General features: G+C 38.0%; 3 protein-coding genes and 1 long non-coding RNA gene across 4 annotated transcripts; 2 read left to right on the forward strand and 2 right to left on the reverse strand.

Moving 5' to 3' along the window:
- The first annotated feature begins 24,592 nt into the window (after positions 1–24,592).
- On the forward strand, positions 24,593–25,225 carry LOC113290806. The gene has a single exon (XM_026540396.1). The coding sequence runs from the start codon at positions 24,593–24,595 to the stop codon at positions 25,223–25,225; it is 633 nt and encodes a 210-aa protein (XP_026396181.1).
- A 24,353-nt stretch (positions 25,226–49,578) lies between these two features.
- Positions 49,579–50,607, reverse strand: LOC113290807. Its single transcript, XM_026540397.1, has one exon. It carries the CDS (start codon positions 50,605–50,607, stop codon positions 49,579–49,581), a length of 1,029 nt encoding a protein of 342 aa, XP_026396182.1.
- A 5,080-nt stretch (positions 50,608–55,687) lies between these two features.
- LOC113285667 (osteocalcin 2-like) lies at positions 55,688–56,692 on the reverse strand. Its single transcript, XM_026534466.1, has one exon. It carries the CDS (start codon positions 56,676–56,678, stop codon positions 55,839–55,841), a length of 840 nt encoding a protein of 279 aa, XP_026390251.1. The 5' UTR covers positions 56,679–56,692; the 3' UTR covers positions 55,688–55,838.
- A 20,337-nt stretch (positions 56,693–77,029) lies between these two features.
- On the forward strand, positions 77,030–79,269 carry LOC113285668. Its single transcript, XR_003328850.1, has 4 exons — positions 77,030–77,161; positions 77,578–77,840; positions 78,283–78,505; positions 78,738–79,269. It is a non-coding gene; the product is annotated as an uncharacterized LOC113285668 (long non-coding RNA).
- Positions 79,270–114,341: the final 35,072 nt, after the last annotated feature.

A 114,341-nucleotide genomic window follows, 5' to 3' on the forward strand; every position in this document is an offset into this window, starting at 1 on the left:
TTTGTTCTGCCAAGATCTTCAGATGGTGGGGTCGACGCATAAAATTGAGACCTTTATCCCCGCCTCTTTCATGCTTGTGTGGTCTGGGTAACACATTCTTCTATATGCCCCTGATCCCCACGTCGTGGAGGTTCACCGCGAAGAGGATGTTAATCAGGACGATGGTTCGGTGAAGAAGGTTCCCGTCGAGTATAGTTATCCTCGCATGGTCCTCTGGTGCAATAAAGGGAAGATACCGAAGGGTGATATAGCAAAGTTCTTAGATGTAGCTAAGGATTTCGAGCCATGCCCCTATCACGATGGCCGATCTGGTCCGTCCCATTATGATTTTACAGCGCCTTTCGACGCGGATTTAGACTCGATGCAATTTCTGTCAGAATCAGATTTTGACGCGGTGATGGCGGCATTACCTGGATATATTCCTGTCTTTCATGCCGGTAAATTTATAGCCATGTCTTACAACCCTGATCGTGCGGCTCGTCAAATCGGGTTTGACCAAGGAGTCCCCCTTAGATTCCCTCCCCCGGAGAGTACAGATACTTCAGACATTATTTCTAGTTTTAATCGTTTCATTTTTAAAGGTCCGGTGCGCTTGGCTGATCAAGGGGTTAAATTTTCGTTTAAGCATCCTCTTGTGGGTCGGACCTCGGAGGATACCAAGGGTGCCCATGGATATCAACTTCTGACATGATGTCGCGCCTTGAATTTCTTCCTACGGGACCCGACCCCTGCTCGAGATTTATCACATGCGGATCTTAAGGCACTTCATGCCTCGGGGAGGATCAAACTTGACGATTCCATAGCCATGGAACATCATCTCTCCTCAGGTACTAAAGGCCGTCCTTTAGGGCATATCGTGACTTCCTGGGATCCTCACGAGGGCTGTGATCCTATCCGTCCGAAAAGGGAGACGAAATTTTCCAATCGCAAGCCCCTCATTTGAACGTACCCCGATCATCTTCAAGCCCTTTGGCGATTCAGGTATTAATTCTAGTTATTTACATTACATAGATATTGTTTATTATATATATATATATATATATATATATATTTTGAACCAACCCGTTCGCTAATGGGCCATTGGCTCGCCTATCCCAGGGTGCTCCGCCTTCCACTTTTGTTGGGTATAAAGCCCCTTATTATGTAATGGAAGAGTATTTAAACATGCTTGAACGCGACTGGATCGAGAATAGTCTTGCTAAAAAGGATAAATTCGAAGCGACCAAGTTCTCGGATCCTCTTATGCGCCCTTGTTCCTCTACTAACGTTTCCCCTTTACAATTTGGGCAGTCTCATCAAATAGGCGCGTCGCAGTCTCTTCATGGTGTTGTCAAAAATTCGTCTCCCTCCTTTGCCGATCAATTACACAATCTCAGAATAAGCTTGTACGAAGGTGGCGACAGATGGGTTTCTCCGCGCCTGAAGGTGTTGTCAGTCAATCCTCCTCGGGCACAGACTGTTCGTATTCGAGGTGAAGTGCCTATATCTCCTAATGTTGTCTTGGAGTCAATGAGCCCATCTGGGTCTAACCGATCATTGTTTGGTGGGTCCTTAACCCACGTGGCGTTTCCTACTGGGGGATTTCAAGGTAACCAATTACTCTGTCTTGCGTTTACGAATGTTTATCCCTCTCTCCTCCCCTTATTTTTGTTATAAATTATCGGGATTTGTTTATCATGTTACTCACTTTTAGATTCTCAGGCGCATCTAGCGGTCCAAACTCGTCATCTGGTTCTTCGGTGTCCCGTGAAATAGATATCAATACATTACAACATCAAGTCGCGTCTAAGGTTAGAAAACAGGGGTAATATTTTTTCTTTATTTTTTTCTATGAACCCACATCTATATTAATAATTGGTTTCATTATTAGACTATGGGTAGTAATCGCAAGGGAGGGAGCAAACCCGAAATCCCTGGAATTGATGCCAGTCGGCGCGTAATCGCCAGCAGTGATAGCGGCTCCAAGCGCCCTAGTAAAGATGGCGATGGATCTCAAGGGGACGTGAAACTTCCCAATGTCCAATTAGCAGTCCCTCACGCCATTACGGGTGCGCATCTTCAATTCCCCATGGTGGTGGAGGCCGCTGCGGCTGGGGTCGACCCTTCCACTCATACTCTGGTTTATGGGTTGTTTGTTCCATCCATTTTCGCTACCGCGTACAAAGATATTATTGAGAGCACTGGTGGCCATATGGTTAGTGTCGGCCTATTGGATATTAGGACGCTATGCTACATGACCAAGAATATGTTGGAGGTTCCCGACGAGCTTACTAAGGTGGGAAGTGGACCCATCTATGCTTAGCGGCTGGGAAGCGTCTGTGCAAACGACCATCAACTTGAAGTGCCCGATATGTTGAATGGAGGCATTGTTAGTACATGTGAAGAATCGTAAAGACCCCCATGTTCAACTTACCTCTCGGGTTACCAAGCTCAGGGAAGAATTGAAGAAGTGTTCTGGGTGACCAAGCAGAGGAAAGAGGTTCTGGACCAGCTTCTTACCCAGGTGGGAGTGGCGAGCGATGAGCTACTTCGTGCATAAACTGCAGAGAAGGGTACCCGAGATGATCTTGAGCAGGCGCAACAGGAGGTATCGTCCCTTCAATCAATCTGATGCACTTTCTTTACCTTCTATCTCATGAACAATTTCATCTCTCTTTTGCCGCTAATCTATTCTTAAGAAGGGTTGTTGTTGTGTTTTTTTTTATAATTTTAATGTTGTTTAAGTTAATGGTATTTGAATCTTTTAATTGTGCGTGCTTCCTTTCCTGCTTTGTTGTTTATTATTTTGAAAACTTCGTGCTTGCGCGTCAGCACTGAGGATTGCGTATGGTATGAGGTGGACGTTCCCACTCCCTCCCTTTATTTATATTAGGAGGTGAGGGTGGGGTGGGGGGTGGGGTGGGGTGGGGGAGGTCAGAAGAACGCGCCAACTTCCTTCGTTTTTTAATTAGGAGATAGGATGAGAGAGGATGGGGCATATGAGGAACGCGCCTGCTTGGACGGGGCATAATGTGGACTCGCCTACTCCTCCCTTGAATTAATTAAAAGTCTCGAGGCATAGGTGCGCGGGTCATAAGGTAAACACACCTACTCCGCCCTTGTATTTGTTTAACACCTTGGGGCTCGGGTGGGCTGGGCATAATATGAACACGCCTGCTCCCTCCTTGAATTTATTTAACACCTTGAGGTTCGGGTGGGCGGGGCATAATATGAACGCGCCTTCTCCCTTCTTGAATTTATTTAATACCTTGAGGTTCGAGTGGGCGGGGCATAATGTGGATGCGCCTACTTCCACCCTTTATTTTTTCTCAACAGGGATTGGGAGTGCGGGGTGTATATGTTAAACACGCCTATTCCCGCATTTATTTTCCTTAATGGGGATTAGGAAGGCGGGGTATATATGTTAAACGCGCCTACTCCCATCCTTTATTTTTCTCAATGGGGATTGGGAGGGCGGGGTGTATATGTTAAACGCGCCTACTTTCCCCTTTATGTTTCTTAATGGGGATTGGGAGGGCGGGATATATATGTTAAACGCGCCTACTCCGTCCCTTTATTTTTCTCAATGGGGATTGGGAGGGAGGGGTATATATGTTGAACGCGCCTACTCCCCCTCTTGTATTTATTTGACACCCTGGGGTGCGGGTGGGCGGGGCATAATGTGGACGCGCCTATTCTCCTTTTTCCTATCTTTTATCTATTGGTCGAGCTTGACCTTTCCGTTATTAATTAGTTGAGCATGCATGATTGGCGTTCCTACTACCTTTCATCAGTCAATCGGACGCCATCGGCATCCCTGTAATTTAGTAATTTTTTCAGCCGATCGGGTGCCTTTGGCATTCCACAACTTTTAGTAAATCGATTGGACGTCATTGACATTCCGCAATATTTTGTCAGTCGATCGGGAGCCATTGGATTTCCCGCAACCTTTTGTCAGTCGATCGGACGTCATTAACGTTCCGTAACCTTTTGTCAGTCGATCGGACACCATTGGCTTTCCCACAACTTTTTGTCAGTCGATTGGACGTCATTAAAGTTCCACAACCTTTTGTCAGTCGATCGGACGTCATTAACGTTCCACAACCTTTTGTCAGTCGATAGGGAGCCATTGGCTTTCCCGCAAACTTTTGTCAGTCGATCGGACGTCATTAACGTTCCGCAACCTTTTGTCAGTCGATAGGGCGTCGTTGGATTTCCCGCAACCTTTTGTTAGTCGATCGGACGTCATTAACGTTCCATACAGATGCCGACTCAGCAGCAGCAATTTCAGCATCCCATCCAGAAGCCGCCTCAGCAGCAGCGACCTCAGCATCCTATCCAAAAGCCGCTTCGGCAGCAGCAGCTTCCACATCCTGATCGGCGTTTATTTCAAGAGCAGTCCCAGTGTATATTTCCATGACTTCTCTAATGGCTCCAACATATATTTCCTCCGCCTCCTCGTCCGCCTCAACGACATCCTCAGCAGTCGCTTCAACGTCCCTGACAGCAGTTTTGGCGTCCACTAGAGAAGCTGCTCCAGTTTCGCAAAACGTGCCGACATCTTCCTCAAGAGCTTTTCCAGCATCTTCTTGAGGATGTACCGGTTCATCCGCATCAAAGTCAAGTATTATGATTCCATCATGGACAGGGTAATTAAACTGGCTCTCACCTAAATTTTCATGGAATCAGTCTTCCTCCGTTTCAACCGAGAGGCGAATCGTCCATCCCTAACATTGGGTTGTAGAGAAACTTCATTATTCTGAGATCCCCCGACACGCTGAAATGCTTCATCATGTCTCCATTTTTCCTCCATATCCATCGAAGCCATGAGAGTCTGAGCACACGTCCACACACTACATAGATGGGCGAGAGACCTGCCTTGTATAATCTCGTCAGCCTCAGGGAACATAGAATCAATTCTGTCTAATGCCTCCTCATGAGAGGAAAACTGGGTTTTGTCGACTTCAAAATTTCTCTCCGAAGGGTCAGAGGTACGATCGTCACTGGAAGATCCCATTATATGCTACAAAAAAATAAATGGTTTTACCATGTCTGCACCGGAAACCTACATGATGAAGAAGACAAAATGGGAACAAGGAAAAAATACACAAGATATTACCTGCGAAGAGGGTGGACGCGATTTTTTGATGATCTGTATGGACGAAGGGTTCAAGATCACCTCTTATATTCAGCGGATTGATGAAGCCTGAGAAGGAAAACCCTTTTACCAGCCGTGAATTAAGGCTTCAAACGCGTGATACCAGCTGGATTAGATATTTGCTTATATGGGATAATTAGGGTTTGGCATCCAAGTCAGCAGCCGTCTCTACCGTTCTATGACTTAGCCCGCGCCATCCTTCCATCCCAAGCGCGTGTCCTGAGCGATTCCAACGGCTCCACGTCCTAGCTAGCGCCATCTTCTCCGCGTCCCAGCCAATGCCAAACCAGCGTCATCTTCTCCGCTCCACAACCAGCGCCATCAGTCTGCGTCCCAACCAACGCTAAACCAACGCCATCGTCTCCGCTCCTAGTCAGCCAAAGAAGCGCCATTCACCTTTCCATGGCCAGCAACGCCATTGACCTAGTCATCCAAAGCAGTGCTATCCACCTTTCTGTAACCGACCAGCGCCCGTCCCGCGGACCAAGTCGCAGTGCCACATCTGCCAATCAGTAACCAAATTTACAACGCTGACTCCAACACCCTATGGCCAAGCCGAATTTATGCAAAGACGCCTATGCAAGGAGCACAGATTCCTCATGTCTTCCGTCAAAGGTTAGTTGAATTTCCGTGGCAATTTCTTCACGTCTTGCTCTTTCGATTTTACTCTCGTCTGTCACCATCTGATGTAGTTTTTAAGTGGTAGTAAAGTTCGTTCAACTCGGATTGTGTAAAGGTTTGATTTAAGAACTAAGAATAAAAATACTAAAAATATATTCACAAGGTTGTCACGAATATCGAGAGGTACTGAGACTTAGGATTTCACCACTAATCACATTCAATTGGTTCATATGATGACTCATAACAATTCTAGCTCTTTTGTTGACTCTTTTCTTTGCCAAAAGTAGATTTTATAAAGCATTAGATGTAAATCACAAGCATGACGCATCAAAAGTTCCTAAAACCCAGCATGCGACATCAAAAAAAATCACAACTAATCAAGAAAAATCATAAATCGATTAAAACAAGTGCAAAAGTCATAAAGAATCAATTATAGTTACCAAGTGATTGTGAAATAGGGCTTCCTCCATCATCCCAGTGTTGGAGTTTAGCTCCTCATGTCAAAAACACGCTCAAAATATTTAATCATGGCTCAAATAGGTGTTTTAATTGAAGAAGTGAATCTGTAACAGATATAGTTGTTACAGAATCCACTGTTACGGAAGCTTCCCTTAGAAATAAATTCTAACAGGAATAGTTGTTGCAAAGATGTTACAAAGGTATTGTATTTGAAAGATTAGGTAACGGTTTCTTGCTAAGTTGCGAAGTGTTCTACGACGTTGTTCTTCAGCAGCAGAAACGTCTTCTCTGCAACTCTTGATTTTCACCTCTGCAGCTTCACCAAGCCCTCAACTCGGTCCCCCAAAGTCTCGCCTCCCTTCTATGAACTCCCAGCAACTTATATATAACCAACAGAGCGATTTAATCTCCCAAAAACTTCTCGAAATCTCTTCTTTTCTTTTCTTGGCAGTTACGGCAATAATCTCTTCCCAAATTTGTTTCACGCGTTTCTGAGCTTTCCCACTTATCTCAAACTCTTCCTTAGATAGATATTTATCTTTGGGAAGAGTTTCTTGCCTTTAGTCTTCCTAGAATTGCAAAAATAAGTCATACAGAGACCCGTGCAAAACCTGACTTCTATTTCTTTTTCCGGCTATTCTAGCCAATTTGAGTTCAAACAAAAGACTTCACCAGGCCTGTTTAGGCCTAGGGAGTAAACCCAATCAATTTCAGCCATTGAATCACTCTGGAAATCGATCGAATTCAATCCCCAACTCTGCCAGTTGCATGCATATTTTTCCCGCCAAAAACTATAAAACTTGATTCATCTCCTGCGGATTGTCTAGCCAATTCTGGGCAAAAATAAGACCATTACCAACCTTGTTTATCCAAGAGGAACAAACCCATTTGATTTCAGCCATTGAATCTCCCTAGAACACCTTCAATTCTTCAACCCTAATTTTGTTCTTATTTTCCCTCCAAAATTCAAATTTCAAATGAAGAAGATGACCTCCCCTTATCCAGCAGTGGTTTCCCTTTAGCAGCTGCCTGAAAATGGATTCCCCTTAGTAATTAGGCTACCCCTTAGTAATTGGTCACCTCTTAGTAATTAGGCTACCCCTTTTCCAAAGTGAGAGTCCGTATAGTAATTTTCTCCCACGAGCGCAAAAACCACTTTTTTAGCCAATTTCGCCGCAAAAGCTTATTTCTCCAAAAATACTTACAGGGACATAAAAATCCATAATAAATATAAAATCGAGCACTAATAATATATAAAATTGAGATTATATAAGACAAAAATGTGCCTATCAAATACCCCCAAACTTATTATTTTCTAGTCCTCGAGTAAATTAAATAACATAAAATCCTAACTCACTGACGCATGCATCGTCGATTGCATTTAGCGTATGCAATAAGCCTTTAAACCCCTAGGTGGCCCTAGTGGCGGAGTGTTGTCTCCGGAGGGCTTACAAGAGATATATCTTTACACTCCAGACCCTAGCTATCTAGGCAAAACCTTGGAAGGCACTAAAGAATCTCCTTGGTTGGCATACTTATTGATTACATGAGGAAGTACCCTGATGCGAAATTCCAATTGCTGTACATGAGTTTGCAATCAAGCATACTAAAATTCATATAAAGTGACAGAGTTCTACTCAGATAGTCGCACTATGGACATCAATATCCGGAGTCAAAACTAATCACATGGATAGATCAAGAAGATGGATATAGAGAAAAACATAGATGGTTTTGATGTTTACTAAGTGAACGACGTTTCCCATATCTGTCTGAAGGCCTCCGCCAAAATGAACCTATCCTAATGGATTGAGATACTGGTCTGACTGATATCAACACAACTGGCATATACAAGGGAACCAGTGATCGATAATCCTAATTCTAGTTCAACACAACTGGCATATACAAGGGAACCAGTGGTCGACTTTATTCACTGATTTTTTTTTGATCTGTTTGTTCTAATTGGTCTGGTCTTTTTTTTTTTGTTTTTCTTTGTAACTCAATCACTCTAATTCACCCTAGCATTGGTAACAACTTGAATCGTGGGCCCCACCTATCACTTAGAGAAACATGGTTTAAAAACAAAATAAAATAAAAATAGAAGTGAAAAGGACTCAACGAGATATGGTGAAACTATCATGTTTTTTCTAACACCTGAGCTCTGTGCTTTTATAAATAGACTCTTCTAGATGTTTCCATCTAATCAGATTGGTTCCTCAACTCCTACGATCAAAATGCTTCCATACACTTAGATTAGTTAGTGCAATCCTCAATAGGCATAAATTTCTAAGCTCTGGAGTTTATTTATTCATACTGCAACTAAAAAGTTTCTCCCATACCCCCAAACTTAAATCTAACATTGTCCTCAATGTTCTAAAGATGAAATTAAAAGCATGAACAAGGAGAAACTGTTACCATTTGAAGCAAAAGAGATAAGGAAAGATATTACCGTGTCGCATGAATTTTGGGTTACCTCCCAAGAAGTGCTAAGTTTAAAGTCTTCATCCAGACTAAGAAAGGATTAGTCACCTCATAGAATCATAAAGTAATAGCCAAAATTTCTGTGGGTCATCAAAACCAAATAGAGCTATCACAAATAAAAGGAATCTGCAACCTGTCAAGAAAATAAACAAATAAAGCACACCCTTGTCTAGTTTCCTGTTTAAGACAACTACATCTAGCTGTGGTTCAGGTTCAGGTTCTATAACTGGGTCCAAACAAAATATTTTCATGGGTTGGAATTCCTCAAAGCTAAGATCCGGTTCAGGTATTAGAGTCTGAAGAAACTCAAGTAAAAATTTAAAAGCACATAATAATAACCTGAATAATTGAGGATCCTTAAAGTCAATCAGTTTTGACTCACACAATCGACCACGATGAAACTGGTGGTCAATCTTAAGCAAATGTATCGACCCTAATCTCTTAAAGTAATTAGGTTTAGTCTCAAAACTAAATAATTGAACATCTGAAATTTATACGTTCCCACAATTGGTTGAAAAATATTTGGTGGGAAACAAAGTCGATCTTGGTATCATAGCCTGGTCTAACCTCATCAACCAGAGGATGGGTTTCTAACAACTGAACTTCCTTATGGACATCACTAGGTTCAGGAAAACGTGTATGAATATCTTGCAAAATGGTTGAGGAATATGTCAAGTCCGAAGTGAGGGACCTTTCTAAGAGTTAAGGCACATGGAGAATGATAATCACCCCCAAACTTAGAGTTTTGGGTATCTCTAGATGACAGCTACAATTTCCTTAATTTCTAGATCGTTGGAATCCTGAAAATAGTCAATTGCTTCTTCTAGGTTATACTCAAGTGACGCATCCTCACTCATATTTAATAGTGTACGAGTTCATTTTCTTCGTCTAAGACCATTGTTTCTAAATCGCTAGACTCTAAAACGGTATTCTCAGAATAAAATCGTTCCTCTAAACCATTATCGACTTCGTAATCAAAAGGAAATACTACATCATCTAAAAAGTGGTATCTCTAATCAAATCCTCGTCCTTTTGAATAGGTGAATAATCATTAATTATCGGGATCTGAACCAGAAATAACACTATCATCATAAAGTTCATTTGGAGTAACAAATTCCTGATCACTATGCCTACATATTTCAAATTCTTCATCAACACTATCTACATCATAATCATCATAATAACATGAAAATGGTTGAACCTCATCTAAACAAGTAGTGTTACCAATTTTATCCTCGTCATCTTGATTATGCAAATAACTATCCTCATTTTCAAGGGTACTATTGGAATCACTGTATTGGAAATTAAGATTATTTCGAGCAATTCTTTCGTTCGTCTCAGCTATCAACTTGAAGGATTCCTCTATAGAAAGTTCTCTTTCGTCATAAACTAAGTTATTCATCTCAGCTAACTTACGTGTCGACTCCTCTAATTTCCTGAGGGATCTTCTAAAGGAGAAATATAAGAATTTTGCTCGTATGACCGGTGCGTGTGTGGATAGTAATTGGGCTCATCAAGGTATGAGCCATAACCTTGAAAAGGCTGATGTTCCCAACCACTATTCACATTATGGTCAAAGTAGTAACGTCCATTTTGAAACTCAGTCGGATATTCGTTGTATTGGCTCTTGTAATACCAGTTCGACATTCTATTGCAGGGGTGTGAGTTGTCACACAAAATAAAACCCACTGACAGGGGATTCGTGGGTGGATAGAGTCTTACCTCCCGTACCAGACGGGCGATGAACCGTTGAAGTCGACTCAGGCCACCGACTCCGATGTCAGTGTACGAACCCGAGAGGCCGGGACAGTATTGTAACTGTCGTCCTTCCCTGCAAACAGTTTATATTTAATCTTAACCCTTCCGTAGGGTTTTAAAAAATAATGTCCAGTCCAAAAATAAAGTCCAAAAAGTGTCCAAAAATAAAAAGAAAAATTATAAAAACTAAAACCCTATTTACAGTTTCTAAAAATAAAACAAAATAACTATATACAAAATATTCTTCTTCACTCCTTTCGGATTCCTCTCTTCTTTCCTTCTTTGGCGATGCTTTCCTTTTATGGTACTTTTTTCTTTCCTTGTAGCTTCGCTCCAATCTGAAAAGAATCGAAAAATACCAAAGGCGTAAAAGAGAACAAAAATTCTAAAAGAAATAAAATAAATCTAAAACCTAATACAAATCCGCGTCGGCGACGCCAAAAATTGATGTAGTTTTTAAGTGGTAGTAAAGTTCGTTCAACTCGGATTGTGTAAAGGTTTGATTTAAGAACTAAGAATAAAAATGCTAAAAATATATTCACAAGGTTGTCACGAATATCGAGAGGTACTGAGACTTAAGATTTCACCACTAATAACATTCAATTGGTTCATATGATGACTCATAACAATTCTAGCTCTTTTGTTGACTCTTTTCTTTTCCAAAAGTAGATTTTATAAAGCATTAGATGTAAATCACAAGCATGACGCATCAAAAGTTCCTAAAACCCAGCATGCGACATCAAACAAAATCACAACTAATCAAGAAAAATCATAAATCGATTAAAACAAGTGCAAAAGTCATAAAGAATCAATTATAGTTACCAAGTGATTGTGAAATAGGGCTTCCTCCATCATCCCAGTGTTGGGGTTTAGCTCCTCATGTAAAAAACACGCTCAAAATATTTAATCATGGCTCAAATAGGTGTTTTTATTGAAGAAGTGAATCTGTAACAGATATAGTTGTTACAGAATCCACTGTTACGGAAGCTTCCCTTACAAATAAATTCTAACAGGAATAGTTGTTGCAAAGCTGTTACAAAGGTATTGGATTTGAAAGATTAGGTAACGGTTTCTTGCTAAGTTGCGAAGTGTTCTACGACGTTGTTCTTCAGCAGCAGAAACGTCTTCTCTGCAACTCTTGATTTTCACCTCTGCAGCTTCACCAAGCCCTCAGCTCGGTCCCCCAAAGTCTCGCCTCCCTTCTATGAACTCCCAGCAACTTATATATAGCCAACAGAGCGATTTAATCTCCCCAAAACTTCTCGAAATCTCTTCTTTTATTTTCTTGGCAGTTACGGCAATAATCTCTTCCCAAAATTGTTTCACGCGTTTCTGAGCTTTCCCACTTATCTTAAACTCTTCCTTAGATAGATATGTATCTTTGGGAAGGGTTTCTTTCCTTTAGTCTTCCTAGAATTGCAAAAATAAGTCATACAGAGACCCGTGCAAAACCTGACTTCTATTTCTTTTTTCGGCTATTCTAGCCAATTTGGGTTCAAACAAAAGACTTCACCAGGCCTGTTTAGGCCTAGGGAGTAAACCCAATCAATTTCAGCCATTGAATCACTCTGGAAATCGATCGAATTCAATCCCCAACTCTGCCAGTTGCATGCATATTTTTTCCGCCAAAAACTATAAAACTTGATTCATCTCCTGCGGATTGTCTAGCAAATTCTGGGAAAAAATAAGACCATTATTAGCCCTGTTTAGCCAAGAGGAACAAACCCATTTGATTTCAGCCATTGAATCTCCCTAGAACACCTTCAATTCTTCAACCCTAATTTTGTTCTTATTTTCCCTCCAAAATTCAAATTTCAAATGAAGAAGATGACCTCCCCTTATCCAGCAGTGGTTTCCCTTTAGCAGCTGCCTGAAAATGGATGCCCCTTAGTAATTAGGCTACCCCTTAGTAATTTGGCTACCCTTATCCAAAGTGAGAGTCCATATAGTAATTTTCTCCCACGAGCGCAAAAACCACTTTTTTAACCAATTTCGCCGCAAAAGCTTATTTCTCCAAAAATACCTACAGGGACATAAAAAACCATAATAAATATAAAATCGAGCACTAATAATATATACAATTGAGATTATATAAGACAAAAATGTGCCTATCACCATCTCATGCTTACCCCGCAACAATGCCAATGTTACGTGCTAAGCATGGGACTTAATGTTGATGATGGATTTTAGCTTAGGGTTAAAATCGTAAAACCTTGCACTTGACGTCACTCTGCAAGGAAACGGTGCCGTGAGTGCTAACCTCTCCACCAGCGTATTTATTAAGCCATTCGATATATTTACATGAAATTTATCCAGACTAGCGAATGTAGCAACCATCCCAAACACTCTGTAAATTTTGGCACCTCGCCAATACAAGACTCACCGAGTACTTTCCTGTGCTATGTTCCCCGGCAGAACCCTTAATATCGGTATGTCATGACGGATTTGTGTTCACTCACAACGGAGTAGCATGAACCTCCAAGTACCAAAGTTAAGGCCATTGAACGAAATGCTCAGACGGAAAGCACACTACATTCTGTAGATAAGGATTTTTATGGCAACATACAAAATCCATCCAATTATTGTGATAACTCACAAAAAACTCATAAACCCGACTAATTTGCAAAAATTAGGGTTTCGCTCCCCGCGCAGTACACTAGACCCCGTTGGTCGAAAAACTATGCTTAGCCAAACTAGGCGATTAAATCCGCCACAACACACTGGAAGTGTGGCCACGCCCTAGCTTGCCGTCCCCACTTCCCATCGACCAATCAGGTCACTTTAAATCCGCCACACTCACAGAGAAGTGTAGCCACGCCCATGCTTGGACAACCCTCTTACATTAACCAATCAGGTTGCTTCAAATTCTCCACAGCATTGAAAAGGAGGAAACCACGCCAGATGGTCGCAAAGCCAATTGGCTTCCCAAAACCCGCGCCAAACACGCATGCCAGACGCACATGCCAATCGGCATGCCAAACATGCCAAGCAGCATGCCAAACCCGCCAAACGCGCGTGCCAGGCGCATATGCTAATCGGCATGCCAAACCCGCCAAACGCGCATGCCAGACGCACGTGCCAATCAGCATGCCAAACATGCCAAGCAGCATGCCAAACACTCCAGACGCGCGTGCCAGACGCACATGCCAATCGACATGCCAAACATGCCAAGCAGCATGCCAAACCCGCCAAATGCGCATGCTAGACGCGCATGCCAATCTACATGCCAAACATGCCAATCGGCATGCCTAAATTTCCAAACGCGCATGCCAGGCTCGCATGCCAAACGGCATGCCATATACACTAATTAGGGTTTCGGCATGCTAAACCCTAATTTAGACAAAGTTGCCAGACATCGACAGAAGGTAGCCATAATAAACGGCTATCCTTCCTCATGAGATGCAATCTCAGCCATCCAAGTTCGCCAGACATAATTGTGGTAACTTTCAGGCGACCAACCGCTTAAAATTAATGGCCACGGCTACACCAAGCGCCACTTGCACCACCGTGCCACTGGCATGCACGAGCCATGCCAGCCATGCTGCATTGCTACCGGCGTGCACCAAAAACGCCACTGCGCCATCTTCAGGCGCCAACACAAGATAGCCACAATCCACGGCTACCCTTATTTCATAAGATGCGATCTCAGACATCGAAGTTCGCCACCAAGTCGGCGAGCTTGTGGCAAGTTTTAGGCGACCAGCCAAGACGAGCCTAATAGCATCACATACTATTTACCGGCGACAAGCCTCTCAATTCCAACTTGCCACACGTAGAAAAGTGCTACATGTTTTCCACGAAAACACTCGAGGCATCAAAACATATAACAAACTGGAGGATACTCATTAGGGTATTGGTCTGGCAGTTTACATCGTGCGGCGTGCAATACGCCCGTTACAAGAAAGTGTCATAAAGCGGGGCGATTAGTAATGGCAAGAAGTAATGGTGAAACGTATCCTTCATTATGGAAACATAAATTCCAGGCATTATCCTTTACTCCCTTCTTCCACTACTCAATCGTTTCCACTTCCTACGAGACCAGGGTACGTTTTGTTGCGACTTGTATAAATAGGTCTCACCTATTTCCACAAAACGACAATTTTTGGTCAGGAGAACAATACAACATTCAGAAATCACCTGATAGCTTTTTCATTCATCTAGGCAGTCAATTTTCTGATACAAGTCACAAAACACCCACACTTCCAGAATGACGATTCTGGTCTCAACATTTTATTCGCTTCCCTCCCTAAGACCAACCCTTTTCCTTCACTTTGTGACCGAAGCAAGTCTGGAACGACCATTTCTTGGTTTATGCAAGATTTGTACAGATTGATGTCTCGAATCAAAAGTACTCCCGTGCAGTACATTGTTTGGGGTTTAGACTCGTTTCTCATCAACACGCACAAATTTACCAAAATAAGCAGAAACCGTTTTCACCCGCAAACACAAAGACACTAGAAATTTTGTTAATGAGGAAACCACAAATGCAGAAAAACCACGGGACCTAGTCCAGATTTGAACACCACACTCTATTAAGCCGCTACAGACACTAGGGTACTCCAGGTTAACTTCAGACAGGAATGTAGCTTATCCCTAACCAATATCACACTGATCAAGGTACAGTTGCGCTCCTTACATCTCTGAATCCCAACAGGACTCTACGCACTTAGCTGATCCCTAACCAATCTCACACTGATCAAGGTAAAGTTATCCATATGGACACTTTCATATCAACCATATTCATCTTAACCATAACTAGTTTAAATGACTCAAATCAAACTAGTTCTAGAGTTGTTAAATTATTTATATTCTCATAGAAGTATATAAGACACAATTGAAGCAAAATCGATTTTGATTTACTCGAATCAAGTCATTAATATTATATCCACGGTTTGCAAAAGATTGCATTCCTTAATATATAAATGTATTAGTTCATGAACAAACCGATTTTAGAACATTATCCACTTAGGTATGAATACGAGTACGCGTACCCAAGTAGCCGAACCAAGTTTGGGTTTCGCCAGTACGCGAACTGGTACGCATACCTTCCAAACTCAGCAGAAATTCCCGTATCTGAACCTTACGCCAGTACGCATACCAGGTTCCGGAATTCGAAAAACCAACAAGTACGCATACATGTATGCATACCATGGTTCCCGGACATGGGTTACATATATGCAAGTACACATACTATGCTTAAATCTAATTGTTCTAAACTCTCGTTTCAACCATTGAAACATTCTCGGAAGACGAGAATAGGTGTCTCACGCAAACTATTAGCTTCAAAGCAATTTCCAAGTGATCGAATGATCAATATGAAACATTCCGAGCCTACATCAAATGATTGTCTCATACAAATCATGTAAGATGTTACCAGGCGATTTTCACATGATCATCTTTTGACTTTCGTCAAGAATATAAGATGAACTTGGTTAAAGCGAAAGGTTACCAACACATATTTCGAGAAATATGTAAGCGAGTTAAACTCAGCTCGAAATATCAAATGTAGATAATCGAAGTCTATATAGCATACGAATTTTGTCTCAAATAGGAGATAGAATAGATAGAATTTTGAGTGATAGATGAGTTCAAGTCTCCACATACCTTTTGTTGATGAAGTTCCACAAGCTCCCCTTAGTAGTTATTTTTCGTGAAGTCTAATGCTCAACTAAACTTTCTATCCTAATCCGAGACTTAGATATAATTAAACTAGAAATCAATACTTATAATTTTGGTAACTAAACTTGACAAACAAGCTTGAGATAGCAACGCTTGCGAGTTCGACCGAGCAGTGCTCTAAAAATCTCCCTCTTTGTCAATTTTAGTGACAAAACTATCAATACATATAGAATAAAAAATAAATAACCTTTGTAGCTCTCAATACAAATGATTGATTTCCTTGGTTCTTCAACATTACTCGAAATCTTCGTCACTTCCAAGTACTCCAATGATTATGAACGTATTCAACTCAGCATCATAGTTGTTGAAGATCTGTAGCTATAACAATGAGAAAACAGTTGCTCTCAATCATTGTTATACAGTTTTATAGTATTATTACACATCATCAAAGTCCAATTGTATCACAACTTTGACAACAATACTATGGTGATATGTATCACTCCCTCTTAGTCAATACTTCATCTCACATGAAAACCACTCCCCCTTACATAATGATCCGTAAACCATATGTATTTGTAGTGTGAACTACACATTAATTCTCCCCTTTTTGTCAATAAAATTGGCAAAGGTACGAAAACTAGTGGGATCCTAATGAAGTTTCCATAGAGATACTTCATGACCAAAAGAGAACAACATATCAACTTTGTTTAGATGCAATCATATAGTCGAAACTAAATGCATTCATCAAGGAGTTTATAAAGATACAATAAAACTCCTACAAAATTCCACAACCGCACTCCCCCACAAAGATTTGGCAATTAAGCACAAGTGCAATTAAGAACTCTCCCCCATAAAATTTCATCCCCGAAAGAACAACAAGAGCAACCTTACTTTCACATGAAAAGAAGGATTTCTTAGGACATTAACAAATTACATGAAACATGAATTTGTATCCAAAATACTCAATTAAATTAACCATATGAGAACCCATGATTAATTTAATAGGTAATGCTCACATAAAATGACTTACGGAGACTCACAATATTTACACAAAGATGTGGATCAGAGAAGAACCAATATTGCGGAATATTCAAAGATTCATTCTATTCCTCATCAATATTTGCATAGAGACATGTAATAGACTTAATCTTTGTAAAAAAAAGTTTATCCTATCTTCCATCAATATTTGCATAATGACATAATATGATTAACTTTTGTTTGTCAAAAGTTCATTCAATCTTTTATCTATATTTGCATAATGACATATGAAAGACTTAACTTTTGACATGTATGGGACTATCATTGTTCACAGGTGCAAAAACACATATCCCATAACAAGTTGCAATATATGAAACCATAAAGATTAATACTGCAAAATCATCTTCCCAATAAACTTTAGAATTTAAATAAATAAATTTAAAGACATTGCAAGATGAAAATCGTTGGAAATATCTATGTGTACTCACAATAATGGATATTCCAAACCCTAGTTATCCTTTTTAAAACAAGAATAAATTCTCATAAAAAGTTTCCTAGAAAAAAAGAAAAATAACAAGAAAAAATCAAAAGACTCCTAAACCAACAAAACCGACCGTTAACTGAAATCAAAGACCACTTCCGGAATCTCCACGAGTCTTGAGTCCTTTGAGCTTGTGATCGACAACATCCACTACTTATTCAGAGAAGATATCCTTATTGAGAAGATCTTTAACATGTGTCTTCATGAGAACAAGGTCTGAATTAACCTTTTTCAACTCAGTTCTTAACACATCAAGACTCTTCATAGTATCAACGAGTTGTAGTTTTGCTTCCTCAAAGTATTTAAGAAAATCATGAACCACTTCAGCAGAAACCATATCCTCATTCTCAATATCCTGATGAGTATATGCATACTAGCATGATGAATTATGATTTTGATCATCATCTTCTACTAGGGTTCCTTTCTTCCTTCCTCTTGCAAAACCAGTGCGAGAAGGTGAATACATTCTTGACAAAACGACAAAAACCTAGAGTATGCGTACGTGACTCAATAGGTTTGGTACTTAAATGGTTTCTTAGGGAAGGTAAATTTTAGGGTTTCTAAAGACAGTTCGTGACAAGAAGTCATGGGTACCCATACAAACACAATCCGAACCCAAAAGGAAAACAAAACCAACACAAAACAAACTTTAAGACTCAACAGTAAAAAATTGTTACGTGAAGATTTTCTTTCACAATTTTTTGGCTCAATAAATTTTATATCTCCATAGAGCAACAATTTAGAGCACAAGTAGGAGGCAACAAAGTTGCAACAAAACCTTTAAAAAAAACGAAGAGATTCTTGAGACACAACCAATACTTAGGCAAAGCTGTCTGTGGACAATAGTTTAGCTATGAACGATAAGAAAATAGCTCAACTAAACATAAAGCTTTCTTGCCGAAATTATACCCGATTATTAACAAATCTTACTCAACAGGATTTTATGAGTAAGCATTCAACCCTTGTGATTAATTAGCACAAGTATGAATCTTGAGCTCATTAAATGAATGTTGTTTTTGGTTAACCCTCTTTTTCTTAATCTTTGGAGGAAAACCGTTTTGATGCGAAAAGTTACCATAAAACTTCCTATCATCAAAGTACGACACATAGTATGGATTCTTACCTGAAAGATTTTGATCAGAGGGATTCGACAGTATGTTGATGAGTTCTTTGTATCCTTCAATTATCAAATTTAGGTTTTCTTTCATACCTCCATTTTTCATTCCTTCTTCTGAAACCTTATTCGCATCAAGAAAAACGGTATCTCCCTTTTTAGCTGAAGAAGATCCCTGAACTCTTCTTGGACGAATTGTGTTAAGATTACTATTACATGCATGAACATTCGAGGAACAAATCGAACTGACTTTCCTGGTAGGATTTACAGGGTGAGTACTAAAACCAATTTTTTTAGACATATGAATGTCAGTTACACCTTTGAGAATTAAATCTAAGGTGCGTTGAAGTCGAACAATAGAATTGTCATTCAACCTCGATTTCCTCATTTTTTCAACATGTCCTTTTGAATAGCAAAAGAGACACACTTTCTAATCACCAGAGTGATTAGAGTGATCAGACTTAATACAATCGTTAGGAGATTTCTTCCTTCCATGTGATGTGGAGATTCCTTTATTAGGGGAAGATACATACACATCTTTCCCAATCGGAAGGGATTGCGATTTAACTTCTGGAACTGAATTTTCAGTTGGGGTAGAAGCGATTGGTATAGTGGACTCTTTAGAACATCCTCGAATATAGAGTTTACTCAAAAAATGTTCAATTTTCAAGGCATCCTTTTTGAGTTTTGCCTTGAGTGAGGAGAAAACTTTGCTGTTTTCCTCTCTAAGAGCCTTTAAATTAGAGTCACAAACTTTTACTATACCGATGAGTGCATTGACATTTTTTTTAAACCGATTGAATCTATCATCCTGGATTCTAACAAGATTTAGAATCAATCTACTCTCTTTGGCTGCATTACTTTCTTCAACAGAGTTAGACTCGTTCGAAAAGTAATCGGGAAAACACGTATCAGTGCGATACTATTTCGTTTGAACATAACGTTCATCTAAATTCAAGATAGACGAATCTTTCTCTTTAATAGATTTTAACGAAACATAACTTTTGTCTCTAGTGATGCGTTTATCATAGATAACACTTCTATCCATAGAGTCAGATCTCTACAAACACAGACTTATGAGGTATTAAACGTGTTTGCCTGCTCTGATACCAATTAAAAAAGAGGGGGACTAACAACCACACCCAATATTTTGCTTAACAATCTGTATGGACTAACTCCAATATACTTTCAAGAGAATCAACTAGACAATCAGGCTCAATCTTAAGAAAAGTATGTCAAATAGTTATATCTAAATTTCTCAATTCGATCCGCAATCAAACAAATAGGAATTTGCGAGCCCGATTGAATAATAGAAATAACTTGGACAGTATCACAAACCAATATCTAAGTGTCAATCAACTCAATCAACAACCCAAAAGCCGGATTCAAGAACTTATTAAACTTAACGCACAACCTGTGATATTTCTATTATATAACAAAATATAATGCGAAAAAGAAATAATACAAACACTAGAAATTTTGTTAACGATGAAACCGCAAATACAGAAAAACCCCGGGACCTAGTCCAGATTTGAACACCACGCTGTATTAAGCCACTACAGACACTAGCCTACTCCAAGTTAACTTTGGACTGGAATGTAGTTGAGCCCTAACAAATCTCACACTGATCAAGGTACAATTGCGCTCCTTACGTTTATGAATCCTTGCAGGACTCTGTTATGATCCACACAAGTTCAGTATGCATGTTTGTAATTCTCCTTAGCTACCAAGAGTGGTGTAACTAAACATTTAATGGGTGTGTTTATCCTGGGTCATTTCCTCGAGTTATGTAATGAGTTTATATTAGTTAGTAGCCGTTGATTGTGTTAGAGAGGATTGGTGTATTAAAGACCAATCATTCTTCTTCTAAATCTCATGTAATGAAAACCAATTTTAGCTTCAATTGAAGTCAGTATCTGATTTATCAGAGAGAAGGTAGCTTGCTACCATTTTTTATCCAATCTCACTTATGGTTGTACTAGATACACTACAATTGGTATCAGACTCCATCTTGGAACCTGGAACCATGGCCACCAAAGAAAAACTTCAAGAAATTTCTAATATAGTTACTCAACATACCGATTCAATCACTGAGATGAAAACTGATATTCAATCTTTGGGTGATAAGATGAATCTTCTTATTAATTTGTTTCAATCGGCGCAATCTCATCAACCTGAAGTTTCTGGATCTGAGACTCAGCAACCAAATCAGGGAAACCCTTTTACAGATCTTCATAAGGTGATTCATAATTTCTCCAATACTGAATCTCGTAAGTTCACTCGTATCCCCAAGGTTGATTTCTCATGTTTTAATGGTACTAATCCTCGTGGTTGGGCTCTTAAATGTGACCGGTATTTTAGTTTACATAAATTTCCTGATGATGAACGTGTTGATATGGATGCAATTCATTTCAATTCATCGGTAGATTCATGGTTTTTATATTACCAAGAGGGTAAAGAGTTTATTTCATGGGATACCTTTAAACATGATTTATGTGCTAGATTTGAGGATATTTCTCAGGATAATTATGTTGGTAGTTTCAATAAACTAGCCCAAACCACCACTGTAGAGGATTACTATGATCTTTGGGAACACTATAAAATATTTATGATAGATAATAATCCTTACCTACCTGAGAGTTTTTATACATTGAGTTTCATTAGTGGGCTGAAAGAGGAGATACGTACGGTTGTGCAAATGTTCAAACCTGAGAATACTGCAACAACTTTTTATTTGCTAGGCTGCAACAGGCTTCTTTACATCACCAACCTAAACCAACTAAATCCTTCTCTAGACCATTTGTACCTTAACCACTTTATGTTTCCCACCCACCATTTACAATCAAACCATTTTTCTCTTCATCCTCTACCCTTACCAAGCACAATACATCATCATCACCTCCCATTGTAACTCACCCTACTACACCCACTAAAACATCACCAGAAAACTCTCTTCCTCCTGTTAAGAGACTTACTCATGCACAAATGCAGGTTAGGAAAGATAAAGGGATTTGTTATAATTGTTATGAGTTCTACAGACAGGGTCACAGATGTAAAACTCAACAATTGTTCATGCTAATTGCTGATGAAGACTTAGAGGACCATGGATCCTTATCTACTGAAGAAATATTTGATTCATCTCCTTCGACTTCTGATTCTATAATTGATATTTCCTTACATGCTTTGACAGGGAATATTGCTCATGACACTATTAGAATCTCTGCTCATCTCAACACGCATTCTGTGGTTGTACTTATTGACACAGGCAGCACCCATAGCTTCATTGATGCTACCTTAACTTCCAAATTTGGCCTTCATGTTTCTCCCACTGGCCAAATTCTTGTCACAGTTGCTAATGTAGACAGTACAATCAGCAAGGGTATTTGCCATCGTCTCAACTGGGAAATGCAAGGACATCAATTTTCTGCCAATTTACGGGCTCTTCCTCTTGGTGGTTGCGATATATTTTTGGGAGCAGATTGGTTGCGAGAACTTGGTGATGTTACCTTTAACTTCAATCAACTGAGCATTTCTTTTATACATCAAGGAAACCCAATCACACTTCAGGGTACTACTTATAAACCTTCTCTGAGTCTCATTAGTGCTTCTTCCTTAAAAATGTTTATTAAGAGTAATACCCCTACACTCATAGGTCATTTTTTCTCTATTTGTGCTACCCCTGTACTTCCACCACCACCTGCAGTCTCTGCTCTTCTTGATTCTTTTTCAGATGTTTTTGCAGAACCTACTGGACTTCCTTCTTATAGGTCACTTGACCATCAAATCCCACTTAAAACAGGGTCTAACCCAACTTCTCAAAGGCCATATAAGTTCCCTTATGTCCATAAGTCTGTGGTAGAATCATTAGTCTCTGAAATGCACTCTTCTGGTGTGATACAACCCAGCCATAGTCCATTTTCCGCTCCTATTCTCCTAGTTAAGAAAAAGGATGGAACTTGGCGTTTTTGTGTAGATTATCGTAAACTTAATGACATCACTGTTAAAGACAAATTCCATATCCCACTTATAGAGGAATTACTTGATGAGTTGAATGGTTCTACAGTATTCACAAAGATAGATCTTCGTTCTGGCTACTACCAAGTACGGGTTTATGCACCAGACATTCACAAGACTGCTTTTCTCACCCATCATAACCATTATGAATTCATAGTAATTCCATTTGGGCTTATTAATGCTCCTGCAACTTTTGAAGCCCTCATGAATGAGGTGTTTCATCCATATTTGCGTAAGTTTGTGCTGGTATTCTTTGATGATATCTTGGTCTACAGTCCATCCATGGAAGCTCACATGGAGCACTTACAGATTACATTGGTTTTGTTAAGGAAACACTCTCTGTTTGCCAAGTTATCCAAATGTGCATTTGCTCAGCCACAACTTGAGTACCTTGGCCACATTATCACTGCCAATGGTGTTGCTGCAGACCCTGACAAAGTTGCAGCCATGGTCAATTGGCCACAACCACAAACTCTGAAGCAGTTAAGGGGCCCCGTAGGACTTACTGGATACTACCGTAAGTTTATCAGAAATTATGGAAATATTTGCAAGCCTCTCACTGATATGCTCAAGAAGGATTCTTTTGCCCGATCTGATGCTGCCACTCATGCCTTCTCAGCCATCAAAACTTCTATGACTTCAGCTCCTATATTAGCCCTTCCAAATTTCTCTCAACCATTCACCTTAGAAAGTGATGCATGTTCAAAAGGTGTTGGTGCTGTACTTATGAAGAATGGTAAACCCATTGCCTTCCTCAGCAAACCATTGGGTCCTAAGGCATTGGCCTTGTCTACCTATGAGAAAGAATTTTTTATCTATTATCATGGTTGTTCAAAAGTGGAAGCACTATATATGCAGTCAACAATTCATCATACACACTGACCATCAGAGTTTGAAGTATCTCATTGATCAGAAATTGTCAACTGCCTTGCAGCAAAAATGGTTGGTCAAATTAATGAGTCTTGACTATGTTATCAAATACAAAAAAGGGTCAGAAAATTAGGCTGCTGATGCCTTATCCAGACTGCCTTCTGCTTCTTGTTCATCCTTGTCAGTATCTCATCCTCAATGGGTCCAAGACATTATCTCTAGCTATGAGTCAGATTCAGTTGCACTTCAACTCATTACTCAACTTACTGTCACTCCAACACAAGGGAACTATTCTTATGCACAGGGCATCTTGAGGTTCAAAGGGAGACTCTACATTGGCTCAGGTACTGAACTCAGATCTTCTATATTACATTCCTTACATGCCTCAGCTATCGGAGGAAATTCTGGAATTAATGGTACTTATCACAGAGCTAGAACTTCTTTCTTTGAGCCCAATATGAAGACTGATATTATTAAGCTTTTCACATCTTGTGATGTTTGCCAACGCAAAAAAGGAGAAAATTCATTTCCAAAGGGCCTCCTCCAACCGCTTCTAATACCTGATACTGCTTGGCAACACATCTCATTAGATTTTATAGAGGGACTTCCCATGTCTTTTAAGAAGAATGTCATTCTAGTAGTTGTGGATAGATTAACAAAATATAGTCACTTCATTCCTCTTGGCCATCCATTCACTGCTATAACAGTTTCTAAGGAGTTTCTTTCTCATGTGTTTAAAATTCATAGACTTCCTAGTTCAATTGTGAGTGACAGGGATAAGATTTTCATCAGCCAATTCTGGAAAGCTTTATTCAAGGCATTGGGCACCACTCTGAAGCCCAGTTCTGCATACCATCCCCAGACTTATGGGCAAACTGAAAGAACAAATGCATGTGTTGAACAATACTTGAGGTGCATGACAAGCTCTCACCCTAAACAGTGAATGCAATGGTTGGCCTTAGCTGAGTGGTGGTTTAACACTAATTACCACTCCATCCTTAAAATGTGTCCCTTTCAAGCCTTGTATGGCTATGCTCCTCCTCATCTGTTTTTTCCCATTCCTTCTTCTACATATGTTGCTGCTGTGGAAACCTACTTGCAGGAAATAAATCTTATGTTGCAACCATTGAAGGAAGACCTCTCCAAGGCACAGAGCAAGATGAAAGTTTTTGCATATAAGAAGAGGTCTGACAGACACTTTGAAGTGGGTGACTTAGTTTTATTGAAGCTCCAACCTTACGGGCAAACATCAGTTGCTGTCAGAAAAAATTTCAAGCTCTCTGCAAAATACTTTGGCCCATTTGAAGTCATTCAAAAAGTTGGAGATGTTGCCTATAAACTCAAGCTTACCGTGGGGTCTAGGATCCACCCAGTATTCCATGTATCTCAATTGAAAAAGAAGATTGTCTTGCAGACTGTTTCCTCACCTCAACTTCCACTAGTGGACCATGCAGGCCAGTTTGTCATTGAACCAGTTGCTGTTTTGGACACTAGAACTACTGTGAGAGGAACAATTCAAATTCCACATGTCTTGGTGCAGTGGTGTAATTCAGATCCATCAGATTTAACATGGGAGGATGCTGCACATATCCAAGCTCAGTTTCCAGACCTTATCCTTGAGGACAAGGATCTCTAAATGGGAGGGGCAGTGTTATGATCCACACAAGTTCAGTATGCGTACTTGTAATTATAACTAAACATTTAGTGGGTGTGTTTATCCTGGGTCATTTCCTCGAGTTATGTAATGAGTTTAGATTAGTTAGTAGCCGTTGATTGTGTTAGAGAGGATTGGTGTATTAAAGATCAATCATTCTTCTTCTAAATTTCATGTAATGAAAACTAATTTTAGCTTCAATTGAAGTCAGGCTCTGATTTATCAAAGAGAAGTTAGCTTGCTACCATTTTTATCCAATCTCACCTTGTAGTTGTACTAGATACACTACAGACTCTATGCACTTGATTCCCTTAGCTGATCTCACCCGCAACTAAGAGTTTCTACGACCCAAATTCGAAGACTTCATAAACCAATCTGTCTCACACAGAAAAGTCTATTGAATAGATAAATCTTTCTCCCACAGCTAAACCTATGAGTTTTGTTCAGTCTTTTGATAAATCAAGGTGAACAGGAATCAATTGATATACTGGACTTATATTCCCGAAGAACGGCCTAGAAATATCAATAACCTCACAATAATCTTAACCGTATGATAGCGAAACAAGATATTGTGGAATCAGAAACGATAAAACAAAGATGTTTGTGACTACTTTTTATCTTGCCTATCGGAGAATCAATCTCGAGAAAATCTTAGAGAAGATAATACTCAATACGATAGAACATGTCAAGATCAGAACACGCAATTATAAAGAAAATAATTGGGTCTGGCTTCACAATCCCAATGAAGTCTTCAAGTCGTTAACCTACAAGGTTTCGTGAAAAACCTAAGGATAAAGGAGAATCGACTCTAGTCGCAACTAGTATCACACAGGAGGTGTGGGGATTAGGTTTCCCAGTTGCTAGAGTTCTCCTTTATATAGTCTTCAAATCAGTGTTTGCAATCAATGTTACCTTGGTAACAAAGCATCCAATATTCACCGTTAGATGAAAACCAAATTAGACTCAATCTAATATCTTTCAACCGTTAGATCGAACTTAGCTTGTTACACACAAATGAAAAGTGACTTCATTTAGATATTATTAACCGTACCTAAACATGTACACCTTGTTGTATCAACAATAGTTAACTGAAGTTATCCATATGAACACATTCATATCAACCATATTCATATTAACCATAACTAGTTCAAATGACTATGCATACAGGTATGCGTACCTAAGTAGCCAGACCAAGTTTGGGTTTCGCCAGAACGCAAACTGGTACGCATAACTTCCGAACTTATCAGAAATTCCCGGACCTGAAACTTAAGCCAGTACGCGTACTGGTACTCATACCAGGTTCCCGGAATTCATAAAACCAAAAAGTACGCATACCATGGTTCCCGGACATGGGTTACATATATGCAAGTACGCATACTATGCTTAAATACAATTGTTCTAAACTCTCATTTCAACCATTGAAACATTCCCGGAAGACGGGAATAGCTGTCTCACACAAACTATTAGATTCAAAGCAATTTCCAAGTGATCAAATGATAAATACGAAACATTCTGAGTCTGCATCAAATGATTGTCTCACACAAATCATGTAAGATGTTACCAGGCGATTTTCACATGATCATCTTTTGACTTTCGTCAAGAATATAAGATAAACTTGGTTAAAGCGAAAGCTTACCAGCACATATTTCGAGAAATATTTAAGTGAGTTAAACTCAGCTCGAAATATCAAATGTATATAATCGAAGTATATATAGATGTACGACTTTTGTCTCAAATAGGAGATAGAGTAGATAGACTTTTGAGTGATAGATGATTTAAAGTCTTCATATACCTTTTGTTGATGAAGTTCTACAAGCTCCCCTTAGTAGTTCTTCGTCTTCAATCGATGAACGCTGTGAAGTCTAATGCTCAATTACACTTTCTATCCTAATCCGAGACTTAGCTATAAGTAGACTAGAAATCAAGACTTATAGTTTTGGCAACTAAACTTGACAAACAAGCTTGAGATAGGAACGCTTACGAGTTCGACCGAGCAGTGCTCCAATAGAAGGCCCAAAGACCAAATTCAACTCATTCAAATCCAGGAGTTCTTAAAATCATCTTGAAGAGAATTTTACTACTAAGTGAATAAAAAAAGAATGAGGCCATTCTGAGTTCGAATGAAGAAGTTATCGGCAAAACAGATGAGATGAAGAAATCGAAATACACAACATAAAAATCGGGAGACAAAGGGGAGACCGTGACTTCCGATTATAGGTGATTTTAGAGGTCTTACAATCGGTAGATAAGTTGGGTAATGAGCCTACCGATTACGGGCACTTTGGGGCACATGAAACTTGAGTTTTGGGGACATTACAATCGGGAGAAAGATGAAGGATAAGATTACCGATTATGGCAAGCTAAGAGAGACTTCTTGGACGTGTTTTGGGTTTTCTAACCCTAGAATACAGAAGACTTGAAGGACAAGCATTGAAGACTATAAATGGATACATTCAAGGACTAAACAACCATCTTACACATATACCACTTACCTCTACTTCTCTTATCACAACTTCTACATCTAAACCTAGGGTTTACCTCTTTAGGGGGGACCCATTCTTCTTTGTAATTATAAGTATCTAAACCTTTGTTGGTTAAGGATGAATTCAACGTTCTACACGTGAAGTTTGGTTTGTAAATACAAGTTTGTTTGAAGCTTTAATCATCATCAATTGTCTTTTCTATAGATAGCAATTGTGATTGATTCTTAGATTGATTTGGGAGCACAAATAGATTAGTCTATTGATCATTCTATTTCTAGTAAAAAGTTGAGCGATCCGTAATTATCGATCATCTCCTACACAAGTAGAAAACGTGAGACCTTGCAGATGGATTCTGTGGAGCAATCGTGTGTAAAGACAACACCAGTAAGTGAACCCAGCGTACTGAGTTTAACTGCTAGGATTAACCTAAATTCATAGACCTTAAAGAGTTCAATCGAGTTACACTTTGTAATCGTACCTCAAGATGGCTCGGTTGGATAGAATCCAGTTACTAAGCGTACCTATTACCCGGTGATACAAGGAGTTTGGGGAATATCTTTGCGTACATGCTATTCTACGGATGGTGATGAATGATTCTAACAGAAGATAGGTAAGTATATTGATTCGATTAACCTTTGTTAGCGGCGAATGATTCATTGATCATATTTCTTATATCTGTTATTCTTTTTATTTACTTTAATACAACCAATCCTCCTTTATCTTTTACTTTATTCTTGTTTTGTTGATCTGAATAACCTATCAATTACATAGCTCTCTGCGGGAATGATCCTTATTATCGCTATATTACTAGTTAATTAGTGAGAAATATCTAGAGTAATTTTTTGCACTTACGACACACATCAAATTTTGGCGCCGCTGCCGGGATGCGGTTGCTAATTGATTTATTATTTTTTTTGGTTATTTTTTTTTTACATTTTGTTTTTATATTTTTTCTTTTGTTCTTGTGATTCTTCATGTTTTTTACGGAAATAACATGTACGGAGCACAAGATCAATCGCATAATAGTGGTAATCAATATGATTTTCAATCTCATTTATATAACAACTACCAACCATACCATGGGTATAATTAACCAATTTTTTGACTATGATCAATATCCTATGGAACTTTATCGATACTCTCATGCATATCAACAACCTTATGATGGATATGTAAGTGAGCAACCACAAGGATGGGAGGATAGTTATGCTTTTGATCAGAAATTATCTAGTTTTGCAGAACGGATGTGTACCGTGTTGAGGGATATTCAACAACAGATGCAAGAATCACTATAAATCATCAATCCTATGATTGGGAGGAATCACGTCGAGAATTCAAAGGAATTCAAAGAATTATACGAACAAATTGCTCAACTCGGTAAAAATAGGTATGAGGAAGAAGTATGGCCTCAAAACCAAAACAATTCTAAAATCCGTATGGACGACAAAGAATATTTTGAAGATGAGCAACCTTTATAAGTTCCATGTAATAGTGATGAAGTTATTCCATCTATGGTCATTCACCCATTCAAAAGGAGGAGTTTTGGTATGACTGAACCGTTGTTACAAAGGGTGTAACATACTCAAATGGATATCAACGTTATAATGAATAATCGGATTACAATATTTTTAGGCCTGTTTATTTGCAATAAGTAGACCAAATTATTCCCTCGTCGGAGACTCGTATGGAAGACCCTAGAATTTGCACCAATGAACTAGACTTTTGGGGGGTGGGTGGGTGGGGTGGGAGAGATTCTGATTCCGATGAAGATATTATCGAGAAAACGAAGATCTAGAATGAAACAAAATTGATTGAAGTCGTGGAAGACCCAATTGAGCTTGCCAAGGATTATAATGATGCTGATATTTCGGTTGAAGTAAAAATTAATGAAGAAAGGCTTTCGAATAGTTTGATAGAAGACCACGATATGCTTGAGGTAAATAATTCACTGGATTTATTTAAGAAATATGAGGATATTGTGCAAGGTTTGTGTAAAACTTTGCATAATTCTCTCTCTCTGTATATATATATATATATTGATCATTTTTCTCAAATTGAAGTAAATCCTCGAAAAGTTGTGAACCCACCTTTTAGGAAAATAATTCACTTAGGAATGAAGTTGTGTGTTTCCCAAGTTTCAACGGATTATTTTGCTTCCAGGTATCCACCACTAATTTTGTTTGATTATAGCGATGTGCAGGTTCACCGAGAGGAATCTTTTGAAGTTCTTTTATTTTATGTTCTCTATCCACTTCCAAGTGTAGAAAGGACTAAGTGTAGGGGAAACTTCAATAAAGTGATAGAATCAATATTTATATGTTATGTTAAATTTTTTGTGAAGTTGTTATTATAATTGCAGATTTTTTTCCGGATGGACTACCATATTTTCAGATTATTGGTGTACGAACGTGTTTTGGGGTAAAAAATGTAGCTGCTGGTTTTAGTAAATTTGGGTGTGTTGTCGAGAAACGAATTTAGACCTATACAAATGCACTGCACAGGAGTACTTTAGATTCGAGAGATCAATCTGTACAATCCTGACCTAAACCAAGAAATGGTCGTTCCAGTCTTGCTTCTGTCACAAAGTGAAGGAGAAGGGTTGGTCTTAGGGAGGGAAGCGAAGAAGGTGTTGAGACCAGAATAGTTAATTCTGAAGGTGTGGCTATTTTATGACTTGTATCAGAATATGGAACCGGCTTGCAGAATGTAAGATATCGGTTCTTTGGTGTTTTTCTGGATACTGTGTTGTTGTTAACCAAAACTCTGTTTTGTCGAAATAGGTATAAACCTATTTATACAAGTCATAATTGAACGCACCCTGATCTCGTAGGAAATGGAAGTAATTGAGTGATGGAGAAGTGGGGTAATGTGTAAATTCTAGAAACCAGGTCCCCACTATGAAGCAAACAGGTTAGTTTATACCCACTACTTCTTTCCGCCACTAACTGCCCGCTTTCCTGACACTTTCTTATAATGGGTGTGTTGCACGCCGCACGCTGTAAACCGCCAGACCCATACCCTGATAAGCATCCCCCAGTTTGTGACATGTTTGATGTCTCGAGTATTTTTGTGGAAAATGTGCAGCAGATTGCTGAGTGGGTCTTGTGTGCAAGACCTGACTATTCTGATTAAGCGTACGTCAGGTAAGTGGCGGATAATCATGTGTGGCAAGTTAATTCATGTGACTTGCCGGAGGAAAATGGCGTGTGATGCTATTAGGTTAGTCTTAGTTGGTCACCTGAGACTTGTTATAGGCCGGTTAACTCCGTGGCAAAGTTGGACGGCTGAGATTGCAATTTATGAGAGAAGGTGGCCGTTAATTATGGCCACATCTTGTTGGAGCCAGTAGTGGCATAATAGCGTAACGGCGCCTGTCAGTGGCATAGTGGTGCAGTGGCGCCTGCTTAAATTAGGGTTTGGCATGCCGCAACCCTAATTAGTGTGTGTAGCATGTGTCGTATCGGCCCTGCCTAAATTAGTGTTTGGCATGCCGCAACCCTAATTAGCGCGTGCGGCATGTGGAGTAGCGGCCCTTCCTAAATTAGGTTTTGGCATGCTGCAACCCTAATTAGTGTGTGTGGCATGTGGCCGCGACACGGTGACGTTTTTGTGCAGATGGTGCCATGGACGCGTCAAAGGAATTATGGCAGGGCCATAATGTGGGAACGACCACAGGCGCAAGGATAGCCATGGGTGGCCATGGCATGACGCCTTTTTTAGGGTTTTATGGGTCCCGCATGGCTCGTGGCGTGTTGTGGGGACAGAGTGGCGTAAGTTGGGCCACGACCAAAAATTAGGTTTCGACTAATGCCACTAAATCAAGAATCGTGTTCTGACCGGAATACCCTAATTGGATTCTGTTATGGCGTTGGCCACAAACAAAAAATGGGTTAGCACGTAGCTGCGCTGTTTGTGGCACGTTGGCATGTTGCTGTGGCGTGTCGGCGTGTTGGCATGCCGATTAACATGTTGGCAAGGTTTGGAGAATTTTTTAACCAATTGACATGGTGTCCGTTTGGCATAGTTCGCCCTTTTAATGCATGTGGCGAATTTAGAGCGACCTGATTGGTCGATAGAAAAGGGGTCGGCCAAACATAGGGTGTGGCCACATCTCTAGCACGTGGCGCATTTAAAGCGACCTGATTGTCCAATAGGAAAGAGGGCCGGCAAGTATGGGCCCGACCACATTCCATGTGCATGTGGCGGATTTAGAGCGACCTAATTGGTCGATGGTAAAGAGGAGGGTCGACAAGCAGCATGCGGGCGTGGCCACATCTCTAGGGCGCGTGGCGGCTTTAGAGCGAACTGATTGGTCGATATGAAATAGGGGGTCCGATCAAGAAGCATGGGGCGTGGCCGTCTGCGGGTGGCGCCTAAAATGGACGGCCATGTGACATGGCTACGCCTCTTTTTGTTGCTGCTCCTATTTTCTGCGCTCCTCTTTTATTTCTTGTTTTCTGGTAGGACTTTGCTCCTACTATCTCCATGGCGGATTAGTTTCCTAACTTGCCTAGGTTTGGCCTCGACCAATAGGGTGCGAGATATTTGCACAGGCGCAAAAATGCCTAATTTTGCAAATTAATTCGGTCAAAACTTGAATTTTGTGAGTTATCACAAAATTGAACTAATTTAACAAATTATGTGTGTTGACAAAAAATCCTTTTATTCTCATAGAGAAGTTAGCGCATCTTCTGATTGAGCATTTTCATGCAGACCTTAATTTTGATACTTCGGGAAATTTCGTGCTACTCAGCTGCGAGTGAACACTAATTGTCATGTCATACCAATACTAAGGGTTCAGCTGGGGAACATAGCATAGAAAAATACTTAAACCATACACTGGTGAATAATGTAGGAGAAAGTTTACAAAATGTTTGGGATTGTTGCTACATGCACCATTCTGAATAAATATACTGAATTTCTCAGTACATGTGTGATTAGAGAGGCCCAAGCACTCGTTACTTTAATATGACTCAGTCCTTTTGCAGACGGCTCATTAAATATAGGGTTTTACATTTTTATCCCTAAACTAAAAACCACCATCAACATTAAGTCCCCTGCTTAGTATGTAACAGTGACATTGTTGTGGGGTAAGTATTAGATGGTGATAGACAAAGCTAAAAATCGAAAATGAAAGACATGTAGAGGTTACCAGGAAAAGTTCAACCGACCTTTGGCAGCAAGTACGAGCGGCTGGTGATCTTTGTACTGGCGCGCTGCTAGCTTGGCCACCAAGCATTGCAGGTTAAGCGGCTGGTTTGGATATGGAGCATTGCAGGTTGAGCGGCTGGTGTTCCTCGTGCTGGCGCTGCTAGTTCGGTCATGGAGGTTGGTACCATGGAGCGTTGGTGTCGCGGGCCCAGCTGCCTTCTTCCGTGCATGGTCCAAAAGGAAAAACCCCCTCTACTCGAATTCCAAAAAGCATTTAAAAGGGCGTGCTAACTTCCTCTCCTTTTATTATTCGCTCGTCTGCTTCTTGTGTTTGTTTGCAGCAGATCGATCATAGGCGTGCCAATCATCGACGGCAAGGTAAGTTCATCTTGTCTTCGTATTTTAGCTGTGAGTGTAATATCCGTGAGTAGTTGATCAAACTTGGACATTTAGCTCGGTGTGAATGACTTTCTTTGTTAGTGGCGTCAACGGCAACAAAGCAATCTCCAATAGTTATAATCAGCAGCAAGACGATCCAAGAGAACTCAAGGTAGGTGTTCTTTTCTATTTTGCGCATGTAGCCACCCGACAGTACCACCGATCTTCTCCAGAATGTGTACTAAGGTTCTGACTCCAGAAGAATGAGCATCTAACCTCTCCAATGGATTTCAAAATTTACCAAACTCCATTGCACTCCTGGGATGGATGGATGAAATATATGTTTGGCAATGATCATGTCAGGGATAATCTTAGAGAGTGTAGCTGCATTTTTGATCCATCCTTGACTTTAAGTTATTTGGTGCCTGGACTGCTGAGCCGGTGTCTGGTCTGTTGAGCCGCAATTAAAATGTTCCTTAAACTCCTGAGCATTGACCGGAATGAAATTGTGTTTATTCTGGCTCTTTAGCTTACATGCTTATTCTTGCCTTTCTGATTGCGATGATGATATGTTGTGGATGCTTGTATGGTCGCAATATTACGAAGCCATTGCGTGAAGAAGACATGCTGAGAGGCGTTCCATTGCCGACGTGCTGCTATCGAGTCTTCAAGGACTTTATTCCAAGCGGCATCCTTTGAACCATCTTCTGAATCTTGGACTATTGTATGGAATAGGGCGCAATGAGCAGTCCCCAGTTACACTTTAGATCCGATAGCATTTCCGGATATGTGAACATCTCGGCGGATTGCTTTTGGAGTCTTTGATGCACGTGTACGACTTCATGTTGAGAAATTAATTCGGCTCGTAAAGCTTCAATAGTGACGATGTTGACATCAGAAATAACCTGGTTGAGGGAAGTGAAGGAATCTCATGCTCCCCATGTGCAATTATCCTGAGCCTATTTTCTCGTGGAAGATATGTTTCAACTGCATTCGCTGGTAAGGTGGTGACTGCTTTTAAACTTCTAAAAGTGAAGGAGGCTTCAGTCCCTAAGTGTAGCCTACTTTGATTGTAACACCTTGAATCCACGCCTCTGGGATTTGATACAAGCTTATTGTACTCCCCTCGATGCGATGCTGGGATGCTTGGAACATCACATGGACGAAATGTTCTGGATAACGAAGAGGCATAAGTGAGAGAATTATGTTGTTAATCGTGGCTCCTCCTGTTTTTTCAAGAAAAATATTTCACCCGCGTCTCTGGAGTTATCTCATGAATCTTTGATTGTTGTCGGGGATGGAATGCGATGAGTAGTCCCTAGTCGCACTTCTCTTTAGTTACTGAAGTTGTTTTCTCTGAGTCGGCTTGGGATCCGTCGCGACCTCGTAAAGTGTTGCAGGCGCCTTCCAGACAGAGAGGTGATGATATCCTTATGCTACACCTTTGAAGACTAGATGACCTTGTTGTGGCTATGACTTTTTGGGTGACCGTGTCTTCTGAGCTTTGACAATGAAGTGATTCTGTGTAGAGCCTCAGTCCCCAAGTGTGGTTTACATGTTTCTACCTTGTATGGTCGGTGGGTTGACCATGATAAATATATCACCATCTTGCATCCGTACTGGTGACTCTATTACTTCTTCCATGTGAAACTAAAATATGGAGAAGTACAGATTACATTTAAGGCGGTTGTTGCTATGGTGAAGCTCTGGATGGTATGAACAAACGAGCAGCAACAGTTTTTGGCAGCAACTATGATCAGAAGAGACTACATTGTCGTGGGAACAAAATAGGTCGGTTGGAATTGCACGGGCGTCCATGGAATCAAAGGGATTTGCTGGATGTGTAAGCGAGTAAAACTGTCCACGACTACGAGATTTGACGAGATGAGACAAAAGGTGGCCACAACTACGAACCTGGGATGGATGCGATCACGATCCTTGACAGGAAGGAGTGTGGCGGCTATGGCACGATATTTAGCAGGTAGAAGTGGCGGCTACGGCTCGATCCTTGGAAGGAAGGAGTAGCGTTGAAGCGGTTTCGGCTCCTTGAGAGGAAGTTGAAGCGGCTCCTGGAGAAACGTTGAAGCGGCTCCTGGAGCGAATGTTGAAGCGGCTGCTGGAGTGAACGTTGAAGCGGCTGCTGGGGCGAACTTTTAAGAGGAGAGGCTTCTGGAGAGAACGTTGAAGCAGCTGCGGGGCGAACGTTGAAGAGGCTCCTGGAGATAACATTGAAGCGGCTCCTGGAGCGAACGTTGACGCAGCTTCTGGAGCGAAACGTTGAAGCAGAGCGGCTTCTGGAGAGAACGTTGAAGCGGCTCCTGGAGCGAACTCCAGTGAGGGCGCCATTAGCCCTTGACTTCGAAAAACGAGTTGATACAATATGGCAGATGGGAAGACGGCACACAAATAGTGCTGGTCTGCAAGTCGTGCTCTCCTCATGGGAAAGAATAAACTTCTTCTGTTTGATTTTCCCTTGCAACTCTCAGAAGTTTTGACGATTGCAACATAGAAGTCGGAGGAGGTACCGTCATAAAGGAAAATTGAGGAGAAGAGTATCCCCTCGGGAGAGGAACTCTTTGTACATTAGGAGGATAAGGAGGTTGATGTTGGTGCATGTCCATCGAGTTCTCTTTGCATCAATTTTGAATATGTCATTCCAGATCCTCACGTGTGATGAAATTGGATTATTGATTCCTTTTCAAAGGGCGTTCAGGAGCAACACGAGCCTTTTCATCTATAAAGGTGCATCCTGCTGAAATGCTTACGCCGGGGGTGTTAAAAGTATTCCCTGTCAGCTTCATCTAGGTTGACATGACCCTTGATGTATTCGCTCCGTTAGTGTCTCGAGGAAAATAAGTATCTCTTTCTGGTTTGTATCCATGTCTGTCTGAGCCTTAGTGATAACTTCTTGTCTTTCCATCAAATGGACAACGGTAATAGGAGGTTGGCTTCCTATGGCTCATCCAGCCTCTCGTTCTGATGGAAGAGTGGCAGTAGTTCTGGTAGCGATCGAGAGTGTTACGCTCGAAAAAATATCGGGAAGGGTGCCAGCGGCTCTGGATCTGGTGATAGGAGGCGTCACGCCAGAGGGAATGTTTCCTAAGCCTCTGGTGTTGGTGGTAGAGGATGTAACACCATGGGACGTGTTGACTGCGCTTGTGGACGGTACATTGGTGTTGGCCATTCCCTTTTTCTCTCGTCCGATACAACCACATACTCTATTAGCATCGTCGTTGGCGGAGGCACGGGCCTCAGACAAGGATTCAACATTTTTGTGTCATCTCTGGAATTGGTGGCGTTCTCCAAGCGAATTTTTCGTTGTCTCTTGCCGCAGCCGGTACGTCATACTCTTTAAGAGACAAAACGTCTCATTTTACAGATTGACAATATCAGCTTGATTTGCGAAAACATCTTCTAATATTTTTGCCATACCTTCTATTGTGATTAGATTTCGAGCATTGGCCGCTTTGCAAATGTTTGGGATGGCTGGGATGCATCATGAAGCAGAAAGTTGGGATTTTTGATTGGATTCAATTCTAGTTAATGATTGAATTTAGACCTAGGATCCACCATCTTGAGTATGGGAAGATTGGAATGAAAATTGAGAAATTGGCTTCGCAACCGAGAGATTAATCACCCATTGTGATCGTTAGTTGTTTTGGGATAAAAACTGTTTCTGCTGGTTTTGGTAAATTTGGGTGTGTTGTTGAGAAATGAATTTAGACCTAAACAAATGCACTGCACGAGAGTACTTTAGATTCGAGATATCAATCTGTACAATCCTGGCCTAAACCAAGAAATGGCCGTTCTAGTCTTGCTTCAGTCAGAAAGTGAATGAGAAGGATTGGTCTTATGGAGGGGAGCAAAGAAGGTGTTGAGATCAGAATGGTTAATTCTGAAGGTGTGGCTATTTTATGACTTGTATCAGAATATGGAACTGGCTTGCGGAATGTAAGCTATCATTTATTTGGTCTTTTTCAGGATACTGTATTGTTGTTAACCAAAACTCTGTTTTGTCGAAATAGGTAGAAACCTATTTATGCAAGTCATAATTGAACGCACCCTGATCTCGTATGAAGTGGGATTAATTGATTGATGGAGAAGTGGGGTAATGTGTAAATGCTAGAAACCACATCCCCACTAGAAGCAAACGGGTTAGTTTATACCCACTACTTCTTGCCGCCGCTAACTGCCCGCTTCCTGACACTTTCTTATAATGGGCGTGTTGCACGCCACACGCTGTAGACTGACAGACCAATACCCTGATGAGCATCTCCCAGTTTGTGACATGTTTGATGTCTCGAGTATTTTCGTGGAAAATGTGCAACAAATTGCTGAGTGGGTCTTGTGTGCAAGACCTGGATATTATGATTTAATCGTACGCCAGCTAAGTGGCGGATAATCATGTGTGGCAAGAAGGTCGTTTATAGGTCGGTTAACTCCGTAGGAAAATGGCGTGTGACGCCATTAGGTTAGTCTTGGTTGGTCACCTGAGACTTGTTATAGGTCGGTTAACTCCATGGCGAAGTTAGACGGCTGAGATTGCAATTTATTAGAGAAGGTGGCCATTGATTATGGCCACATCTTGTTGGCGCTAGAAGTGGAACAATGGCGCCTGTCAGTGGCATAGTTGTGCAGTGGCGCCTTCCTAAATTAGGGTTTGGCATGACGCAACCCTAATTAGTGTGTGTGGCATGTGTCGTAGCGGCCCTGCCTAAATAAGGGTTTGGCATGCCACAACCCTAATTAGCGCGTGTGGCATGTGGAGTAGCGGCCCTGCCTAAATTAGGGTTTGGCATGCCGCAACCCTAATTAGCGTGTATGGCATGTGGCCGCGGCACGGTGACGTTTTTTGTGAAGATGGTGCCATGGCCGCGTCAAAGGAATTATGGCAGGGCCATAATGTGGGAACGACCACATGCACAAGGATAGCCATGGGTGGTCATGGCATGACTCCTTTTTTTAGGGTTTTATGGGTCCCGCATGGCTCGTGGCATGTTGTGGGGCCAGAGTGGCGTAATTTGGGCCACGACCAAAAATTAGGATTTCGACTAATGCCACTAAAGCAAGAATCGTGTTCTGATCGAAATACGCTAACTGGGTTCTGTTATGGCGTTGGCCACGAACAAAAAATGGGTTAGCACGTAACTGCGTTGTTTGTGGCACGTTGGCATGTTGTTGTAGCATAGTGGCGTGTTAGCATGTTTCTGCCACAACATGGCATGTTGGCATGTCGATTAACATGTTGGCGCGGTTTGGAGAATTGTTTAACCAATTGACATGGTGGCCGTTTGGCATAGTTCGGCTTTTTAATGTGTGTGGCGGGTTTGGAGCGACCTGCTTGGTCGATAGAAAAGGGGTCGGCCAAACATAGGGTGTGGCCACATGTCTAGCGCTGGCGCATTTAAAGCGACCTGATTGGCCGATAGGAAAGAGGTCCGGCAAATATGGGCCCGACCACATTCCATGTGTATGTGGCGGATTTAGAGCGACTTGATTGGTCGATGGGAAAGAGGAGGGCCGACACGCAGCATGGGGGAGTGGCCACATTTCTAGTGCGTGTGGCGGCTTTAGAGCGACCTGATTGGTCGATATGAAAGAGGGGGGCCGGTCAAGCAGCATGGGGCGTGGCCGTCTGCGAGTGGCGCCTAAACTGGTCGACCATGTGACGTGGCCACGCCTACTTTTGTTGCTGCTCCTATTTTCTGCGTCTCCTCTTTTATTTCTTGTTTTCTGGTAGGATTTTGCTCCTACTAGCTCCATGGCGGATTAGTTTCCTAGCTTGCCTAGGTTTGGCCTCGACTAATAGGGTTTGAGATATTTGCACAGGCGCAAAAAGGCTTAATTTTTGCAAATTAATTAGGTCAAAACTTGAATTTTGTGAGTTATCACAAAATTGAACAAGTTTAAAAAATTCTGTGTGTTGACAGAAAATCCTTTTATTCTCAGAGAGCAGTTAGCGCATCTTCTGATTGAGCATTTTCATGCAGACCTTAATTTTGATACTTCGGGAAATTTCGTGCTACTCAGCTGCGAGTGAACACTAATTTTCATGTCATACCAATACTAAGGGTTCATCTGGAGAACATAGCATAGGAAAATACTTAATAAACCATACAGTAATGAATAATGTAGGCAAGAGTTTACAAAATGTTTGGGATTGTTGCTACATGCACCACTCTGAATAAATATACTAAATTGCTCAGTACATGTGTGAGTAGAGAGGCCCGGGCACTCATTACTTTAATATGGATCAGTCCTTTTGCAGATGGCGCATTAAATATAGGGTTTTACATTTTTAGCCATGAACTAAAAACCACCATCAACAGGATGATAACAAGAATGTCAGGCCGAGGAAGTTAAACTAAGCGTTGCATGGGAGGCAACCCATTGGTTTTGTATTTTTATCCTTTTGTTTCTAGTTTTCTTCTTTTGCATATCATATTAGGATTTCCCACCTTATTTTACTTTGGATGATCAGTTACATTGAAGACAATGTAAAGTTTAAGTGTGGGGGAGTGTTTGAGTATTTTGCAAATTTTTCAAATTTTTTGTAACTGTTTGCATAAAACCTCCAATTTGTAGAGATTTTAGAGTCACTAGTATACTTATAGCTATGTTTACATACGAAGTTCTCATCGAAATAATGGAAATTAGAATTGCTAGAGAACACTATAGAGTAGGTGTTATTAATATTTGAGAGAAGTCATTACTGTTTGTGGCATGATGGTGGAAAATCAGGTGCAGAAAGACATTTAATATTAGAGTTTATGATCAATCATTAGTGGAGGCTACCCATATTTGCATCAAGCAAGGTACCGACCTTCAACTCTTTGTAGCTGACTAAATTTTTCCTTTTAGAGTGTGTGTCACCGTACGCTAATTTCGGGTAGAATGGTGAACTACCCGACTTCGCACCAATTTCAACAATATTTTTGATCTCTTGAGTGCTAATTTCGTCAATTATGTGGGTGCCGTATAAAGATGAAAGCCTCCTTCTTGTAGTTTAAATTGCAGTTGGAACCATTCTCTCGAAAACAACAGGTCCATAAAAACAAATCATTATCAACAAGGGAGAGACATTAAAGTTGAATACGTTTAAGGTTTATAAGCAACAATACAAGGAAGAACAAATTTCATATTCAAGCAAAACAACATACAATGAGCATATTTTTATATACATGTTGAAGACTTAAAATACAATGATCATAATGTTATATCCAAAAGCGAAGAAAATCAAAATATTAGAGTTATTGAGGTTTATGATATAAATACACACAAGTTGTGAAAAATCAAGTGGCAAATTGCTTCTCTCATGGCCATGTTGATTTTATTTTTGTTATTATTATTGTACTTGCAATAATTTTTGTTAATTTAAAGTATATATATATAGTAACTCTAGCCCTTGTTTCAGCACTTCGCCTCCCACTTCAATGAGGTTATTTACTTCTTCTACTAGATGTACCGAGATGCAATCTTGCTTTAGGAATTACTATTCCAGCACCATTGTCCTCAATTGTTATAAGCAATCTGATCATATCTGTTTCTTTAGCCATTACAATCACACTACTGAACTTCTTAAAATAGTTGAGGACACTGGTGATGGAATTCCTCAAGATGCACAAAGTCTAATCTTTATGTCTTCCAGGCAGACCGACAGTTCCACTTCTCGTGTTCATGGAGGTACCGGAATAGGGTTGAGTGTTAACAAGTGTTTGGTAGAGTTTATGTGAGGAGAAATTGGATTCTGTAGTAAACCTGGGTGCGGTAGTACCTGGGGTTAAAGCTTAGCTGGACGCAATTCAAAAATATTTGCATTTAGGTTTTTATTTCATCAACAAGGCCATGAGGAAGAAAAATCTATAAAGAAATTTCAAGTAACAAGGAAATAAAGGAAAAGAATTACAAATTGTCAAAGTTTTATGAAGTTCAAGAGTTTATCATCAACAATTGAAGCCGAAGATGAAGAAGAAGATGAAGACGACGAAGCTAAAAAAAATTCTATTGGATGTTGTGAGAGTGGTATTATCATTATTGTCGATTGAATGTGAAGGTGAGTGAGTATTCCCATCTTCGTAATAGTGGTTGATTTCCTTTCTTAGAGATCATCAGAAAAAGATTTTCATTTCCCACGATTTTGTGGGGTCTCCAGAATTTATTTCGGTAGGTTTCTTTCCCACCATTCAACGTCTGTAGGATTTCTCTCGTCATTCCTACCTGCACACATGTGAGACCTATAAAAAAGTTATCTTATTGAGTTCAATTATCATAAAACCCTAGTGTGAGGCAGAAGTCAAGGCGAAATGCTTGTTAGTCACTCTCGAACCTGAATTCTTTGATATGTCATAGGATGATCGGTCACACTTCCTTCGATTAAACACATTTTACATTTGAGTTTTCTCTTGTACTTCTGACTTTTGGATATTAGATTGAGAATCTTTATGTCTACCTAGTTCCTTGGATGTTTTGGACTTTAGAACGCTTTGAAGTTGGAAAGGTTTTGTGGGTTACCTCTTGTAATCCCTCATGAGACTATAACTCGTCTATTAGGGACACCTAGGTATTTAAAGGCTTGTTTCACATGCTAAGTGTAACCGTAACCTCAGCGAAAAGGAGTTGTTGTGTTTTAGGTAGTTTGCTCGAGGACTAGCAAAAGCTAAGTGTGGGGGCATTTGATAAGTGCTTAATTATCATGTTTAGAGTGTCAAATCCATACTTGTTTTAACTATAATTCTTGCATATTACTTGTTATTATGATTATTTTCTAGTTTATGTGTCATATTAGTGTAGTAGGGTAAAAACTGATTCTGGAGAAAAGACTAAAAACGGGTAGGTTAATGAGAAACGCGTCTAGACCCTAAATGAATGTATTGCATATGAGTACTTTAGATTCGAGAGATCAATCTGTACAATTCTGGGCTAAACCAAGAAATGACCGTTCCAGTCTTGCTTCAGTCACAAAATGAAGGAGAAGGGTTGATCTTAGGGAGGGAAGCAGAGAAGGTGTTGAGATCAGAAAGACATGCTCTATAAGGTGTGGTTGTTTATGACTTATCTCGGAAAAATGGAACTTGTTGCAAAAAATGGTAAGTTGTAAGTTCTCTGTATTCTCTGGAAATTTTGTGTTAGTTGTCGATTAAATAGATTAAAAATCTCATAGTCGAACACCCTGATCTTGTAGGAAGTGGAGGTAGTTGAGTAGTGATGAGAACCATGTCCTTATTGTGAAGGAAAGATTAGTCGGTTTTACATCCACTACTCCTCTACTTTTGTCAACGATCTTCCTTTCCTGACACTCTTTCTCGTAATGGGTGTGTTGCACACCGCATGTTGTAAGACGCCACACCAATACCCTGATGAACATCCCCCGATAGTGATATGTTTGATGTCTCAAGTATTTTTGTAGAAAGTAATACCTAGGCGTGACTTGCATAACTAGGCCTACTTGCGTGGTAAAGTCTATGGAGCAAGTCGTATCACGACTAATAATGCGAAGCGTGGTAGTTGCTGAGTGGGCCTACCACCATGACATGTGAAAAGTGGTCATGAAGAGTGGAAGAATGAATACGTGATTATTCCAGCAACTAGCATGTATGGTGGGTCTTATATGCAAAACCTACATGTTGTGACATATTTCGACCAGTCATGTGCAAGCTAGGAAGAAGATGGTCATAAGTGACAAGTCAAGCTGTAAGAATGGGACTTTCCGTGAGTAGTGCTAAAAAAATAGCACATGGTGCTTTAGGTGAAATAATTAAATTATGTAATCGATATCCTAAAAATATCTTTTGTAAATGATGCATGTGAAGCATCATTTTTAAGAAAGCAGCTCAAAATATTTGATGCATGTAAAGCATCGTTGTATAGAGCCTGCCTGAATTATTCGTAGATTTTATAGTTTAAAAAGTGGCACGACCACCCTTCTTTGGACGAACATTGATGGTTGCACACGTAGGTTGTGGAAAACATGATTGGTTCGTTAAGAAGAAGGGTGGGAGGTGACAATCATGGTACCTCATTGGTCACATGAGATTGGATCTAGGCCGGAAAAATCAACTAGCGAAGTTGGGAGGCCGAGATGTTGCGACAGTTGTTGGTCGTCGTTGACCCAATTAAGACCCTTATAGGCATCTCGACTAGCCTACTTTGTTCGATGATTTGGGATAAAGCAGGTAGGCTAGGAGAGATATTATTGGATGAAATAATAGAAGGGTCGCAGATAGTTATCATGGAGATTGCTCGGTCATGCCAGGAGGGGTCCAACTTGTTAAATCGACCGACCAAGTCGTGTGGTCGTGATCATTCTGCGACCAACTTGGATGACCAAGATTTAATTCTTTATATAAACATGCAATTCGACTAGCTTACTTTGGCCAATGATTTGGAGCAGAGTAGGTAGGCTAGGAGCAATGTGATTAATCGAGGAAATAGGTGGGTGGACGATCATCACAATAACACCCTATTTTCCGAGCATGTAGGAGTTTAAGTTAGTTAATTGAACCGGACAAGTCTTGTGGTCGTGGTTAATTTGTGACTGACTTGGGAAGCTAAGATCTATTCATTAAAAAATCAAGCAGCTCGACCAGCCTATACTTTGGCTAACAATTCTAAAGCAGAGCTTGTAGGCTAGATGCAACGTGATTGGCCGATAGGAAAGAGGGGCGCATGGAGGCCAATATGGAGCAAGGTCGGTCGACCATGGGGGATGCGATTCAGGGAAAAACGGCCAGCCAAACAGCGCGGTCGTGCTTCTTCTGTGACTGACCTAATCAGTTACGGGTTCCTCTTTACTTAATTTTTCCGATTTCTATTAGGATTTTACTCCTACTGGCTCTATGATGGGCCAATTCCTCTCTTGCCTAGGTTTAGTCTCGACCAATAGAGATCAAGATATCGTGCATGCTCTGTTTTTAGGGTAAAAATCAAATTTTGTGAGTTGACACAAAATTAGGTTAATTAATTAAATTTTGTGTAGCTGACACAAAATTGGGTAAATTAAGTGAATTTTGCACGTTTAGCAAAATTATTAATTTTTTGGCACACCTTGGCACAACTTGCGGTGCCTTTTATGCATATCTCAATTCAGACATTCCAAGAAATTCATGCTATTCAGCTGAGAATGAACATGAATATCATGTCAGTATTAAGAGTTCAGCTACGAACACAACATAAAATAAATACTCAACAGACTCTACTAGCGAGCAATTCATCTAGGAGTTTGAGTTTCAATATGATAAAACAATAGAATGCCTGGGAATATTGCAATATACATTATTATTCTGATAATTTTGTATATGCAGATACTGAGTTTTTCAGTAAATACAATTTGTATATGTATACATATATTTTCTGAATTCAGCCGGGCGAAGCTCATAAATATATCTATACACATACAGGAAGAGAGGCATATGCACTCATCATATTTTGATATATTTTTTAAATTTCTTCCGGAATATAGATATATCAGGACCTACTACTTCTGATGTCGGGTCAGTAGACATACTTTTATAGTTTTCACCCTAAACTAAAAACCACCATCAACATCAAGTATCTTTCCTAGCATGCAACAGTGACATTGTTGCGCGGTAAGCATTACATGGTGACAGACGAAAAATAAAATTCATAAGATATAGTAGGCAGATGTTACCAGGAAGAGAGTAGTCGTCTTGGGCCCTGAACAAGACATGACTAATAAAGCGCCAATGCAAGTAGCAATCATCCTTCTAGCACGTTGATGCCAACTGGTCCCAGGTAGAGCAGGCAAATAGCCAGATGAGATCCCAAGCTGCATTCCAATCCTATATACACGAGTATAGAAGGAGTCCTTCCCTTTCCCGGATCTTGCAAACTTGTTAGATATAAAAGGGAGCGTTTGGATCCCTTTTCTGACATCGATCAACACTAGAGCGCTCCCTTATTCTCTCGTCTGCTGATAATTAAGTATCTCATTTTCCTTTATCTTCCCCTCCCTTTTTTTATGAATGGGTGTAAACCCTAGCTCGAGTTCCGTCCATGGGTTGAATATCCACAGTGATTGATTTTTTTATTTATTTTTCATCCTCCGTCGTGTTGATTGCTGATAACTCCATGCTCTCTGCAGCGCATGATGGGAACCCCTAGCAATGACCATACTTCTAATTCTTCAGAAAAGCAGTTCGAAGACGGTGAATCCAGGATGACTATATTTAAAGAAGTATTAGCCAAAATAGATCGCCCATTTCGTGAAGCTGGACAGGCCATATAGGGTATGTCCCTTGCGCATCTAAGTATCGTTCGAGAATGCTTCATGCTTTCTTGGCTTCGGTGAGTATGGAAGAAAAATGGAGACGTGATGAAGCATCTCAGAAGATGAGCACCATAGCTGAAAGATTCGCACCATAGCTGAAAGATTCGCTGCTCGTCAAAAGAGGCTACGAGATGAGCAGGAAAAATTTCTGGATAGACAAGAATACCATATTCATGACGCGTTGTGATTCTGTACTTTGATGTAGACGAACCCCTTTCCGAAGAAAATTCTCAAGCGAATATTGAAGTAGCTTCTGAAGGAAACTCTGATGAAGGTGGTGCTGATCCCAATAATTAGATCTTCTATTATCAAAATTTGTTTAGCAGATGAACATTCTTATTTTTCGTAATTTGTAGATGCTTCTTTGATATTTCAGTCGTCTTGCTTCATATGGCTGGAGCCATGACTTCCTTGAATAATAATTCTTCGATCACGTCGGTTTATGAATATTTTTATGTTCCCAATTTGAACGAATGAATGAAACCTTTCACGATAAAGGATCCAAATTTACAAAATGTCTCGTAATATTTTGAAATTTCAGATGTAACACCCTTCAGTAGGATCACTGTAGAATCCCCATACGAACTCCTCCCAATTTTTATTCTCACAGAGGGTATTGCAGAAACACGCCTGTTAGGATTATTGAATGTGTACTTTCGTCTCTGGACTTGCTTGCTTCTTCATGCAATGCTTGAATATAAGTGTCGTGTTCCATCGTAATGTTTATTCTCTGAAATCCATGATTGATACCTCAATTTCGTGATTTGAGTCTTCCAATTTTGTCAAGACGGTGTTGCAGGATGACATGGAAGTAGTGATAGTTGACAAGACTAGAAGGCCTGGTATTCGATCCTCCATTTAATGCTCCCCTTGCAAGCCATGCACTTATTGAAGAATTCAACATGTCGCTTGTATGCACTGAGTTGTATACCCAAGTATGGTAGAAGTATGGTCGCCACAACCAAGAGGTCGAAGAGTTACATCATCTTGGTCAAGCATGTAGGAGAGTCCTTGTCTTGGATAGCTGACATAGGTATAATGAAAATGGTTGCTTTTTTTGAAGAGTTGATCACATGTAGGAAATATTATCTGGTCATGCGTGAGGGCTTTGGATTCCATGCACCTTAGTTTCGTCAAGGAATTAGTACTGCCCGGAGTTGAAGACTGCAAATAGTATGGTTCCCTCTAGCGATCGCGTTAGGTAACAATAATCAAAAATTGAGAGGATGACTCGGGAACTGAAGTCGAAAAAAATGTGCTCTACAGGAGATGGTGGATGCATTTTCCGAGAAAGATGCGCTACATGATCTCCCTCAAATGCTTTTATTCTCTGTTCATAATTCTTTTTCTTAGGTGTTTTGGGAGACGAGACATTTCTTTATGGTTTGATTTTTTTTTTGAACAAGTAGGGGATTGCTTTCGAAAGAATATAGATTTTTGTTTTGTGAACGAAATGATGCTTCAATTGTCAAATAGACTGAAATCCTAACTATGAATGCAAATTGGTGCAAACATTTTGGAGAAATTGCAAATATTGCATGAAAATAAGGAAAATGATAATATAACGATTTTAGGACAGATTTGAGGCACCTAGCGTGTATTACTACTCCTTCCATCTTGTCAGTACTAATGAGCTTGTAGTGGTCTCCCAAGATAACTTCTGCAACTGGTAAGGTTTATCTTCTTCTTCTGGGAAATTTGGTGGAGCAGGTTGACTATCGGTAGTGATCCTTAAAACCAAATCTCCGACTTGAAAGGGATTTGGGCGTTGCACAGCTACTTGGTTTCTAGACTTAACCGAGACGGCTTCTAAACACTTGATAAAATATTGAAAAGGATCAGTCTCCCATTCACATCTCCTAGTCACGTCTGGGTTGATAGCTGGATCAATTTCCTAGATCTCGACAGGACGTTGGATAACATGGACTATCAAAACACTTAAAATAAGCATAACCCATCAAACTAAATCATAACTAATTAATAAAAATCATAATTCAAATTAAACTAGTGCAAAAAGTCATAAAAAGAATTAATATATTACCACAGTGACGAAATATGGCTTCCTCCATTGTCCTCGTAATGGGGTTTAGCTCCTCATGTCGAAAACACACCCAAATTAATTATTCATGGCTCAAAAGTGTTTACAATGATGAAAATTTATTAAAAATTATAAAACAGCTCAATTACAACGCTTATAAGTATTGCACACTGACTGTTACAAGGAACTGAATAATTAAGACTGCTGGAAGAACGATTGTTCTCTGTGTCGTTCACTTCTGTAACTGATTCTGGAGGGTTATGTTCTTCATCTTCTCTTCCCTCTGATTAAGATGTGGTCGAGTCACATATATTTTGTATGTGGACCATCTTAATATTTCGACACGCATTTAAATTAAAAACCTGGCACCTCTAAATTCCCTTAATTGCTTTACGTTTTGAGAAAAAGTAGGAAGTTAAGACAAACAGTTAGGTAATAAAACTGTTTTGGAAAAATAAAACTCACTTTATAAGACGCGTCAAAATATTAAGGTGAAGTATGCGGCTCGACCACATCGTAGCCGCACCCAATTCGCTTCTTCTTCACCGGCGGAGAGCTTCCCTGTAACTCCTTGTTTCTTCCTCTGCAACTCCCAATCAACTTCCAACTACTTGATATCCCTGTTATGACACCCGGACACCCTTTATATAGCCAACAGGGTGATTAAATCTCCAAGAAATTATCGGAATCTCCTCATTTTTTTTCTTTGTAGGTTACCGGAAATATTTCCTTTCTTTTCTCTCTGTTACGCATCTGGGTTGCTCATCACTTTCCCAAACTCTCAACCAATATATACCAAATCTGTAGAGACACATTTCCTCTCTTTTTGCACACAACTTCCAAATTTAGGGCAAAGAATAACCCCGAGTTTTTCTCTCGTCTCTGTTCAGGGGCTAGAGCCAGGGTTAGTCCACATAATGTATGCATTTAGTCCACTGATGTTTGATGATTTTTTATAGTCCCCCTCCTTTTAAATATCTGGCTCCGCCACTATCTCTGTTTCATCGAACTCTCCTTTTTATTCCATTACGCAGATAAATTTCCATACTCTCACAAGATTGAGTCGAATCAAACAGAATAATGTTGCCCATCTCTCCACGCAACTGCCAAATATAACTCTAGAAAATCCCATGAATATCCATCTCGCTGTTTTGTCAAAATCTTCCTTTTTAATCGAGTTTAAAACCATTACCCATCCTGTCTCATCATCACAGTCCCAAACCAAGCCTTTCCCATGAAAATCTCCACATAAGTCTCGTCTAAATTCAATACAACAAAGTTCGCCCGTAACTGAAATTCAAATGAAATTTTCCACCCAACTTCTGTTTTCAATGGAAAATAAAAATGGATGCCCCTATCCTCTGATTAGCTGCGAATAGCAGGTGGGTGTCCCTTATCAACTGAATTACCCCTTATCCAAAGTGGGGTGCCAAGAATAAATCCTTCGGATGCCTTTAGTAATTATTTTGGGGTGTACATAAAACTTTTTTGGGTGTCTCCAACATATTTCCATGGTGCCTTTAACACATCTTCCGGGTGCCTTTAATAATTCTCTCACGAGGTGCAAAAATCAATTTTCGAGCCAATTTTTCCACACATGTTTATTTCTCCAAAAATACCTAGAAGGACATAAAATACCAAAATAAGTACAAAAATGAGTGATAATAATAGAAAATCGAGATCCAGATAGACACATAAATGTATCTATCAGTCCAACAAATTTCAATGCATTATCTTTCCTCAAAGAAGTTTAGAAAAAACGGAAATATTTTTTTTGGTAAGAAGAAAACTTTTATTTATGTAATAGAGGAAGTTTGCAAAATATACAAGATAGGAGCTAAGCCTAGCTTAACTCTTTATAGGATGTTTTTTCTTACATTTTCACTCACATTCTCCGTAGAGAAAAATTTAACTTTCCTAGTTCTTGCTTCCTTAGCTAGCTTGTCTTCGAAATCAACATACTTCCTAGATTTATACATAAAGGAAACCGGATAATAATTTACAAGAGAAATTTGCATCGACAGATGCTATTTTGAGACCTCCAGGGTTGGGCTTCAGAATCTTCTTCTCCTTTCAGAATCTTCATTAAAATTTGGCAGTCATTAATCATGCAGCAATTTTGGAGCTTTAATTCCTTCATCCATCTGATGGCCTCAATTCCAGCTTTTGCTTCAGCTTCTAAGGGGCAGGAAGCCCAGCCGCACCCTGCACGACATTGCTTCCTAACTCCTGCATTATCCATGATTGAGATAGCATATCCCATTGTGTAATCATCTTCAATAAAGGAGGCATCAAACATAATAAACCAATCATAATCTTCCTTTCTGTGCATATGATTATTTCTAGTAAGCATCCTAGCTTTATCCTGAATCTGACTGGCTTTACTATCTCTACTAGAATTGAATTTCGGGTAGGATGTTCTTATGCTGTCAATTAGCTTATGAATATTAGGCACTTTATTATCAAAATGGGCACTATTTCTAAACTTCCAAATGGACCAAATTATGAATGAAATCAGATTATGCTTGCTAGTTAGATTCCTATTATTCATCCAAGATTTAAACCAATGCATGCTATCGGAATTTCCATTGAAACAGTATATGTTATTGAGATAAAAATTACAATGAACAAACAGATGCATTTCATCTTCTAAGTCCTGATTATCACACAACAGACAATAAGGATCAGAATCTTTCACATATTTATACATATTACTCCCAAGAGCCAAACGACGGGAGACAACTTTCCAGTAGAACATATTAACTTTAGGTAGCATATTTAAATTCCATAAATGTTTCCAAAATCTGGCTTCATCCTTATCAAAATTCAACTTAGTCAGGAAATTGTAAACCGATTTAGTACTAAGATTGTCAGAAGTGGTAGATTTCCATCTAATTCTATCATGCGTATTGATGTTAGTGGTTACAGAATTGAAAGCATCATGGAAAGACAAGTGGATATATTTACTGATAATTTTCATATCCCAGTTTCCATCAGGATCCATCAAATCACAAACATTCATAGGCATATTACAATCAACATTATAGGAGACAAGAGATGAACTTGATTAGGTAACCAGAAATCAGACCAAACATTTGTAGATTTCCCATTGTTAATTTTACACATATGGTTTGATTTAATAATATCAAGACCTTTCCTGATACTGGTCCATATCCAGGAAATTCTATGTTTTCTAGTTTTCTTTAGAGGATTCTGGTCTCTGAAGTATTTATGTTCAAGAATTTTAGCCCACATCTGATCTTGATTGTGAATAAGCCTCCAAGCCAACTTAGTTATGAGGGAAAGATTATGTTTATGGGGATTTCTAATCCCCAGACCACCTTGGCGAATGTCTTTAGTTATACTAGGCCACGCTTTAAGGTAGCAACGTTTTTTCTTGTTCTTTTTTGGCCTCCAGAAATCTCTGTGGATTTTATCAAGATTGTCTAAGGTCTTTTTAGGAAAGGATAGACACTGCATTTGATGATTTGGGTAAGCACTAAGCACATTTTTGATTAAGACGGTGCGCCCAGCTTGGTTAAACATTTTTCCTATCCAACCTTGGAGGACAGTGTAATATTTATTAAGAAGCGGTTCAAAGCTATTAGTTTTATTTCTATAAAAGAAAAGAGGAGTTCCTAAATATTTATCATTTTTAGAGATTTTCTTAATTTTAATTATTTTAGAGATTATTTTACAGTGTTTGTTATGCACCTTTGGTGTGAAATAAACACCATATTTATTGAAATTAATGACTTTCCCAGTCATTTCACCAAAAATATTTAAAATATTAACAATATTTTTAGCTTCATTAAGGTTCGCCTTAGAAAACAAGAAACAATCGTCAGCGAAAAATAAATGCGAAACAGGAGGAGCAGTTCTCGCCACTTTGACACCAGAAATCTTTTTTTCATTTTCAGCTTTAAAGAGAAGTTTAGAAAGCACTTCCATGCAGATGATGAACAGATAAGGGGACAAAGGGTCCCCTTGTCTAATTCCCCTGGTCACAGTAAATCTATCACCAGGTGCACCATTTAAAAGAACATAGAAAGACGTCGTAGTAACACATTGCATAATAAGATGGCAAACATCTTCACAGAAACCAAAAGAAAGAAGGGTTTTATTAAGAAAGTCCCATTCAATCCTATCGAAAGCTTTCGATAGGTCAATTTTAAAAGCCATATGGCCAGTTTTATTTTTCGAAATTTTCATGCAGTGAAGAATTTCATGAGCAATAATTATATTATCAGTGATTTGACGCCCGGGAATAAATACAGATTGGTTTTGAGAAATCAGTTTCGAAAGCGTCGGTTTCAGACGGTTAGTTAGATTTTTTGAAATTATTTTGTAGGTGGTGTTGCTAAGGATGATAGGGCGAAAATCACTAGGGGTGGAAGGGTTCTGGACTTTAGGAATCAGAGTTATATAAGAGTAATTCATTTCCTTGAGAAGATATTTTTTTCTGAAAAAATCCTGAACCATGTTAATAATGTCTTTCTTAACGATTTCCCAGTTTTCTTTGAAGAAACCTGTCGGGTACCCGTCAAGACCAGGGGCACCTCACTGATTCATGTTAAAGAGAGTATTCTTGATTTATAATTCATCAGGCATTCTGATGAGACTATTGTTATCATCATCATTGATACAAGGGTCAATGAGATTACTAAGTCTATCAAGTTGATGTACATTACTTGTGGAGCTGATAGATTTAAAATGATTAATAAGTAGCTTATGTAATTGGGTGTTATCATCAATACAAAGACCAGTATCATCCCTAAGGGTGTGAATATGATTTTCTCCTTCTATTATTCTCATATTGGTGAAAAAAAAGTGTCACGGTCAAATTCTTTAACTAAATTATCTTTAGAGAAATGATTCCAATAATCATACTCTCTGTTATACCACATCTCAAGGGTATTCTGCGTATCCTTGATTTCAAGGATTGGCAACGGATTAATGGTGTGTAAGTAATCCATTTTTTTATTAAGACTCTCAATGTTATTAAAAATATTTCCAAAGACGTTTTTGTTCCATTTAGAAAGTGAATAAGATAAATTTTTAAGATTCTTTTGGAAACTATAAGAGTAAGAGCCCCTAATGTTACGATCCCAATTATCTAACACTTGTTTTCTAAAATTTTCATGGCTGAACCATATTCTAATAACCCTAAATGGTTTATGATGATTTTCTTTAATAGGCTTGCAGTTTAGTAAAATTGGTGTGTGGTCACAACCGACTCTAGGTGAGTGACTAACAATCGCATCAGGAAACATAATAGACCAGGTATGAGAAGAGAGGACTCTATCTATTCTTTCCTTTATATTTTCATGACCTTCCCTATTATTAGACCAAGTAAAAGGTATACCTTGAAACTTAAGGTCCATAAGTCCTAATTTTTGGATGTTGTCATGGATATATTTGTTAACATGAGTGTTATTTTTTCCACCATGCTTATCATTAACACGCAGGATAAAGTTCAGGTCTCCAATGATTATCCAAGAGGTATTAGGATTTTAATTGTAAAAGAAATTTATTTTATCCCATTGCATTTTTTTCCCTAATTCATTCAGAGAGCCATGCATACAAACAACATTCCAGCAATTATTGAAACAATCATGCAATTCAAAAAAGCATATGTCAAAAAATTCAACAATGCATATAGCTTTAATATTATTATGCCAAGCAATGAGCATCCCACCAGATAAACCTATACTAGGAACAGCTATCCAGACATGGAACTTAAGATTTCTAGCTAAGATGTTCATACTATCTTTAGTAGCCTTTGTTTCAGCTAAGAACATAAAATCAGGATTTTGTTTTCTGAGAATATATTTCAAGTGATTTCTAGTGAGAGGTTTTCCAACCCCCTGCACATTCCAAGATTAAAGCTTCATAATGGTATTTAAAGAAAAAACTTTAGTAAGAATGGGTAAAATAACATGAAAGGTATAAGTACCAAACCAATTTAGAAACACACAAAGACAGTGAAAAAACAGATGTGTAGAAAAGCAATGGCATATACTATTGATCGCAAAATTTGAAATAAAAATTAAATTTGTTCTGAGATTAAGAAGAACTTGTTCAATTGGAAGGTTTTGAGTTCCAGCATCCACAACAGAAGCAGTTTCAGACCCATCCATTCTAATATCATTGTCAGCTTCAAACACATTTGTTATCTCTCCTCCTCCAGCAGAGGTTTCTCCTAACTCCATATTGTGGACAGACACTCCATTCACCGCCACCTCATTAGCAAAAACATGTAGTTCTCTATTAATTTCTTGCATGTATCCCTCCATTTCCATAGCTTCCATGACAATATCTTCTTTCCTTCTTCTCTTATTAGTCCTGATATCATTTCTATGTATTTCTGAGACATAAGAAGCACTGGCAGAGTTTTCTTCTATAGTATCCTCAATGACATTCTTATTGACCTAAATATCCACATCATTATTGTTGGCAATTTCAGTACTATCTGTCACATGTTGATTATCCAAGACCAATCCACTTGTATTGTCATTGCCTTCAACTGCATCATTCAGCACTGGTTCTTGAATTGCTCCTTCATCTCCTCCTTCTTGAATTCACATATTCTGTTGTATAACCTAAACTAGCTCTTCCACTTGTTCATCAAAAGGATCTACACCTTGCAGATTCAGAACTGGCACAGCTATCCAGGCCATATTTGCTATTAAACCACAGTAGTTTTCATTATGGTTGAAAACATAACAGTGTCTATAGGTAGCTGATGGAAACCCCAGATAAAAAATAGCAATCTTAATTCTTTCTCCATCCTCCAGAGTAATATTCACCTTTCTAACCAATGGCAAGTTAACATCCAATCTGACTTTTGCTTTCACCACACCAGTTGGGTCTCTGTTGTAGATAATGATTGGTTCACCAGCCTGAGAATCAATAATATGAGGTATGTCATCTCCATCAAGATCAGCTCTGAGTCTAAATTCTATGTAGAAAACTTCAAATTGGAATATGGCTCTCTGCACATTCATATGGAACTTCCATGAAAGTAAAACCAACAAGTATCCACCAACTGAGTGAGGCCTCTCCCTTAAAACCCTTTGAAAAATTTCCCTAGAATGAATTCTGAAAATGAAAACATTCCTTCTTCAAGTTGTGATCACAACTACTTCATTTTGTGCACCCCATCTTTGTCTAATTGAGTAACTCACTACATTCCTAGTGACTCCACTTTGTCTGCATACATATCCAATCAAAGCAAAATAATCAATGTGTCTCCCTTTTCCTTTTAGGCTTACATGTTTGTTATTCCTTCTAGCAGCATTGTTATTCCTTTGTGAATTGTTATAGATGGCATCAGAAGCATTTGATGATGAGGCCATTGAGCTTAACAATTGGATTGAATAATTGGTTTTGCAAAAGATAACAATAGATTTTCTGGGTTTTTTGAGGTAGATATACAGTTCCAATTTTGATAGCAGGGAACTTCGGGGCTTATGAGTTCTTTGAGAATCTAAAGAATCATGGGATAGTATATAAATGATATTCCAGTCAAGATAAAGATTTGAATTTTGCCAAGTGTTTGCCATGCTAATGACTTGGAATTGAAGAAAGAAGCAGTAGAAATTACTTGAGAAGAAAGCTGAGCTTCGACCTTGAAGAACCAAAAGAATGATTACTGACAGCAACAAACTGCAGAGAGGCGTGTGGATATAAGTTTATTGCACGGGAGATTGATGAATACGAGGCGTTTACAGAGATTGAATCCCACCAAACTGAATAAAAATTTGAGAATCTTCTTTCACTGATAATGATTTGTAGAATAAGAATATATGAATTAGGTCACCACCGCTTCAATTGCTTCAGCAAGGAAACCCTATTCCTCCCAATCAGACTTGGGAAAGGAGAGAAGGGATGAAATCTGAAAACAGACGGATTCACAAGAAAAACCGTGTTAATTAGCTCGAGATAATCATAAATTAAAGAAAATTATCGAGACCTGTAGCAACTAAGGTTCCTCGTTTCTGTAGAGAAAAAAACAGGAGCTTAAGACATTAACATAAAAACAAAATCGAAATAGGGATTGAGTATTCAATGTAAACAAGAGAAAAGACGATCATAGATTTGCAGGAAGAACACTTAATTGATAGATTTGCGGGAAGAACACTTAATTGATAGTTCTGAATATCCGACACTTGCTACATATATATGATCATGTAACCACACATGCACACCAAATTAAGCATATTTATGGCCATTAAATGGATTAACCCCGAAATTTTTTTATGGCTCAAGAGCATGGCATGCTCGACAAGCCCATAAAATTGACCTGAAAATTCTCCACCCAAACCATGATCGTGCTGATCTACTTTTTTTCTTCTTTGTCTTGATTTGCTTTTTTGTTTTCGGCTTTTGATGAACGGCCACTATCTCAATTTTCTTATTCCGGCACATATCTGTTGTAGCTGTTAAAATTGGTGCCGGTTTTATAAATTGCCACTTCGATTTTGGCATAGTGGAAGGTTGTACTCGGACTGGCTTCTTGGTGGTGGAATTCTTGCTGGCCCCAACAATAGGTTTTGATTTGGCACTGACAAGATCAATGTGATCACCACTACATAATGAATACTTCAATGTCGGATTGGGGCTTAATGCATGGCTTATCGGACTACTAGTTTGAGTAGTACTGCTACTACTGCTGAAACTGCTTCTACTGTTGTTGCTATTGCTTCGAGATGCCCATGTAAACGAATCTTTACTTCTAATGCTGCCGGTACGACTTGTCCGAGTTGAAGAATCTGTACTTGAAAATGACGGGAAAACATGAGGTAGAAGTTGGCCGTTGAAGAACAATAAATCAGCCGGAGAATTCTTGCATGAATCGCTTGTTGGCGAGTCTGGTGTAATCGATCCAAATTCAAAATCGGATTCTTGTTCATCTTGTTGATGTTGAAATGACTCATTTTCGGACGAGAATGAAAATGTATCATCAACATTGACAGGGAGAGTAGGATTCTTCTGTTCTTGGTGATCTATAGTAGGGGTCTTCTGTTCTTGGTGATGGAGAGCGGGATTCTTCTGTTCTAGGTGAACTAGAACAGGACTCTTCTTCTGTTCTTCCATGTTTTTGCCTTGGTTATTTGATATGATGAGCAGTATGTAAGAAGAGTCTATGATGAAGTTGTATATATAAATAGAAGCTTGATGGCATTGAAAACCAAAAGTTTAGATGGTCCAAAATACATGAAAAGCCACGTGGAAGTATCTAGGCTGTTGTTTGGGAAAGATATACACTGATGCGTGGAGGAAATGATGGTATGATACTTGACAACTCAGTATCATTGATTCTCATATACTTTAGTGTCTTCTTCAGTAGTGAGTATTATATGATTGGCAGATTTTATTCTAGTTTTTCATTCAAGGAAAGGGGACTACTGGGGATAATCTGGCATCCTTATTGTCGGAATCATAATCATGGCATCTGCGTCCCTTGTGTCTCGAGGCGAATTCAATTACTTAATATATCCCTCTTTCACTAGTTAAATAGCTTACCCTCAGAAATTAAGGCTCGCGCAAGAGATGCTGATGCTAAATCCTTGTGTTGCGTTGAACTAAACCTGAACTAAGAATTGCGGATGGAGTTTCAGATGCATAGTCTCACAAGAATTAACTAAAATGTTGTTCTACCGACAAAAGGAAAGCTCGGGTTTTCTTCTGGCTTCAGGGGCAACTGCAGTAGAAACACTAAAGCCCCGCACATATTATTGATTATGTACATCGCGTGACAGTCCATGCATGCGCCTTGCTTTATAACGTACTCTATGATTTAATTATGCCGGACACAAAATTTCAATGTGTTGGCATAATGGCATTGGACTTGTCACTTGCATCATAAATGAAGCACCATTACATCATGGCTTGATAGGGCCAATATGGCAACGTCAATGATATTCCTCAATGCAGCGATGTAGCTATTTCTTTCTGGGTGGTATACTGTAAAGCAACCATTCCATAGAGATCGATAAAAGTAAAAGAGGGAAAATTAGGGCCCATATAACATGAAGAAAGAAGTCCCCAAAGAGGAAGAAGTAATAGTGGAGTCAACAAGGCTCCATTCTTTTTCGTTTGGTTATGAAAACCAAAGAGAAAGAAGATGAAGTGTATTTAAATCTGACTACCTTTGATTACTACTTATTCGTCCTTTACAAACTGTTTCCATCCGACAAAGAGATTTATTTCTGAAGCATTTCTAAAGTAATCTCTTTGTCACCCATTTAGGGTTTTTCGATAGGACCCAACGGTATAAACTACTTGATCATATCTCTTTCCGACTCTTCTTCCGGGACCACTGGTTTATTGTGGTACAGGAGCCATAGGATGCTTCTTTAATTAAATTTTATTCACTTATTCTTAAAAGCAAAGGTTGTGGGTAGTCTCTATTTGGAGACTAACTTGCCCATATGAACGACCACTCGTCCATATAAATGAGAATGATTATTATGGGCAAATATAAAAGAAGGACTAGACGGGGGACAGTCCCCTGTTTAATAGTTTTTTTTTTGGAACTTTACGGGGACAGTCTCACATAAGAAATAAAAAGAAATCTTGGCGGGGGACAGTCCCCCGTCTAAAAGAAAAAGAATCCAAACGGGGGACGGTCCCCTGTTTGTGTAGGAAGTCGATATCAGGAGCAATTCTCCTGGATGTTTACATTCTTTTTCAACATTTTCATGGTTTTTTCATCTTCTCCTTCACTATAATCTTCAAAAACGATAAGCAATCTGATTTCTTGCAAAAATAAATGTATCACATTGATTAACGAGTAGAGGTAAATCCTATTCTAACAAAAAAAATCGTTTATTGATATTAATTCCATCATCTTATTTAGGTTTTGGTTAAAAGTTACCATAATTTGATTTTTTTTTCTAAATTCTTGAAGGTGTTGAGCTAATTGGGATAATTGAGCGAATTAAAGGTATGATTCTTAGCTTAATCTTAATGTTGAGCGAATTAATTTTGTTTACCTCTTGTTTCATTGTTTTAATTTGATTGATTTGTAGCTTAATTTTGATAGATGGTTAATGACACTTGTTTTAGGGTTCATATAGTGAACAATGGATTATATTATTTTGTCTTCTAAAGGTGAAGAAAATCATATATGCAATACTCTTGACATTGTAGATGGTGAACCTTCAATTAGATTTAGAGGTGGGTGGAGCAATATGCATAATTTGTATGAAATTGTATGTAAAAATGAAAAATGTAAGTTGTTTGTAGACCAATGTGGATTGGGTCGAATACTTGAGATAAATGTTTCGAAAGATGATCAACAACTCACACACGCAATTGTTGAGTGGTTTTGGAAATCTATAAATACTTTTCATTTTCCTACATTTGAAATAGGACTCACACCCAATAACTTCTCTTGGTGGGTTTAGAAGTAGGAAAAGGAGTAAAGCTAGATTATGTAAATTGGTGTGATAAGGAAAATAGAGAAAATTGCTTGGAGTATGTTGAAAACCTTTTGCCCAATTTAGCTCAACTTATTTTCGATAAAGCCGAGAAAAAGAAAGCCGCGGAAAAGAAGAAAACACTAGAAAAGGGGAAAGGGAAAGCCAAAGCAACCGTGCAAGAAAGTGATGATGAAGAAGATATTCATGAGAATTTGGAGCCGAATGATAGTGAAGAAGAAATTGGTGAGAATGGGAAAAACATAATTCGTGGTCTTGATGTATCCTCCTATTTGAGCAAGAGGAGTGGTGGTATCAAATGTGTAGATATGTGTGATTGGTTGAAGACAGTTAAAGGAAAGGGTGGAGTGGCTATGGAACCATATTGGGATGAAATTTTTCGGGTTTTTATTTTATGGATGATTGGTCAAGTGCTTATGCCAAATAGTGTATCCACCACAAAGGTAGGATGGTTATGTAACTTTGAGGAGTTGGATTTAGAAAACATAAATAGGTTTGATTGGCTTGTCTTTATAAATCTTTGGACGAGGCTAGTAGCAAATTGAAGACTTTCAATGGGATGTGGATGATCTTAGAGGTATGTACATATGACTCATTTTATATCTTAAACCCATTTAATGTTGATATTTGTGGAAAAATGTTATATATTAATTTCCCCCACTTTTTTGTTTGTTTGTAGTATTGGTTGTACTACTATTTCCATACTTTGTTTCCCAAAATTGATGGGAATGCACCGGTTTGGGATGATTTGTGGCCAAAAATTAAGGTGTTTAACAAGGAGAATTTAGCGGAGGTTTAAAGGGATATGGGAAGACATTCAATTACTATTGCTCGTAAGAAAATGGAGAATAGGTCAATACAAGGAACAACATGGCATCCATGGCGAGGAAGTGAGCATACTAATAATAAAGTCCTAAGATATTCGCATAGGTTGTCAAAGAAACGGTGTGTTTTCTTGGATATTGAAGATGATCAAGGCAATAGGTACTTGGGTGAGAGATGTTTGTTTCAAGTAACCGGTGTATTAGGTATTCCGCCTCGCCCACCTCCTGAACATGAAATGGTACGAATGGATCAAAGAGCATGTGAGAAGTACAAAGGTTTGAGGACTTGTAGGGAACCTATAGCCTTTGCTCTAAGGAAAGTGAACAAGAAACTCTGAGATGTAGCGTCAGATATAATTAATTGATTTGGCTTCTATAGGTTCATAAAAAAATACAATTGCTGGATTTTATTCACCCCTAAAATGAATAGAGCAATCTAAATTCCGGTGTACGTTTTGGCATTTAAGCCCTGGGTTTGGAGTCCAGATTAATAATTATAATTAATTGATTTGGCTCAGACAGTATCAAACAGTGAATCCCTATAACTACAAGTTAACAACTAGATGTATATCTCATCTTCTCCCATGATATTAATCTTTTTCGATAGCGGGGTTTCAAACTACTGCCTAACTGGCTATCATCTGGTCGACTAGTATAACTTTCGGCCTTTCGGATACTTGATATCCCAATCTTGCTCGAAATGTTACAGGCGCACTATAACTCATTGTAGCCGTGTTCGTCTGTTTGATATCCCAGGTTCAGTGACGGATCCAGACTTTTTCTCAAGTGGGCCGAAGGTTGCACGATTTTTGGGCACTTGGTTTTTTTAGTATTAACTAAGTGAAAATCAAATTAGAATATATTTTAATTCAACTGTTAGATCGTTTCTTTGTTTTTAGTCAGACATTTGATGTATTTTTATTGATTTTACATAAATAAAAAATCGAAAAAAGAGGCTAGCCTCCAACTTTACTGATAATAAACCGATTTGAAATCAAATGAGTTACAGGACTGACCCACCAGTTTGCATCAGACTTTAAAATTACAACAAGATAACATACAATGACCAGACTCACCAGACCATATACAATTTCAGACCCATAAACAGAGATGCAAATCATAATTTGAAGAAGACATCTAATTGTTAGAGCACTGCTCGGTCGAACTCGCAAGCGTTGCTATATCAAGCTTGTTTGTCAAGTTTAGTTATCAAAACTATAAGTCTTATTTCTAGTCTACTTATAGCTAAGTCTCGGATTAGGAGAGTAAGTGTAGTTGAGCTTTAGACTTCACGACGTTCATCAAATGAAGACGAAGAACTACTCAAGGTAACTTGTGGAACTTCATCAGCAAAAGGTATGTGGAAAAATGAACCCATCCATCACTAAAAAGTCTATCTACTCTATCTCCTATTTGAGACAAAAAGTCATATTGCTATATAGACTTCAATTATACACATTTGGTATTTCGAGCCGAGTTTATCTAGCTTATCTATTTCTCGAAATATGTGTTGGTAAGTTTTCGCTTTAACCAAGTTCATCTTTTATTCTTGATGAAAGTCAAAAGATAATCATGTGAAAATCGCCTTGTAACATCTTACATGATTTGTGTGAGACAGTCATTTGATGTAGACTCGGAATGTTTCGTATTGATCATTCGATCACTTGAAAATTGCTTTGAAGCTAATAGTTTGTGTGAGACAGCTATTGTCGTCTTCCAAGAATGTTTCAATGATTGAAATGAGGGTTTAGAACCCGTATGCATACTGGTTGGTTGTTGGAAGTCCGGGAACTAAGTATGCGTACCCGTATGCGTACTGGAGGAAGTTCAAGTTCCGTGAATTTCTACTGGAGTTTGAAAGTGTAAAATGGTATGCGTACCCGTACACGTACTGGCGTAACCAACCTCAGTCCAGCTACTTAGGTATGCGTACCTGTTTGCATACTTAAGTAGGGTATGTTCTAAAACCGGTTTTTTCATGAACTAATACATTTAAATAATAAGGAATGCAATCTTTTGCAAACCGTGGCTATAATGTTCATGAAATTATTCGAGTGAATCAAAATCGGTTTTTCTCCAACTGTGTCTTGTATACTTCTATGAGAATATAAACAATTCAACAACTCTCTAAATAGTTTCATTTGAGTCATTTGAACTAGTTATGATAAAGAGGAATAAGGTTGATATGAAAGTGCTCATATGGTTAAGATTTAGTTAACTATTGTTGAACCAACTAAGTGTACACGTTTAGGTACGGTTACCTTTATCTAAATGATGATACATTTCATTTGTGTATAACAAGCTAAGTTCGATCTAACCGTTGAAAGATATTAGCTTGAATCTAATCAGGTTTTCATCTAACGGTGAATATTGAATGCTTTGTTACCAAGGTAACATTGATTGCAAACCCTGATTTGAAGACTATATAAAGGAGAACTCTAGCAACTGGGAAACCTAATCCCCACACCTCATGTGTAGTTGCGACTAGAGTCGATTCTCTTTTAACCTTAGGTTTTTCATGAAACCCTGTAGGTTAACGACTTGAAGACTTCATTGGGATTGTGAAGCCAGACCCAACTATTTTCTCTGTAGTTGCGCGTTCTGATCTTGCTGTTTTCTATCGTGTTGAGTACTATCTTCTTTAATATTTTCTCAAGATTTATTCTCTGATAGGCAAGATTGAAAAGTAGTCACAAACATCTTCGTCTCATCGTTTGTGATTCCACAATATCTTGTTTCGTTAATCGATTAAGATTATTCTGAGGTGATTGATAATACTAGTCTGTTCTTCGGGAATATAAGTCTGGTTTATCAATTGGTTCCTGTTCACCTTGATTAATCAAAAGACAGAACAAAAGTCATAGGTATATCCGTGGGAGACAGATTTATCTATTCAATAGACTTTTCTGTGTGAGACAAATTTGTTTATCAAGTCTTCGAATTTCGGTCGTAGCAACTCTTAGTTGTGGGTGAGATCATCTAAGGGAATCAAGTGCGCGGAATCCGGTGTAATTCAAGAGGCGTAAGGAACGCAACTGTACCTTTATTAGTGTGAGATTGGTTAGGGCTCAACTACATTCCAGACCGAAGTTAGCTTGGTAGTAGGCTAGTGTCTATAACGGCTTAATGCATTGTGGTGTTAAAATCTGGACTAGGTCCCGGGGTATTTCTGCATTTGCGGTTTCCTCGTTAACAAAATTTCTGGTGTTTGTGTTATTTCTTTTCCGCATTATATTCGTTTATGTAACTGAAATATCACAGGTTGTGCGTAAGTTCAATCAAATGTAAATCCAACCTTTGGTTGTTGATTAAATTGATTGACACTTGGATATTGGTTTTTGATACTATCCAAGTTGTTTCTTATATTAATCAGGCTCACGGATTTCTAAATGTTTGATTTGTTGATTATATTAAGAAATAGAGATATAACTCTTTGATATATTTCTTGATTGATCTTGGTGCTCTCGGAATTATATTGGAGTTAGTCCATACAGATTGCTAAGCGAAATTTGTGTAAAGTGCAAAACCAGGAACCAAGTTATGCGTACCCGTACGCGTACTGGTTGGTTGTTGGGAGTCCGAGAACTAAGTATGCGTACCCGTACGCGTACTGACAGAAGTTCAAGTTCCGTGAATTTCTGCTGGAGTTTGGAAGTGTAAAATGGTAAGCTTACCCTTACGCATACTGGCGTAACCAAACTCAGTCCGGCTACTTAGGTATGCGTACCCGTTTGCATAATTAAGCAGGTTATGTTCTAAAATCGGTTTGTTCATGAACTAATACATTTATATAAAAAGGAATGCAATCTTTTGCAAACCGTGGCTATAATGTTCATGAAATGATTCGAGTGAATCAAAATCGATTTTTCATCAATTGTGTCTTGTATACTTCTATGAGAATATAAACAATTGAACAACTCTCTAACTAGTTTCATTTGAGTCATTTGAACTAGTTATGATAAAGATGAATGAGGTTTATATGAAAGTGCTCATATGGATAACCATTGGTTAATTATTGTTGAACCAACTAAGTGTACACGTTTAAGTACGGTTACCTTTATCTAAATGATTGTACATTTCATTTATGTATAACAATCTAAGTTCGATCTAACGGTTGAAAGATATTAGCTTGAATTTATTCAGGTTTTCATCTAATGGTGAATATTGAATGCTTTGTTACCAAGGTAACATTGGTTGCAAACCCTGATTTGAAGACTATATAAAGGAGAACAATAGCAACTGGTTGCGACTAGAGTCGATTATCCTTTAACCTTAGGTTTTTCACGAAATCATGTAGGTTAACGAATTGAAGACTTTATTTGGATTGTGAAGCAAGACCCAACTATTTTCTCTGTAGTTTGTTGTTCTGATCTTGCTGTTTTCTATCGTGTTGAGTACTATCTTCTTTAAGATTTGCTCAAGATTTAGTCTTCGATAGGCAATATTGAAAAGTAGTCACAAACATCTTCGTCTCATTGTTTGTGATTCCACAATATCTTGTTTCGTTAATCGATTAAGATTACTGTGAGGTGATTGATAATACTATGCTGTTCTTCGGGAATATAAGTCTGGTTTATCAATTGGTTCTTGTTCACCTTGATTTATCAAAAGACAAAACAAAACTCATAGGTATATTTGTGGGAGACAGATTTATCTATTCAATAAACTTTTCTGTGTGAGACAGACTGGTTTATCAAGTCTTCGACTTTGTGTCGTAGCAACTCTTAGTTGTGAGTGAGATCATCTAAGGGAATCAAGTGCATAGAGTCATGCTGGGATTCAGAGACGTAAGGAACACAAATGTACTTTGATTAGTGTGAGATTGGTTAGGGATCAACTACATTCCAATCCTAAGTTAACTTGGAGTAGGCTAGTGTCTGTAGCGGCTTAATACAGTGTGGTGTTCAATTCTGGACTAGGTCCCGGGGTTTTTCTGCATTTGCGGTTTCCTCGTTAACAAAATTTCTGGTGTCTGTGTTATTTCTTTTCCGCATTATATTTGTTTATATAATTGAAATATCACAGGTTGTGCGTAATTTTAATCAATTGTGGTTTTTGATTAAATTGTGACACTTATATTGGTTTTGGATACCCTCTTTCTTATATTAATCAGGCTCACGAATTTCTATCTGTTTTATTTGCTGATTAAATTAAGAAATAGAGATATAACTCTTTGATATATTTCTTGATTGAGCTCGCTTTATTATTTGTTGCTCTCAGAATTATATTGGAGTTGGTCCATACAGATTGCTAAGCGAAATATTGGGTGTGGTTGTTAGACCCCAGCTTTTTCACTAAATATTCGTACCAATTCCTAAGTAACATGACAGGTTTAAATGGTCCAGTTTGGTTTGAGATTAACGTTTCCAAACTTCTTAACAAATCTACATATAGTAAAGGTGTTAGGATCCGTATATCCAACCATTTTTCAGGTATTTTTACTAAATAACGGTAACACAAATGATAATGGTATATTAGAATCCACAGATTCCACCCATAGCCGTGGTTTTCAACAGAGATACGTTGGTACAACCAAAATCGGTTTCTTGAGGAGAAATCGGGTTAAATAGGTCTGAAGCTTCATAAGAATCGGTTTTCTATATCCATTTGTTGTTGGTGTATTTTTTATTTATAGTGTCTTTGGTGTCTTAGTTGTTGCTGGTGTCTTAGTTCTTGTTGATGATGTTATGGGTCCATTCAAAAGCATTTCAGAGGCAGATGATGAAGTGGAAGATGGGGTTGTTGAAGCTATTGCTGATAGAGATTTTGATACTTTGGTTTTGTTACTTCTATTTCAATCACAGATGAAGAAGATGTTCTTCAGATCAATTACAACCCTTTGCTGCAATTAAAAAATAGCACACAAGAACTAGCAGTGGTGAAAGATTACAGCAAAAACCAAAAATACTCCCAAATCCAGAAAATACCAAGATTAAAATCTAAAATACAATAAAGGTAAATTAAACTAAATATGTATTTATATCTGCAACTATTAAAACACCATTCAAGAGATGTTAGCAAGTAAGAAGATTAGAAGCAAAAGAAACGCATAAATCTAGAAAACCCTAGATAAAATACTGGAATACAAAGAAATACAGATGAAATATATTGAATCTACAACTAATAGATTAAGATAAACAAGAGGAAAAGGATTTAGAAGGATGATTTGCTCTTTGGAGCCGATCTGAGCAGGAAAAGATTTAGAATTAGCGTCTCTGGTATTTTTGAGAGAGTTATTTTTGAATTTTATTGATTTTACATGAGTTTTATAATTTTGAGCCCATTAAAATTAACATTTTCAATTTTATAAAACATATTTGACCCCACAAGACATGTAAATTACAAAAATCACAAGTCTATATTAGCATGATTTCAAGATCAAGTGAGGTCGGTGGACCCCATTTGTCCCTACATCGCTCTGCTCCTGCTTAGGTTCGAATTTCGCCGGCGCTTATTATTGTTTTCATTTTCACATTTTATTTCTCTCTCCTCCAGGCGAGATTTTATTTCTGCAGAAATGGTTTCTCTTCGGATTTTTCATTTTCAGAACTCAAACAAGATGTCTCTCTTGAAATCAAATTCTCAAACCTAACAACATCGTCAATAATTCTTATTTTTGAGGTTTTAGTGCATATCGATGAACAAAGCTTAATGAAAATCGTCATCAACAACTAGAAATGAAGATTTAATCATCAAATCATGATGTGGAAGATAATTTTAATATATCTTCATCTTTTCATGCGATTTAAACTTATGATTTGTTGATTTCCAAATCGATATCAGGAAAAAATATTTTTGGTTTATTGTTGAAAACCTAATCGATCTGATTTCATCTAGAAATCCTTATCCAAAACATAATCAGAATATATATTATGTAGCTATTTTATCTTGCTCTCTCTTTTGAGATTGAAATTTTCAAAAGAAATTTGTCAACAAATTTTCTAGGGTTTCGAACTAAAATTTGATCTAACTTTAATATATATTTCCTCAAAACGTGGGGGTACCAAAATACACCATAAACTTTTTCTTAGGTAACCTGTATGGGCGAACTCAAATATAATTCTGAGAGTTCAACTTAATGAATCTCAATCAATAAGAATATCAGAGTTATATCTCTATCTCTCACAATCAGAACATTTACAGAAGCAAGTCCGTGAACTTGATTTCCGGGTGAGAGTACTTGGTGATTTCAAAGATCAATTTCCATGTATCAATCAAGTCGTATCCAACAAACAAGGATGGATGTATCTACTTTGATTAATTAATGCACAACCTGTGATATTTCAATTACAAAGATAAACAATATAATGCGGAAAAATAAATAACACAGACACCAGAACTTTTGTTAACGAGGAAACCTCAAAATGCATAAAAACTTCGGGACCTAGTCCAGATTGAACACCAAATTGTATTTAGCCGCTACAGACACTAGCCTACTACCAATTAACTTTGGACTGGAATGAAGTTGATACTGAATTAAACCCTCCCAACAATTCAGTCACAGTTGACCTCCTTACGCCTCTTGAATCGCAACAGGACTCTGCGCAATTGGTTCCCTTAGCGGACATCACCCAACTGAAAAAGCGGGAGTATAACAACCATACCAAATAATTCGTTCGACAATCTGTATAGACTAAACTACAATTTAATTCCGAGAGCACCAACTTAAAAGCGAGACTGAATCAAGAATTATATCAAAGAGTTGTCATCTCTTTCTCAATACAATCAGCAAATCGAACAGATAGAAATCTGTGAGCCTGATTGATGTGAGAAATAATTTGGACGGTACCAAAGACCAATGCCCAAGTGTCAATCAAGTTCTATCCAACAAACAAGGTAGGATTTATCAACTGGTTGAACTACGCACAACCTGTGATATTTTAATTATATAAACAAATATAATGCAGAAAAGAAATAACACAGACACCAGAAATTTTGTTAACGAGGAAACCGCAAATGCAGAAAAACCCCGGGACCTAGTCCAGATTTGAACACCATACTGTACTAAGCCGCTACAGACTCTAGCCTGCTACCAGTTAATTTTGCACTGGAATGTAGTTGAGCCATAACCAAGTCTCACAACGATTAAGGTACAGTCGCGTCCATTAGGCCTATAGAACCACGTTGGATCAGGATACACAACTACAGAGAAAATAGTTAGATCTGGCTTCACAAATCCCAAATGAAGTCTTCAAGTCGTTAACCTAATAATGGTTTTGGAAAACCTAGGTTAAAGGAGAATCGACTCTAGTTTGCAACCAGGACACAAGAAAGTGCCGGGATTAGGTTTTCCAGTTGATAGAGTTCTCCCTTATATAGTCTTTCAAATCGGGGTAGCTTATAACCAAATCTAAGATAGCTTAGTAACAAAGCATTCAATATTCACCGTTAGATGAACTCCCGATTAAACATTCAAGCTAAATCTGCTTAGAAACTAAGTAATTAATCTCCACCATTAGATGGTCTTAGCTTGTTACACACAAATGAAATAAAATTATTTAGATATATGGGTTACCGTACCTAAACGTGTATATTAAGTTTGCTCAATAACAGTTAACCGAAGCTAGTCATATGAACACTTTTGTCTTAACCGTGTTCATCTAACACTTGTATATCAAATATGAAGATCAATCAATCATGATAGATAATCAAATGATATAATTCTGTTTCAAATAGAGTTGTTCAATTGTTCACTATCTCATAGAAATATATATGAACAAATTGAAACGAAATCAGTTTGATTCGCAATCGTATAAAGTACTCATACAAGAATCAATTCATGAACATTAATCCACGGTTTGCAAAGTTAATTCACAATCTTTAAATCATAAATGTTTTAGTTCATAGGTATGAGAATCATACATTATCGATTTTATAACTTCACCACTGTGTTCGCAAACTAGGTACGCGAACAACGGCTCCAGACCTTGGCCTAGTCAAGCCGTTTGCAAACCCGGTTCGCGAACAACCGTTTCGGACCCAACTCAGGCAAACCTGTTCGCATAATAGGTACGCAGACAAGAGTTTCGGATCTTCTCAGGTAAAACCGTTCGCATACTAGGTACGCAAACAAGGTTCCCGGACCTGAATCATTACAAAACAGTTCGCATACTAGGTATGCATACCGTGTTGTATCCAGATATAGGTAAACATTCCAAACTCTCATTTCAATGACTGAAACATCCTTGGAAGACGACAATAGTTGTCTGACACAAACCATTAGCTTCAAGGAATTTTCAACTGATCTAATAATCAATACGAAACTACCCAAGTTAAAATCAAATGACTGTCTCACACAAATCATATAAGATGTTCAAGGTAATATTCACACGATCATCTTTTGACTTACATTTAGTTTCCAACAATAAATTGTTTCCAACTAAACTCGCCAAGAATATGATGAACATAGCTAAAACAAAAAGCTTCCAACACATATTCCGAGAAATAGATAAGCGAGATAAACTCGGCTCGAGATATCAAATGTGTATAATTTAAAAGTCTATATAACTATACGACTTAGTCTCATTAGAAAATATAATATAATAGACTTCTGAGTGATATATAAGTTTTAGTCTCCACATACCTTTTGTTGATGAAGTTCCTCCAAGCTCCTTAATAGATCATCGTCTTCAATTGGTGGACGCCGTGAATTCTAAAGCTCAACTACACATTTTATCCTAATCTGAGGCATAGATATAAGTAGACTAGAGATCAAGTATATAGTTTTGATCTGACAAACAAACTTGAGATACCAACGCTTGCGAATTCGACCTAGCAGTGCTCTAACAATCTCCTCATTTGTCAATTCTAGTGATAAAACTACCAATACATATGGATTAAAAAATAAATAAACTTTGTAGCTTCTCATCCTTCATGATTAATTTCCTTGGCTTTTCAACATTCCTTGAATTTTTTTCTACTCCAAGTACTTTAGTGATTCTTAACGTGTTCAACTCCGCATCATTGTTGTTGAAGATCCGTAGCCATAACAATAAGAAAATAGATGTTCTCGATCAATGTTATATAATGTCATAGTATTACTATAGATAATCAAAGTTCAATTATATCAAAACTTTGAAATAATAATATGGTGATATGTATCATCCCCCCTTAGTCAATACTTCATCTTACAATGAAAACTACTCCCCCTTAATTATATAATGATCCGTAAACCATATGTATGTAGTGTGAACTACCAAATAATTCTCCCCCTTTTTATCAATATAAATTGGAAAATGTACGAAAAATAGGGGATCATAATGAAATTTTCAAAAAGATACTTCATGACTAAAAGAGAACATATCAACTTTGTTGCGATGATTTCACATAGCCGTAACTAGTGTATTCATAAAGGAGTTTATAAAGATATCATAAAACTCCTATAATATTCCACAGCCGCACTCCCCACAATGACATGGCAATTAAGCACAAATTCAATTAAGAACTCTCCCCCATTATATGTCATTCCCGAAAGAACAACATGAACGACCTTACTTTTACGAGAAAAGAAGTATTTCTTTGGACGTTAAAAAATCACATGGATTTGTATCCAGTAAACTCGAATAAATTAACCACAAGAAGACCTTATTGATTAATTTAATCGGAAACGCTCATCATAAGAAAACATACGGAGCCATACAGTACTTTCACATAAAAGAAGATTAGGGAAAGATCAATACTGCGGAATATTTTAAAATATACTTAACTTTTGAACATATATAAGATAATCATAGTTCACGGACGTAAATATATCTCATAAGCAATTGCAATTGAAGAAATCAAAAATATTAAATACTGCAAACATCATCTTCCAAGTAACTTTAAAATTTAAATAAATAAATTTAAAAACATTGCAAGATGAAAATCGTTGAAATAGCTATGTGTAATCACAATTGATGTTATTCAAATCCCTAGTAATCCTTATTAAACATAAGAATAAATTCTCATAAAAGAAGTTTTCTAGACATTTTTTTACAATGAACAAAAGACATTTCACTTACTTTGAAGACTCTTCTCATATTCTCTATATTCAGCAAGCTCATCTTCGATCAGATCAATCCTGGATTCGAGATTATCGATCTTATCCTCAAGTCTTTTGGTTGAAGATTCGAGTTCATTCTTCAAGGCATGTACTTGTTCCAACACAAGATTCATGGTTAGTGAGAGATTAAAAAGTTGAGAGATTGAAGGATTCACATCAAAAGAGGAATCACATTTGTCTTGACTTAAATCACTATCAGAAGAATCAAAATGAACCTTCCTAGAGGGAAAGAGAACATGCCGTACATCATCTTCCTTACTAGAAAGACTTGATGAGGACTTGATAACAATAAATGAAATGCTTTCTCAAGAAACCTTCAACCTTAAAAGGAAGAAGATAAGAAATAAGTTCCCAAAAATAACCTTTGACCAAAACCCTAAAAGAATTTTGGATAACCCAACAGGGCTTTGTCAATCAAACTCCGTACATATACCCAGGATGTATGCAAGCTATTTTTCATGAACACAAGAACCGGTCCTTAGCTCAATAAGAAAACTTAGAGCACAAGAAGAAGATACGGAAACAAGTTAATCATGAGAAAGATTCTTGTCTATATTAAGATGGAGCATCAGGAACCTTTTCACACCCCTCTTGGAGATTATGGTTCTTTTCCAAGGGAAAAACAAGAGAAATCTCAGAAACTATTAAAACTTTTAATTTCTCCCATCCGGTAAAGGATCGGGTGGTTTCTCAAGAGGGGAGGATGATTTCCTTATTCCTTGTCTCTGATTTGTCTTTATGGAAATATGTTTATTGATATGGCCAAAAGAAGTCATCTACATTTCCTGCAATGTTCTGAATGATATGTTTATTGATTTTTGCAAACTATGTACGGTTCTGAATATTTCTTTCCAAAATGATGTTGATTTCTTATGAGACTTTAATCTCTTCTTCTAATAAAGTAAATTAATATAAGAGGGTTTTTCAAGAACCTTTGTGCAATCCATCTTTAGGTGATCCAGGTATTTACACAAGGAAGACCTAGGATTTGTTCTGTCCTTGCATTTTATCACGTCTTTCTCTTTAGAAGAACTTGAACGAGTAGTGTGCTGATTGAGTTTAAAATAGTTTTTTGAAATTGATCGATTCTTCTTATTGTGATCACGGTTACAAGATATTCCATTTTCTTGTCTTAACTTTTTCAGTTGACATTCCAGATTTTCAATCCTTTTAATCCATGCTTCTTTCTCCAGTTGAAACATATTGTTCATTGAGTCAGATCTTTGTTCAAAAGATCAATTTTCTCTTATGGGGAAGTCAGATTATTTATCATGTAATAATCAGAGTTGTTGGAGAGACAGGTGTGATTATCAACAAAGTAAGTGAGAGAAATTTCACAGGCTTCTTCCTCGGGACAGTATTCAAGAGTAGACATCCGTGATTTGATCTTCTCACCAACCTCCTTATTAGGAAAACCAGATATATGATGACCATATTTGTAGCACTTGGAACAAGTTCCATTATCATAGTCTTTGTGAACTTTCCGATCCAGTTTATTGATTGATGAGGAGGATTTTTTACGAGACCTTGTTTTTCTCCGACTAAGAGTTTTCTTCAACTGTTGTACAAACATTGAAAGAGTTGAATTAAAGCAATTCTCTTCCTTCATATCAATCAATTCAGGACATAGAGAATTTCTATCAGGTGCAACAACAGAATTGCAAGACACGTGAAGTTTTTTTCTTTTACTTAGTTCAAGATCAAAAATTTTTGGCTTTCCAACAAGAGTATTCCTGGAAAGTGCTTCAAGGTTATTTCACTCAACAATGGCATGTTTCTTAGAATCGTATCTAGCTGGTAGCGATCTGAAGAATTTCATCACAATGTCCTTTTCAGGAATAGTCCTACCCAATGCAAAAGATGTGAAAAAACGGGGGTCTAAATACACCACCCAATATTTAACTTAGAAATCTGTATGGACTAACTCCGAATTACTTTCTAGAGAATCAACTAGACAGTCAGACTCAATCTAGGTAAAAGTATCTCAAGGAGTTAATATCTCTCTCTTGTTTTGATTTACTCGAGCTAATATAAATCAGCGAGTCTTTAATCAAACACAAGGAATAACTTGGATGGAAGCAAAGACCAATATCCAAGGATCAATCAATTTAAATCAACAACCAAAGGTTGGATATTACAATTGATGATCTATAACGCACAACCTGTATTATTTCAATTATAAATATAAACAATATAATGCGGAAATAGAAATAACACAGACACCATAAATTTTGTTAACGAGGAAATCGCAAATGCAGAAAAAACCCGGGACCTAGTCCAGATTGAACACACACTGTATTAAGCCGCTACAAACTCTAGCCTACTCCAAGATAACTTCGGATTGGACTGTAGTTGAAACCCAATCAATTTTCCACTGATCCAAGGTACAGTTATGCTCCTACGCCTCTGATCCCAACAGGATACTGTGCACTTGATTCCCTTAGCTGATCTCACCCACAACTAAGAGTTGCGACGACCCAAAATCGTAGGCTTTGACAATAAAAAAATCTGTCTTCTACAGACAAGTCTATCAAAGGATCAATATGTCTCCCACAGATAAACCATAAAGGTTTTGTTCCGTCTTTTGATAATAATCAAGGTGAACAGGAACCAATCGATAATCCTGTCTTATATTCCCGAAGAACAGCCTAGAGTTATCAATCACCTCACAACAATCTTAATCGTATGGTAGCGAAACAAGATGTTGCGGAATCAAAAACAATGAGACGAAGATGTTTGTGATTACTTTTTATATATTGCCTATCGGAGATATCAATATCAAGACAATCAATATGATTGTACTCGTACGATAGAAGATGCAAGATCAGATCGCACAACTATGATAAAAGTAGTATCGGTCTGGCTTCACAATCCCAATGAAGTCTTTAAGTCGTTAACCTGGTTTTAGAAGAAGAAAACCAAAGGTTAAAGGAGAATCGACTCTAGCACGCAAACTAGTATCACATGTAAGGTGTGGGGATTAGTTTTGCACAATACTAGATGTCTCCTTTATATAGTCTTTCAAATCAGGGTTTGCAATCAATGTTAGCTTAGTAACAAAGCATTCAATATTCACCGTTGTATGAAAATATGATTTAGATTCAAGCTAATATTTCTCAACCGTTAGATCGAAAACTTAGCTTCTTATATACACTTGACAATGCATGCTTCTAGGTTTTTTAACCGTACCCAAACGTATGCACTTATTGGTTCAACAATAGTTAACCAAAAGGTTATCCATATGAGCATTTCATATCAACCATGTTCTTCTTCACCATAACTAGTTCAAATGGCTTCAAATGAACTAGTTAGAGAGGTTTTCAATTGCAAGTAAATCTCATGTACTACACAAGACACAATTGAAGCAAAGATGATTTGATTCACTTGAATCGGTTCATGAACTTTTATAGCCACGGTTCGCAAACTTCATTCCCTAGTCTTTTTAAGTTTAAGTTCAGAAATCATCTTCAGATATATAACCTTCTCAAGTTCGCAGACTAGGTTCGCGGACTCAAGTTACCGGGCAGAGTTTACAAACTCCAGTAGAAATTCTAGGGTTTGAGAACTTTGCCGGTTCGCGGAGTGAGTTCGCGGACTGATTTCGCGGACTTAGCTTCACGCAAGTAGTTTGTCAACTCCAGCAGAAATTCTCAGGTTTGAGAACTTCGACAGTTCGCAGACTGAGTTCGCGGACTTGGGTCACGCCATTCTTCCGTTTCTCTTGATCAACAAAGTTCACAAATTTTGGTTCAAGGAATATGACTTGTACATAAATGTGTTTCCACAATAATTCTTATGTCCACCATTGGTTATGTAATTTAAACTCTCATTTCAATCATTGAAACATTTTTAGAGGACGTTATATAGTTGCTACACCATTTCTCGTCAAATCAATTTTCAAAGTGATTGAAACATATCATGACTTTCGTCACTAGGTAAAGATAAACTTGATCGAAACGAAAAGCTTACCAACACATATTTCGAGATATAGATAGGAGAGGTATACTCGGCTCGAAATACCAAATGTATATAATCCAAGTATGTATATATATAATATGACTTCTTGTCTCAAATAGTAGGATATAGAGTATATAGACTTTTGAGTGACAGATAAGTTCAAGTCTTCACATACCTTTTTGTCGAGAAGCTCCACCGGTTCCTTGAGTAGTTCTTCTTCTTGTATGATGAATCACCATGAAGTCCTTGAACTCAACTACACTTTCTATCCTAGTCCAAGCCTTAGCTATAATAGACTAGAAATCAAGACTTATAGTTTTGATCACTAACATTGAAAAACATGCTTGAGATACTAACACATGCGAGTTCGACCGAGCAATGCTCTAACAATCTCCCCCTTTGTCAATTTTAGTGACAAAACTATCAATACATATGGAATACAAAAAAGATAATGAAACTTTAGTAGCTCCTATTCCACATGTCTAATCTTCAACATTCCTTGAAATCTTCGTCACTTCCAAGTACTCTAATGATCCCAAAGGTTGTAAGTTTAGCATCACAGATGTTGAAGATCCGTAGCTATAACAATGAGAAAGCATCAGTCTCGATCATTGTTATACAGTGTCATAGTATTATTACACAGTATCAAAGTCCAATTTTATCACAACTTCAACAATAATAATATGGTGATATGTATCACTCCCCCTTAGTCAATACTCCATCTCTCATGGAAACCACTCCCCCTTACACAATGATCCGAAAACCATGTGTATTTGTAGTGTGAACTACATATTAATTCTCCCCCTTTTTGTCAATAAAATTGGCAAAGGTACAAGAACGGGATCATAATAAAATTTCCGAAAGAGACATTTCATGACTAAAAGAAAAAAATACATACCAACTAATTTAGATGCAATCATGAAGCCGAAGATAAATGCATTCATCAAGGAGTTTAAAGATACAAGATAACCCCTCTAAAATTACACATCCACACACCCATCAAGATATGACCATTAAGCACAAGTTCAAAAGAACTCTCCCCCTTTTGATGTCATTCCCGAAAGAACAACAACGAGCGATTTTAATTTCAAAAGAAAAGAATGATTTTTATTGGACACCAAAAACCATGAGAATGATTTTCTATATCCAAAAACTCAATCAAATTAATCACAAGTAAACCCATGATTAATTTAATCGGAATGCGCAATCAAATTAAACACAAAAAGTGATCAATTCAATTGATTTTGCTCAACATAAGATAACTTACGGAGCTACGACTAAGTTAACCATAAGAAAATGATTAACTTAACCGTTCATATACTCAACACAAGAAAACTTTATGGAGTCGCGAAAATACTCAACTAGATTAATTACAAGAGAACCCATAATTAATCTAATTGGAATACACAACCAAACTAATTACAAAAGTAATCAATTTAATTGTCATTTGTTTTGCTCGACATAAGAATACTTACGGAGCAATAACTAAATAATCAAACAAGATGGTTAATTTAGTTTAATATGCTCGACATAACATATCTCACGGAACAACAACTAAGCTAAGAAAATCAACTTGGTTGTATAATGCTCAACATAAGATACATTATGGAGCCTCATAGTAATACATAAAATATTGATCAGGGATGATCAATACTGCGGAATACACAAGGATTCATTATATCTTCAATCACTATTTGAACAACGACAATAATAAACATAATCCTTGAAAACAAAAGATTTTAACCTATCTTCTATCAAATAATTGACAATATAGGCTTAACTTTTGTATTTGACAAAAGTCCATTCATTCTTTTACCAGTACGTGAATACCGAACACGAACGACTTTACTTTTGACAAAGTATGGGACAAAAATAATTCACGGACGTAAACACCAATCCCATAACAAATTGCAATATATCAAATCATCTATATTATAAGGGACAATGATGTTTTTCCATATGAACGGTCATCTATAGCTGGGACATATAAAGAATGGACAAGATCGATCCACTAATATGCATGATTTTTAACTACATTTTGGGTATATAAAGAACGGCCATGATTCATCCAAATGGGAAATGGGCGTTACTACAGAGATTATGCCACGTAGTTGCCTATTTCAGTTTCTTGCCCTGGTGGTCATTAAAGACGGAAACAAAAAAACACGCAGACGGAAACAAAAAAACACGCAGACGAATTCAATGTCCCAGCCGTTTCGAATTGAAGCTCTTGGCTCATAAAAACGCAATGGAGCGGAATCTCATAAACCTTCGCGCATCAACAAATCATTCCAACCGATCGGCTCATCCCAGGTACGACTCAAACTAGGTTCTTACATCTTTCTCCCAATTTTGAATTCTGATTTTTCGCTATTAAGCCCTAGATTTCTGATTTGCAAAAAATCTTTTTGTAGCTGTTGATTCTCGATTCATTGTTGTTATTTGGATTCTTAGGAAGTTAGAGTTTGCAATATTGGTGCGTTATGCATTATATTGGTGCGTTATTTGGATTCTTAGGAAGTTAGGGTTTGCAATATTGGTGCGTTATGCATTCATTTTAGTGTTGCTTCACCTGTGCAAGGTCATTTCCTTCAACCTTTTCTCGGCTGATTATTAGAGTTTGGTTATTAGATGTACATGTTCTAGATTCTATTTGGTGTCATCTGTTACTTCACAAATTGGTGTGACCCATTGATTTCTGATGGTGGAATTGCTTATTCTCAACACAGGGAAAGAGCTTTGACAGGCGCATCTTCTATCATGATGTAGGGCGAACCGAGGATGCATAATTGGTCAATTGCACATCCCAACTTGCGGAGTTCATTGGTCGCATGTGGCTCCTCTGTGCTGGCTTCATCAGCAGCTTCTATTTATGTCCAGCAAAACAATGAATGATCAGATAAATGAAAGGTATGATGGATGACGATTGGAGGAGGAGTTATCTGTAGTTAGTAAAGCCTCGAATGATAGCCAAAATCATGCAATTCGACGGGTAAGTTGAGAAAATTGGTTGATTTTAGACAAGTTATTACCGAATTGTGGCTGCGCAAATCTACTGAATCGTAATATATGCACTTTAACTGTTTGGGTGTTTGTCTAAAAGACCAAAATGCCATAAAATTTTCATCCATTTGTCTAACAGTGTAAGAAGTTGTATATGATGGTGCATCTTGATCTTCTAGACATGATATTCTTTGTGACAGGTTCATATTCCAAACTAGAATTTTATTGCCTCTCATTATCTCCTGCTAAATCGATATATTAATATCAGTAATTTTTTTCTCTATATGTTTCCAATTAAATCCATAGGGCCTAGACTATGTGATGGGTATATTGTTGATTGCTATACTGATCGATGTTCATGATGATTACATTTATATCCAGGAAACGATATTGGTTTCATTTGACTAATCAGTGGCGTGTTTCTGGTTCAGGGATACAGGGCATGCATGTGAACAAATACTGCTTTGCTTTATGTTGGTGGAACATCACCACTCCTTGCACTATGGCTACAAGGTAACAAATTGGTGTGACCCATTGATTTCTGATGGTGGAATTGCTTATTCTCAACACAGGGAAAAAGCTTTGATAGGTGCATCTTCTATCATTATGTAGAGTTCCTTGGATGGATGCAATGAGGAGTGCCTACAAAATCAGGTATAAATGCATTAGTATGAAAATCCTTCTTATATTAAAGTCATATGCGTCAATTCCCAATTCTTGATCATTGTTTAGAAAAAGAGGGTTTCGTAGTTTATGTAATTTGAGGTTTTATAGCTTAATTTAGAAGATTTGAAGTTTAGTCACGTTTGGTATATGTATGTTTGGTGGTGATTGTTAGATTGAAATTAGTATTCTTATTTCATCTTTGTTTTTGGTTGTGCGTCAGTGCCCATCTCTGAAACAGGCTGTGGGGGAACTGGCCTGAAGCTGTGCGGTACTGTGTCGTAAAGATCTAAGTCTATGGATAACGTTCCCAATTCCCAACTATCTTTCAATCTTATTTGGTGATAACCTTCCTGACTCCCAACTATATTTTAAGCTTATTTGGTGCTGTGATTGTCCTTCTCCTACATCAAGAAGCTAAAAAAGAAACTCCGGTTCAATTAAAACAGGTGAAGAGAAAGAAAAGCATCATTACTAAGGTAGATATAATAAGCCAAAAATTCGGAATCATCACATTTGAAAATTTCAATTTCAGTACACTAACTTCTTAGAGGTATTTATAGATTCCCTTTTTTCTTCTCCAAAATACCCCTAAAATTTATAAATGATGGAGCTCTTTGTTTTTTGTCCATCTTTGTACTCGAAAAGCACCTGCATATTGTTTGTTTCACAACACCAGTGGCATGAGCCACAATGAATAACACTTCAGATGTTTTTTGGTGATCTTTGAGTATACTTAGAATTTCTTCTTCTTATTTTTCTGTTTTTATTTTATTTTTAGTTTGGGAATTTTTAGTCTTAAAGGTTTTCAAAAATGTACTTGGTGTATAATTATTCTCATCAAAATAATATATGATATGATTCAATCATGAGCCCAAATAAACGCTACAAATTCAGTGTCTTCTTAGTTATGCTTCCCTTTAATTTGCTTTAACGCTTCCTGGATTACGTACTTACAGCGCCATGGCCAAACTATCCCTGTTAACCACAAAGGAATCCTCTTGAACGTGTAGAAATTGGCTGCACCAGTAATGATTAAAAATAGATGCGCTAATGGACATTAGAAATTGATAGCGATGTCTTACTTTACAAATTGGATTTTGTAGGAATCCTCTTAAAAAGTATTACCTCTTATGATAGCGATGTCTTACTTTACACTTGGCAACACAAAAAACAAATACAATCCCGTGCCGTTACGGCACGGGTCATAACCTAGTAAAGATTAATACTGCAAAACATCATCCTCCAAATATTTTTAGAATTTAATGCCAATACACCTAAAAAAACAAGAAGATGAAACATAATAGCTATGTGTAGTCACAATCATTGCTATTCCAAACTCTAGTAATCCTTCTCAAAAGCAAGAATAAATTCTCACAAGAAGTTTCCTAAGCATCAAGACAAACTCGTACTGCACATATAAGATGATTTGTCCTTAGAGAGTAGAATCAATCTTTTTCGCCTGGATTTATACCAAGAATAACTACCACAGGCGTATAAAAAGATTTTCAAAGAAGAACATACAAAGTCATTAACGACCATGCACCATAGTTCACATAAAATGATTGTGAACATTCAAGAATCCCATAGTAATGCGTACTACTGCTCATTCTTGAACTTCCTTCTTTGTGATTCACCAACAACATTCTTTTAAAAGCTACAAATGATCTTAGAAGAGTACTAGTCCATGAATCCGAGTGCCCAAGTTCAAGAGAAGTGGAACAAGTGCAACGAAACAGAGCAAAACACTCAAAAACAAGAGACAGGACAAATACCAATTTTAACTCATACAAATTCAATAATTATCACCTCCAGTTTGAATAGAATTCAAATAGGAAGAGACTTCAAAAAGAATGAGGTCATTCCGAGTTCGGACGAAGAAGTTACGACCAGAACAAGTTTACCGAATATCGTCGTCAAGTATGCATACAGGTTTGCATACGAATTTTCAAGTCCGCGAACTTAAACCCATGGATTTTGATCTTAAAAGATGTTATGCATACCTGGTAGGTGTACCATGAAGTCCAAAAATCCCGAACTACTATTTTCAAACCTGAACGTTTAAGAACCTTAAACACAAATCAAGTTAGGTAGAAATGAACGATAATCAAGGTACATGGATCATTATAAGTACTCAAACAAGTAATAAAAACATAAAACTTGCTCAATTTTATAGACATTCCTTTTTAGAAAAGTCCAATTGAATTCTACAGCCTTACCGAATATAATCTGTGCGCCCCAGTTGTTGTGCTTCCCTCACCGTATACATAGCATGGCATTTCTTGGTGAGGATGCACTTTCAACACAAACAAGTTGTGTTGAGGTGAACAATGTCTTGCTCACCATGGCACCAAGAAAGAGATTCTTTCCAACAACTCTTAAATCTTGTAGTGTTTAGAAACACCCACAGAACTGTTTTTATAAGTCTATCAAAGAACTTCAAGAGAACCCAAAGAGATTTGTGTTTCTGATTTCTTGTTTTCCAACTTATAAAAAATAGTTTCTGCAGATAGTTTTTAGTACCGCGAAGGGAAACTCTTTTGATAAAAAGAGATCTTCTAGATTCTTCATAAAAGAAGACAATGCTACTATCTTGATAGGAAGTATCAGGAATTGAGCAACGAATCAATTCATTCTTTGAGGTGATACACTCAGATGACTGAGAATTAAAATCCTCTTGTAATTCGCTTAGTTTATCACAACTAATTGGATTACGCAGAGGATGAGCATTTCTCTCACTGATTAGTAAATCAATATTAACCTCAACATGAATATTATTCATCACAAATTGATTTAGCCTGTCAAGAGATTCTTGCTCTTTCTAGAGGTATAACTCAACGTCTAGAGATAAGCTCTCAAGCTTCTTTTCAAGCCCTGAAAACACTTCAAGGGATTTTAAACCCGGTGAAGGTTTAGATAAAATTTCTTCTATAGATTTTATTAAATCAGTCATGAAAGAGAATTCTGAAATCCCTGGATCTGGTGGTGCATTTATTGAGATATCACTACTGTCCATAGAGTCAGATCGCTACAAACACAGACTTGTAAGGTCTTAAACGTGTTTGCCTGCTCTGATACCAATTGAAAAAGCGAGGGTCTAACAACACCACCCAATATTTCTCTTAGCAATCTGTATGGGCTAACTCCGAATTACTTTCTAGAGAATCAACTAGACAGTCAGACTCAATCTAGGTAAAAGTATCTCAAGGAGTTAATATCTCTCTCTTGTTTTTATTTACTCGAGCTAATAGAAATCAGCGAGTCTTTAATCAAACACAAGGAATAACTTGGATGGTACCAAAGACCAATATCCAAGGATCAATCAATTTAAATCAACAACCAAAGGTTGGATATTCTAATTGATGATCTACAACGCACAACCTGTATTATTTCAATTATAAAGATAAACAATATAATGCGGAAACAGAAATAACACAGACACCAGAAAATTTTTTAACGAGGAAACCGCAAATGCAGAAAAATCCCGGGACTTAGTCCAGATTGAACAAACACTGTATTAAGACGCTACAGACTCTAGCCTACTCCAAGATAACTTCGGACTGGACTGTAGTTGAAACCCAATCAATCTCCCACTGATCCAAGGTACAGTTATGCTCCTACGCCTCTGATCCCAGCTGGATACTGCGCACTTGATTCCCTTAGCTGATCTCACCCACAACTAAGAGTTTCCACGACTCAAAATCGCAGGCTTTGACAATAAAAAAATATGTATCCCACAGACAAGTCTATCAAAGGATCAATCTGTCTCCCACGGATAAACCCTAAAGGTTTTGTTCCGTATTTTGATAATAATCAAGGTGAACAGGAACCAATCGATAATCCGGTCTTATATTCTCGAAGAACAACCAAGAGTTATCAATCACCTCAAAACAATCTTAATCGTATGGTAGCGAAACAAGATGTCGCGGAATCACAAACAATGAGACGAAGATGTTTGTGATTACTTTTTATATCTTGACTATCAGAGATATCAATCTCAAGCCAATCAATCTGATTGTACTCGTACGATAGAAGATGCAAGATCAGATCACACAACTACGATAAAAGTAGTATCGGTCTGGATTCACAATCCCAATGAAGTATTTAAGTCGTTAACCTGGTTTTAGAAGAAGAAAACCAAAGGTTAAAGGAGAATTGACTCTAGCACGCAAACTAGTATCACACGTAAGGTGTGGGGATTAGTTTTGCACAATACTAAATGTCTCCTTTATATAGTCTTTCAAATCAGGGTTTGCAATCAATGTTAGCTTAGTAACAAAGCATTCAACATTCGCCGTTAGATGAAAACCTGATTTAGATTCAAGCTAATATTTCTCAACCGTTAGACCGAAAACTTAGCTTGTTATACACATTTGACATTGCACGCTTCTAGGTTTGTTAACCGTACCCAAACGTATGCACATATTGGTTCAATAATAGTTAACCAAAAGGTTAGCCATATGAGCATTTCATATCAACCATGTTCTTCTTCACCATAACTAGTTCAAATGACTTAAAATGAACTAGTTAGAGAGTTGTTCAATTGCAAAGAAATCTCATGTACTACACAAGACACAATTCAAGCAAAGATGATTTGATTCACTTGAATCGGTTCATGAACTTTTATAGCCACGGTTTGCAAACTGCATTCCTTAGTCTTTTTAAGTTTAAGTTCAGAAATCATCTTCAGATATATAACCTTCTCAAGTTCGCAAACTAGGTTCGCGGACTTAGCTTCACGCAGGTAGTTTGTCAACTCCAGCAGAGATTCTCGGGTTTGAGAACTTCGGCAGTTCGCGGACTTGGCTCACGCCATTCTTCCGGTTCTCTTGATCAACAAAGTTCGCAAACTTTGGTTCAAGGAATAAGACTTATACATAAATGTGTTTCCACAACAATGCTTATGTCCACCATTGGTTATGTAATCTAAACTCTCATTTCAATCATTGAAACATTCTTAGAGGCTGTTATATAGTTGTTACACCATTTCTCGTCAAAGCAATTTTCAAAGTGCATGAAACATATCATGGCTTTCGTCACTAGGTAAAGATAAACTTGATCGAAGCGAAAAGCTTACCAACACATATTTCGAGATATAGATAGGCGAGGTATACTCGGCTCGAAATACCAAATGTGTATAATCCAAGTCTATATATATATAGCATACAATTTCTTTTCTCAAAGAGTAGGAGATAGAGTAGATAGACTTTTGAGTGACATATAAGTTCAAGTCTTCGCATACCTTTTTGTCGAGAAGTTCCACCTGTTCCTTGAGTAGTTATTCTTCTTGTATGATGAATCGCCATGAAGTCCTTGAGATAAACTACACTTTCTATCCTAGTCCGAGACTTGGTTATAATAGACTAGAAATCAAGACTTATAGTTTTGATCACTAACATTGACAAACATGCTTGAGATAGCAACACATGCGAGTTCGACCGACCAATGCTCTAACAAGATGCATTAACAATTTCAAACACTTTGTGATTAAACTCGTCAAATGACTCTTCATCAGCCACATGAAGCTTTTCCCAATCAGAATTTAGGTTTTGAGGCCTAGCTTCTTTCTCAGAGGTATTCCCTTCAAATACGGTTTACAAGATATCCCGAGCATCTTTAAACCGAGTGCACGTAGTCACATGGTGCTTAAGATCTGGGGTGAAAAAGCGGGGGTCTAACAACGACACCCAATATTTCGCTTAGCAATCTGTATGGACTAACTCCAATATACTTTCAAGAGAATCAACTAGACAGTCAGACTCAATCTTAAGAAAAGTATATCAAAGAGCTATATCTTAATTTCTCAATTCAATCTGTAATCAAACAAATAGGAATTTGCGAGCTCGATTGAATATAAGAAATAACTTGGATGATATCAAAAACCAATATCCAAGTGTCAATCAATTTAATCAACAACCAAAGGCTAGATTCACAATTGATTCAACTTATGCACAACCTGTGATATTTCAATTATATAAACAAATATAATGCGGAAAAGAAATAACACAGAAACCAGAAGTTTTGTTAACGAGGAAACTGCAAATGCAGAAAAACCCCGGGACCTAGTCCAGAATTGAACACCACACTGTATTAAGCCGCTACAGACACTAGCCTACTCCAAGTTAACTTCGGATTGGAATGTAGTTGATCCCTAACCAATCTCACACTAATCAAAGTACAGTTGCGTTCCTTACGTCTCTGAATCCCAGCATGACTCTATGCACTTGATTCCCTTAGATGATCTCACTCACAACTAAGAGTTGCTACGACACAAAGTCGAAGACTTGATAAACCAGTCTGTCTCACACAGAAAAGTCTATTGAATAGATAAATCTGTCTCCCACAAATATACCTATGAGTTTTGTTTTGTCTTTTGATAAATCAAGGTGAACAGGAACCAATTGATACACAAGACTTATATTCCCGAAGAACAACCTAGAAATATCAATCACCTCACGATAATCTTTTCGTATGATGGCGAAACAAAATATTGTGGAACCACAAACGATGAGACAAAGATGTTTGTGACTACTTTTTATCTTGCCTATCGGGTATTAAAATCTCGAGAAAATATTAGAGAAGATAATACTCAATCATGATACAAAACAGCAAGATCAGAACACACAATTATAGAGAAAATAGTTGGATCTGGCTTCACAATCCCAATGAAGTCTTCAAGTTGTTAACCTACAGGGTTTTGGAAAAACCTAAGGTTAAAGGAGAACCGACTCTAGTCGCAACTAGTATCACACAGGAGATGTGGGGATTAGGTTTCCCGGTTGCTAGAGTTCTCCTTTATATAGTCCTCAAATGAGAGTTTGCAATCAATGTTACCTTGGTAACAAAGCATTCAATATTCACCGTTAGATGAAAACCTGATTAGACTCAAGCTAATATATTTCAACCGTTAGACCGAACTTAGATTGTTACACACAAATGAAAAGTGACTTAATTTACATATGAGTAACCGTAACTAAACGTGTACACCTTTGTTGGCTCAACAATAGTTAACCGAAGTTAGCTATATGAACACTTTCATATCAACCTTATTCATCTTAACCATAACTAGTTCAAATGACTTAAATGAAACTAGTTCTAGATTTTTTAAATTGTTTATATTCTCATAGAAGTATACAAGACACAATTGAAGTAAAATAGATTTTGATTCACTCGAATCAAGTCATGAACATTATAGCTACAGTTTGCAAAACATTGCATTCCTTATTATATAAATGTATTAGTTCATGAACAAACCGATTTTAGAACATAACCCACTTAAGTTGCAAACGGGTATGCATACCTTAGTGACCAGACTAAGTTTGGGTTCTTCGGTATGCGAACGGGTATGCATACCACCGAACTCAGTAATGTCCCGGAACTTGAACCTCACGCCGGTACGCGTACCGGTATGCGTACTTAGTTCCCGAACCTCTAATAAACCAATTAGTACGCATACTTGTATGCATACCATGGTTCTCGGACTTGGATTACACATATGAAAGCACGCATACTGTGCTTATATCCAATTGTTGTAAACTCATTTCAACCATTGAAACAATCTCGGAAGACGACAATAGCTGTCTCACATAAACTATTAGCTTCAAATCCATTTTCAAGTGATCGAATGATCAATACGAAACATTCCGAGTCTACATCAAATGACTGTCTCACACAAATCATGTAAGATGTTACCAGGCGATTTTCACATGATCATCGTCAAGAATATAAGATGAACTTGGTTAAAGCGAAAGCTTACCAACACATATTTCGAGAAATATGTAAGCGAGTTAAACTCAGCTCGAAATATCAAATGTGCATAATTGAAGTCTATATAGCTATACGACTTTTGTCTCAAACAGTAGATAGAGTAGATAGACTTTTGAGTAATAGATGAGTTCAAGTATCCACATACCTTTTGTTGATGAAATTTCACAAGCTCCCCTTAGTAGTTCTTCGTCTTCAATTGATGAACGTCGTGAAGTCTAATGCTCAACTACACTTTTTATCCTAATCCGAGACTTAGCTATAAGTAGACTAAAAATGAAGACTTATAGTTTTGACAACTAAACTTGACAAACAAGCTTTGAGATAGAAACACTTGTGATTTCGACCGAGCGGTGCTCTAACAATCTCCCCCTTTGTCAATTTTAGTGACAAAACTATAAATACATATGGAATACAAAATAAATAAAATTTGTAGCTTTTAATCCAAATGCTTGATTTCCTTAGTTCTTAAACATTACTCGAAATCTTCGTCACTTCCAAGTATTCCAGGGATTCTGAATGTGTTCAACTCACCATCATAGTTGTTGAAGATCCGTAGCTATAACAATGAGAAAACAGTAGCTCTCAATCATTGTTATATAGTGTCATAGTATTATTACACAACATCAAAGTCCAATTTTATCACAACTTTTACAACAATACTATGGTGATGTTATCACTCCCTCTTAGTCAATACTTCATCTCACATGAAAACCACTCCCCCTTACATAATAATCCGTAAAGCATGTGTATTTGTAGTGTGAACTACACATTAATTCTCCCCCTTTTTGTCAATATAAATTGGCAAAGGTACGAAAACTAGTGGGATCTAATGAAATTTCCATAGAGATACTTCATGACTAAAAGAGAACATATTAACTTTGTTTCGATGATTTCACATAGCCGAAACTAGTGTATTCATCAAGGAGTTTATAAAGATAAAAAAAAACTCCTACAATATTCTACAGCCGCATTCCCCACGAAGATTTGGCGATTAAGCACAAGTTCAATTAAGAACTCTCCCCCATAAAATGTCATTCCCGAAAGAACAACAAGAGCGACCTTACTTTCACAAGAAAAAAAGCATTTCTTTTGATATTAACAAATCACATGAAACATGAATTTGTATCCAAAATACTCAATTAAATTAACCCCAAGAGAACCCATGATTAATTTAATCGGAAATGCTCAACATAAGAGAACTTATGGATCCACACAGTACTTACACAAAGATGTGGATCAGGGAAAGACCAATACTGCGGAATATTCAAAGATTCATTCTATTTTTTATCAATATTTGCATAGAGACATGTGATAGACTTAATCTTTATAAACAAAAGTTCATCCTATTTTCCAACAATATTTGCATAATGACATAATAGGCTTAACTTTTGTTGTCAAAAGTTCATTCTATCTTTTATCAATATTTGCATAAAGACATCTGATAGACTTAACTTTTGACATCTTTATCTGTACTTCTTATGGATTCAATACATTTAGCAATTTAATTGAAAGATAAAATCATTCAAGGCTAATATACCATAAAATTTATTACAACCATTAAAAATAACAGTTTTAATAACATCAGCATAAGAATTTTACCAAAAATAACATAAGAAAGAGTTTGAACAAAATGAAGAGAAAGACACTACTCTAGATTGCGATAAAAATCCTCAGCAATCTTAGATATTCGTTCAGCTAAGTCAGGATGAACTGTCACAACATGAGCCAACTGTCTCTACAGGTACTCATTCCTTTGAAGAAGACGAGCAACTTCAAGATTGGCAAGTTTCTTCATTTTGTTAATGTTTGTATGGCTCAAAAGAGATGGAGTACCAACACAAGTTCAAAGCTGAGAAATATTAAATTGACTACAGATTCGACTGATGAGCCATGAAAAACCAGGGTTTTTACTTTGTGAAACCATTTGAATCATTTGACGAACAATTAATCAACAAAAATAAACTTCTTCACCAGAAACAAGAAGGTAAACCAACTCATCCAGAGTTCTGCTCCAGATATTTTTGTCGAGAGTACTTGGGATTAAGTTAGCCACATCCAGATAACCAAAAATCTTCAAATGAACGCTTATATTATCCACATGAAGTTTTCTTTCAACCCATGGAATATTATTCCCTAGGAGCAGTTCAGATAGTCGATTCTTATTTGGTATTTGACCTTCTGGTTGAGGAAGAGCAAAAGAACGATGTAAAGGAAAGTTTAATAACTCAGCTATAACACCACGGTTAACCCCAATCATTGTTCCTTTGACCAAGGTCTTGAAACAACAATTGGTATTGTTGGGTGCATGAAAATTAACATAAAATTCACAGGTCATCTCAGGATATGATTCCCCAAAACCCTTATGAATATCACCCCACACAAACTGGTTCATGAACATATGAAAATCAGGGTCATGAACTGACCGATCATATGCCCTTTCCATGACAAAATGACCACTAGAGAGTTTATTATATTTGTCCTTGGCATAGATGTTGATAAAACTAATTTGACGACTAGCATCGAAGTAAGGTTGTTGAACGTATACACCTAAGTCATCACCAACAAATTCATCATCATTGTCAACCAAACTGAAAAGGCGAGGGTACCCAAATATACCTCAATCTAAAACTTTTCCTACCTATAAGTGATTTCTCCGAAAGTGATTGTCTATGGACTGAGTCGAGACAATGCAACTAATCGGTTCACACTTCGTGTGATCGCCTATGGATATGAGATCGAGACAATACAACAACGAAGTATGTTTACTTGATAAAAAGGTTTGGACTTAACCAAACTCAATAGGATTAACTTTACAAGTAAATAAGAATTAACGTTTGTGTAATTTACTTTAAATTATAATAAAGAGAATTATAATTGCGGAAAATAATAGTAAATGACACAACAAGATTTTGTTAACGAGGAAAACCGCAAATGTAGAAAAACCCCGGGACCTTGTACAGAATTGAATACTCTCAGGATTAAGTCGCTACACAAAATTACACCTAACTTCGTATAGTTGAGACCAAGCAACTAAACCTATAGTTCACCTAGTTCCGTCTGTATTCCCACGCCTCAAACTTATAAATAAGTCACGTACTTGAACAATTCCTTTGTTTCGTATTCCAAACAATAAAGGAACAACAAATCTGTTTGGTATCAACTCTCTTCAACCAAGTGATATGAGTCGCACAAAGGCTCTTCTGTTTATCTTAACATAAAATCCTTCGTCGGATCCTTAGATCTATCCTTCGTCAGATCCTTAGATCTATCTTATGTTCAATTACCAAAGTAATCGTTAAGATTTTGCGATCAACACTCTTAATCCAAAGATTTGTGTTGATGCCAATCTACTCAATTAATCAATCAAATTATATCACAAGGATAAAAACCGATTATTAATTGGATCCTCTTTTTACCGAAACAAGTATTGTGCACACCAAAGATTATGAACCCACAAATCAGAAATCTTCAATATCTTCTTCGTCTTCAAATATTCTTAGATCTTCAATAAACACCTTCACACAATCACTTGAATCTCTTGTGATCAATTACGCACATAACGGAGTCTATTAACAATGGATTATCACAAGATCGTCTTTAGAACTACAAACAGTATAAAGATCCATGTCGACACTCTGAACTAGCTTGAGTGAATCTTATATCAGAAGAGAAGATCCTACAGCATAAACAAACTAGGTGATAGACACATTTTTGTGTCTGAATTGCCCTCAGTGTCTTTATTGCTAGTGCTTGATTTTTGTACTTATTATGATGTTTTTATGTTTGTGTAGGTGTTTTTGGAGAAATACACTTGTGTGTAAAAAGTTGCTCAAAAAGTGTTATTTGGACCCCTGGAGGACATTTGCTATACGGACCCCAGATTTGGCTAAGGGACACCCAAGGTTATGCATAGCCCAAATTCATCCTCAGCACCCATATGTTATTCGCACCCCAGAAAAGGATAGTGGCACTTCATCTTCAACATTTCAAAAATAAAAATGGCGGGAAAAATATTCACTTTACTGGCAGACTTTCGATCGAATGTTTGGAGGAGTTTTTGTGTGATTCAATCGCTGAAACTTCATGAGTGGTTATGATATGTCCTAAGAGAGCTAGTATGGGTGTTTGTTTCGATCAAATTTGGCTGGATAACTTGGTTTAATCCAAACAGGGAGTTGGAGGAAAAACATGAGCTTGCACGAGTTGTGAGGAATTTAAACGTGTACTGCACGTGCTTGGAAGAGTTGATCGATATTCTGGAGCGTGAAGAAGGTATAGAAGGAAAGAAATACATCTGCAGACGCGTAGGAAAACGATTTTTGGAAACAATATATTTTCGAGAATAAAAGAAATAATGGGATTAAATAAAGATATTTTGGGAGATTCAATGTCGCAATGATGTATAAATATGTTCCTAGGATCACACAGAACGGGCACGGAGAGTTTGGGGTCGATAGAAGAGCTCAGGAGGCGTGAATCAAGAGTTTTCAGAACTCTGTTTCTGCTGCTGCACCAAGAACACGAAGAACAAAAGACCACCAGAGGCAGTCGTTTATCAACAGTGACAATGACAGCCACACGAAGGTCGCAGAGATACAACAACAGCAGTTCTTTTTTACCGTTCTTTGTAACAGTGTTTTTCAACAATTATAAACGTTGCAAACACCCGATTTTCATTATGTTCTCTCCATTTCTTCTTTGTAAACAAATTTTGAGCATGAATCAATATTTTGAGCAAGTTTACACAATGATGAGCTAAACCCATCCTCTGGGGCGACGGAGGAAGCTATTTTGCCAATGAAATGTAGTAATCTCTATTTTATTTAATTTATAAAATTATTATATGATTATTTTCCTTGATAAATAAATAGATAAAATGGTTTTTGTTAAATAATTGTCATTTCAATTGATGGAGCATGCTAGCCTAGGGTTTTGATGTCCCATACTTTCGATCTACAATTGTTATTTCTAAAAAATCAACTTTTGCAATATTAAGAATCAATTTGAATGAAGGATTTGTATAATTATAATTAGAGAATATAAATCACTTTGATATTGGTAATTAGTGGAGTCCATAGCCCCAGTCTTCTCCATATTTTTCATATCACTTTTATTTAAGTTTCCTATATTTGTTATTTAAAATTAAGTCTAAAATCTGCTTTCACAAGTCTTGAACGAATCTTATTACTACAACAACATTGAAAAACACATCAATTTTTGGCGCCGCCGACGCGGACTTGTCTTTAGGCTAGAGTTTTTAGATTTTTTTAGGTTTTTATTTTATTTGTTCTTCTTTACGTTTTTGGGTTTTTGTCTTTTTCTTACAGAATTCGGAATTTGGAGCGAAAGAAAATTTTGCCAAAGCTTTTGGTGAATACTTAAAGACTTCGAATGAAAGGCAAAGCGAAAGGAGCGAAATAAGAAGATTTTTTTTTATTTTATAAAAAAAAGAGAGACATTTTTATTTTTGTAGATTTTTATTTTTTTTCTTTTTCTTTTGCGCTTTATATTTTTGGACTTTGGACTTTAAATTTTGGGACATTATTTTTAAACCCTACGGAAGGGTTGTTTAAATATAAACTGTTTGCAGAGAAGGACGGTGATTACGATATCACCTCGGCCCCTCGGGTTCATACATGACATAGGAGTCGTGGCCCGAGTCGACTACAAAGGTTCATCCCCGTCTGGTACGGGAGGTAAGTTTGTCGAAACACTCGCGAATCCCCTGTCAGCGAGTTATTGTCTTCCTTCGTATGCATATATGTTGAGGACTTTGCTTTAATTTCCTAGTAAAGGGCAAGGACTGGCCATACAAGATAAGTGTTCGGATTTCATCACCGTTCTCTTCTTGCCCGCCTTAGGAAAACGACACCAAACGCGAACCTAAGCCTAAAATTTTGATAGAGCGAGACCGATAGGGTAACGAGCTTAACAGGAAAGTCATTCGAAAAATATTGGTTACTCTTTTAAGCATACTTCGAAGTTCTTGACGGTTTCTGTAAGTTGAATGCATGACTGCACCGCCTTGTAATACCGGTGAGGCCTTGGGTATCAAAGCTCCACCGAGCTTCCCTCGCCTCTATTCAACTTACTTTAACTCGGATTGATTCCAGAGGGGTTTGCTTAAATTGTAACGAATTCCCGTTCGAAGGATTAGAAGATGGTCTAGAAACAATCTAAGTGGAGACATCATGCTTTTTGTTTGCTAGAAATCAGTAGGTTTGCTGTGGTGGAGTCAGCCTTGATTGTGTTTGCACATCCCTTCCTTTTTAGGACTTTTCTTTTTGATTTTGTTTTTCTAGTGTATGCCCGAAGTTTTTAAACGGGATTGGAAAAGAAACACTTTAGGTCGTTTGATTATTGAAAAACCTAATAGTTCTTCTTGTGAAGGCGGGGAGCTCGAAGACTCTTCTTTTGAGAGCCCCGTTTTTGGAAACTTCAGTTTTGAGAATCTGTCTCTTCGTGAGGAAAGTACCCCTAATTCTCCTAGTCCTTTGGTAGTGTCAGAAATGGAAACTTTGAAAGCTTTTCTAAACCCAACTAGGACCTCTCGTCCGTCTTGTATCAAGTTAGCTGAAACCGAGGCAAATTATGAACTGAAACCTGGGACTTTACAGATGCTCCCAATGTTTTTAGGGAAGTTGAATGAGAACCCCTATTTCATGTTAGGGAATTTGAGGAAGTTTGTAGTACTCTGAGAATTAAAAACCTAAGTGATGATGCGTTGAAACTTAGGTTATTCCCATTTTCCTTAAAAGATAAAGCCAAATCTTGGCTGTATAGTTTGGACTCTGAGTCAATTGAAACCTATGACCAACTTACTTCTGCCTTTATACATAAGTTTTTCCCAAGGCATAAAACATCGTCTATTAGGACACAAATATGTACTTTTTCCCAACAAGAGGGAGAATATTTATATAGGTACTTAGAAAGGTTCAATGACTTGATATCTCAATGTAGTTCAGATCCTCTACGAGGGTTTAGATTATTCAACAACAACCATGGTTGATTCCTTATGCACATGTGGGTTTGATAATAAAAATGTTGATGAAGCGATGACATTTTTGAATGAAATCGCCGATAAGACCCAATAATGGGAAAATAGTAGAGAATCCCAGAAAACAATTCTTCTAAGTAGAGGAAATGTTAATAGGGTAGAAGGATCTTATGAGTCAGATGCCAAAATAGCATCTATAGCCAAAAGGTTATAAGCCTTAGAATTAGGTCATTCTAGTGGTAGTAGTGGAAGAAATGGGCCTTTTTGGGAAGGCCATGCTGTTGAAGAGCAAGCCAATGCTCTTTATAACAACACTAGGTTTGATAACCGACAGAAGTTTGACCGATATTCAGAAACCTATAACCCTGGATGGAGAAACCATCCAAACCTTTCTTGGTCCAAAGACCAGAATCAAGGTCAGTCTAGTAATACTCAGGTTCCCACAGGTTTTGGCTATACTAAGAATCCTTCAGCTCCGGCACAGTTTCAGATCCCTTCAGATAAGAAAATCATGAGTTTAGAAGAGTCTCTTGGCTTGTTAACTCGGAACACTTCAGAATTTCATCAATCGGTTGCACAAGGATTATATGAAAATAAAAAGATGGTACAAGCTAACTCTCAGGCTATTTCCGAGTTGAAAACCCAGGTTAGTCAGATAAATGAGACATTGAGAGAAAAAGGAAAGTTTCCTAGTCAACCACAACCCAACCCTAGGGGAGTCCATCAAATATCTTTAGCTGGTGAGAAATCATCAAACCATGTGAACTCGATAACAACCCTTAGGAGTGGTAAAACGGTAGACAATAAGGTATCCATGCCTAGTGGACATACTGTAGTTCCACCTTCTACTTCCCAAGAGGAGCCTGTAGACGAGGAATCTGAAATAGTCTCTAAGGATTCCCAAGAAATTCCTGATAGGTCTACCTTTGTGCCTAGGGCCCCATATCCACATTTTTTATCCCCAACAAAGAAGGAGTCGACTTTCAACGAGATAATGGAAACATTTAAACAGGTGAACATCAACATTCCCCTATTAGAAGCAATTAGGAAGATGCCTGCTTATGCCAAGTTCCTTAAAGACCTTCGTACACGAAAGCGTAAGCTTAATGTCCATAAGAAAGCTTTTTTAGCTGGTCAGGTAAGTTCCATTCTTCTGAACCAAACACCCCCTAAGTATAAGGATCCTGGATGCCCCACCATATCTTGTGAGATTGGTAATCACATGGTCGATAAAGCTTTACTTGACTTAGTATCTAGTGTTAACTTACTCCCGTATCATGTATACACCCAGCTAGGTCTTGGTAAGTTGAAACCGACTAAAATGACACTACAATTAGCTGATAGGTCTGTCAAAGTCCCTCTTGGTGTCATAGAGGATGTTCTGATTGAGGTTGATAAGTTTATTTATCCTATGGATTTCGTTGTTCTAGACACCCAGCCTGTTCAGGACCCAAGTCGTCAAATCCCAGTGATTTTAGGTCGCCTATTTTTAGCCACAGCTGACGCTGTCATCAACTGTAGGACTGGGCTTATGAACATATCCTTTGGTAATATGACCACTGAACTAAATGTCTTTAATGTTACTAGACAACCTTATGAGAATGATGATTTAGAAGAAGTGAGTATGATTAGCACTTTAGTTCAGGATTTGGTTCAGGATAATTGGCTTGACACTTTACTGGTAGATTCTTTAGATGATTTTGAGGAAACCATTCTCTTAGATCAGATATATGATCAATCTTTAGAAGAAGCTCTTGAGTATTTTAAAGATTCTATGGACCCAGAAATTCAGGCAATAGTTTTAGTTTTTTCTGAGAATAATGATGACCCTAAGTTTGGGGGTAGAGAACTAGAAGAATCTCTTGAGTATTTTAAGGACTCTGAAGATCCGGAAATTCAAGAAATAGTTAGAGGTTTGTTTGTGAACCCTAAGTTTTCGGGTAGTGATGGTTCTTGTTATTGTATCGTATCCCTAATTAGAGTCCCTAACTTGGGACTCGAGCCTTGTACATCTGAGATATTACTTGAGTCTTTTCAGACTTCGCAACCCGATCCTCCTGATATTGTCCAGGAGGTAACCCAGGTATTAGAGACCCGTTTTTCGGATGAATCTATTTATCGAGACACACATATGAAGTTCAATTACGCGCCGCAGATAAACCCAGTTGTCTTGACAGAAACCTTAGATGAGGACGTGCTCCTTCTTTTCATTTTTCTGAATCAGTGCAGTTGTCTCATACTGGTGTCAGCTCTATTTGGTCTTATGGACCCACAATTGTTTCGACTATTGATATATGACTTTGGAAGGTGACAATCCTTTTTAAGGTATTTGATGTCTAGCTAAAGACTTTAAATTTATCATTTCATGGGAGGTACTCATGCTTACGGTAATATCCTTCCTTATTTCTTTTTTCATCCATCAAGTGGTAACAGTTTCTTATTGTTCATGCTTTTAATTTCATCTTTAGAACATTGAGGACAATGTTAGATTTAAGTTTGGGTGTGGGGAAGAAACTTTTTGTTAGCTCTTAGCTGCAACAAATAAACTCCAGAGCCTAGAAATTTATGCTTATTAAGGTTCGCACTAACCAATCTAAGTGGATGGGAACATCTTAGTTATAGGAGTTGAGGAACCAATCTGATTAGATGGAAACATCTAAAGAGTCTATTCATAAAATCACAGAGCTCAGGTGTTAGAATTAAAAAACAAACATGGTAGTTTCGCCATATCTCGTTGAATCCTAATCCTTCTGTTTTTATTTTTTAAGTGATTTGGTGGGGCACACGATTCAAGTTGTTACCTTTGATAGGGGTGGAATAGAGTGATTGAGACAACAACAAAAAAAAATTGAAAAAAAAAGAAGAGACCAGACCATTAGACCAACCGGAATAAATTCAATAAAGTCGACCACTGGTGCCCTTGTATATGCCAGTTGTGTTGGCCTAGAGTTAGGTTTATCGACCACTGATCCCCTTGTATATGTGATAGACACATTTTTGTGTCTGATATAATCTCAATTGTATATATTGTTAGTGCTCGATTTTGTATTTATTATGGATTTTTGTGTCTTTGTAGGTGTTTTTGGAGAAATAAACATGCGTAGAAAAATTGGCTCGAAAAGTGGTATTTGCGCTTGTGGAAGAAAATTACTATTCGGACTCTCAGTTTTGATAAGGGGCACCTCAAATGATAAGGGGTACTCAATTGCTATTCGCACCCCTTCAGAGGATAGGGACACTCCACCTCATGACTTTCATATGAACAGAAAATGGCGGGAAACTTGTTTGGTTTCTGCGTGAACTTCTGAAGATGGACTTGACCAAGATTATTGCATATTTCTTCATGGGAATGATATGGTACTACCCTGGTTCATCAAAACAGGGTTGGTAAGAATTGTAGATACGAAGAAAAAGGGACAGAAACCGAGTTTAAGCAAAACAGGGAAGTAAGGTTACTCGGGTTGTTCGAGTTATTTTTGGGAAGATTTTGTTGGAGAATTTCGAGAGATTTAGATGGAGTTTTTGTCGCAGTTCGATTGGGAATATCCTGTTAGGTTAAAACAACATAGGTACTTGTCTCGGATTCGAAAAAGAAAGGAAGAAACATCACTCGGAAGAAAACAAAGGTGGAAAATATCACGGGTTATTCGACGTATATTAGGAAGTTATCTGGTGGATTTGGAGAATATCTTCCCTTGGATATTTAATTCTATCATTAAGAGAGTCGATACCAACTCAGTTGACGCATAAAAAGGAATAAAAAGGGAAGAAAACTCCGAAACTTGATGTGGAGATAAACCAAGATTTTGGGGGAGATTTAATCGAGCTGTTGCCTATAAAAGGAGAGGGGATAAGTCATATAAGAGGTACGAATCCTTTCAGAGAAGTTTAGAACACCACAGAGCTCAACAGATCGAGTTGCAGGAAAATACCTTATTCTGTTGCTGCTGCTGAAGAGAAAGAACACGAAGAACATTGACGCACAAGCAACTGTCGCAACAAACTATCGTTGTTTCTCAGCAGTACCTATGTGTCATTCATCACAGCGGTTGCATTAGGTCTTTAGCTACTATTTCTCCTTGTAACAGTGATTCTGCAACACCAACAAACTGTTGTGAATCGTCTGTATTATCACTTTTCATATTTTTAATCATCTTTTGAGCCATAAACAATTATTTTGAGATCATGATTAATATGAGGAGCTAAACCCCATTGCTGAGGCGATAGAGGAAGCTATTTTTCCAACAAAAAGTGGTACAATCTATTTTATTTAATTTATTGCAATTATTATTATGATTATTTGCATTGAATTATTATTGAATATGATTTTTATTTGAGTGATTGAGATCTATTTTGATGGAGTACGCTTAGTTTATAGACTCTTGATGCTTCATACTTGGTATTTACAATTATTACTTTTGAAAATCTATTAGTTGCAATATTTTAGAATCAAATTAAACGAGAAAATTGCATGAAGTTAAAGCAGATGTCTTTTTTTGCTTCTCCTCCACGAACCTGTACTTTCTGTGGAAAAAGGAATCACTATGCTATCCATTGTTTTGCCAGGAGGAAACAAATAGCTAAGCTTCACAATTTGCTTCGTTTCACTTTCAATGGAACAAACAGTCAGTCGACTATAACAGTGAACCTTATGTCCACAGGAAACCAGACATCTTATAAAAATGATCTCTTCCCTAGAAATCGTTACAGGACGCTTTTGCATTCTAGAGGCATAAATCCTTGTAAGAGGTGCTTAAGTTGTTAGATGCGGGTATTATTTACCCAATTTCAGACAGTAAGTGGGTCAGCCCTGTTCAGGTTGTCCCCAAAAATCAGGTATCACTGTAGTCCAGAATGATAATAATGAATTAATCCCAACCCGAGTGACCACGAGATGGCGTGTGTGTATTGACTATAGGAAATTGAACAAGGTCACAAGGAAGGACCACTTTCCCCTTCCCTTCATTAACCAGATGCTAGAGAGATTAGGTGGACATTGTCATTACTTCTTTTTAGATGGCTACTCTGGATATAATAAGATCGTTATTCCCCCATAAGACCAAGAGAAAACCAATTTTACCTGTCCCTTTGGTACCTTTGCGTATAGACGCATGCCTTTCGGGTTATGTAATGCCCCTGCGACTTTTCAGCGTTGTATGATGATCATATTTTCTGATATGGTAGAATGGTTTTTAGAGCTCTTTATGGATGATTTTTCAGTATTTGGTTAATCTTTTAATGAGTGCTTGCATCATTTGACATTAGTGTTGACTAGGTGTAAGGAAAAGAATGTAGTGCTTAATTGGGAAAAATGCCATTTCATGGTTGAATCAGGATTTGTCTTAGGGCACATCGTTTCTTCAAAGGTATAGAGGTAGACAAAGCCAAAATTGACCTTATTAAGACTCTACAGGTCCCAAAAACCGTAAAAGATAATAGGTCATTATTAGGGCATGCAGGTTTTTACCGTCGATTCATTAAGGATTTTAGCTTGATTTCTAGACCTCTTTGCAATTTGCTTGCAAAAGATGTTAAGTTTGTCTTTGATGATGCTTGCTTAAAGTCTTTTGATAAGCTTAAAACTTTACTCACTACTGCCCCGATAGTCCAGGCACCTAACTGGAACCTACCCTTTGAAATTATGTGTGATGCTTCAGATTATGCTATAGGCGTTGTGCTAGGTCAGCGAGAAAACAAATTACTCCATGTGATTTACTATGCTAGCAAAAATCTGAATGATGCCCAAATGAACTATACAACTACCGAGAAGGAATCACTAGCCATCATGTTTGCCTTGGATAAGTTTAGATCCTATTTATTAGGTTCTAAGATCGTAATCTATACTGATCATGCTGCTTTGAAATACCTTTTTTCCAAGAAGGATACCAAACCTAGATTGATTAGATGGATCCTTTTGTTACAAGAATTTTGTCCAGAAATTAGAGACAAAAAGGGTGCAGAGAATATGGTAGCAGACCACTTGTCTAGGCTAGTTGTTAGTTCCTCTAATAATTCCCTTCCTATAAGGGATAGTTTTCCTGATGAACAATTGTTCTCTGTTTCCAAATCACCTTGGTATGCAAATATAGTGAATTATCTTGTTACTGGTCGAATGCCTCAACATTGGGGTAAGCAAGATCGTTCTAGGTTTTTAGCAGAGGTTAAGCATTTCTTTTGGGACGATCCTTATCTGTTTAAATATTGTCCGGACCAGATTATTAGGAGATGTGTATCTGTGAGTGACCAGTCTAGTATTATCTCCTTTTGTCATGAACATGCATGTGGGGGTCATTTTAGTGCTAAGAAGACTGCTGCTAAGATTTTGCAGTGTGGATTTTACTGGCCTTCGTTGTTTAAAGATTCCCATAGTCATTGTGTTTCTTGTGAGCATTTCCAGAAGTTAGGAACCATTTCCCGTAGAAATATGATGCCTTTGAACCCTATTTTTGTGATTGGGGTCTTTGATGTGTGGGGCATTGATTTTATGGGTTCATTTCCTATTTCGTTTGGTTATCTTTACATACTTGTCGCTGTAGACTATGTGTCTAAGTGGGTTGAGGCGGTTCCGTGTAAAACAAATGACCACAGGGTCGTAGTCCAGTTTTTGAAAGAGAATATACTTACACGTTTTGGTACGCCACGAGCTATAATTAGTGATGGAGGTTCACACTTTTGTAATAGACCGTTTTCTCTTTTAATGAAACAATACGGTATTACCCATAAAGCAGAAACCCCATATCACCCTCAGACTAGTGGTCAGGTAGAGGTTTCCAATAGGGAAATTAAACGTATTCTAGAGAAAACAGTTAATCCAAGTAGCAAAGACTGGTCATCGAGGCTTACTGATGCCTTATGGGCTTACCGTACTGTGTTTAAGACACCCATTGAAATGTCACCTTATCGTTTAGTGTTTGGAAAGGCATGTCACCTGCCTGTTGAGTTAGAGCATCAAGCCTATTTGGATATTAAGAACTTAAACTTTTCACTTGACAAGGCAGGATCCCAAAGAAAGCTCCAGCTCAATGAGTTGGACGAGATTCGTAGAGATGCATACGATAATGCTAAGGAGTATAAGAACAAAATGAAACTTGTGCATGATAGGATTATTTTACGAAAGTCATTTTCTCGAGGTCAAAAATTTCTTCTATATGACACTCGGTTGCATCTATTCCCCGGGAAGTTGCGCTCTCGATGGACCGGTCCTTTTGTGGTCCGTACTGTTTTTTCTCATGGCGCTGTTGAGATTGAGACACCAGATGGTAGTAGTTCTTCGAAGGTTAACGGTCAGCGATTGAAGCCCTTTTTAGAGCCTTTTCATACAGGTGATGTTGAGGAGGTCCCTCTGGAGGACCCTGTTTACCTGATTGACCATCGAGGCGATTTTCTATGTTGTATATTATTTTTGTAGGTTTTTGGTTACACTAAACCCATGTACTATCTTTCCGACTTCTCTCTTTACTATTTCCTCATGTTACTTATATTTTTGGTACTGTTCTTTAATTAGAAACATTGAGGACAATGTTAGATTTAAGTTTGGGGGTGGGGTAAAACTTTTTGTTACCTTTTTGTTGCAATAAATAAACTCCAGAGCCTAGAAATTTATCCTTATTAAGGATGGCACTACTCAATCTAAGTGGATGGAAGCATTTTGGTTGTAGGAGTTGAGGGACCAATCTGATTAGATGGAAACATCTAAAGAGTCTATTCATAAAAGCACAGAGCTCAGGTGTTAGAAATAACATGGTAATTTCGCCATATCTCATTGAGTCCTTTTCACTTCTATTTTTTTTTCTTTTTAAAATATGTTTCTCTAAGTGATTAGGTGGGGCTCACGATTCAAGTTCTTACCATTGCTAGGGTGAAATAGAGTGATTGAGATAGTCATAAAAAAAAAAAAAAGAAATTGAGACCAGACCATCAGACCAACTGGAATAAATTCAATAAAGTCGACCACTGGAACCCTTGTATATGCCAGTTGTGTTGACCTAAAGTTAGGATAATCGACCACTGGTACCCTTTTATATGCCAGTGTGTTGATATTAGTCAGACCGGTATCTCAGTCCATTAGGATAGGTTCATTATGGCAGTGGCCTTCAGACAGATATGAGAAACACCGTTCACCTTAGTCAACATCAAAACCATCTATGTTTTTCTATATCCATCTTCTTAATCTATCCATGTGATTTGTTTGATTCTGAGTTTGGATGCGACTATCTGATTAGAGCTCTGTCACTTTATATGAATTTTAGTATGCTTGAGTGCGAACTCGTGTACAACAATTGGAATTTCGCATCAGGGTACTTCCTCCTGTAGTCAATAAGTATGCCAACCAAGGAGATTCTTTAGTTCCTTCCAAGGTTCTGTGTAGATAGCTAGGGTCTGGAGTATAAAGGTTTTGTGGGTATACCTCTGGTAAGCCCTCCGGAGACAACACTCCGCCACTAGAGACACCTAGGGGTTTAAAGGCTTATTGCATACGCTAAATACAATCGACGATGCCTGCGACAGTGAGTTAGGATTTTATTTCTATTTTATTTTTGCTCAAGGACTAGCAAATAATAGGTTTGAGGGTATTTGATAGACACATTTTTGTGTCTGATATAATCTCAATTGTATATATTGTTAGTGCTCGATTTTGTATTTATTATGGCTTTTTGTGTCTTTGTAGGTGTTTTTGGAGAAATAAACATGCGTAGAAAAATTGGCTCGAAAAGTGGTATTTGCGCTCGTGGGAGAAAATTACTATTCGGACTCTCAGTTATGATAAGGGGCACCTCAAATGATAAGGGGTACTCAATTGCTACTCGTACCCCTTCAGAGGATAGGGGCACTCCACCTCATGACTTTCATACGAACAGAAAATGGCAGGAAATTTGTTTGGTTTCTGCGTGAACTTCTGAAGATGGACTTGACCAAGATTGTTGCATATTTCTTCATGGGAATGATATGGTACTACCCTGGTTCATCAAAACAGGGTTGGTAAGACTTGTAGATACGAAGAAAAGGGGACAAAAACCGAGTTTAAGCAAAACAGGGAAGTAAAGTTACTCGGGTTGTTCGAGTTATTTTTGGGAAGATTTTGTTGGAGAATTTCGAGAGATTTATATGGAGTTTTTGTCGCAGTTCGATTGGGAATATCCTGTTAGGTTAAAACATCATAGGTACTTGTCTCGGATTCGAAAAAGAAAGGAAGAAACGTCACTTGGAAGAAAACAGAGGAGGAGAATATCACGGGTTATTCGGCGTATCTTAGGAAGTTATCTGGTGGATTTGGAGAATATCTTCCCTTGGAGATTTAATTCTATAATTAAGAGAGTCGATACCAACTCAGTTGACGCATAAAAAAGAATAAAAAGGGAAGGAAACTCCGAAACTTGCTGTGGAGATAAACCAAGATTTTGGAGGAGATTAAATCGAACTTTGGCCTATAAAAGGAGAGGGGATAAGTCATATAATAGGTACGAAGCCTTTTAGAGAAGTTTAGAACACCCAGAGCTCAAGAGACCGAGTTGCAGGAAAATACCTTATTCTGCTACTGCTGCTGCTGCTGAAGAGAAAGAACACGAAGAACATTGACGCACAAGCAACTGTCGCAGCAAACTATCGTTGTTTCTCAGCAGTACTTATGTGTCGTTCATCACAGCGGTTGCATTAGGTCTTTAGCTACTATTTCTCCCTGTAACAGTGATTCTACAACACCAACAAATTGTTGTGAATCGTCTGTATTATCACTTTTCATATTTTTAATCATCTTTTGAGCCATAAACAATTATTTTGAGATCATGATTAATATGAGGAGCTAAACCCCATTGCTGAGGCGATAGAGGAAGCTATTTTTCCAACAAAAAGTGGTACAATCTATTTTATTTAATTTATTGCAATTATTATTATGATTATTTGCATTGAATTATTATTGAATATGATTTTTATTTGAGTGATTGAGATCTATTTTGATGGAGTACGCTTAGTTTATAGACTCTTGATGCTTCATACTTGGTATTTACAATTATTACTTTTGAAAATCTATTAGTTGCAATATTTTAGAATCAAATTAAACGAGAAAATTGCATGAATATAAATATTTGGACCAAATCACTTTGAACTTGGAAAATAGTGGAATCTTAGCCTCAGTGTTCTTTTAATATTGATACCAACTTTTTCGGTGTTTGTTATAATTATTAGCGAGTTTTCTATTTAGTTTTGAATTTAAGTCTAAAGTTATCCTTCACAAGTTCGAGAATCGAATCACTTTTTACCACTATCTACAAATCACATCAATATGCCAGTTGTGTTGATATTAGTCAGACCGGTATCTCAGTCCATTAGGATAGGTTCACCTTGGCAGAGGCCTTCAGACAGATATGGGAAACACCGTTCACTTTTAACCATCTCTTTATCCATCTTCTTAATCTTTCCATGTGATTGGTTGACTCCGGTTATGATGTCTTGAAACTATCTGAGTAGAGCTCTGTCACTTAAATATGAATTATAGTATGCTGAGTGCAAACTCGTGTACATCAATTGGAAATTCGCATCAGGGTCCTTCCTCCTATAGTCAATGTTTGTATGCCAACCAAGGAGATTCTTTAGTGCCTTCCAAGGTTCTGTGGGTACACCTATGGTAAACCCTCCGGAGACAACACTCCGCCGCTAGGGCTACCTAGCGGTTTAACGGCTTGCTGCACGTGCTAAATGTAGTCATTTTATATTAGATTTGCTCGAGGACTAGCAAATAATAAGTTTGGGGGTATTTGATAGACACATTTTTGTGTCTGAATTGTCCTTAGTGTCTCTATTGTTAGTGCTTGATTTTGTACTTATTATGGTGTTTTTATGTTTGTGTAGGTGTTTTTGGAGAAATACACTTGTGTGGAAAAAGTTGCTCAAAAAGTGCTATTTGGACCCCTGGAGGACATTTGCTATACGGACCCCAGATTTGGATAAGGGACACCCAAGGTTATGCGTAGCCCAAATTCATCCTCAGCACCCAAATTTGTCCTCAGCACCCATCTGCTATTCGCACCCCAGAAAAGGATAGGGGCACTTCATCTTCAACATTTCAAAAATAAAAATGGCGGGAAAATATTCACTTCACTGGCAGAATTTCGATCGAATGTTTGCAGGAGTTTTTATGTGATTCAATCGCTGAAACTTCATGAGTAGTTGTGATATGTCCTAACAGAGCTAGTATGGGTGTTTGTTTCGATCAAATTTGGCTGGATAACTTGGTTTAATCCAAACAGGGAGTTGGAGGAAAAACATGAGCTTGCACGAGTTGTGAGGAATTTAAACGTGTACTGCACGTGCTTGGAAGAGTTGATCGATATTCTGGAGCGTGAAGAAGGTATAGAAGGAAAGAAATACAGCTGCAGACGCGTAGGAAAATGATTTTTGGAAACAATATATTTTCGAGAATAAAAGAAATAATGGGATTAAATAAAGAGATTTTGGGAGATTCAATGTCGCAATGATGTATAAATAGGTTCCTAGGATCACATAGAACGGGCACGGAGAGTATGGGGTCGAGAGGAGAGCTCAGGAGGTGTGAATCAAGAGTTTTCATAACTCTGTTTCTGCTGCTGCACCAAGAACACGAAGAACAAAAGACCACCAGAGGCAGTCGTTTATCAACAGTGACAACGACAGCCACACGAAGGTCGCAGAGATACAACAACAGCAGTTCTTTTTTATCGTTCTTTGTAACAGTGTTTTGCAACAATTATAAACGTTGCAAACACCCGATTTTCATTATTTTCTCTCCATTTCATCTTTGTAAACAAATTTTGAGAATGAATCAATATTTTGAGGAAGTTTACACAATGATGAGCTAAACCCATCCTCTGGGGCGATGGAGGAAGTTATTTCGCCAATGAAATGTGGTAATCTCTATTTTATTTAATTTATGCAATTATTATATGATTATTTTCCTTGATAAATAAAAAGATAAAATGATTTTTGTTAAACAACTGTCATTTCAATTGATGGAGCATGCTAGCTTAGGGTTTTGATGTCCCATACTTTCGATCTACAATTGTTATTTCTAAAAAATCAACTTTTGCAATATTAAGAATCAATTTGAATGAAGGATTTGCATAATTATAATTAGAGAATATAAATCACTTTGATATTGGTAATTAGTGGAATCCATAGCCCCAGTCTTCTCCATGTTTATTATATCACTTTTATTTAAGTTTCCTATATTGTTATTTAAAATTAAGTCTAAAAAATCTGCTTTCACATGTCTTAAACGAATCTTATTACTACAACAACATTGAAAAACACATCACTAGGTGCAATCAAAGTTCAACTACCGTTAGTCAATCAAATCAATGGAAACAAAAGATAAACAACAATTATCTAGTTTCCCACCAACGGTACTCGTAGAGCTTCTCAATCCCAAAGAATACTTTAAAATGAGCGGTCGTAAGAGATTTCTCCTAATTAGGTTACTCTCCTCTCTGAATAGTCGGCTTCACCAATAGCAGCATAACAAGAGGTAGTTTGCTGTTACGAAGGATTAGTTTGCTAAAAATGAAAACTTCAAGTATTTATAGACTAGGAAGTTTGGACACCAAGGAATTTCCAAAACCGAAAATATTCTCAAGATATTCATTAAAGCACAAATTCGGTTTCCATAATTCCTGGAAATGCTCTGTCAAAAAATAATGATCGAAATCTCTCAGAAAATCTTTAATTAGTAAATGCACATTACTAATTCTTATTTTCCTAAAATGAAATTAATAATCTTAATTAAAAGATTCTTAACTTATTTGTGTTTCGATCCTGGGATTCTCTTCCCTTAGCTATTAAGGAATAACTTTGAACAATTAAATAATAAACATTCACAACACGTGTTCAAAATATGTCGACATCCTAACTTTGTAAGTTATCTATCCTACTTACAACCTTGAAACCGATTTGCCACACTTCCAAACAAGTTTAGAATTGGTTCATATGACTTTCAAGAACTATGTGATTGATCAAATAACATTCAATCACAAATCATGGGTTTAACGATTCTACCAAAACAAGTTTCAGTTCTACCTCCATGTGAGTACTGTGCATAGTCACACTAGCTTTCCAAAATTTGGTTGACTAGGTACTAGGATCGGTTCCCCACATATATATGGTATCAAACTTGAATGTGTTGCACATGTCCATAGGATCGGTTCCCCGTTGCCTAAAAACGTGTTGCACATGTCCATAGGATCAGTTCCCCTTTCTGCTATAAACCTGCTGCGGTTCCCCTTTGTGATGTATTGCACCTCTTACTAGGATCGGTTCCCCTTTTTCCAGTTTTGGTCAGACATAAAATCACAAACCCGATCATACCATCTCAGGTGATTACTTAAGATCGGTTTCACTAATAAAAGTCATACCAATACATAAATCAGCCTTTGTGAATAGTTTTACCAAGAACACAATAAGTTATGAATGGTTCTACTAATCACACATATTGGTTGTTCATAAGATAAGCAATGAATAACAAAATCAATAACACCTGGCTATTTCCTTTTCGATTCATAAACCAAGTTCATGAATTTACTTCCTTAGAACACATGTAAACATTGTTCCCTAGGATGAAATCCTCACCTCATACCCATACATAATCACAATAGCATTCAAATGATTATGGCGATGTCTTATCTACAAAGTTTAATGGTTAAGAAATAAACCTCGTATTGTATTCTTTAATACTATGTCTATCTAGAGTTCAAATATGCTTCGCAGTTTTGTTTTCAATATGCACGACTTGAAATATACGTTAGGGAATGAAACAGTTCAAGTCAAATATCACTAACCTCAAGTGGAAGGATGATTGTTGTCGTTGTAGCTCCTTGCTTATTTCTTCAAGTTTTCGCAATACTTGTAATGTCTCATATCCTAATACTTTCAAGCTAACCTATAAGAAGTTGACTCTAGTACATAATCAAGCGACTCTTAACATGAGTTTTGATTCACCAAAATATGACAACCAAACTTGACATACCAACGCTTGGTGGGTTCAACCGAGATTTGCTCTAAAAATCTCCCCCTTGTCAATTTTAGTGACTAAACTCTTACATCATATGGATAAACAAATTACAAGAATTCATTACCATACGATTGATTCGCGAATTCAACAGCACAGTAAACTGTATACATTCAATCCTCAAAAATATCGTTGTTGACATTATAATAACCAATGTAATTGTTAGAGCATTGCTCGTTCGAACTCGCATGCGTTGCTATCTCAAGCATGTTTGTAAATATTAGTGATCAAAACTATAAGTCTTGATTTCTAGTTTATTATAGCTCAGTCTCGGACTAGGATAGAAAGTTTAGTTGAGCTCAAGGACTTCATGGCGATTCATCATACAAGTAGAAGAACTACTCAAGGAACCGGTGGAACTTCTCGACAAAAAGGTATGTGAAGACTTGAACTTATATATCACTCAAAATTCTATCTACTCTATCTTCTAGTCTTTGAGACAAGAAGTCGTACGCTATATATATAGACTTTGATTATACACATTTGGTATTTCGAGTCGAGTATACCTCGCCTATCTATATCTCGAAATATGAGTTGGTAAGATTTTCGCTTTAATCAAGTTTATCTTTACCATGTGACGAAAGTCATGATATGTTTCAATCATCTTGAAATTTCTTTGACGAGAAATGGTATAACCACTATATAACTTCCTCTAAGAATGTTTCAATGATTGAAATGAGAGTTTAGATTACATAACCAATGATGGACATAAGCATTGTTGTGGAAATACATTTATGTACAAGTTCTATTCCTTGAACCAAAGTTTGCGAACTTTGTTGATCAAGAGAACCGGAAAAACGGCGTGAGCCAAGTCCGCGAACTGCCGAATTTCTCAAACCTGAGAATTTCTGCTGGAGTTGACAAACTACTTGCATGAAGCTAAGTCCGCGAACCCAGTCCACGAACGGTGGATATTGATTGCTTTGTTACCAAGGTAACTTAATTGCAAACCCTGGTTTGAAAGACTATATAAGGGGAACTCTAGCATCTGTCCAAAACTAATCACAACACCTCACGTGTGATACTATTTTGCATACTAGAGTCGGTTCTCCTTTAACCTTTGGTTTTCTTCTTCTAAAACCAGGTTAAAGACATAAAGACTTCATTGGGATTGTGAAGCCAGACCGATACTACTTTTATCGTAGTTGTGTGATATGATCTTGCATATTCTATCGTACGAGTACAATCAGATTGATTGGCTTGAGATTGATATCTCCGATAGGTAAGATATAAAAAGTAATCACAAACATCTTCGTCTCATTGTTTGTGATTTCGAAAAATCTTGTTTCGCTACCATACGATTAAGATTGTTGTGAGGTGATTGATAACCCTAGGTTTTTCTTCGGGAATATAAGACCGGATTATCAATTGGTTCCTGTTCACCTTGATTATTATCAAAAGACGGAACAAAACCTTTTCAGGTTTATCCGTGGGAGACAGATTGATCCTTTCATAGACTTGTCTGTGTGAGACAGATTTGTTTATTGTCAAGTCTTCGACTTTGGGTCGTAGCAACTCTTAGTTGTGGGTGAGATCAGCTAAGGGAATCAAGTGCGCAGTATCCTGCTGGGATCATAGGCGTAGGGAGTATAACTGTACCTTGGATCAGTGGGAGACTGATTGGGGTTCAACTATAGTCCAGTCCGAAGTTTGCTTGGAGTAGGCTAGTGTCTGTAGCGGCTTAATACAGTGTGTGTTCAATCTGGACTAGGTCACGGGGTTTTTCTGCATTTGCGGTTTCCTCGTTAACAAAATTCTGGTGTTTGTGTTATTTCTATTTCCGTATTATATTGTTTTATCTTTTTAATTGAAATAATACAGGTTGTGCGTTGTAGATCATCAATTATAATATCCAACCTTAGGTTGTTGATTTTCATTGATTGATCCTTGGATGTTGGTCTTTGGTACCATCCAAGTTATTCCTTGTGTTTGATTGAAGACTCGCTGATTTCTATTAGCTCGAGTAAATCAAAACAAGAGAGAGATATTAACTCCTTGAGATACTTTTGCCTAGATTGAGTCTGAATGTCTAGTTGATTCTCTAGAAAGTATTTCGGAGTTAGTCCATACAGATTGCTAAGCGAAATATTGGGTGGTATTGTTAGACCCCGCCTTTTCAATTGGTATCAGATCAGGCAAACACGTTCAAGACCTTACAAGTCTGTGTTTGTAGCAATTTGAGTCTGAGGACAGAATCTCTTACGCATACCAAGATGCCTCCTAAATATTTCAACTATGACAATTGTCTCGGGAATACCTCAAAGGATTGCACCTTAGTTGATTCTTAATAATCCCGAGGTAGGAAGATTATCTCATCTTGTGTTGACCACTCTTTCTCCAATGAGACATTGGACACAATGGAAAAAGCTGAAATGGAGCTCACCAGAATCGCAAAAAATTCTAGTGAGTTTGTTGATCTTCAGAATCATGATCAACTCATCGATGAATTTGAAAAGTCAATTAAGTCATTCTCTAAGGATATTGAGAAACTCCTTTAAGAAACTAATTTACAGTGTGAACAAATTAGTGTTCTCGAAAAGATGGTCAAAGAAGGCTCAATTAGAAACAAACGTTTGATCAAGACGCGTTCATCTGTTCTTGACAGACTTCGTGTTGAGAAAGAGAAACTAGAAGCATCCCTTTCACTAGTCTATGAATAGTGCAAGTCCTTGGAAAAGGATAACTCTGTCCTAAGGAGAAATTCTTATGTTCAACTGTTCCTGACATACAATACATGAAGAAATACTCTCCAAGAGAAGATTGTGTCGAGAAAAGTTTTCATAACTTACCATCTTCTCACAGGGCTGTGAAGTTAAAGCAGATGTCTTTTTTTGCTTCTCCTCCACGAACCTGTACTTTCTGTGGAAAAAGGAATCACTATGCTATCCATTATTTTGCCAGGAGGAAACAAATAGCTAAGCTTCACAATTTGCTTCGTTTCACTTTCAATGGAACAAACAGTCAGTCGACTACAACAGTGAACCTTATGTCCACAGGAAACCAGACATCTTATAAAAATGATCTCTTCCCTAGAAATCGTTACAGGACGCTTGTGCATTCTAGAGGCATAAATCCATGTGCTGCTAATGAAAGCATGTCCTGTGCTTATAAGAACAACTCTGGTAAATCTAAGTCTAGAGTATGGAGACCCATTTCGGAAAATATTCTAGAAGAGATCCCTAGAGTTCATAGACTCAGTAATCAGAAAGCCTCTTTTCTTGAACCTTCGGGAAGGGATGTGAGAAATTTTCCTATATTTGTAAACTGCCAAGGGAAATCAAGAAATGTTGAGGTCAGATATCCTGGTGGAAATCTCAACCACTCTCTCAAAACCTATGGTTAGACTATGTCTCCCTCTGCTACCTAGTAGCAGAATATTTCGTTCTTGTATCTAACTTGAGAGATACAAGGATGATGTTTTAGAGATGCTTAAGTAATTAGATGATTTTCATCAGTTTGTATGTTTGATATCTTATGATGTGAGTTTTTCGTATTTCTTTCTTTCATCACTGTGACCTTTCTTTTTAGGGATGGAGAAATTTTGAAAGCGACACAGTATGCAGTTTTCCTGGTTGGGTCCATATATTTTTTTGTTGGCGTATGGCTTAATCCACGAACGTCCATATCTCCTCAAGGAACTCTAGGGTTTCTATCTAGGGTGTTGTTTATGGGTGAAAACTATTTCTGCTGGTTTTGGTAATCTTCGGTGTGTGTGGATGAGAAATGAATCTAAACCCTAAAAAAATGCACTGCACATGAGTGCTTTTTGATTCGAGATATCAATCTATACAATTCTGGCATAAACTAAGAAATGGCCGTTCCAGACTTGCTTCGGTCACAAAATGAAGGAAATGGGGTTGATCCTAGGGAGGGAAGCGAATAAGGTGTTGAGATTGTGAAGGTGTTGGATGTTTATGACTTGTATCAGAATGTTGAACTAGTTTGCAATAATATAAGCAAACAACTGTGGATATTTTCTGGCTACGAATGACAACACTTGGTTTCTGTGTCTGTCTTGTTTGGAAATAGGAAAACCTATTTATACAAGTCATTGAGCGCAACCCTCATCTCGTGGGAAGTGTAGGGAGTGAAGTGATGGAGTATTGGGGTCGTGTAGGTGATTGTCACACGATCATGTCTTTTCCCACTTCTTCCATCATCGCTAACCGTCCATGCCTCCTGACAGGTTCTCGTAATGGCGTGTTGCATGCTACACGCTATAAACCACCAGACCAATATCCCGGTAAGTATCCCCCAGTTTGTGACATGCTTGATGTCTCGAATGAGTGGATCATGGGACCCACAGGAAGTAGCATACGGTGCTAAGTTAAATAACGAAGTTATTTAAGAAATCGATATTCATGAAATATCGTGTATGCTCGATGCATGGAATGCATCGAAAACAATTAACATGTACGAAGCATCGATGTTTTAAGGCTTAACCGAATAAGTCGCGGATTAAGCGTCTTAAAATAGCATCACGTCCAACCATCTTCGAGTGGTCGTTTGTAGGACGCATGGGCGATCTATCTCATGGCCAATAACTCCATGTGGAAGAGTGCCGGACGGTTATTATCGAGGTATTTCATTGGTCGTCTAGCTTTCAACCTAGGTTGTCCGACCAAGCTTGCAACGTTGGACAGACGAGATGGTTTGCGACACTTATTTGCGACCGTTGATGGATTTTTAGGATTTTAAAGAGGTGCGCAAGCATCCCACTTTGGCTTGATCGAATTCAAGCATGGCACTAATTTTGATGGGACCGATTGGTCGTACATGGAGGTGGTCCGTCATTGTGCACGTCTATACATCTCAGTCCCTTGAAGGCTTAATCTAGGCCACTCAGGTTGACTGGCAAAGATGAGTGATCGTGATCGATTTACGATAGAAATCCTTTACCGCAAAGGATTTGGGAACCGCGTGACATGCCTCCTTTGGGCGTGTATTTAGAGGCGCTCGGACATGGTTGGCCTAGGTCGATCTGTCACGTGCATAGGTGGGCCCACGGTGATCATGTTGATATTCTTGGTATCTCTTAAATCTATATCTACACCCTCTATTTAGGCTGGCGAAGATGGATGGACGCGATCGAACTGCGATAGTTATGCAGCGCCGCAAACCCTAATTAGGGTTTTTAAAACGGTCACGCACGCGTGACTTTGGCCAATCGGTTTGGCAAGCTATGCCTCTACTTTGGAGAGGTCGATCATGTGGGGCCCACGTTGGGCTGGCGGTGAACATATGTGCACCTCTCTGATGGTCTTAGGTGCGATATAAGCCATCCAAACATGCTGGTTAAGTTGGATGGTTGAGATCAATTTAAGACGCTAGTGGAATTTCCATGACCCTCGAGAAGCCTCACGCCCATCATGATTTGGGCAAACGTTCATGATTCCATGACCATACCGTGAGCAAGCCGATCGGGTAGGGACAGAGTGAGCCCGCCAATGCATGTATTAGAGCTTCACTGATCATTCGCGGGATGATATAAGCCGTCCAACCAGGCTGGCGAAGTTGGACGGTCGTGATGATTTTAAGACTGCCTCAAACAGTCTAAGCTCGTCGAGCTTCTTCCAAAGCAGCGCAACCACTCTATTTTGGGGCTGGCGTTTGACGTGCTGGGAGGAGTTCGTTTGATGTTCGACCGGCTAGGGAATAAGCGGACCCGTCGGTGGTCATCACGTCAATCGCCTACTCTTGCCAGGGTTTGGCTAGGCTTATTAAATTGCGCGGTAAACTTCTGTGGTAGCGATCGTTTCTGAGACTGATATGGACAGTCCAGATTTTCTTTAAGGAAATTAAATGCGTTCGATCGAGCTGAAAGCGTATCGGTTCGAAATTCTCTTTTTCAGAGAATGATGTAGCATGTACGAGTATTTCGTGCATGTCTCAAAATCGGCATTTGGAGATTCATGTTACTCTGCTGAGAGTGAACACTCAGTCGTCATGTCATGCTAATAATGAGAGATCGGCTAAGAACATCACAGGAAATACTAGGCTAATCGTGTATTAATTGATAATGCTACAACTTCACAGAATATTTGGGATTGTTGCTACGTGCACCATTCTAGGTGAATTTTGTATATGAATTGCTTCAAATAAATAAAGCAAGAGGTTTTCATCGCTCATCAAACGGCTTTACCCTTTGCAGGGTGTCAACACATTAAAATTTGTTTTACAATTTTAGCCCTGAACTAAAATCCACCATCAACATTAAGTCCCCTTCCTAGCACATAATGGTTGCACCATTGTGGGGTAGGCATTAGATGGTGACATATACACGTAAGAAGACAAGATAAAGGAAGCTTACCCGGAGGAGTTTTGACCGACCGCTAATAATTGTCCACATGAACGTGCCGGCGTGAGCATGGAACTTTGGTGGGACCGGTTTCCTCCCTTGGGCATTCGAACTAAGAAAGGAATCCCTATTTTACCGGGATTCTTCAATTATTCGTGTATAAAAGGGGACCGACTCCCTTTCTTTTCCTTATATATTTTTGTTCGACCAGCTTCTCCCATCCGCAGCCTTTGCCGCCGCCATTGCCGATCATTGCTGACACCGCCGGAACTTGCTGCCATTGTCGTCGTTCGTCCGCCAACAAGGTAAGTGCTTCATCACTTTCTCATTGCTTCGTCGTTTTTCTTTTCGGTACAAACCCTAGTTCTTAGGTAAACCTCTTTCGCTCTTGATAAAACCATCCCGTTGCAGATGAAACTTCTTTGCGAGACACGTCACAATTAATTCCACTAACAAAATTAATAACAAAGCCGTGGATATTGCTAGGATTGCTTAGTAAACCATGAACCCTACATGAATATATTGCTTTTTTGCTCCTTTTTCATTGTCGCATGCAAAAACTTAGCTTTAGGTTGTAATCTCATGAAACCCCGGCTTAGACTTCGTATACACGATTCCGTGGATATAACTTGTCTGCTCCTTCGCTCATAGAAAATTATGCCACGACGCGTGAAAAAACTGAAAAAATGTAGGCCCCACCGTGTATGCTTGATTGAACATCGGCTCTGCTGTG

The sequence above is a fragment of the Papaver somniferum genome, chromosome 6 (assembly GCF_003573695.1).
Source record: "Papaver somniferum cultivar HN1 chromosome 6, ASM357369v1, whole genome shotgun sequence".
In the NCBI taxonomy this organism is placed as follows: Eukaryota; Viridiplantae; Streptophyta; class Magnoliopsida; order Ranunculales; family Papaveraceae; genus Papaver; species Papaver somniferum.

Bases quoted from the DNA above. Each gene is read 5' to 3' on its own strand.
- LOC113290807 (XM_026540397.1), bottom strand. From the start codon at position 50,607: ATGCCTATGAATGTTTGTGATTTGATGGATCCTGATGGAAACTGGGAT.
- LOC113290806 (XM_026540396.1), top strand. From the start codon at position 24,593: ATGTGTCCCTTTCAAGCCTTGTATGGCTATGCTCCTCCTCATCTGTTT.
- LOC113285667 (XM_026534466.1), bottom strand. From the start codon at position 56,678: ATGGAAGAACAGAAGAAGAGTCCTGTTCTAGTTCACCTAGAACAGAAG.